The sequence below is a fragment of the Sorex fumeus genome, unplaced genomic scaffold (assembly GCF_029834395.1).
Source record: "Sorex fumeus unplaced genomic scaffold, SorFum_2.1 ptg000131l, whole genome shotgun sequence".
NCBI classification, from domain to species: domain Eukaryota; kingdom Metazoa; phylum Chordata; class Mammalia; order Eulipotyphla; family Soricidae; genus Sorex; species Sorex fumeus.
In genome coordinates this window covers 39,728,902-39,860,463 of record NW_026606188.1, presented here as the reverse complement: position 1 = coordinate 39,860,463, position 131,562 = coordinate 39,728,902, and the positions used below count along the sequence as shown (strand labels likewise).

The window sequence follows — 131,562 nt, the reverse complement described above, 5'->3', positions numbered from 1 at the left end:
TAGAAGTGATGTAAGCATATGGCTTTCCTTTTTAAAGTGAGAACGGGAGCCTTCCAATGCTTGTGCCAAGAATATTTCAGAAAGCAGAATATCTAGGAGGAATGGCATGTCTCTGAAATTGAATTAACAAGATTTAGAGGCTACTCTGACTGAAGGTCAGAAAGGGGAAGCTGAGATTTCATTACTGTTTCCTATATCCCCATATTCCGGTACACGGGGCTATTTTTAAGCACTGAGATTTAGGTCCTTTTTGCTGGTGGAATACCATTACTTTCGACATTGATTATCTGCTTTTTTATGCTCTTCTCTCTCTTCAAACCCTCCAGCCTCTGCCCAGCCCCTCTGCTTATCACGCTCGTTGCAAAACCTCCCACCATCTCTTTACTATCCAATTCCAGCAATTCCTGGCTTCTTCCAAGACCTCTCAGCCAAAAGGTTGAGCAAAAAAGGAGCTTGTGAAGTCAGACAATTTCCCCAAGAGAGCTAGGGAGAGGGTAGAGTGGTTGGGGCGGGGGGGGGGGGGTCTCTCTCATGGACTGCAGTAACACAGTCATTCTGAAACAAGAAGTGCTGAAAACACCACCTGAAGCAAAACCTGGCAGAATAGCCTGGAAGCTCTTTCAAACCAACTCCATCAGAGCTGATCTCTGCATGAGGGTGTATGCATGGGGGGCTGAAGTGGCAGAGTGGTGAAGCTGTAGACAGCAACAGAGATAAGGGTGGCCGGAAGGATGTTTGGTAGTGTATTTCTTATTTTTATTTAAAAACATGTTCAGGGGGCCAGAGAGATAGTACAGCAGGTTGAGCATTTGTCCTGCATGCAGTAGACAGCAATTCAAACTCTGGTCCCTCATATGAGCCCCCGAGCCCTGCCAGGAGTGAGCTCTGAGTACAAAGCCAAGAATAAGTCTTCAGCTCCACCGGGTGTGGCCTCCAAACCAGTCAACCAAAATGTGTTCAGTAGTACTTCATTTTATTTACTATCAAAAACACTTTATAAATTCTGAATATGGAAAAGATAAAGAGCATTATGACTTTGCAGATGTGAAGATAGAAAAGTAAGGAATGCAGTTTTGCCTGTAGTACTGTATTTTATTTTTTCATCACATCCAGCAATGCACAGGGGTTACTCCTGGCTCGACACTCAGGAATTACTCCTGACAGTGCTCAGGGGACTATATGGGATGCTGGGAATCGAACTCGGATCTGCCGAGTGCAAGGCAAACATCCTACCCGCTGTGCTATCACTCCAGCCCTGCCTGTAGTATTGTAACGACACACAAAGAGAATCAAAGATGGTTTGAAGTGACAGACCATTAAGACACTTATTAAAAAACGAAAATAGGAATGTCGGGGGCCCGAGCCATAGTGCAGGAGGTACTTGTCTTGCAAGTCGCTGACCTGGGTTCAATTCACAGCATCACATATGATTCCTGTGGACCACCAGAAGTGATCCCTGAGTGCAGATCCAGGAGCAACCCCTGAACATCACTGGTTGTGCCCCACTACCACCAGTAAAAACCTAGGAATGTCAGGTGCCAGTGAGGAAGGAGATGACACAGAGTGTCAGAGCCAGCACAGGTGGAGGGAGCCCTGCTTTGAGCCCTGGCGCCCCCTCCCATCACTGCCCACCCCACTGGCTCCAGCCCCACCAAAAGAGCAGCAGGGTATGGCTAGCCATCACACTCGAAGCCTGAACACTGCAAGGGGTGGATCATTGCAGCCCTGCTGGGAAGGAGAGATAGCCCAAAGGGTTTGATCTGACACCACATGGTCCTGGGAACCACTGGGAGTGAGCCCCAACCACTGAGCCAGGAGGAGCCCCCAATACTGCCAGCTGTGGCCCCAACACTCCACCCCCATTCCCTGGCAATATTCGGCAATATTCTCAGGACGAGTAGACATTGCCCTGTACTGGGAGACACTGTACTGCAGAATGTGATGTCACTTGTCCCAACCTCTTCAGTTTCTTTTAATTTTTTGCAGGATGAGGTTTGGGGGAAAGGGTGTTAGGTCGCACACAGCTGTACTTAGGGGCTAGTCCTGGCTCCGTGCTCAGGAGTGATTCCTGGGGGTACTCCAGGGACTATGTGTGGTGTTAGGGAATAGAACGAGCTTTGGCTATATGAAAGGCAAGTACCTTACCTGCTGTACTATCTCCTTGGCCCCTCTTAGTTTTCATTTCTTATCAAGAGAGTGACGGTAAGGGGTCAGAGAGATTGCCCACGGGGTTGAGTCCACCACTGCCAGGAGTGACTCCCAGAACCGAAGTTGGAGTAATTCCTGAGCACTTCTACGTGTCTCCCCACCAGAAAAGTGAAGAGTGGGAAGAACGGGAGTGAGTATATGGAGGAAAACATAGGCAGAAATCTTTATGATATCAATATCAGGGATGTCTTCAGTGGTTTTATGCTATGGGCAAAGAAAACAAAAACAGAAACAAACAGGTTACAAAAAACTAAAAAGGCTCTGCTCTGTGAAAGAAATGAGAGCTAGGGGCCAGAGCAATAGTACAGCGGGTAGGGCGTTTGTCTTGCACGTGGCCGACCCGAGTTCGATCCCCAGAATTCCATATGGTCCCCCAAGCACCGCCAGGAGTAATTCCTGAGTACAGAACCAGGAGTAATCCCTGAGCATCGCTGGGTATGACCCAAAAAGAAAAAAAAAAGAAATGAGAGCTAAAACAAAAAGACAACCTACAAGATTGGAGGAATATTTACACGCCACAAGTCTGATAAAGGGTAGATCACACATGAGATCAAGACAGATAAACCCTGGGTTCAATTTCTGACAGACACTGCAAACGGGGAAAAATGCTAGTAATTCACATGTTTCCAAGCAAAATCTGTCTTCCATTGTTGTGTCTGATTTGCTTGAACTAAAAAACTAAATGAATTCTTTTAGACTTCTTTTGGGGGAGCCAGCGTGATAGTGCAGGAGATAAGTGCTTGTCTTACATGCCACAGTGAATTTCTACTCTACATATATTATCCCAAGCATGGCTAGAGGTCATTCCTGAACATAGCTAGGAATAACCCCTGAACACCAGTGGTTCTGGCTCCAAACCCCAAACCCCTCACCACCACAAAGACTTACCTTTGATTCAGATACTCAGCTCAATAGACTTAAAGAAAAACAAGCAAAAACATCATTGCCTCCTGCAACTGCAAAGTACAAGAGTTTTAGTCATGGTTTGATGAGTCCAAATGATAAGTTTGGTTCTAGGGGTACCAATGATAAATTTATATCTGGATTTTTGTTTCCATCTCTGTCTTTCCTTATCTTGGCTCTGCTGTATTATGCATAGCATCATTTTCATCTGATTTTCCCTGAGGCTAAAGAGCATCTCTCTGGGTTTACATCTTAATGCATCAACCGCACAAGATTGCAGGCCAAGAATTGGGTTTGGCTTACAATAGCCCCAGAGAGCCACATTCCCACTTTGGATCAATCTCTGGGGCCTAGGATTGGCCTAATCTTGGGCATATGTCCATTTGCCGCCTTATGGGTATGATCAGTCCTACCAAAACCACAGACCTAAAAGTAAGAATTTATCCAAAGGAAAATCAGGTTACTTTTGTCCAAAGAAGAATAGAGTGTGATTAAGCAAAAACAACAGATGTTCACTGTGTCAGGTAACCAGTTAGAACTCTATCTAGAATCTTGAAAAAAAAAATGAATAAAAATAGGAGAACGACAGTAGTGATTCTATGCCACTATACATCAGTAGTGAGGATTTAGTATGTTTTCATAAACTTTGGTGCATAAACTTTTCATCAGCTCTTTTGAGAACAGAGAGATGTTCTTTTGTGGAAATATCCCTCCTCTGTCAGCTCTTTAAGAATGGGCACGTTTTAGGCCTATTATCTGAATAAATTGTCAAATTATGTCTAGAGAAGATGGGTTGTCCCTATCATTGGACAAGCCACATTTCTCTCTTTGAAATTGCACTAGCAAACCATTAAACACAAAGAGAACCTCACAGAATACCTAAGCCAGAGGACAGGTAGAACACCTCTGAATTTAAGAACTGAATGTACTTGTGGTTATTTACCAGAATATAGCTAAGTTTCAAAATGAGTCAATTTAAAGAATATCAACTGAACACTACAGTGGGCATTGCCTATAGCCTCTACAGTATTCATTTCCCCATATTTCCCACATCGGAACCCAGATTTTATAATCACATTATTAAAGGAAGTGACATCTTACCTCTGGTTGCTGAGGAAGATTTTAATTGACTTATGACAATACTTGTGATCATGTTAATTCATTTGAGGATGGTCCTATGACCCAATTTAAGCCAAATATGCTCTATACTTGGACCTTTATGTGTAAGGATCAGAGTGTTTGTCTCTTTTAATTGGATGCAAATTTATAAGCTCATAGCCTCAGGAACTATTGGCACCAGGAAGGGAGAGTTTGCTGAGCATGAAGCCAGTTTCAAGGACAAACAAAAACAAAACCAGGTCCTGGTCACAGTATTTGAGTTACTGGAGTTGGTGGACCAAACTGTTCCCAAAGCCATACACTTGTACACTTTTTAGTAATGTACATTCAGTGAATTTTCTTTCCATAATTACTATTGCTACTAGTAGTAGTGGTAGTCATACTAGCCTTTGCAGTATTGGGGATTTGGCCCAGCACCTTACCCCTATGAGGCATGTAGTCCACTGCTGAGCTGTGCTCCTGATCCCTTGACTTTTTAGAGTCAGTTTTGGTCTTATTATAACACCGCCTCCATCTGTCATGCAATTCAGATGCTAAAGACCTGGAGTTAGTGGCAAACTCCACAAGATTATTTTTTGTTTAAAGTAAAATAGTTTTAATGAGGAAAGATTAGGTGGGATTTGAAAGAGAGAGACAGAGAGAGAAGAAAGGCCAAAAGCAAAGAAAATTCAGGGGCTAAAGATATAGTACTTAGGGGCTGGAGTGATAGCACAGTTGGTAGGGCATTTGCCTTGCATGCAGCCAACCTGGGTTCAATTCCCAGCATCCCATATAGTTCCCTGAGTACCTCCAGGAGTGATTCCTGAGTGCATGAGCCAGATGTAACCCCTGTGTATCACCGGGTGTGACCCAAAAAGTCAAAAAAAAAAACACAACCAAAGATATAGTCACGGTCACGGTCCTCCCGTTGTTCATCGATTTGCTCGAGCAAGCCCAGTAACGTCTCCATCATGAGACTTGTTACTGTGTTTGGCATATCAAATATGTCACGGGTAGCTTGCCAGGCTCTGCCGTTCGGGTGAGATCCTCTTGGTAGCTTGCCGGGCTCTCCGAGAGGGGCGGAGGAATCGAACTCGGGTCGGCCAAGTTGGCTGCTTGTAAGGCAAACGCCCTACCGCTGTGCTATTGCACTTCACTTTCATGCTGCCTACACAGGTTAGAGCCCCAGCACTACATAGAGTCCCCTGAGCACCAAGAAGGGTCACTCCTAAGCAAGAGCCAGGACGAGAACCTAAGTACCTCTGAGTATGCCTTATACCCACTGGAGCTGGAGACATAGTTCAAGGGTCAAAGCACTTGCCTTGCATTCACTGTGTTTCAATCCCTGGCACCACATATGTTCTTCTGAGCACTGTCAGGAATGGTCCTTGAGCACAGATTCAGGAGCAAGCTTTGAACATTGTCAGGTGAGACCCCAAGTCCCTATATCCCCAAAAGCAAAGGAAATATGCTCCCTAATGGACACAGACAATCCAGGGCAGGGTGCAGTAAAGGAGAGATTTACAACCAGTGCAGAAATATGGACGACAGAGTAGAATGTTGAATTCCTCAAGGCTAGGACACAGTCCTCAGCAATATGCCTCTTACAGAGAAAGAGAGAAAAAGGGAATGTCCTGCCACAGAGACAGGGTGTGGTGGAGGGTAGGGTGTTTGCCTTGCACACGGCCAACCCAGGTTCAATTCCCAGCATCTCATATGGTCCCCTGAGCACCACCAGGAGTAATTCCTGAGTGCATGAGCATCACCAGGTGTGGCCCAAAAAGCAAAAAAAAAAAAAAAAAAAAAAAAAAAAAGCCCTGAGAGATTGACTTAATCTAGAACAATAGGAGTGGGCTTTCTTTAAACCTATTTCAACAAACAATGCTGAAGACATTCTTGGAGAGCGTCTTTATCTGAAATAAATGTTAAAGTTATGGCATTCTCGTTACCCGCTCTGCTTATATCATTTCTGCCATGTTTGAGGTTCATGTCATCTACCCATTCACTTTTTCTATTTTCTTAATGCTTTTCAAAACTCTTGGTAATTTTCCTCATACTCTGATGATCTTCAAGCAATTTAGGATTATACTCAAGATTCCTCCCATAGACCACAAAGCCTTACACAATACTTTGCTGCAGTCTTTTTACTTTTTCCCTTGCTACTCTCCTCATTTATTGGGCTCCGGGCAGACTGGCCTTTCTTTTCGGAGATGCCAAGTTCCCACGTGCCTCAGAGTTCATGCAACACAAGTCCTTCTACTTTGAACATCCCCATTACCCATCTCCACCTACCCCTAATGCGTAATTGGTACTGTGGCCTGAAGGAGGCAGGTCTTTCTTCCCTTAAGACACTCTTGGTGGGGCTGGAGCGATAGTACAGTGGGTAGGGCATTTGCCTTGCACGCGGCCGACCTGGGTTCGATTCTCCGCATCCCATATGGTCCCCTGAGCACCGCCAGAAGTAATTCCTGAGTGCAGAGCCAGGAGTAACCCCATGCTACGCCGGGTGTGACCCAAAAAGAAAAAAAAGACACTCTTGATTTAATAAGGGATATCTATGTAAGAAAAAAATATTCTAGCACACAAAGATAAATGTAAGAAATGCATAGCTAAAGAAATAAATATAAGTATCTTAAGAGTCAGGCATTTTAGTAGAAATACCAGCATGCCCAGGGACTAGGCAGGACATGTAGAGATATAAGCAGTTTGATTCTGTTAGAAAGTAAAGGCCAGGAGGTGTCAAGAGATCTATCTGGAAATGACTTTGGTGTGACATTAAGATGTCTGAACTTTTCCTAATAGGCAAAGAGCAAAAAAAGTATCCTCTGCAAAAGTGGGGAGAAAAGGATAGTGTCAACTTTAGTATTATCAAATTGGTAGTAACGTGGGGAAAAGGTTTGGATAGAAGGTCAAGTCCAAAATACAAGTAGAGAGTATAGTCCCAGTGAGTGAACTCAGGGATGGTCCCAGCAATGGAAGAGATGGACACGTCTCTCTACACATGATGTGCTCAAAGGAGGTAGCCAGGGCCATGCACGGAGTCATCATCCTGGCCAAATCCCTCTTAGTGTCCAGGTAGCAAGGCTGATGGAGGAAAAAGAGAAGTTCGGTCCACACTGTGCCCTGCAGGGAGCTTGACCCGCATTGTTCTGTGCTGGGTATCTCACCCCTGACCCAGGAGTATAGTCTTCACTCCTGTGTCCAAGAAGCTGCTACTACTGGCAGTATGGGTGATTGCCACCTTTGGTGTGGTCAGCCTAGATTGCCACAAAACCACCAAGACCTATAGAGGTCTTACCCCCTTCTCTGGAAAGAGATTGTGCTCTCCAAGATTTTGTGGTTGTTGTTGTTCTTTTGTTTAGGTTTATTGGGTCACACCCATTGATGTTCAGGGTTTACTCCTGGCTCTGCACACAGGAACCACTCCTATTGGGCTCGGGAGACCATATGGGATGCTGTGGATCAAACCCGGGTTGGCCATGTGCAAGGCAAGTGCCCTACCCTCTGTACTATCACTCTGGCACCCACGTATTCTCCAAGTTTTTCAAGCAGGATCTCACTGACCATCTTGTAAAGAACCAGCCCAGAATCTCTGTGCAGAGGATCCAAGCTATAGATGTGGTCACCACACAGTTTTGGGTGGTAGTGTTTTAAGTCATGGTGATGGTTTTGGCTTACTCCTGGCATGGTGATCAGAAGACTGTGATATTGAGGATCAAAACTGGGCCTCCATAGGGCTGGAGCAATAGCACAGTGGGTAGGGCATTTGCCTTGCATGCGGCCGACCTAGGTTTGATTCCCAGCATCCCATATGGTCGCCCAAGCACTGCCAGAAGTAATTCCTGAGTGCAGAGTCAGGAGTAACCCCTAAGCATTGCTGGGTGTGACCCCAAAATAAAACAAAAAAACTGGGCCTCCAACCACATAATTTTTATAGAAGAATAATAAAGGTTTTGGATATTAAAGCCCCTGGCACGTTTTGTTTGGGTGCTGGAAGGCAGACAGATGGAATAGCTGGAGGAGAAAGGGGTCTGGAGTTCAAAATGGAGGCTATGGATACATACTTTATGAATCATAGAATATTTTGTTTGTTTCTGGCTTTAGAGATAGAACGTAGCATTTAGAGTGTATGTAAGACACTAAACACTTAACATTTCCAGCTTACATGATTTTTTTTTTTTGCTTTTTTGGGTCACACCTGGCAATGCACAGGGGTTACTTCTGACTCTGCACTCAGGAATTACTCCTGGTGGCGCTCAGAGGACCATATGGGATGCTGGGAATTGAACCCAGGTCGGCCGGGTGCAAGGCAAATGCCCTAACCACTGTGCTATCGCTCCAGCCCCTTACATGATATTTTAAATGATGGGTCTGGTTAAGATTTTTTAAGTTGTGGGCCAAAGAGACAGTACAGTGGGTAAGGCATGCTTTGCATGCAGCTGAGTTTGATCATAAGCACCGCATAGCCCAGAAAACAAAACAAAAACAAAGACCAGAATCAAAGATATTCTAAGTAAGCAAAAGCTGGTAGAAATCCTGTGATAGTGGCTGGAGAGATAGTACAGCAATTAGGGCGCTTGCCTTGTAAAGTGATTGTCCTGTGTCCAACACCTAACACCCCATATGGTATTTCTTCCCCAGCACCAAACCCTCAGGAACACACATTGAAGTAAGTACTGCTAGGCTGGCCCTTTTTACCTTTGTGGGAAAGAGAAGTTAAGATGCAGAAAGAATAAAACAGAAAGAAAGAAAGAAAGAATGAAAGAAAGAAAGGAAGGAAGGAAGGAAGGAAGGAAGGAAGAAATAAAGAAAAAAGAAAGGAAGAAAGAAAGAAAGAAAGAAAGAAAGAAAGAAGAAAGAAGGAAGAAAGAAGGAAGAATGAAAGAAGAATAATGGCAAGGAAGAAAAAAGGAAGGAAGGAAGGAAGGAAGGAAGGAAGGAAGGAAGAAGGGAAAAAGGAAAGAGAAAGAAAGAGGGGGCTGGAGTGATAGTACAGAGGGTAGGGCGTTTGCCTTTCATGCGGCTGACCCAGGTTCGATCCCCAGCACTCCATATGGTCCTGTAAGCACCGCCATGAGTAATTCCTGAGCGCAGAGCCAGGAGTAACCCCTGTGCATTGCCAGGTGTAACCCAAAGAGCCAAAAAAGAGAGAGAGAGAGAAAGAAAGAAAGAAAGAAAGAAAGAAAGAAAGAAAGAAAGAAAGAAAGAAAAGAAAAGAAAGAGGTTTTATTCTATAAAGGAAAACAGAAGTAGCATAGTTACTGGTGAGACGTGCATCAAGGGAGGGACGTTTCAAGAAGGGAGAAAAGAGAGTCTGGGTATGTAGCTTAGCGGAAGAAGACGTAGCTGGCTTGTGTGAGACCCGGGACTTAATCCATAGCATTGCAACAAAAGTGAAAAGAAAGAAAGGATGCAATATTGTTGACACAGGAGTGTAGGCGAGAAGCCATATATGTGAGTTCAATAGATGATTGCCTACTTAGAATTGGATTTCATGAGGGGCGTGGAAGCTGGAGAGAGAGATTATGAAATGATTAGCTCACAGAGGATAAGTAAGTTGTGGGTGTGGGTAACATTGCATAGGGAAGAGTAAAAATAGAAGCCAAGGGCAAAATCCTGAGAAATCAAAAAAAAAAATGTAAGGAACTAAGGGGGAAAGATCCCATGAGGAACACTGAGAAGGAATGTTATTTCCCAGTTATTTTAACGCCCGGACCACCTGGCACATTATTCATCTCTCATGCACTGAAAGCCTTCCCTCCCTGGCTTCATTCTTATCTTTCATAGTACTTCGTGTTATACATATATATATCTTTATTAGCACTTATTTCATTGCATTTACATGGTATGTCTGTTTCTCCCACCAACCTTAAATCTCCCTTTGCCAAATACTTTCTTTATGTCTATAACTCTTAACATAGCGCATAGTAGGTGCTAAATGAATGATGCATAGAAGCAGAGGAAATTAAGCCACAAATAGAATATGTAATATATAAGCATTAGGAAGTGTGAATATGCCTTTTATGCCCTTCTAAAAGCAATATACATGTTGGAAAGAATTCACCAGTGAAACCATCTGGAGTTTTTCTTTGTAGGATGGTTTTCTATTATGAGTTCAAGATGTAAAATATAGATATTTCTATTTATTCTTGTTTCAATCTTGTAAGTTTTGTTTTTCAATAATTTTTTAATTTCATCTGGTTTGTCAAATTATTGGTATAAAGTTGTTTGTAAGATTCTCTTATGTTGGGGCCGGAGCAATAGTACAGCTGGTAAGGCGTTTGCCTTGCACATGGTTGACCTGGGTTCAATCCCCGGTGTCCCATATGGTCCCCCAAGCACTGCCAGGAGCAATTCCTGACTGCAGAGCCAGGAGTAACCCCTGATCATCGCTGGCTGTGACCCAAAAAGAAAAAAAAAAGTAACTGGGAAAAAGAAAAAAGGAAGGTTAGGCAGAGAGAGGATTAAGGCGTTTGCCTTGCCTGCAGTTGACTCTGGTTTGGTCCCCTAAGCCCTTATGTGAGTAGCTCCTGAGAGTGGCTAGGTGCAACCCAAACCTTCCTCTCTGCTAAAAAGAAAAAATTTAAATTATTTTAAGGCTGGAGTGATAGCACAGCGGTAGGGCGTTCGCCTTACAAGCGGCCAACATGGCCGACCGGAGTTCGATTCCTCTGCCCCTCTTGGAGAGCCCGGCATGCTACCAAGAGGATCTCACCCGCACGGCAGAGCCTGGCAAGCTACCCGTGATGTATTCGATATGCCAGACACAGTAACAACAAAGTCTCCAATGGAGACGTTACTGGGCCCGCTCGAGCAAATCGACGATCAACGGGACGGCCTTTACCTTTACCTTTTACCTTTACCTTAAAATTTTAAAATTATTTTTTAACCCTCATATTCAGTTACACAACCCTATATGGGTCATGAAAACTCAAGAAATTGAGTTTTCTAGTGGTTCCTTGGTGTGCAGGTAAGCAGGACTGTTTACGCATCCACTCCTGTCATAATGGATGCACGTGGCCTCCCTACAGGGATCTAAGAGTCTCTGATCTAATGTATATGACACATCTTTAACAGCACCGAGTTTTTTTTTTTGTTTTGTTTTTGTTTTTTTTGCTTTTTGGGTCACACCCAGTGATGCACAGGGGTTACTTCTGGCTCTGCACTCAGGAATTACTCCTGGCTCAGGGGACCATATGGGATGCTGGGAATCGAACCCGGGTCGGCCACGTGCAAGGTAAACGCCCTACCCGCTGTGCTATTGCTCCAGCCCCAGCACCCATTTCCTTTTGAGGATTGCCCTTAAGTGATATTTCAGCTGCACCTTTGATTTTGGTGGGGGGCCTGCTTTAGCAATGCTCAGGGCCTTGGGACCACTTCTGTGATGTTCAGTCTGGTGATATGAACCTGATGGTTCAGAGTCTGGTCTGGTGATGCAATATTGCTCAGACAGTGCTGGATGTCTTCAGGGCCACCCAATGATGCAGGGGGACCACAGGGCCACACCTGGGGGGTGGAAGGGATACACCTATTGGCTCTGTATGGGTCATACATTGCTGGTATCAGACTAAAGGCTTTGCATATGCAATACATATACTCCAGTCCTTTGAGGTAGTGCCTGGGGAAACACATGGGGTTGAACCTGGATCTCCTGGAGGCAAGTGCCCACTTCAACACTATAACCAATAGCCCTGTATGAGTCTGTATGGCTGGAGTGATAGCACAGCGGTAGGGCATTTGCCTTGCACGCAGCCAACATGGCCAACCCGAGTTGGATTCCTCCGCCCCTCTCGGAGAGCCCGGCAAGCTACGGAGAGGATCTTGCCCGCATGGCAGAGCCTGGCAAGCTACCCGTGATGTATTCGATATGCCAAACACAGTAACAACAGTCTCCAATGGAGATGTTACTGGGCCCGCTCGAGCAAATTGATGAACAACAGGAGGACCGTGACCGTGACCGTGAGTACTTGTATAGTCATTTTTACTTGGTGAGGTTTGGTCATACAATCCCATAGTCATAGGCCCACCCCCACACCTCTTTGACTATAAAGCAAGATACTGTTACATAGAATCTATGTCTGTGGATCTGGCCTTCCCAAGACTCCATAGAGAGGGGATGGCTGAGGACCTGAAGGGGAAAAGCAACCCAAATCCCACATGAGTGTCGTTCACTGTGAAACTGACCACCGATCCCTCCAGGAGGGTCAACTTGTCACCAAGTGATAAGTTGGTGTCCTTGAGTGACAGCTTCTGCCTTTATAGGTATCCACAGCAAGATCAGTCCTAGAAAGTGGTGGTTCACCCTCCTGAGGTCCAGCTGTGACCTCTATTTCTGCCCATATTATCACTCCATTTATGTGCTCTGTTGGTTTTCTAGAAGTTCCTTAACCAAGTCCCACTTATCTGGGGATTCAAACAACAGAAAATGATTTTCTCACTGTTCTGGAGGCTGGAAGTTTGGAATTGAAATGCCAATAGCCTTAGTTTCTTTTTTGGGACTGTGAAGGCTAATCTGTTACTTTCATTTTATTCTTCTTTTGTGGGGACCTAGGGTCACACTCAGCTATGATCATGGCGTATGCCTGGCTGTGTGTTCCTGGCAAACCGCAAGGCTTCATATGCAGGGCTGGGGACTGAACTCAGTTTGGCTATGTGTAAGGCAAGTATCTTACCTTCTGAACTATCTCTCCAACCCTTATCCTTTGAAAAACTGCACTTTTATTTTATCCTCTTTGTTGTGGTGGCGTGAGTGTTGTACACGTGGGTGTGGTGTGCGAGGAGTCGTTGTTGTGGTGCTGAGAAGACAATAGACAAAAGTGAGTGACACACTTAGAAAATGCAGAGCGGTGCTGGCTAGGCTTCACCTTAGAGCCCCACCCCAGGTCCCTCAGCATAGGAATTTTGGGGAGACACAATATAACCCAGATAGCCTCTCCGTCTGCTTCCAAAGGGCCTATTATTAAGGCCAGTCAGGATAACTAGACAAGTTCTTTTTTCAGTTTGTTTTTTGGAGGGCACAGTGTTCAGGGTTTACCCCTGGTTCTGTCCTCATGGATCACTTCTTGTGGGACTCGGGGGACCATATGGAATATTGGAATAGAACCCAGGTTGGCTGTGTGCAAGGCAAGTGCCCTCCTTTCTCTCCAACAAGTCATTTTATCTAGTTGATTGATGCTTCATCTCGGATGGATGGAAGTGTGATACCAAAACCTTCACAATTTATTGCCTCTATATTTCTGCATAGCATAGTGAGTCAAAGCTTCGTGTTAGGCCTGCTTCCAGGGGCCAGGCCATTGGCATTGCTTGAGAATTGATATATAATCTCACTGGTCTTTTCCAGATACTCAAAGCGATACTAGGATCAACACCAGCACCTCGCCCCATTGGGAAGATTTCTCCTTTCTGCTGTTGTCCAAAACTTCTTGAGAATGTGGGGATCATGCCCCAGCCATCTACCTTTGACTCACACCCACAATCTGAGCTGTAAACTCTGTCTTTAACTCCTCTCCTTCAGCAGGTCATGGTACCTATGGTAGGTGACCTAGGTGTTTAGACTTCTGGGTCATGTAGTTAACAAGCACCCTAGTCATACCTAAGCTCCACCCTAAATGTACCATTTCCATCTTACAGTACATGTGGCTGGGTCCTCCTGAACCAGCAGGCCCTAGTTCATCACAGAAGCTCTGGACATGTGGTCACTTAATGTTCTATGCTTTCCCCCAAGTTCCTGTCTCCCCCAAGTACCAGTAACATACTAATAACTGATTTATAAGATGCATATAATTCTCTGCTCCACATGCTATTGTCTTAGTCCAGAGTCTCAGAAATTCCACTATAAATTTTCCAGTCAGGTTTGCCTTGAGCTTCATCTGCCACAACAAAACACCGCAGACTGGGTATATTAAAAAAGCAGAAAAATGAGGATCTCAGACACAGCTCAACAGGCTGCAGTGTGTGCTATGCATGTAGGACACTCAGATTTACGTCCTGACACTGCCAGGAGTGGCCCCTGAGCACTGAGCTCAGAGTAGCCCCCAGGGCATTGACAGGAGTGTGACTCAAATATATTCCCCTACTCCCCCAACGCCCATAAGAAATTGGTTTTCTCTAAGTTCTTTTTATTTTTTTTTTGGTGGATTGGGGGGACACACATGGTGATGGTCAGGGGTTACTCCTGGTTCTGCACTCAGGAATCTGGTGGTTCTCTGGGGGACTATATGGGATGCCGGAGATCGAACCCAGGTCAGCCATGTGTATGGAAAATGCTCTACCCATCATACTATTGCTTGGGACCTTACTGCCAGTTCTATCAGCTGGAAGTTGGGAGCAGGAGGCCAGCATGGCCAGGTTCTGGTGACACTCTCTTCCTGACTCACTGACAGCAACCTTTTACGTCTTCACATGGCAGTTCTAACTAGGAAGTGTTGGAGCCAGAGACACACAGTACAGAGTTTAAGGCCAGTACCACATGGTTCCCTGAGTATCACTGGTATATCTCTGGAAGGTACCACAAGCACCTCTGGATGAGGCCCTGGTAATCCCTGACATGGCTCAAGTAGCGCACTACCCTTGGGCCGTTGTACTAAACTGCCAGTCTGCTTGACTGGAAATCCTAAAGAGAGGCCTTTAGACAACTTGTGAAACACACACACACACACACACACACACACACACACACTCAAAAACCAACCCAGAAACATACATAAAGGACAGTGCTTTTATTTTTTGACTTTTCGGGTCACACCTGGTGATGCTCAGGGTTACTCCTGACTTCACTCAGGAACTACTTTTTTTTTCTTAATTTTTATTAGTGAAACACCATGAGGTACAGTTGTAAACTTACAAATTTTTGTGCTTGGGTTTCAGTTATACAATGATCGAGTACCCATCCCTCCACCAGTGCCCATTGTCCACCACCACTGATCCCAGTATCCCTCCCACCCCCCATCCCGGCTTATGTCAATTATAGTCTAATCATTCCTTTGGTGCTCTATTTAGAACATACTTTCTCAGGGGACCATATAGGAAGCTTGGAATCGAACCCGAGTCTGCTGCCTGCAAGGCAAACGCCCTACCCGCTGTGCTATTGCTCCAGCCCCATAACTATTTGTTCTTTAATTCTTCTTTCTCTTTTCACATTTTACTCTAGTCAGGAGAAAAAAACAGTCTCCTACTTCACTTTTTTGTTTAGAAATCTAATTTTGATGATACCTAATATTATTGCTCACAATTATACCTTCCACAAAACAGTAGAACGCAGATCAGTAAATTACTTGCTACTTTATAACAATATTTACCTTCCTCCAACTCTCTAATAACATACTTGTCATTTCTAAGCTCTCAGAGAAATTGCTCTTAAAGTCTTTATTTCTGACATTGATTTTAAAATTCTTCTAGCCTTAACCCATTACCAAAACTCAAGGCTAAGATCAAAATTCAATTTTATTATTATTGTTATTGGTGTTATTTTGCTTAATTGGGTCACACTGAGTGCACAGATCTATTCCTGACTTGGTGCTCAGGAGTCACTCCTCGTGGTGTTTCAGGCACCATATGCAGTGCTGAGGATCTAGTCTATGCCTCTTGCATGCAAAACATGCACTCAGTCTCTTAAGTCATCCGTCCAACTCCAATTCCATATTTTAAATTATTTTTATGTGGTATTACTCCACTGTGGGGCTGGAGCAATAGCACAGTGGGTAGGGTGTTTACCTTGCACGCGGCCGACTGGGCCGACCCGGGTTTGATTCCTCTGCCCCACTCAGAGAGCTCAGCAAGCTACCAAGAGTATCTCACCCACATGGCAAAGCCTGGAAAGCTCCCCGTGACGTATTTGATATGCCAAACACAGTAACAACAAGTCTCACAATGGAGACGTTACTGGGCCCGCTCGAGCAAATTGATGAACAATGGGAGGACATTGCTATAGTGCTACCCTCAACCCTAGTCTTAGGAAGCCTCAGGGGGTGGAGAGGGAGAGAGAGAGAGAGAGAGAGAGAGAGAGAGAGAGAGAGAGAGAGAGAGAGAGAGAAGAGAGAGAGAGAGAAAGAGAGAGAGAGATTATAAAGAAATTTTTTTTTTCCTTTTTTTGAGGGGGGGGGTCACACCTGGCGATGCAAGGGGTTACTACTCCTGGCTCTACACTCAGGAGTTACTCCTGGCGGTGCTTAGGGGACCATATGGGTTGCTGGGAATTGAACCCGAGTCGGCCGCGTGCAAGGCAAACGCCCTACCCGCTGTGCTATCTCTCCAGCCCCTAAAGAAATTCTTTACATAATTAGGCGGGTTGAGAAGTGTCCATCAGTGGTCAACAAGTTGGAGCCCAGGATAGCCATTTTATATTTCCACTCTGAGTTTGAAGATCTGAGTTTGAAGCACCGAGAGTGTCCCTGGTGTAAGTTCCAATGTGAAAACTGGTGGGTTCAAGATTTCAGAAGAGTTACCATTTCAGTCCAAAGGCCAGAAAAGACCAACATCCTAGCTCGCCAGTCATGGGGAGTTCACTATTGACCCATGTCGGGGACGTGCAGCCTGCTCTCCTCAGCCTACCAATTTAAATGTATACCGAATCCAGAAACACTCTCCTCGACACACCTAGAGTAGTAATGCCATATCTAGGGAGGTCAGGATCCCAACAGCATAAAATTAACCATCACGCACTTTAAAACTGCAGCCTTTCCCACTCTGACGTCTCTAATCCAGAAAGTCCACGGGATTTATGGCCAAGGTGACACAATTGTTTGCACTGTAGCTGGACCTTGTGAAGAGCTCTTCTCCCTCTGTGGATTCCAAAGTTGGAAATATGCATGTCACCTGGTATAGGGACTGTAGCGATATTTCTAGATGTAGACCATGTTCCTTGGAGACATAAAAGGACTCTTCCTTTTACTCTGAAAGAATGCATTGGCACAGCTCTGACTATTGGACCCTTAAAAACCACTGAAGTGGCATTTCCTTGAATCATTATGGCATTTATTGTCTACTGGAACCTCTAGCATATTAACCACCTCTTGCTTGCACTGTCTGACCAGCATTTAATATTACTGATGCAATGAATCACTGTGGCATTCTCTGGTATGTCCAAGAAGGCAGAGTTTCTTAGGACTACATTTATGGCAGAGGGAAAGTTAACCTCTCCCAAACATACGTGAATGTTACCTGCCCCACATGGATATGAACCATTTCTGAGGGTTTTTACTGATCAGAATGGAAAATTCATTCAACAAATCACTGGACACACACCATGTCCCAAGGTCTTTGAAATCTGTTCTAACACCACCACCACACCCCACTGAGCAGGGCTCATACTTGCTGAAGCCTGCAGTAGCCCATATTCATTCTCCGAGATCTGTGTCATTTTTGTGGGTTCATACCAGCTAATTAAATGGAATGTAACAGGAACTTGCTGCCCCCTTCCCATCCCGTCCTTTAGGTCTTCAATGGGGGACTAATTTCCACCACGGCCCTCATGTGTAATCTTCTTTATTTTGTTGCCTAGGGAGGGTTGTTTTCAGTTTTCCCACCAATTATTTCACACAGCCAGGATTTCATGCGGGTATTTTGCCAACTGCTGAATATGTCAATCCCAACAACATGTGCTAGAATTGGAGAAACCAGCAGTGGTAGATTTATGGGACCCAACAGACCCACTGTAAGCTGGTTTATCCAGAATTTCATGTACTCCCTGACTACTTAAGTCCCATTCTAACCCAAGACCATGACAATACTCTGGGTCTCAGGACATCACCATCACTGAGACTCGAACCCAATAGCACTCCTGTTCCCTGGTGGCCCCTCTTCTCTGAGTGCAGTCACCAAGTAAACGGCCATGGGTCTCATTGGGAAAGGACGAGGAAGTAATTTTCTGTATACTTGCCTTAGGACTGCAGCATAAACCACGTCTTTTTTTGGGAAGGGTAGGGACACACCCAGTGATGCTCAGGGCTTACTCTTGGCTCTAAACTTAGGAATCACTCCTGACAGGTTTGGGGGACTATATGGGATGCCCAGGACCTAACCTGGGCCTCGTGTCAAGGCAAGCACCTTACCTGCGAATCTGTGTTTTACGTTGAAAAGATCTTTGACAAACCAGGTCATAATCCTCAGTGACTTGCTCCTTCAGCTGCTCTTGGAATTGTTTGTTTGTTTAGTTGTTAGTTGTCAGCCTATTTTGACTTTATGGATACTAAGGTCTATATCCATCTTGACATCTTCCTGTGGACAAAGATCCCCTACCTGCCACTCCTGTCACTTTAAAAAAAATTGTGACTTTTGATGACTTAAATGTAAATCATATGGCCTCGTTACTTGGGAGATGTGGACTATCACCTCGGAGTTGCTTAAGCATGCTAGCTCTGTGTCTGTTATCAGCCCAGGGCTGTGAACATCTTCAGGATCCTGTTACTTTTTCTTCTATTTTTTTTCTTTGGTTTTGGGACACACCAGGCAACGCTCAGGGGGTTCCTACTGGCTCTGCACTCAGGAATTACTGTTGGTGGGTTCTGGGGACCATATGGGATGGCAGAAACGAACCTGGGTCAGCTGCATGCAAGGCTAACGCCCTACCTACAGTACTATTGCTTTGGCCCCCTTGTTGCTTTTCTTACCAGAGGATTTCTGAAGGCCTGAGTGAACGAAGCAGTTTCTGGGCTTTCTTGTGGAACATAATTATTTGACAGATTTTCTGGCCTCACGCATATATCCATTCCTGCGTGTCCACTTGCTTGTCCTTTCACATGTGCTACTACCATAGTCCAGAGTGGCAGAACATTTCTTCTTTGCTCAAGATTGGCAGTTGCGGGGCTGGAGCAATAGCACAGCGGGTAGGGCATTTGCCTTGCTCGCGGCTGACCCAGGTTCAATTCCCAGCATCCCATATGGTTCCCTGAGCACTGCCAAGAGTAATTCCTGAGTGCAGAGCCAGGAGTAATCCCTGTGCATCGCCAGGTGTGACCCAAAAAGGAAAAAAAAAAGGCAGCTGCTTTCTCTCCATTTTTGAGTCCTTCAGCAGCTCTACATCTCCAGGAATCCTTGCCTGAGTCCCAATCCTGTGTCTCAAGAAAGTACCCCTTCCGAATGCCCTGCCACAGAGGCAGGGTGGGATGGGGGGTGGGAAATGGGCACTGGTGGAGGGATGGGTATTTCATCATTGTATAATTGAAACCCAAGCACAAAAATTTGTAAGTCTACAACTTCATGGTGTCTCACTAATAAAAAATTTTTAAAAAAAGTACCCCTTCAACTATACCTCAATCAAAGAAATGAAAGAAAAAAGGAGGGGGAAGTGCCCAAAACCTGGGATTGGAGAGACAGTAGAGTAGCTAAGGCACTTGTGCTATAAGAAACAGACCCAATCGATTCCCAATACCACATAAAGGCCCCTGAACACCATGAATGATCCCTGAGCACAGAGCCAGGAGTACTCCCAGAGCAAGTTGGGTGTGGCCCCAAAATAAAAATAATCAAATAATGTAAGTGCCCTCACATCAATGTATTCTTGACTCTGTTTAATTCAGTTCTCTTGATCAATATTGACTAAAACTCAATCCCACGTTATTCCTCTGGCTTCCGTTTGTCTTATTTCGACAGCTCCTTTGGAGAGAATCTCCTTTTTCCCATTGTCAGCCCCAGTATATTTTCAGTTGGGTTATGCTGTGATTAATCCCAGTCATTAACATGGCAGTGAGAAGAGATCGAAGCACCTTCTGGGATGCTGGCAGGGGTCGGGGTGCAAGTGGCTCTGCAGAGTCCTTCAGCATGGGTGGGGGTTACTAGCTCTTGTGTGAAGAGGTGGATTACCTCTACAAGCTTCTAAGCTTTAGAGATGGCCATGGATTCCAGGATATCTGGTACAGATGTACTGTGCCGACTCGACCTCTGGTTTTCTTTTTCTTTGGCGGGCTGGGGGGGGGGGGGGAGGGAGTCACACCCGGCAATGTTCAGGGGTTACTCCTGGTTCTGCACCCAGGAATTACTCCTGGTGCTGCTCAGGGGACCATATGGGATACCAGGGATGGAATTCAGGTTGGCCGCCTGCAAGGCAAATGCCGTACCTGCTCTCTGTGCTATCACATCGGCCCAGGACCTCTGATTTTCTTAGCCAAGATCCTTACCTGTTTGCACTGTACATTTATATGTCTCTGGAGCATTGTGTCTCTATTATTTTTTTTAAATTTTTATTACTGAAACAACATGAGGTACCGTTGTAAACTTACAAATTTTTGTGCTTGGGTTTCGATTATACAATGATCAAATACCCATCCCTCTACCAGTGCCCATTTTCCACAACCACGGATCCCAGTATCCCTCCCACCCCCCCATCCCACCCTGCCTCTGTGGCAGGGCATTCCCTTTTGTTCTCTCTCTTCTTTGGGTGTTGTGGTTTGCAAAAGAGGCAATGAGTGTTGTGCCTCTATTATGCCTTGAATTTGTAATTAGTAATTGAGTCAGTTATTCTAGGAGTAGGAGAGAAAAGGCCTCTTCGTAAGCTAACGAGGTTCACTGCCTCTTCTTTCACACTTGGCTACTAACTGCAGGAGAGCCTGGCATTTTCGTCAGTCCTCTTCAGTGTCATGTCGACGAGCATTATGCAGCTGACTCTACTGTCCTCATGGATGTGGTACCTTTGATATATTTCAAATGCCTGAAATTGTACCCATGAGAGCTTTCTCCTCCACTTGGATAGTTTTCCCAGTTCACCAAATCTTTAAAAACCAGGTCAGCACTGTATGCTAGAAACTACTTAATCGCTTTTATTATTGTTATTATCACTATTATTATTAACTTCTCTCAGTACTACTTGTGCTAGTTTAGGTTTTCTAAAAACAGGTGCTAAGGAGGGGAGGGGGAATTCATATATATATATATGTTTTTAAGTCTTTAATATAGCAATTTGGGGAATACACAATTCAGTCCATGAAAACCTGCAAGAGATTTATTAGGGGAAATATCTGTGAAAGACAGAATGGAAGAGAGTAGGAGGTAGGAGAATCTGCAAACTGAGGTCCAGGTCTGACAGCTGTGAAGGCGAGAAAAGACAGGGGAGCCTTGTCATCCAGCAGCAGCATCCACCAACTGAGCAGGAAGGTGCTTACCAGTACATCAGGAGCTATGGAGGAACATGCCAGATGTAAATCTGGCTAAGACGAAGTACTGATCCTCAAAATTCTCATAGTACATCAGGCAGGGTGCCTGCCTTACACATGGGTGACCCGGGTTTGACCCTGAGCAACCTATATGTTCCCCAAGGCCTGCCAGGAATGATCCCTGAGCTCAGAATCAGGTCTAAGGTCTGAATAAACCTGGGTATGTACCCCCACCCCCAGATTTTTAAAAGACCCTCCTATTAATTTTTAAAAAATATTTCAGTTTCTTATTTGTGCATTATCTCGTTCATTCTGACCATCACAGTCGATCCCTCTCCAGGATCCAGGTGCTTAGTTCCCCCAGATGTTGACACACCTTCAATTTCTCAGTTTAGTTCTCTCCCTCTTTCTTTGCTATATTCTTTTTCCTTTCTCCTTTGCACGGTTCATTCTTATTTTTATTGTTTTATATGACTCATATTTTTCTCAGAGGGATATCTGGTTCAACTTTTAATTAAAACCATTTACTAAATTGAATTATGGGCAAGACACTCTATTGGGTACTGAATTTTTATGACATATTGATTCCTCTTCTTGGGAGAACACGACTGGCTTCCCATGATACCCTTTCACTTGCCAGAGACAGTGCAAAATCACATTTACTTAGAGGAGAGTCAACATTCAAGTTATTCTGTGAAAGTCGCGTTACATGTAAAATTAGTGGGGGGTCACAGAATACCTTGCATCGCCAGATACTCAGGGATGACTATGTACTTACACTGGTCATCTATGTGGGGAGAGGTCTAGGCAGTACTAGATATTAATTACAAATCGCACTACTGGTGATGGGTGTGAAGCTAAATGATTGTATGCCTGAAGTTTTGATGGCTTTGTAAGAATTTGGTGCCTACATAAAAAAAATGAAACTCAGAAGAGCAAGTCTAGTGAATTTCACAAGTATTATTCAATAGTTTTATTTTCCACTAGAAACGTGCTCTTGATTCCTAGACGAGAAACCTAAAGAATCCCTTTCTTTTCTTTCGCAGGTGATCTCTCCTATTCAATCTGGTTGTCACAGAGACAGGCAAAAAGTGCTGGGATTATTTTCCTTTCATATCCTAGCGCAAACACAAAGAGCAACAGCAATATATTCAAGGGGCTATCAGTGAATGCAGAATGCCATCCTATTCTCGCAAATCCCACGGATCTTCCCCGTTTTATTAGTGTCAAATACCTGGATTGGCATGAGATGAAATTCTGGTTTAGGGGCTGCAGCGATACTTCAGTGGGGGAGGGTGTTTGCCTTGCACGCTTGCACGCGGCCGATCTGGTTTCACCCCATATGGTCCCCTGAGCACTGCCAGGAGTAATTTATTAGTGCAGAGCTAGGAGTAACCCCTGAGCATCGCCGGGTGTGACTCTCCCCCCCACCACAAAATTCTGGTTCAATTAACGAAGGTCGAACAATCAATGATGGGGGAAACAGATGAACAAGACCCAAACGACACGTTTCTGTATTTGCCCCGATCTAAGTGCAAGTAGGAATGTCACTTGAAAGCTGCCAGCCTTAGAGCAAGTACGTCCCCAGAAATGTCACATAAATGCTGGCATTCCCTTTTCGGACATGCACGATCCCTAAAGTGACCACACAACGTGCTTTCTCTCCAGAACAAGACTTTGCACGTGCGTCCACGGAGCGGTGCGCTCACTTGGCTGCCCTTGGGGTAGGGAAGCAGGAGGCACCGAACGGGGTAGCATCGTCGGGAAATTCTTCACGAATCAACAGGAAAAGCAGTGAATTATCTGAGTCCTGGTTTCGCGACAGCGGGTCCGAAACCGGTAACTGGGGACAGGGAAGAGCCAAGTTCACTGGTTAACCCCCTGGTCGGTCGGAAACGGGAAGATATTTTTGAGTACGACCCACCACCTCTACCCTGCAAAGGGGCCACGGGAGAGGATTCTCCCGCGCGACTGCTCCAGACGCACTGTCACTGCGCAACCTGAACCTCCCGGAGGTCGCACCTCCGCCGGAAGAGCGGGGAACCCCGGCAAAGGGCTGGGACCGTGGAGAACGCGGCGGAAGTGGGGCCGACGCGGAGCTCCAATCAGCTCAGAGTTCGGACAGCTTCCCTCTCCGGATACGTCCGCTCAGTTGCCAATCTTGGGGCGGGGCCACGCCCTCTCTAAAAGGAGCCGCGCCGGTCCCGCTCACAGCGCCCCTAGCAACCACCGCGGTTTCCCGCGGAAGGACGGTCCCGGTCCCGCCCCCCGCCGCGAGCGTCCGCCCAATCAGCTCGGCAGCACCAGGGCTCAACCAATCGGAGGCAGGTGCACGGGGGCGGGAGGAAGGGGTCGCCGGCGCACGCGCCGTGGGGAGCAGGCCCGAGTTGTGTGGCGGTGCGAGTGGAGTGCCGGCGAACTCGTGTGGGCCCTCGGGAACGCCGCGGAAAGCGCTGCCGCCGTCGCCATCCCTCATCATGTTCCTCACCCGGTCCGAGTACGACAGGTCCGTGCGGCCGGGGAGGGGGCCCGGGGTTGGCGTACCGGGGGCGGCGCCGGGGCCGGGCTGCGGCCCGGGTTCTGCCGTGTCATGCGGGAGCCCGAGTCAGGCCCACTGTGGCTCTCTCCCCGTGCCCCGAAGCCCGCCGCGACTGCCCCCGGGAGACCCGCGCCCCGGGAGACCCGGCCGGACCCGAGCCCACGGCTGAGTCACTGCTGGGTCCCGCCTCGGTGCGGAAGCGAGAGGCTCCGCTTGGTTCTCGGGGGGGGGGGGGGGGGGGGCGCCGAGACTCCGACCTTTAACCCGGAAGGTCAGGGGTCAGACCCTCCCTGCCGAGTGTGAGAGCTTTTAAAAGTTTTATTTATTTTTAAAGTGCCGCCTGGAAGAACAGTTGGAGTGCGTATCTCACCTGGGGTGGGTCATTTCCGTCTCTCTCTCGGGTTGGGGGCCATCCCGGGCGATGCCCTGGGATACCCCTGTCCGCTCTCAGGGTCACCCCTGGCAGTGCTGGGGCACCGTCCGGGGCTCGGAGAGAGCTGGGCACACGCCTCCCCTCTGTGCCGTCCCTTCCAGGAGCACCACCCCGGGCACCCCGTGCCTTAGCGGGACCCAAGAGCCACCTTCCCTCCGCTAGGGGTGAAAAGTGGCCGCAAAGACGCAGAAACACCCCCAGTAACGTCCAGCTGGAGGTTTGAGGAGTTCTTGGGAGTTTTGTCCTGCCTAAGAATTCTTTAAGAATGCAAGTTACAGTGCATACTAAAAAGTATGTATTGAAGGCACAGTACATACTAAGAAGTATGTATCGAAGTCCTCAACTAAGGAATTGAGGTTGAAAATTTGTAGTTACTTTTTTAAAAAAAAAAAAAAACATGAACTTTTGGGGTCTGGAAACGGTAAACTGCACATTCATTGCAGGTTTCCTCCGTAGTCGTTCTTTTATTTTCAGTTTCTGTTTTGGTCACTTGAGTTCTGACAAAGCCGTAGGTGTGCGGCTGTCATTGTTTGTGATTTCTAGAAACCCTCCTTGGCAGATGGTTTCTTTGTGGAGAGGAGCTTGAGAAGCTGAGCTCCTTGTTAAGTGTAAAGTGACCCTGTCAGAAGTTTTAATCACTTAAAATACTTTTTTTTTTTAACAGTCATTGGCTCATAGGGGGTATTTTGAAACTTTCCCTGCTTCTGTAGTGTTTAACTTTCAGAGTCTACAGAGAATCATTTTTGAGAGATAAACTTTAAGCTGGCCGGGCTCTCGGAGAGGGGTGGAGGAATCGAACCCGGCTTGGTCCGGCTGGCTGCGCAAGCATAGCGGTAGAGCGTTTGCCTTACAAGCGGCCAACATGGTCGACCCGAGTTCGATTCCTCCGCCCCTCTCGGAGAGCCCGGCAAGCTACCGAGAGTATCTCGCCTGTATGGCAAAGCCTGGCAAGCTCCCCGTGATGTATTCGATATGCCAGACACAGTAGCAACCAAGTCTCCAATGGAGACGTTACTGGGCCCGCTCGAGCAAATCCATGAACAGCAGGAGGACCGTGACCGTGAAACTTTAAGCTAGGCTGTATATGGCAGAAATCGTTATCCTTAACAGAAAGCCCTGGGACCAGAGGTATATCTTTCGGATTTGAGCTCACGCTTTGCTTGTGGGAGGCCCAGGTTCAATCCCCACCTCTAACGTCCAGTGCCACCAACCAACTACTGCTCCATTTGACCCCCAGAAAAATGTCTGTATTAGAATTTTTGTTTGCTTTGTTTTGGGGCCTCAGTTGGTCATCAGTGGTTGATTACTCTTTCCTGATTCTGCACTCAGGAATTACTCTTGGAAGTGCTCAGGGGAATGATATGGGATCCCAGGGATCAAACCCAGGTTGCCTATTTGCAAAGCAAACACTGTACTATGCACTCCCTGTACTATAGCTCTGGCCCCTGTGTTAAGGATTTTTGAGGGGGCTGGAGTGATAGTACACTGGGTAGGGCGGATGCCTTTCTCGTGGCTGGCCTGGGTTCGATTCCCAGCATCCCATATGGTCTCCTGAGCACCGACAGAAGTAATACCTGAGTGCGGAGCCAGGAGTAACCCCTGAGCATTGCCAGGTGTGACCCCCCCCAAATAAAAGGGATTTTTGATTGTTTCCTTAGCATCTATACTTCGTTACTCTTTTTTTTTTTGTATCTTAATAACTAAAACAGCACCTTATAATCACTTAGCTCATGAGTATGTGCTGCATGTAGACATTTTCAGATGCTAGTCTTACAGCTCTGAAGAAAAATCAAGATCCTGCTTCTCAGGCAACTTTTTTTGTTTGCTTGCTTTTGGCCACACCCAGAGGTGTTCTGAACTTACTTCTGGTAGAACAGCAGTAACTAGGTGGTGCCAAAGGTTCATCTTGTGTTGACTGCCTGCAAGGCAAGTGCCCTACACAGTGTTATCTTGCCCATGACTTTTTTCCTTTTGGGTCACACCCACCGATTCTCAGGGGTTACTCCTGGCTCTGCACTCAGGAATTACTCCTGGCGGTGCTTGCGGGACCTTACGGGATGCCAGGGATTGAACCCTGGTCGGCCGTATACAAGGCAGAGTCCCTGCCTGAAATGATATTGCTTCAGCCCTGGCCCATGTCTTAAAGAACTTCTTACAGAAATTAACTTGACTCAGATGTATTGTCATTGGTGAAATTCAAATTGGCGTGAGTTTAGATGAGAGTTCATTCAATATCACGGAATTGTGGAAAGTTTCACAAAGGAATGATACTTAAATTGAATCTTGGAAAAGAGTTTCAGTAAGTACGGATTATAAGAGTTGATTGTTGAGGGATAGTAAGGTGATGTCAGATCCGGAATGATTTTTATTAATTTGGGGGGGGTTATGACAAAGGGCTTCTCAAGCAGTGTTAAGGGGTCTGGGGTCCATTCCTGGCACTATTTGGCCCTGTTGACCTATGGTTCAGTGCTGGAGTGGGCCCTGTGGTGCCCAGACTCACTAGATTACCACTGACCATGCTGGGGGCCTCCACAGACCACCCATACTTGGTGCTGGGGCTACTCAGCATCAAGGCCATCGGCCTACACCCAGAAATGTTCACGAGGCTATGGAATCAAACCCTAGTTGGATGCATTCTAACCTCTGTGCTATTTCTCCAACCCTCATACTGATTAGGGGTTTTTTTTTTTTTTTGGAAGCACTATTACTATATTGTTACTGATAGGTTTTCATGCATACAGCTGAATGGGTTTTTAATACAGAGTTAAGGAGTTTGAAACTGATTGTGTAAGCACTTGTGTGTTGATTTTTGTTTTACAAAGTTACATAATCATAATTGTATTCTATAGGATTGATTGGATTAACTCAGAGAGATAGTCATTGCCAGGTAGGTGATTACAATAGGTGAAAAGTAAGGAGGTCATTAAGAATGGAAAGAAGAGAGTCTTAAGTAACTGCAGAGGAATTGATATGCTTTGGCATATGGATAATTATGGGAGAAGCGGAAGAGTAATGCGCCTGATTATTAAGAACTTTCTAGGTTGGAGAATTAGGAGTTTGGAGAGGTTTTGCCACTGAAGTAGGAGTGGAGAGAGATGAAGCCGATTTTACAGTGCTGGCTGGGTTTAAGGATAGATTTCAGGGTCAGAGAGATTGTACAGTGAGTAGGTTGCTTGCCTTGCATGCAGCTAACCTGAGTTTGATTCCCTATACCCCATAGTCCTCCGAGCACTGCCAGGAATAAGCCCTAGGGTGCCCCCCCCCAAATTTAAACTGGAAAGTGTTGTGTTTGGTACTCACAGGTTACCAAGTGTAAAGCTCAGACAGCATGTCAGGAAAGAGGTAAACTGGTAGTAAAGATTTTAGCTAAAATAACAGCTGAGATAGGAAGTAACGCAGGGAAAGTTTCAGTAGAGGGTCTAAAGCAGAGCCGTATTAGGGAGAAACTGTACCTCAGTAGGGTGAACTTCCTGGACTAGGGTGAAAATACTATAGTAATAAAATACTTTACAGAATTCTTTTCATATCCTATGCAGAGCAATTCTTACTGTTTAATCACAGAGACAGGGTAAGTTTTGTTTTTTTCTGTTTGAGGAAATTAAAATTTACAAATAGCAAAACGAGAATTTAATCCCAGATTTTTTGTATACTTTCCTTTGGTGATTTTTGATAATTGTACCTTAAACTTTCTTAAGTGACCTGAGGGATATTACTCAAGGACTAACAGGAGTCTGTGATTGTGAGATTCTCCTCTGACAGCAAGGCAGGTTTGAGTGATTGGTCTCTTTCTTCAGATTATGTGTTGAATGACTTTGGACAAATTACTTAAGTGTCTCTGCTTTAACTTAATAAGGTATCAATTGGTATTACCCAGTAGAATAAATGGTATTTCTTGGGATTTGTTTTGAGGGTTAAGTTATTAGAACAGTGTCGTGCATAAAAAAAAGATATGCTATAATATCAATTTTTCATTCGGGGAGCCAGCGATCAGTGCTAGGGTCTGAACATTTGTAGGGCTGCCTTGGGCCCTACAGTGGTGCTCAGGGAATACTGGTGGCTCTGTGTTTGCCCACTGCAGTGCTCAGAAGACTATATGGTGCCAGGGATCTAACCTACGTCTGCTACATGCAGGGCAAGTACCTGCCCTTAGGTTGTTGTTTTTTTTCATCTGGCAGTGCTCAGGGGTTACTCCTGGATCTGGCCCTGGCTCTGCACTCGGGAATTACTCCTGGCGGTGCTTGGGGGACTATATGGGATGCCTGAGGTCTAACCCAGGTCAGCCGTGTGTATAAGTCAAATGCCCTACCTGCTGTACTTTCTTAAGTGACCTGAGGGATGTTACTCAAGGACTAATTACTCAAGGACTATCCAGCTCCTGCCCTCATATTTTTAAAGTGTCCACTCTTGAAAACTTAATATTTCAGATCAAATTTGGTGCCTCTTGTTTAGGAATTTCGAATAGGATGAAACAAAGAAAGGTGGAGGAAGTGTTTTAGGGAAATAATCTGACTTGGTTTTTGGACCAGCAGGGGTTATTACTGGCTTTGTGCTCAGGAATAACTTCTGGCAGTGCTTGGGGTACCATAAGGGATGCTGGGGATCAAATCTGGTTCTGCCATGTGCAAGGCAAACTCTTTTCTCACTGTACTATCTGGCTCCAGAAGTAGTCTGACTTGTAGTTGGTATAAATATATATTGTTTGAATGGACTAGGTTAAGCTTAAGGAACTACAATGATATAACAATACAAGGTAAAGGTAAAGGCCCTCCCGTTGATCGTCGATTTGCTCAAGCAGGCCCAGTAACGTCTCCATTGGAGACTTTGTTGTTACTGTGTCTGGCATATCGAATACTCTCGGTAGCTTGCCGGGCTCTCCGAGAGGGGCGGAGGAATCGAACTTGGGTTGGCCATGTTGGCCGCTTGTAAGGCGAACGCCCTACCGCTGTGCTATCGCTCCAGCCCATAACAATACAAATTCATACAAATTCATTGGGGCTAGAGAGAGAGTACAGTGGGTAAGGTGGCTCACCCCAATTTGATTCCCAATACTGAGTATATATCCCTTTAACAACATCGTGAGTGATTCTTGAACACAGCCAGGAGTAAGCCCGGAGTGCCTCTGAGTGTGCCCCAATTCCCCCATTTCTCCAAACCGCACAAATTCATATATATAAAGAGAAGCACTTGTGACTGACTTCCACTAAAATAATAGATATTTTTATCAGATGGACATAATGTGAAGAGGATAGTGTACGTTTTGGAGGGGATTGCCTGAGAGTTCATGGGCATGAATTTACTCAAGGAATTCTAGGAGATTGACTAAGAATCAAAGCGGAAAATCATAAGCTATTGTTTGACCAGTTTGAAGACTTATGGGATTGAGGTAGAAATGTTTCTAAATAGGGTCCATTTCCCTACAAAATTGAAAACAAAAAGAGGTGGGGGCATTGTGTGCCTGAAACCCTATTATAAACAACTTTGTAAATCACGGTGTCTTTTTAAAAAATAATTTATAAAATAAAAGTAAAAAATACAAAAATAAAATGACAGATTGTGGTGGGCATAGAAGAATATTAACATCTATATTTTGTGACCATCTGAACTAGATATCAGAGGATTTGAATTTAACATCTCATTATTTTTGCCTGAGAGTTTTTAATTGTTTTGTTTGTTTAATTATAGGGGTGTGAATACTTTTTCTCCTGAAGGAAGACTGTTTCAAGTTGAATATGCCATTGAAGCTATCAAGGTTTGGTATCAAGTGACATAATGCTTTGCTGACAGAACATTTGGAGTATGAATGAGTAACCATTGCTTAGAAAATATTTTTTATTGTCCTTTAATCAACCAGCATCAGTCGTTTTTATAATAATTTCAGTTCTGTTCCTGACATCTGTTTTAAGGCTTTGGAACAGATAATTGCTTTATAATTATGTGTGGGACTTTTTTCTTAGTGGTATGGAAGGAGAAGTTTCTGTTTATAATCTTGGCTATAAAAACAAGAGTATAGCATTTACACTTGGAAGGTATTTGCTGCCTTGATCAAGTTTAGGTGAGAATTTTGTTCTTGTAAGTAAAATAGTGAATTAGGCACTTTTAGGACTGAACAAAAGATGTGTTCACGGTGTAGTAAGGGATTGAGACACCTTCCTTGCAGCAGACCCCACCCCAGTTCACTACCTTCCTTGACCCCTCTCTTCCTCCCCATCACTGGGTACAACCAGGAGGCCCCTGAAAATCACTAGCGTAGCTTGGGGTTAATCTGTGACACTGCAGGATTTAAGCAGCACTACAACCCCGAACTTGCTGGTCCAGTTGGCTAAGAATCTCAGGGAAGGGTCGTCAGGTCTCCTGAGCATTACTTGGGAGACCACACCTCAAACAAAAAAGTGTGCCCTGTAATTTAGTAACTAGATCAAATAGTTGTTACCAGCTTTTTTTTTTTAAAGTGCGCTATCTATAGGGCTGGAGCAATAGCACAGTGGGTAGGGCGTTTGCCTTGCACTCGGCCAACCTGGGTTCGATTCCCAGCATCCCATATGGTCCCCTGAGCACCGCCAGGGGTGATTCCTGAGTGCAGAGCCAGGAGTAAGCCCTGTGCATTGCCAGGTGTGACCTAAAAAGCAAAAAATAAATAAAGTGTGCTATTATTTCAGATTTACCATATGAAATCTGTATTTGTTGGATTTTGGGTAATCTAAATTCTGATTTCAGTTATCTAGGATAAGTTTCAAGCATAGTTATAACGACTTTAATGTCTAGTAAAGGTTGTTAAGTGTTGATATAGCCCAAGTTTTAATTCAGTGCATTTACTTCCCCCGCCCCATATTCATCTAGTTCTAATGACAGTATTTTCTCATTAGCTAGCTCATTCTCTTAGAAACTACTACATACTTTGAAATTTGAAATGTATCCTTTTATTGAGCCAAAAATCAGGGTTCCTGATGATTCTTTTTACTCTTGAATCACAGTAAAATGTTTGTAAATGTAATTTTTTCTCTCTCTCTCTCTTCTTTCCCCTTCATTACCATTATTGAATGAACAGGAGTTTGCACATACTGGTCACACCTTTGTGGTGCTGGTGTAGTGACCATCAGGGATCACACAATTTTCAGTTGTTCACTTGATTGCTATTTGTGGAGATGACACACTTTTTGTGTGGAACCAATAATCCCCAATGGCAGTGCTGCTGGAATGGCACTTATGTGAGGTGGTGCTGTACTTGCCATTTTATGATGGCAAATGGTTACTATACCATTGAGCAGTCCCCATAAAGATGTTTAAGCCTCTACAAAGACTGCTCCTTGAGTAACTGGAGAGAGTTACAATGTGTTCCTCCAAGTTACTTCTTCTAGAAAGACTGCTGGGGCAAAAGGTTGCATGAAAATTTGAAGAGGGCCAAAGAATTTCTGATTGAAGATTTAGAAATGAAGGTAGAAGCAATATAACAGTGGAAATGAAGGCCCAGCTACAAGTGTCTTATTTCTGTTTCTGATCATCTTTGACCTACTGTAAAGTTTGAAACCATCAATTCTAAGATATCACACTCATTTTGAACCTGAGTTAAGAAACCAGATTGCAGGGGGTGCTGGAGTGGATAAGGTGTTTGTCGCTAAGTCAGGATTGGTCCTCAACATCCTATATGATCCCTTGAGTTCTGCCAGGAGTAAGCTCTAAGCACAGCCAGGTGTGGCCCCCCCAAAAAAAGAAACCAGGTTGCGGGCCAGAGGGCCAGAGTGATAGTTCAGTGGGTAAAGTGCTTGCTTGCCTTACACACAGCAATCCATGGCAATGCATATAGTCCCAGAACATTGCTAGAAATGATCCCTGAGAGCAGAGGCAGGAGTAAGCGCAGAGCATAGTTGGGTGTAGCCTCAAAACAAAAATGGCCCAGGTGTACAGGCAAGAGTAACCTCAGTTTTGGGTTCACCCTTAAACTTCTTAGTTCTAATAGTTTTCAGGTTGCTGAGAGATAATGAGTGGTACCTGATCTCTGTAGCATTACAACTAGAGATAGAGCTGGGGAGATAGTGCAGAGGACTGCTACATTTGTTTTGCATACTAGAGACCCGGATGTCATCTCCAGCATTGTATGGTTTCCTAAGCAACTTGAGGTGTGACCTCCCTCTGCCCCCCAAGTGCTATGCTAGAAGTAGCCCTTGAGCCCTGCGGGGTGTGAATGTAAGCAGAGAGAGAGAGAGAGAGAGAGAGAGAATGATGTGTTGATACAGGCTGGAGCTTAACCTCTGTGAAAATACAGGCTCTCTTGAGTTTAGAGACTAGTTTTTAGTTGCCTTGGCAACTTAGGAGTAGTTAATAAGAACAATTTGGTTACCATCAGGAGTTATATTAGAGGAGCTGAGGAAATGCCAAAAATGACTGAAATTATCACTTGGAAGTGCTGTATGGTTGACATTGGTGAGATAGAGCCAGGAGAGGTGGGGAAAATGTCCTTAGGATATATGTCTAGGGGGAAAAAGTGTAACAGTCAATTATTATTGTAATATTCTGACAGCTTGGTTATATGAGTTACTTTAAGGAGATAGTGGATAGAATCCTTTCAGATACTGCTTCTTCACCTTCTCTGTCACCCCAACCCTCATTCAGATGAGAATCACCGTCACGGTCCTCCCGTTGTTCATCGATTTGCTCGAGCGGGCCCAGTAACGTCTCCATTGGAGACTTTGTTGTTACTGTGTTTGGCATATCGAATACGTCACGGGAGCTTGCCAGGCTCTGCCGTGCGGGTGAGATACTCTTGGTAGCTTGCCGGGCCCTCCGAGAGGGGCAGAGGAATCGAACTCGGGTCGGCATATTGTCTATGTGTGCAAGGCAAACGTCCTACCGCTATGCTATCGCTCCAGCCCCCTCATTCAGATGGAAGGAAGGAATAGTTTTGGCAGAATAGGTTAAGCAGGATAGTTGAAGTATCTGATGTAAATGTATCAAAGAAAATTAAGTTGGTCAGGTGTGTTATATAAAAATCTTCTGTCTCCAGGGAGATAGCTCAGAGGGCTAGAATGCATGCTTTGCATGTATGAGGCCTAGGTTCAGCACCACATAGCTCCCCTGAACTTTGCCAGGCTGTTCCTTCCCCCTGCCATACCTCTCGCCCGCCCTTCCCTTCAAAAAAATCCCTCAGAACTAAATAAATCATCTGTCTCAAAGTTCGTGATCCCTTTTTAGGAGTGGGAACTTTAGAAGTTTTTAGGTGAAGGCCGAATTAAACAAGTTGAGAGTTTGCTCTCAGGCTCTGAGAACATTTCCTTCAAAAAATGTAGTGCCTAGGGATTGATGATTTGTTTGAACCAGGAAATTCCTTGTGGAGATTCATCCTGTGCATTATCAGATGTTTATCAGTATCCCTGGCCTTTGCCTATTTGATACCAGTAGCATTCTTCAAGTTGTGAAAATGAAAAATCTCTCCAGACGTTCTCAACTGTTTCTTAGGGAGTGAAGTGGCTCCTGGGCTAGTGGTTCAATGCAGAGGCCGAGGATGTGATGCTGCGTGTCCCTCTGATGGGCGGGAATGGCCCTGGTGCACCTGGGGGCCAGCAGTGTGAGACGGTTCCAAGATGGCCTGCCCAGCCTCAAACTAGGCAGCTCTTATGCCGCTGAGTAACATCTCTGGACCTAAGCTGGTCATTATTGACTTAATTGGGGCTTTCACTGTAGTCTCCTCTTGCCTGAGTTTGATGTCCCCTGGCCAGAGACCTTCAGTTCCACACTCCTGAGTTTGATACAGGAATGAGGGTTAGGAATTCCATCCAGCAAAGGGGAGAGGACCTGGAAATCTTGTTTCCAGCAGTCATTGAACTAATCTCACAATTTTTAATTCTTCATAACCTGAAAGCTGAAGTGATAGCACAGCGGGTAGGGCATTTGCCTTGCACATGGCCAGCCTGGGTTCTATTCCTCTGCCCCTCTTGGAGAGCCTGGTAAGCTACCAAGAGTATCCTGCCCACACAGCAGAGCCTGGCAAGCTCCCCGTGGCATATTTGATATGCCAAAAACAGTAACAACAAGTCTCACAATAGAGACATTACTGGTGCCCGCTTGAGCAAATCGATGAACAATGGGAGGACAGTGCTAACCTGAAAGATAAATTGGGAGAGAAAGCTTAAAGATGAGAATATTAAGTTGATGATATACTAGGCATCATTTAAAATAGTCTGCATTTTTTGTGCTACCTTTCTTTTTCTTTTTTTTTTTTCTTTTTGGGGTCACACCTGGCAATGCACAGGGGTTACTCCTGACTCCTGGCTCATGCACTGAGGAATTTCTCCTGGTGGTGCTCAAGTGACCATACGGGATGCTGGGAATCGAACCCGGTTCAGCCGTGTGTAAGGCAAACGCCCTACCCGCTGTGCTATGGCTCCAGCCCCAGTGTGCTACCTTTCTCGGCGTAGGTATTTTGTTTTTTGTTTTGGGGCCACACCCAGTGGTGATCAGAGCTTACTCCTGGCTCCATGTTCAAGGATCATTCATGGGGGGCTCCAGGAACCATATGTGTGGTGGAGGTTAAACCTGGGTAGGCTGCATGCAAGGCAGCATCCTACTTGCTGTACTACCACTCCAGCCCACATTTTTAAATTTCTTTAGAGGGGCCACACCTAATAGTGCTGGGTCAGGTTAGGGGGTACCCTGGCGCCACTCACAGCAACGCTTTTGAGCCACCAGGAACAAATCCAGCAGTGCTGAGGGATCAGGGGTTGTACTGGGGTCTCTGATCTGGGGCCTCATATATGGGACATGCATTCTATCCCAATTATGTTCTTGGGAGTTACATACATTGATGGAATAATCACTCCTTGAGTCAAATAATAGTGCAGGGGGAAAAAGTTTTAGTACTTTCCTGCCCTGTGTGTTTAAAAGTTTTTCGAAGTTTAGAATCTCTCCCTTTCAAAATAATTGATTTTGGAGTTGATCATTTTACAGATCTTTCCCAGACCATTATTGAATTTCCTATTTAGAAAGTACAAAATTCTGTAAATCAGTACTCTCGCCTTTGACAGGAATAGTACATTACTTACCAGACTGCTCCTTTTTCTCTCTGCCTACTAGAATATTCTCTGTGAAGATATACAAAAATTCCTGTAAGTGATCCGTTCCTTGCTTGACCTGTGTATGATAACCATCATTTGTTTCTCTTTAGCTTGGTTCTACAGCCATAGGGATCCAGACATCAGAAGGTGTGTGCCTAGCTGTGGAGAAGAGAATTACCTCTCCACTCATGGAGCCCAGCAGCATTGAGAAAATTGTCGAGATTGATGCTCACATAGGTAAGCAAGAAGTAGGGGAAAGCTGACCTGGCTGAGTGTTGTTCCGTGGGAGGTTTGTCTTACCTCCTTGTTAACTGTTGTTCCCCAGACAATAGGCAGTGCACGTTTTTGAGTAGTTAGGTAGAAGCAGTTGCAGAACTCATTTGTGTCTAACCTGTACCTGAAAGTTTCTTTCTCCCTCAAATTAGACTTGGCGAGTGTGATAAGTGTGATGGCCATTAACCATGTCACGGGTTGAGACTTAGACAGCGCCCCGGGTGCTGTGCCTGCATTGTTGTAGTGTTGACCCTATTGGGTATTCTTAGGAGCTAGAGATCCTGGTGGAACAGAGGACACCTGCGGAAAGCTCAGAATGTTCCCATATAAGGCAGATGCTTGACTGCTGAGCTTTAAGTCCTGACAAGAAAAGAGGAATGATTTTTCTCCCCTTTTTGCCATTTCTGGCAATGCTTAGGAGTTTCTCCTGGCTCTGCACTCAGAAATTACTCCTGGTTGTGCTTGGGGGACCGTATGGGATGCTGGGGATGGAACCCAGTCAGCCACGTGCAAGTCAAATGCCCTACCCGCTATACTATCGCCATGCCCCTCCCCACCCCGAGATTTTTAAAAGATCTTCAGGAAAAAAACTTTAACTACATCAGTTCTCATATATATAAATATTAAGTTTATTTATTTTTACATTTATCTTTTTATTCCTCTTTTCTTTCTCCTGACCTTTGGTCTCCATTATAATTCCCGTCTTAGCTTTTGGCATCATTATAGCATTGCTCGGTGATAGGTCTGCTTATTTATAGCATGCTATTTTAGTTGACTGTTCATGTTTGTTGGATTTTGGGGCTGCATCTGGCAGTTCTCAGGGCATACTCCTGACTCTACATTCAGGAATCACTCCTCGTGGAGTTTAGGGGACCATATGCAGTGCTGGTGATTGAACCCAGGTTGACTGCATACAAAGCAAGTGTCCCATACTCGTTGCACTATTGCTCTGACGCTGTTCTCTTGGCCTCTCTAGGCAACTCATTAATGAAACATTGGTAAATAATAGCTTTTTTTTGGTTTAGAGACACCCCTGAAGGTTCTTGAGGACTGCTCTCAGCTCTGTGCTCAAGTATCATTTGGGGCAGTGCTCATTAGACCATGTGGTTCCAGGAGTGGAACCCAGCCTTTTGCATGCATAAACATAGACTCAGCCTGTTAAGCTCTGTCTTTGGCTAGTGGTAGTGGAGCTTTTTGGAAAGGATTCCATAAAGGTGAATGCTTGAGCTGAATTGGATTCTAAAAGAAGGGAAAGTGTTTGTCAAGAATAGGCCTGGAGAGAGTTCAGGTATACTCTGTACATTGGCATGCAGGAGACCCCCACATTCGATTCTGGGCACTGTATGGTCCCTGGAGTACTACCAGTAGAGACCCCTGATTACTGAGCAAGGAGTTGGCCTTGACCACTGTTGGATGTGATCCAAAAACCAAAAGAACAGGTGGTTAAAGCTGGAGAAAGCATTCTGAAAGAAAAATGAATAAAAGCCTTAGTGGGATCAAATATAAAATAGCATTAACACAAGCGGTGTGACTGGGGGTGGACAGTGGCAAGAAATTTGCCTGACGTCAAACACTGAAGTCCTTTTTACCACGCTTAATTGTGGCCTCGGGGCTAGAGAGTTCAAAGGAGCGCATGCCTGGCAGGCAGGACCCCCGAGTTCAGTCCCCAGCACCAGAGTCCCATGAGTGTAGCGAGGTATAGCGTTGGTGTCCTTTGCATGACTGAGGATTACTTGAGTGCTGCTTGGGAGGGAAGCTCCCACACCAACCAAAAATTTTTTTTTAAAGTTTATACTTAGTGTTTTTGGGTGATGGTGGTGGTGGTGGGGAGCCCTGCGATGTTCAGGGCTTGCTCTTGACTCTGCAATCTGTATTACTCCTGGCGGTCTTAGGGGACCACATGGGATGCCAGGGATGGAACCTGGGTCAGCCATGTGCAAGGCCCTTCCCACTGAACTATTGCTCCAGCCCTATACTTCGTATTTTATTGATGGGAAAGGTTTTAATCATTGGGGAAATATAGTCAGATTAGGATTTTAGGAACACCGTAACAACATTGAACTCGGGAGGAGTGAGTTCTGAGACTTGAGGCAGGTAAAAAGGTTTATTTTTCTTAATGTGATGAGGGCGGGAGCGATAGCACAGCGGGTAGGGCGTTCGCCTTACAAGCGGCCAACATGGCCGACCCGAGTTCGATTCCTCCGCCCCTCTCGGAGAGCCCGGCAAGCTACCGAGAGTATTTGATATGCCAGACACAGTAACAACAAAAGTCTCCAATGGAGACGTTACTGGGCCCGCTCGAGCAAATCGACGATCAACGGGAGGGCCTTTACCTTTACCTTTTAATGTGATGAGGACTTTAAATAGAGCAGCGGTCAGAAAATAGAGAAATAAGAGCCAGACAAGATAATTTGATAGAGACTGATAGAATCTGGGATCTGATTTCTTATGAGAATAAGGGAGAAAGTGGAAAACTGAAGGATCTCTATCATTTACTTGACTCTGGTGTATCCAGGTAGATGTAATATGGAGTCAGTAGTTTCGTGGGTTTGAAATATTGGGTACAAAATATATGATGGAGACTTAAATTTGAGTCTAAGATTATGGTTAAAAACCATAATCTTGGCATCTGGGATCATCAGGCAAACTTTCTAATGTGACCAGTAGATTTGTGCTTGGTTTGGGAAGTAGAAAAGTCTTCGTATTTTATTAAACTAGGGTCTTCCTAGAATTTCAGAGATTGTAGGATCACTGTAGCTCATAGAGAAATGGTATTTTTTCCATGTTTCTCCTTTAGGGGTGTTTGTGTTTGCGTAGTGTGTCAATGCATGGTGGTTTAAAAGAAGTGCTCAAGTTAGGCTTAATGATATACTACGTGAAAATTTGTATTTGATTGGTCGCTTTTTAAATGCCTGAACTTCTGTGTCATTGTTGGTTTTTTATTTGTAATGTAACTATGCTTGTGTTCAGTGTAGATCATTTCCCATTCAGCCTCGGTTATATTGCTGGGGAATGGCTGAGTGGCTACTATGGTTCTGCTTTCGAATTTCAGTATTTCCTGAGTGAATGAGAGAATCTTACCAGGTTTAACCAGTGGGTCACTGTTGCTTTTACATTGCAGGTTGTGCCATGAGTGGGCTAATTGCTGATGCTAAGACTTTAATTGATAAAGCCAGAGTGGAGACACAGGTAAAATCAGCATAATCTATGATTTCAATTCTGATAGTGCCTAAATTCTCCTTTAGTGATGATATAGCTGCATGGGTTGTATTGTGTTAATATCTGTGTTAATATCCGCTGTAGCTCTTGGGAGTGTTTTTTTGGTCAGAATTTCTAGTTAGAACTTTGAGTCTTGAAGTCTTGCCATTCCTCGGAAGCTTTAAGGAAGCCATGGTAAATGAAAAAATAACAACCTATGTAAAGCACACATTGCACTGCATTCTGTTTCCTAATTGATTTTCTGTGGGAGCACCACATAGCAAGAAGTGAACATAACTAAAGGATATTTTCTCCCCAACTGCCTTTACTCTTAGGCTTGTAAAGAGCCGCTCTCCTTTGGTAGTGATGCTTCCTACTAGGAGAGAGATACTCGTCAGGAGTACTGAGATTCTTTTCTCTGCGCACCTGCTGCCTGCCTGGAGAGTAGATTAATAAGAAAAAATAATTGGTAAAAATCTATGCACTTAATTCTAAGTTTTCTATTAGGACTTAGGAAGAGTGAATCTTTAAACACCACTAGGATAGTGAGTGTGTTTGCAAGGGAAGCTTGCTCTTTGTTATTAACTCGTATTTTCTTTATAAAGACTAAATTTGGTATTTTGTGGGTTTATACTCTGTCACGGGAGCACCCTCTAGTCTGTCATTGTTTAGAGTCCTTTAGATAAGTTTATTGCCAGAGCTGTTTCTTTTCCTCTTTTTATTTAATCAAAAATTTTTTTGAAATAATAATGTAGAAGTACTGCTGTTTACTCAGCCATTGATTAAGCTGACTGAGTTAGGCATGAACTCCACGTTTCCGTTTCTCTTGTTCCAAGTTTCATGCTTAGGAAAACACATGAACTTGATCCTGCAGCTTCCAACTGCAGTTCCAGAGATTTGTATAGTGATAAGGTGGCTGCTTTAGTGCCCTCATTTGAAAGGTGGACCATGTTTTGCTTTTCTTCTAGAACCATTGGTTTACCTACAACGAAACAATGACAGTGGAGAGTGTAACCCAGGCTGTGTCCAATCTGGCTCTTCAGTTTGGAGAAGAGGATGCAGACCCAGGCGCCATGGTGAGTGACACTTGTATCAGCTCTCTTATTCCTCTACGGGGCCGCAAGGATATTTGTCCTCTGAACATTTTCCCCAGTGGGTTTTGGTGCTTGCGCACTTGGCCCAAGTGCTTGCTTTAGGGGGAGCACTCCAGTCGTCGTGCTTGCGTTCAGCTAAAGTTGCATACCACCGCCAGGAATCACATTCTTTTTCAGTTGGGTTTGTGCGTGTTCTGATTGTGCTCCCCATGGTGGTTGTGTGCTCACACGTAAGCCTGCCAAGAGATCACATTTTCTGGGAAGGGTGCATACAAATCTTATTTTAGTTGTGCTGGCTGGAGATGTGCTTTTTGATTTATGCTTGCATGCACCTGGCTGCAGGATGACTGGAAATTGCTTTCTGTGCCAGAGTTCACGGGCAGCAGAACTGTCGTGACCCTGCGGGCACATGTAGCAGCACCAGGGATTAAACTCTCAATCGCACACTCATTTGCAAGTGCCCTAAGACACTGAGATAGTTCCTGGGCCTCCAGTAGTTTCTTAATATTTACTCACTAGTTGCTTGATATTTCTCACTTCTCTGGTTCTAGTCTCGTCCTTTTGGAGTAGCACTCTTATTTGGAGGAGTTGATGAGAAAGGACCTCAGCTGTAAGTACTGTTTTTGCTCTAATATTCCTTCTTCATTTTTTTTTTTTGGGAGAATTTCTTCTGGGGGCCAAGAATTATTTTAATTTGGGAGGTGAACTGGTAGTTTAAATCAGTTGACATAAATTTGTAAAAGATGAAGGGCTTCTATTCTGTGCTGCTTAAACAAAGGTAAGTGAGAATTTTGTGAAGGTCCTCCTGTTGGACCCAAAACTAATTATGGAAAGAATGAGTAGTAACTTTGTTGTTGTAGCCCGGTTATGTTTTCGGACTCTGCTTTGTAATATTGGTTTCATTTCTGTTCTCAGATATTTAGATAGACTTATACAGATACCTTATTTATGTATGCTATACTATTCAAAATTTCTGAGGAAAGTAGTTTTACTTTTTTTAAAAATTTATTTAATTGAGGTATCATGATTTACAGTAAGTTTAGACATATACTTTTGTGACACCACATTAAACTATTTCTTTTAAAAGTCGATTTTGGCACCAGAGGGGTTGTCCTGAAGGTAAGGTGCTTGCCTTTCACGTAGCTAACCCTGGTTTTGTTCCTAGCTCTGCATATGGTTCCCAGAATACCCGTGGTTGCTCCTGATCACAGAGCCAGAAAAACTCCTCAGCACTGCCAGGTGTGCTCTATTTTCTCCACCCGTAGATCAGTTTTGGAGTCTGTGCCTCAGCTTCTTGATTACAGGACCAAGTTTTTTTTTTTTTCCTTTTGGCTCTTTTTTGGGGCCACACCCAGTGATGCACAGGGGTTACTCCTGGCTCTGCACTCAGGAATTACTTCTGGCTGTGCTCGGGGGACCATATGGAATGCTGGGGATTGAACCCGGAGAGGCTGCATGCAAAACGCAAATACCCTATCCACTGTACTATTGCCCAGGACCCAGCACTTGTATTTTTCAGTGAGAGCTTTATTTCATAAAGTGCTATTATTGTTTCTTTTTTTCCTTGTTGGATTATTTATTTTTGTGGTGCCAAGGAAGGAACCTAGGCCTCAAAATACTCCACAGTTGAACTATATTTCTGACCCAAAATGCTGCCATTCTTTTTTTTTTTTGTAGGAGTACTGCTATTTATTCAGTCACTGATTAGCTGATTGAATTGTGCATGAACTGCACCTTACTTTTTTTTTTTCATTTTTTATAATTTTATTTATTGAATCACCGTGAGAGCAGTTACAAAGCTTTTGGGTCTAAGTCTCAGTCATATAATGAAACACCCGTACCTTCACCAGTGCCCATTCTCCACCACCAAAAATCCCAGTGTACCCCCATCCCACACCCTCCCCCTGCCTGTGGGGCAGATGATTTCCACATTACTCTCTCTCTACTTTGATCACATTCAATATTTTGACACTAGACCCACCATTATTTGAGATTTCACCCCAACACTCAGATCTGCTGAAAAGGCAACAATAGACAATTTGTGTTCTATTGCTGGTTATGAATAACATATGATGTCGTGTGGCTGCAGTAGGGCCATGTGGTTTTGAAATTCTGAAATTTTAACACTTAAATCTGGAGGGATTTCTGCCAAAAGCCACTGAGTTTCGAGATTTGTTTCTGAGTCTCTGGGATCAAGGCCATTGAGCAGCTCGATGAGGAGCCAGAGAGGCCGTTCGTGGGCGATGACTTGGGGTCTCGTTGGGGTGGGGAGGACAGGCCCGGCTCCCCTCCCCAACCCCATCCCGTGAGGCCTAACAAGTTTCGTCACTGCGGGCCCAAGCCTGACTGTCCAGTGGCCTCTGGAGGATGACAGCCACCAAGTTGCCAAGAGGGAGCAGGCGGCGGGACAGCACCCATTCCCCCCTGGGGTGGCCCGGCGACAGTATCCTACTGCGGGGTTGGGGTCTGGACACATTTCTGCCAAAAGCCGCTGGATTTCGAGATTTGTTTCTGAGTCTCTGGGATCAAGGCCGTTGAGCAGCTTGATGAGGAGCCAGAGAGGCCGTTCGTGGGCGATGACTTGGGGTCTCATTGGGGTGGGGAGGACAGGCCCGGCTCCACCCCCACCCCCACCCCCCCATCCCGTGAGGCCCAACAAGTTTCGTCACTGTGGGCCCAAGCCTGACTGTCCAATGGCCTCTGGAGGATGACAGCCACCAAGTCGCCAAGAGGGAGCAGGCGGAGGGACAACATCCTTTCTTCCCTGGGGTGGCCCGGCGACAGTAACGTACTGTGGAGTCTGGATGCATTTCTGCCAAAAGCCACTGGGTTTTGAGATTTGTTTCTGAGTCTCTGGGATCATGGCCGTTAAGCAGCTTGATCAGGAGCCAGAGAGGCCGTTCGTGGGCGATGACTTGGGGTCTCGTTGGGGTGGGGAGGACAAGCCTGGCACCACCCCCATCCAGTGAGGCCCTGTGTGTCTCGTCACTGGGGGCCCAAATGTGACTATCCAGTGTCCTCAGACGGATGGCGGCCACTGGGCCGCCAGGGGGAACAGGCCAAGGCACGAAACCTATTCCCACCTGGGTTGGCCCAGCACCGGTAGCCTACTGCAGAGACCGGACGCATTTCTACCTAAAGCCACTGGGTTCTGAGATTCGTTTCTGAGTCTCTGGGATCATGTCCATTAAGCAGTCCTATCAGGAACCAAAGAGGCCTTGCCTCCAATTATATAGCTGAGCCGGAGGTGGTTTGTGGGTGTGTTTCCCACATACCTAACTTTTGGCCGTTTACTTTCTTGGTAAACTTTGCCCCAAGTTTTTGGGGTCTGGCCAAAGGCACAGCAGCAATTTTGGGGTATCTGGAAGTCAATGCTGCCATTCTTAACTATTTAAATGTTTTCTTCTTTTGGGGTGGTGCTTTGTAGGTTTCATATGGATCCATCTGGAACCTTCGTACAGTGTGATGCCCGAGCCATTGGTTCTGCTTCAGAGGGTGCCCAGAGCTCCTTGCAAGAAGTTTACCATAAGGTAATTTAATTAAGCACTTGCATTACTTTTTTTTTTTAAGTGAAGATGGAACTTTCTAAAAACAAATGGGGGTCTGGAGAAATAGCACAGCATATAAGGTGCTTTCCTTGCACACAGCTGACCCAGGTTCTATTCTTGACAACATATAGGTCCTTTGAGACTGTCAGGAGTGATCCTTGAGCATTGCTGGGAGTGACTCCCACCCCAAAATAAATTCAAATGATTTTTTATACAATAAAATTCATAGACCTTAATAGTTAAAGTCTATGAGTTTGACAGTGTATGCGGACATGTGACCACCAACTAGAGAGAGAATTCCATCACCTCCCCCAGTGCTGTCCTCTCTAATCGCAGTCTTTCTGATCACAGAGCCAGAAAAAACTCCAGTCTCTCTCCCTTGGAACCACAGTTCACCATTATAAATTTGCTTTGTCTAGTTTTAAACTTTCTGCAACCACCAATCATACTGTTAGTATCTTTGTGTCTTCCCCCTTTTTTGGTTCAATATACTGTTTTTGAGATCGGTTATATCTGTAGTTTTTATTGCTGAGTGGTACATCATGGCATATATGTGCTACAATTTGTCCTTTTTCTATAGCTTTACTTCCTAGTCTAGTTTTTTTAAACAAATGAGTAGTTCAGTTTTTTTCATTGTCCAGTGGCAAGACTTGACGTCAGGTAATTCATTAGGTTTCTAAGCTTACCATTTAGACAAGCCACCTAGATGAAAAGTCTGGACCCCTAGTGAGATGCCTGCTCACGTTAACCATTAATAATGTTGGTTTTTACATGGGGAGGAAATTGAGTATAAAAACAAGGTAAAAGGATTTTTTTTCTCGCTCTTTTTTTTAACCTTGGGTATCCCCTTCCCCTGTTTATTTTTTTTTTCAAACGTAACAGATTTTTAAAACATTGTACTTTCTTGATCAGTTTGGAATACAAAGGATGTCACAATATTACATAGATTAAAATAAGCATAGAGAAGTGTAGCTCTTCCCCAATATCTTCAAAGATTATTTATGTGAAAGCTGGTGAGTTCATTGTGGTTCAAAGACTTTTCTCTGGAGAAATCTGGCTTACCATTCTCTGGAATTCTGGAGGTCTGTGTAATGCACTCCCACTAACTAAGATTTAGGGCTGAAGAAATAGCTCAAGAGACTGGAATTTCATACTTTTTATTTAGAAGGCCTGTGTTTGGTCTCCTGAGCACTTCAGAAAGCAGACCCTGAGCACCAAGCCAGAAGTTGTTCCTGGTTCAGATGTAGACCACCCCCCCTCACCTCCACCCCCCCCCCCCCCCAAAAAAAAAGGATCTTTGATTTACTAGTGTTTGTTAAATCATTTCTTTAGGGGAGTTACAGGGAACTCTTTGATGACTTAGATTCCTTATCGTTAATGGTTATTCTGACCCTTTTGTTTCAAGTCTATGACACTGAAAGAAGCCATCAAGTCTTCACTCATTATACTCAAGCAAGTTATGGAGGAGAAACTGAATGCAACTAACATAGAGGTATTTCTCTGCTTTACTGCCTCTTTACTCCAGAGTCCTCGTTTCCATTACTGAGACCAGGATACCTGTATTTTTTTTTTTAACGCTCTCTCTCCTTAAGAAGTTATTGACAGGGGACCAAAGAGATAGCTTGCTTTGGGGCTGGAGCAATAGCACAGCGGGTAGGGTGTTTGCCTTGCACGTGGCCAACCTGGGTTTGATTCCCAGCATCCCAGATGGTCCCCTGAGCACCGCCAGGAATGGTTCCTGAGTGCAAAGCCAGGAGTAACCTCTGAGCATCACCGGGTGTGACCCAACAAGCAAACAAAAAAAAAAGAAGAAGAAGAAGCTAGCTTGCTTTGCATCTGACCAGGATTCTATCCCCAGAGCCCTATATGAGCCCTGCCAGATGTAAGCCTTGTGGCCCAACCCCAGTCACCCCCTCAAAAAAAGTTACTGGTAACAGGTTTTTTTGTGTGTTTGGTTTTTGGTTTTTTTGGTCACACCCAGTGATGCTCAGGGCTTCTAACTCTGCAGTCAGGAAGGGGAACCATATGGGTGTGCAAAGCAAATGCCATATCCTCTGTACTATTGATCTGCCCCCATTGCTAACACTGAATTAATTTTAGTAAACTAATGGCAAAAGAGAATATATTGTGTTAACACTAACACAATTCAGTAGTGAGAGGGAATTAGGTGAACAAAACAAGACCCTGTGGTTTTCTCAAGAATTTAGTGTCAGCAGAAGGCAAGATTAAAGAAAAGATCTTTGTCTTTTGAATAATTTACTATTTTGTGTTTGATTTTACTGTTTTAGGATTTCTGTCTTTTAAGGATGAGAAAGACTTCAGAATGCTTTTATAGACTGAGAAGGAACTAATGAATAGAAAAATGTTAAAAGAAAGCAGAAGTTAGTGATTAAAGAATTATGTAAGGAGAAGGCATATAAATGAAGATGTTTTTGAAATATACGTTAATATAGCATTAGCTTAATTATTATATTTTGCTTTTGGGGTCACATCTGGCAATGCTCAGGAATTACTCCTGGCAGTGATAAGGGGACCTTATGGAATGCTGGGGATTGAACCTAAGTCAGCCAAGTGCAAGGCAAATGCCCTCCCCACTGTATTGTTGTCGCTTCAGCTCCTGTAGCATTAACTTTAAAACCCATTGTATGTCAGATACTAAACTGAATGCCAGCAATACAGAATAGAGTTCCATTTAAGCAGTACCCTGTGTAGTTTAGGGGGCATGCAGATAGTAGTAAGCAAATAAAAGCAGATTGCCTCAGGGTCAGAGAGATGGTATGTTGGATAAGATGCTTATCTTGCACATTGCTGACTTGGGTTTGGTCCTTATGACCAGGAGCACAGAGCTAGCACTGCTGGGAATGGCCCCCCAAATAAAACCAGAAAGTTGAGATAATAAAAGTTGAGATAATAAAATCTTTCATATTCATTATGTAACTAAATGTATCATTATGTAAATGGTGAGATTATTTTTAGTTATCTAGTGATAAGTTCTTTCCTGAAGGCAGCAATTGGTGTAAGACCTGTTAATACAGGTTTGTAGCCTGATCTGTAGGATTGTGCCTGTCAGAGTTTGTCCAGTTGCTGGTTTTTGCGCCTGCAGTGGTTGAAGGTACTGACAGTGACTAGCCTGAGTCATGAGTGACTGGGCAAAAAAAAGTTCTGTAGGCATTATCTCTCTCCTCAGGTCCCCAAAGGGAATGACTAGTATTTTCTTTGGACTAAATTTATGAACATGAGTTAAAAAATAATCTTCGCAAATATATTTGATTTGTTTATTTTGTCTTTGGGCCTCAGCAGTGCTGGGGAGAGAGATCCCTCCTGACTCGTGTAGGGGTCACTCCTGGCAGTGCTCAGGGGACCTGGTAGTGTCAGGGACTGAACTCTTGTGCGAAGCATTGGCTCTAGTCCTTTGAGCTATCTCCTTAGTCCTGCAGGTATACTTGTGGCTCTTAGGACATTTCTTATTATTAGATAAATCTCAAGTGGAGGCTGATGACTTTAAAAGAACAGGGGCCAAAGAAACAGTATAGCGCTGGGTTGCTTGCCTTGCGTGGTGCCTGGCCCAGGTTCATCTCTAGCACCACTTATGATTCCTAAGCCCCTCTGTGAATCATCTCTGAGTACAGAGTCAGCAATAAGTTTTGAGCACCTCTGGGTGTGTTCCTCAAAGAAACCAAAAAACATTCAAAGTGAGTAAATTTTAGTCTTTTCTAGGGCCGGAGCGTTAGCACAGGGGGTAGGGTGTTTGCTATGCACACGACCAACCCGGGTTCCATTCCCAGTATCCCATATGGTCCCCTGAGCACTGCCATGAGTAATTCATGAGTGCAGAGCCAGGAGTAACCCCTGTGCATCACCGGGTGTGATCCAAAAAGCAAAAACAATAATAATTTTTAGTCTTTTCCAAGACCAGATCTTTTAAGTGTTTGATAATGTAATAATATAATGCAATTATATATTAGTGTGTAATGTGATAATACAATCATTTTCTAAGATTATTTAAGACTTTAGGTGATCAATAATAATTGGATTGTGCTGATTCTGGCCTTGGAGGGTTGGGGGGAATAGTCTCTTGAGCAGTGCTTAGAGGGCTGGCGGTGAGAGGGAGCATCCCCAGAGAAACTGCTTTGGCCCATCAGGGCCACCTGCGTGGTATTCTGGGGACCCCGGCAGGAACTCAAAGTAGATCTTTTACATGCCAGGTCCTTTGAGCTGTAATCCCAGTTTTCTGACAATTTTAAACTAAGTGAAAACTGGGACTGGAGTGATAGGACAGTACCTATGTCACTTCCTTGTATGTTGTTGTCCTGTGGCCCAACCCCCCCCACTATGTCCCCCACAAAAACAACAAAACACCTACTAGTAGATACCACTAGTGAATATTCCTAATATAATATTGCTGAAAAGTTGTCCAAGTATGTTTAATTTTAATGTTTCAAAGCAGTAGACTAGAGAGAGGGTACAGTGGGTAGAGTACTTACCTTACAAGAGGCTGATTCAGATTTGATCTCCAGCATCCCATATGGTCTTCTGAGCACCACCAGGAGTGATTCCCGAGTGCAAAGCCAGGAGTAACTCCTAAGCATTGCTGGGTATGACCCAAAAACAAAACAAAAATTTAAAAGAAAAAAAACCACCAAAAACAACAGCATAAGGATGACATTTAAAATTATAGCTGAACACCAGAATAGCCGAGATCAGTACCAGGAGGTTCACTCCATGGCTTGGAGGACAGCCGCACATGCTAGGGGAAAAGACAGCTCAGCTAGAGAAGGGAGCACCAAGTAAAGGGTGTTGGGAGCATCCTCCCAGGATGGGAGATGCATGCTAAAAGTAGACTATAGACCAAACATGATTGCCACTCAATGCCCCTTTTGCAAACCACAGCACCCAAAAGGAGAGAGAGAGAACAAAAGGGAATGCTCTGCCACAGAGGTGGATGGGTAGGGAGGGGATGGGGGTGGAAGGGATACTGGGATCGGTGGTGGTGGAGAATGGGCACCAGTGGAGGGATGGGTACTCGATCATTGTATAACTGAAACCCAAGCACAAGAATTTGTAAGTCTACAACTGTACCTCCTGGTGTTTCACTAATAAAAATGTTTTTTAAGAAATTAAAAAAATAAAATGATAGCTGTTTTTCTTCTATGTCTAAATCTTTAAAATGAGTTAGGCACAGAAAGTATTTTGGCGGGGGATGGGGTGAGCAAAGGGCCAGCGCACATGCCCTGAGTTAGAGTCCCAGCACCACGTGGCCCCCTGTGCACAGCCCTAATAGCTACCCTCCCCCCACCGGGGCTCCTGGAGATCCCTGCTGTCCCCCACCAAAAGAATCTTTTCTTGGCGAATTTGAAGTGGCAGCTGTTCTTCAGTATTGCAGCGAATGTGGAACTATGTTGTCAGTAGAGATGATAAAAAACCTGGTGGCTTAATTGAGATTGTTTTCAGATCCTGATGCTTCGATTATTACTAATGACTGTAGTCACAGCTGGTTTCTCTTAATGTTAACGGAATCTTTTCATGATCAGTTCTTTAAAGTTTTATTTATATTTGTTTTGCTAAGTTGCTGCAAAGACAGTTTTAGGGAAAATAATACTCTGTTTTGATAGTACTATAATGATAGGTAACAATTATTAACAGTTAAAATATTCACAGTTACGGTGTTCTAGGTTCAATTCTAGATTCTTTGAAAATATTGACATTCTTGATCTTTACAACTACTCTGAGTTAAGTCTATTACTATTCCCATTTTACTCATGGAAAATGAGGCGCAGAGTGATCACATATCCCAGGGTCACACATGAGTTTGACTTTCAGGTGTGTAAATATGCTTTCAAGTATGTGTGATGCCAGGGACAGAATCTAGGACCTCAGATAGGCCAAGCATAGAGCTCCATCTCTGGTCTCAATAGATGTCTCTGAGTCATACCCAGCATTTCTCATGAGTTACTTCATGCACAACTCGGGACCATGAGGTGTTGGGGATCAGACCAGGGCTCCTTGCCCAAAGCATGTGCTTCTGCCTTCTGAGCCTTCTCAGAACAATACAGTTCTGAACATATTTCTAGAGGAATCTTTAACAGCAAAAAGTAGTGATCCTATCTAATTTGTTGTTGCCTTTGTGATTCCTGTAAGAAGTGACAGATGGACAAGATAGTGCATGAGGCCAACACTGTGAATCAATCTCTGGCATAATTAATATATGGTCCTCTGAACATGGCCACAAGTGGGCCCTGAATAGAAAGCTGGAGTCAGCCCTTAACAAGGTGTGGCCAAACCAACCCTTTTCCCTCACCGAAAAAAAAGAGGTGATCGTAATTATCTGACATTTGGCAAAAATGTGGTGAATGAGAAATTCACAGAATAGAAATTTGGTCAATGAGAAATTTTATTTTGGAGTCAGCTATTTTTAGAGCTTGCTGCTGGAAAGGATATCCTTGGGACAGCAGATCCCTTAGTTCCTAGTGAACAGCTGCATCACGAACCAACTTTGACCATACTTGGGCTGTCAGCAGGATTGAGCCCAGCTTATTAATCCTTCTCTGTTTCTTTTTCAGTTGGCCACAGTGCAGCCTGGCCAGAATTTCCACATGTTCACAAAGGAAGAACTTGAGGAGGTTATCAAGGACATTTAAGAAGTGTAATCCTCAGAACTTTCCTGGGAGAAATTTGGGTTCTCCATATTTCCCTTAACTTTTACTTCCAGTTGTAATTGTCTGGAAAATCTCCATTGTTTGTGCTTTTTTTTATGATATGATACGTCTGTACATAAAGGCAGTTCTGAAATAAAGAAAACTTTAAAATATTTGTTAATAGACTATTTAAATGCAGTATTTTGTTTGAAATGCTTTTCTTAGGATCTTTCTATCCCTATCGTATCAAAATTAGTAGATCCATGAATCCTTTGGTTTTAGCAAGTAGAATGTACCCAGCTCCTACCATTGGTTTATAGATGTTAACACCCCTATAAATTCAATTCTGTACTATAGTTTCTTATGGGCACATAGGTATTTTTGTTGCTTTTCTATCTTTTGACCAGTGATTATTTTTAGTTAGTAGACTAGTGTTGGAACCACTATACTAAAATTTGACAAACTTGCTGAGTTACCCACTGTAGCACTGTCCTCCCGTTGTTCATCGATTTGCTCAAGCGGGCACCAGTAACATCTCACAACAAATTGTGAGACTCTTTGTTGCTGTTCTTGGCATATTGAATCCATCACGGGTAGCTTGCCAGGCTTTGCCACTATATGCCAAGTAATATATTAGGTATTGGGTATGGAGCTGTGAAAATACTAGATAAAATCTATTCTCAGGGACTGAGAAACAGGTGGGGAAAATGACAAATATTTCCTTGAGAAAAGTTTCTTTCGAGGGGTGACAAATGTGTCTCTGAATCACAGGTGTAAGGGAAAAATTCTAAGAATAGTAGCTTGTGAGTGTTTCAGCTTCCCTTACAGTATTTTCTCTTACTGCCTGGGCAGTGTATTTGGACCTTACACTACTGCAACTGGTAAAATTGCACATTTGTTTCCCTTTATAATTCCAGTGGCATTATTAAAAGAGAACATTTGGGAGAGAGAGTACCTTGCATGAAGCCATCCTGGGTTTGATTCCCTGCACCCCAAATGATCCCCTGAGTGTCTCTAGGTAAGGCCCAAAACCTCAAAAAAATGAGCTTTGGTTTTCTGTGAAATTTTAAAACCACCTGGCCAGAGGATTGGAGTGAGTTAAAACCCTACAAGTTGTCTTTTGTATCCAGTTAGTAGAATCAGAAATCTTTTTTCCCCTAATTTTTTTTAATTGAATCAGCGTGAATTACAAAGTTACTCATGATTAAGTTTCAGGTATACAGTATTCCAACACCAAGCTCTTCACCACTTCCACAATGTCCCCAGTTTCCCTCCTGTCTCTATGGCGGCACTTTATTTTTTTCTTTCCCCTTTTAGGCACTGGTTTACAGTACTATTACTTTACATCCTTTTAGCACCCAGTTTTCCTTCAGAGTGACTTTTTCCATCATAATTCTTTTTGGGGACTGGGAGTTCACCCATATCCCACAGTACTCAGTACTTATTCTTGGCTCTGTGCTCAGATTACTCTGGAAGAATTTGGGATATCATATGGGGTGCTGGGGATGGAACCTGAGTCTGCCACATATAAGGCAAGTACCCTACCCACTGTACAGTTTCCAGGTCCGAATCAGAGAAATCTTACTAAAATGCAAGTGTTTTGTGACGTGCAATCACTTTTTACTCGTCTTTTCATTATGGTATATGGGGGAAAAAATAGTTTGGGGCTAGAGAGAAAGTATGAATTAAGGTGCTTGCCTTGGATTAACCCTGATTTGATTCTCAGCACCACATGGTCCTCTGAGAACCTCATGAGAACACAATTGGGCATGCCCCCCTGCCCCACACACACTGCCTGAACACCCAGTGGATATAACCTAGTCTCCCCAACAAGTGAAGTTTTTAGGAATTGACTTATTTTTGGCCACGCACTTAAAGACCTTGTGTGGAGTATTTCACAAGACGAACTGACCAGTACAGCTTTCATCTTAAAGATGCGTCTGTCATTAATGAAATGAAAAACTAAATTTACTTAAGTACTTTTTCAGTTCCAGATCCAAAGTACTATATCCTCTGTTTTTGTTGGGTTTTGGGCCCACACCTAAGAGTGCTGGAGTGCACAGTAGCTCCCAGTGATGCTAAAGGAAGTGTCTTGGCACAGTATGAGATTGAACCCACAGTTCCTACATGCCAAGTGTGTGCTCCAGCTGGAAGAAAACTGTCTAGAGTTTGAAAAAGAAAATACATGTCCTGAAATCATGTAATAATAAATGCAACAAATTAAAATATAAGGTACAGGGCCTGGGGAGAGTACAGTGGGGAAGCCCTTTGCATGAAGTGGACCTGGGTTTATTTAAACCTGGGTTTATTTAATAAATTTATTTAAATCATTGATTTAAAGAAGGCCTTTGATTCTGTTGAGATGGAAGCAGTCATTGAAGCCCTAGCCAATCAGGTCGTTTAAACTCAATACATCGGGATCCTCCATGAGCTGTATTACGGATTCACTACCAGGATCTCACCATTATACAAAGAAGTGATCATCGATGTCAAGAGAGAGAGGGGTTCGGCAGGGTGATACCATTTCACCAAAACTCTTCAGTGCCACCCTCGAGAATGTCATGTGACAACTGGAATGGGAAGGAATGGGAGTGAAGATAGACGGTTGGCAACTACAACCCCTCTGTTTCGCTGATGACATTGTTCTAATAACACCAAACATTAGCTAAGCGGCACAAATGCTGGCCAACTTTGACCATGAGTGTGGGAAGGTCGGACTGCAGCTGAATCTCACAAAGACAATGTTTATGAGAAACAGACTTGTTCCTGATGTTCCATTTGCTCTCAATGGAATGATCAACTCCGAATGCAACAGTTATGTGTACCTAGGTCGAAAAGTCAACATGATGAATGACCTGGCACCTGAGTTGCGCAGGAGGAAGAAAGCGGCTTGGAACGCCTTCAAGAGCGTCGAAGAAATAACTAAGAGGATGAAGAACCTCCAGCTCCGAGCACATCTCTTCGATTCCACTGTTCTTCCTGCATTAACATACGCCTCAGAGACCTGGGTCCTACGAAAACAGGATGAGAACTCTATTCGGGTCTCTCAAAGAGGAATTGAAAGAGCTATGCTTGGAGTATCACACTTCACTCAAATAAGAGAAAGAATCCGGAGTTCCGACCTCCGTCAATGCTCAAGAATCAGGGACACTGTCTTGTTTGCCAAGGCATCGAAAATCAGATGGGCTGGACACGTAATGAGATTTAGAGACGACCGCTGGACTAGAGCCATTACCGACTGGATTCCACGGGATGTCAAAAGATCGCGTGGCTGCCCACCTACGAGATGGTCAGACTTCTTCGTCAAGACCCGTAACGATCCGTTTGAGGCTCTTCACGTTCCTGGAACGGGCAGATGCCATTGCGCTACGCTAGCACGCAACAGGGATGAGTGAAGACGTTACTGGCACCCGCTTGAGCAAATCCATGAGTAACAGGATATCAAGTGATCAAGTGGACCTGGGTTTGATCTGTGGCAGTACATAGTTCTCTGAGAACCACCAGGAGTGATCCCTGAGCACAGTCAGGTGTGTCCCCAAAACAAAACAAAAAGTAGGGTATCACATCCTTGTGACATTAATTTTGGGTTTTAAGGTGTATTTGATAGTTTCTCCAGAAGATGGCACTGTTGAGTTAACGTTTCTTTTTTTGGAGTAAGACAATAGACCATTCATCTTTGTGTCACCCAAACAAAGAAATATTCCTGTATGGCCCTTCTTCTCCCAGCCAGCTAATCACATGCTATTGGAACTGACTGTCTTGTGATCTACTCCGTAGTTGGTATAGATAAAAACTAGCCGGTATATTAAGAAAATAAACTGACACCTGGCAAATAATAGAAAGCGAAACATTGTTGCGTTTCCAAGGAGCTTTACAGTGTCAGTTCAATACCTGAGAACTTAGAAGACTCGTCTTTTTACCTTCTTGCTCAGGTGCCATTCAAAAATATTTTTTCACTTCTCATGTTTTGTTCTGGAAACAGTTGTAAATCTTTGTTGCAAGTTAATAAGACTGGAAGTATCCTAATGTCAGCCTTGGTCTGCTACTGCAGCTCTTTGCCTTTTATATGTTCTCTTTCGTTCTCTAACCTGGTTTATGGTTAAAATTTTTACTTGCATACTTTCTGTGTGCTGCCACTTCTACTCAACGACTTCTAGCATTGTAAAGGGATAGAGTCAGTAAGATTAAGATGCAGAACTGGTTTTACTTGCGCTGCGTGTTCTAGAAGTTAGGTGTACAGTTTCTACGATAAAGGAAACAGCGCGTAGGGGGTTTGTTTTATTTATTGGAGGCGGGGTGCTAATTTAGGAGACATCATATACTGAAAATCAAACTTGTGCAACGCACTCATTGCAGGGTTAAGGCGGTGTGGTAAAGAAATTAGCATCTGTAGAATGTCTGACCTAGGCAAAGGGGGCCAAGTCTCTGGCCTCCTACCAGTGTGCCTAAAATCTAAGCTACTTTCCGAGTCCAGTATGCAATTTCATTTTTGTGCTCCCTCCCTGCGAAGAGACCGATAAAGGTTCTAAGTGTTGGGCAGACTTCTCTACTCTTGCCTGCCTGAGTCACGGACATCCTGATGCTATCGGACCCTGGATGGGGTTAGCCCACACAGTTCGCATTGCCTCCCTACACCCTTTATTTCTTCTCTTATTTTTAGGTCTTAGTTCTTTCCTGTTCATTTCTGTATTTTCAATGGAATCACCGTGAGATACACAGCTACAAGGTTGTTCGTGATGGGCTTTCACAGGCAGCAAGGCGACTGCCCCAGGAGATGGGCGCTCCTTTGCTCGGGGGTCCAGAGCTGAAGGCAGCTCGGGTTCAGGACGAAGCTCCGAGCACCAGGATTCCCCCAGAAGGCCGTGCTGGCCTCCGGCAGCCCTAGGGATTTCAGGGGCGTCTCCGGGGCAGAGGAGGGGCCTCCCTCCACTGCCAGCGAGGGCTGCCGGAGGGCGCAGCCCGGGGCCGGGGCGGGGGTGCCGGGGAAGGAGGAGCGCTCCTGCCGAACTCTGGAAGCCCAGCCCCGAGACGCCGGCGCGGGGCGGGGGATGACCTCAGCCTCCTCGGCCTCGCTCCAGCCAATCAGCCCCGCGACTCGGCATCCGAATCCAGGACCCCCGAAGCAGGAGGCGCCGCAGCCAATGAGCGGCGGGCGCCGGGAGACGGACGGGCCGGCGGCCTATGGGCGGAGAGGCCCGGCTGCGTGTCTCCGGGCCGCGCCGGCTCGGCTCGGGGGTGTGGCGCGGCGCCGGCGGGGGTGGGCGGGCACGCCGGGCGGCAGGTGTCGGCGGCGCAGGCATTCGGCGGCGATGGAGCGGCCCCGGGGAGCTGCGGACGGCCTCTCGCGCCGGCCCCACGGCCTCGGCCTCTTCCTCCTCCTCCTCCAGCTGCTGCCGCCGACCTGCCTGGGCCAGGACCGGCTGGACGCGCCGCCGCCGCCCGCGGCGCCGCTGTCGCGCTGGACCGGCCCCGTCGGGGTGAGCTGGGGGCTGCGCGCGGCCGCGCCCGGGGGCCCGTTTCCCCGCGGCGGCCGTTGGCGCCGCAGCGCCCCCGACGGGGACGAGGACTGCGGCGGGATCCGGGACTCGGTGGCCAGGCTGACCAACAACACGCACCAGGTGAGCGGGCGCCGGCCCGGCCGCCGCGGGGGTCGTGGGGAGCCGCCGCGGGGGAGGGGGAGGGGCTGCCGCGGCTCCGGCCCGCGCGCTCCAGGACCCCGCGGCCCCGCGCCCCCTCCCCGCGGCCCCGAAACTGCGGCGGGCGGAGCCGGGCCCGGGAGCGGCCCCCGGCGCGCCGCCGCTGTGTTTCGTCACAGGGGCGCAATCGGAGACTTCCAGGGCGTTCTTTCCACCCCCCCGAGTTGTCAAAACCTCTTGAGCGTCGCGGTTTCCCGTCTTGCATAAATAATCCGGATCCGATCGCGCTGTTTTAATCCCCCGGGAAGCCGGGGGGCGCAGTCACCCCTTCAAGTGCTTGCAGAAGTTGGGTTGCGTGCAAGCCGGGGTGTGTGCCCGGGTGGGTCTGTACTCCGAAGGGTGGGCAGGGACCCGCGGGCCGTTGTCAGGTGACTGCGTGCAATTTTAATAGATTCGGGAACGAGGGCTTGGATAATGGCATGACATGCATGAGCTCCCATCTGTGTAGGTTGTCGCTTAACGCCTGCAGTTTGACCTTCTGTTGTGGCTTAGGACTGGCCAGGATGTCCTGTTGGGGCAAGCTTTCCAGCGGTTCAGAAGCGCGATGAAGATACTCGGCTTCGATCTCGGTCCTCCTCGACAACTTAAAACTCTGTCCCTAGGGACAAGCGCTCAACCATTGCACACTTACGGGGCTGACAGTCACTTGTGAAGAATCTCCTGGCCCCTGTGCAATTTGGACGTCTTTCTCGTGTTTTGCTCAAACGAATGACTGAGCTGTTGCTCTTCATAGTTGCATGAAATTTTTTCGACTGGGTCTGTTTTTCTCCACTCTGTCCTTTTCCTCTTCTGGAGAGAGTTGCTTGGGATGAATGGTTAACTGCCCTTGTTCTTGTACATAAGAACCTAAGCTGTCAGTCTGTCAGCCTGAGTAAGCTCAGTCTCTCCCGGAGTCTCTCTTTCTCACCCCTGTACTAGACGGGGCATAATTCTCAGACCTGGGGACAGGCGGGCAGCAGTTCAGGCACAAGCTGTTAGGAATAACTCTGCTTGATGGAGTCCAAGTAGCAGCTGCTTCAAGATGACCAAGCAAGTGCAGACGGGTGTGACAGGTTGGGAAAGACAGGGAGGGTGGGGCTGTATACTGAGAAAACTTCCTATTTGACAGGGGGAGGGGGAAGATAGCGCCCAAACCCTTGTACCCTTCCACCCTCCCATTTCACAGAAACATTCTTGCAAAAGGGATGCTTCATATGTAGTAGGACCACTTCCTTCCAGGAGCTGGCTGGCTGCCCTGATGTCCCTCCCAATATGGATTTTATTTTCATCTGGCTGGTTGACCTACCTTCATGTCTGCCCCTGCTCCTGCATTTCTTCCTTTAGTCCAAGTCTTTCCTGGTTAGTTTGAGATGATGGGTCATTTGTAACGTGCTAAAGGAAGAGCTTGGAAATACTGGCTCAAGGGACTCTAATGCCAACGCTACTCAAGAGCAAATCTGAAGCTACTCATTTTTCAAAATCTGATGCAAAGGTTCTGCTATTTCTTTGGGTTATTTATTTATTTTTTTAGCTGTTGTTTTTCACCTTCCCCCTTTCAAAGTTTTTAAAATGTTTTTATATTTAAGAGTTAATTTTATGTCTTTATATTTATTTAATAACACCTGGCAGTGCTCAGGGATCACTCCTGGCTGTGCTCAGGGGACCATGTGTGGTGCCGGGGATTGAACCTAGGTCTGCCAAGTACTAGGCAAGTGTCAGTCTACTATTGCTCTGGCTCTCAGACTTACCTTTAAATAACTCTTCACATTTGCTTAGGATCTGGCTTTCACAGATTGCAACATTTTTGCAACATGCATTTGAGGTAAAAGTGGAACCGATACTAAGTCTTCACCTTAGAAATAGTTGGTTCAAGGAACACTAGGAGTAGCTCCCCCTCCTGAACCTATTCTGTTTTTCATTCCTGTTTTCAGAAGTCATAATAAATCACCCTGAGCTTTATTAAGGAAATTAGTGTATTTGGACCCTTTATAAACAGTGAAATGAAAGTATCACTGTGACAACTTGTCACTAGAGAGATTGTATACAAAAGTGCTGCCCGAAAAATCAGTCATCAAGAGTAGTTTTCATATACATATATATGTATACATATATATGTATCTATATGATGACAGGATTCAGTTCCCAAGAAAAAAAACAAAAAGTTCTTGGTTCTCTCCATTCTTCTTTTAACTTGTTCGTTTCACGCCGTGCTAATTCACATTATCAGTGTATATGAATGCTCTCTGAAGCACTCGATGTGGGTGGTGTTAAGATACAGAGAAATGACAATTTAAGATGGGAGAATGAGAGTCCAGAAGTTTTGAAATCTCTTAGATCTGTTGCTATAGCCTGACGTATGAAAATATCTCTGCATTTAGGCTTTTAAAAGAAGCACGATAGCGCTTTTATATTCTTTTATATTCCCAATCTGGGCTTTAAATGGCCATAACTCAGGTTTCTTCACTCATCAAATACAAACTTACATGCTCTTTTCTTTTTCTTTTCCTTTTTTTTTTCTTTTTGGACCACACTTGGCAATGCTCAGGGGTTACTCCTGACTCTGTGCTCAGGAATTACTCCTGATGGTGCTGGGGGGACCATATGGGATGCCAGGGATCGAACCTGGATCGGCTGTGTGCCAGGCAAATGCCTTACCTGCTGTGCTATGGCTCCAGCCACAGTGCTCTTTTCTTAGACTCGATAAATAACCTTCCCTTTCCCTAAATCCCCAGGCTGATTCGTGCCACTGATTCCTTCAAGTGTCTGGAGTTTTCTTGACATGTATAACCTTTGTACATGAGAAAATTGAGCAAGTCTTAAAAAAAAAAATTTTTTTAATGTTGGTTGCTAAGTTGGATTGCTTCAAAACATTCCTCCCATAAGCACCCCTTTGAGGTTAGGCATGAAACTCTGTCTTAAAGAAACAGATGATATGTCTTGGCCAGAGTTATAGTGGTGGCTGAGATAATTTCCTTCCCATTCCTGTGTTTAGACCATTTGACAGTTTCCTTAAAACTTTTTAAACTTATAATTAATAAAGCCAGGAACTGTTGCCCATTCTGTCTTCTTTCTGCTCCCTTCATTCCTTCTTGACACATAACTTCCCAACTTCTACTTCAGCATCAAAGCCTCTGGTTTCTTAAATAAACCAGGGCTGTGGAGAGGCTCTGCTGTATGGGGTGTCAGCTCTGAGAAGAATGTGGGTGTTTGTTTGCTGGTGCTGGCAGGGCTGAGCCCCGGCTGACGAGACTGAATGTGCCTGCTGGAGGCTTCGAGGAGCTGCTGCTCTGAGCCTGCTGTGGATCTTTTGAACACCCAAGCTTTGAAGGTCAGTGCCTTTAAGTGCCTTGAAACTCGCGAACTGCCTCATTTATTCCAGCAGGCAGCCCTTCTTCATCCTGCCTGTCCCAGTACTTCCCTCTGCCCCTCCGTTTGATCTTCTCTCGCATCCTATTTCATCCATTCTCTTTCGCTCAAAAAAATGAATTCTGTTTGATCTGGTTTAAACAGAACGAGCAAAGTCTTCACGAGGATTCTATTATTAAGCACACTGGGGTTGCTAAAATGACTTATGAGTCAACAGTCTCAGAAATATCAGCGGATTGGGGGGCTGACACAATAGTACAGTGAGTAGGGCATTTGCCTTGCATGAGGCTAACCCTGGTTCATTCCCTGGCAACCCATATGGTCCCCCAAGTCTGCCAGAAGTGAGCACAGACAGATCCAGGAGTAATTCCTGAGCACCTTCAGGTGTGGCCCCCAAAATGGGAAAAAAAAAAGGAAAGAAATATCAGCAGATTTAATAAGATGTATTGGTATGTTGCAGAAAGACTGTTTCTTACCTGAGGTTTAGTTGAGGTAAGGATGGAGAACTAATCAAATAAGGCCACAAATGTCTCCCAGGGAAGGCTGTGTAACATGGAATAAGTTCTCTGCTGATTCAAATATTTGGCTCTGTGCATAGTGATTTTTAATTAGAAATCAGAGAGTCTTCTGTTTGTGGAAATAATTGAAAGAAGTCTTACATTCTGCTCAGTTACTAATGACTATTTTCTTTTTGTAATGATAATAATACTAGTAGGCTCTCCAATCCTGCTTTTTTGATCTGATCTTTCATGTCAAGTTCAAAAGGTTATTAACCATTTCTTCTTCTCTCTCTGATTTGCACTCAGCTCTTGCCAACAAGTGTTGGCTTCTCAGTGGGTGTCTGCAGAGGCTGGCTGGCCAACTCTTTCCTAGTTGGCGTATTCCCCTCGCCTGATCCTCATGGGAAGGGCAGACTTGCACACTGAGTTGGGGTGCTCAGAGTTAGCAGAGTGATGTTTCTTTTCCGCTCTCCCTTCCTCTTACCCCAGCCCTAGTTCTGTATAAAGCAAAACTGTCTTTTGCATTAAGCAGGCTGTATTTTGAGATGAGAAAAATGATGGTGCTCAGATGTTTTATATGTTAATCCTGAAGTAGACAAAGTCATCAACCTTGACATTCAGTTTACAATTCAGCATTTCAGGACTGGAAAGAGAGGACAGCAGGTAGGGCTCTTGCCTTGCACATGGCTGCCCTGGGTTTGATACCTGGCATCGCATATGGTACCCCCAGCACTGCCAAGAGTGATCCCAGAGCACAGAGCTAGGAGTAAGCTCTGAGCACCTCACTAGGGATGCCTCCCACTAAAATACAGTTTTTTTAGCAAAGGGTTCTAGCCAAGTGCTAGATGGCAATCTCTTCAAAAATATTATGGATATTATAACATAGATACTGCATTCGTAAAACTTTGGGGTGGGTGGGAACACCACACTCAGTGGCACTCAGGTTACTCCTGGCTCTGCACTCCTGGAGGGGTTGGGGGACCCTATGGGACACACTGGACCAAACCCTGGTCAGCTGCATGCAAGGCAAGTGTCCTACCCACTACACTATTGCAGGGGCTGCCTACATTTGTAAATTTCTTTTTTTTTATGTTAGTTTGTTTTGGGGCCATACCGGTGGTGCCCAGGGGGTTACTCCTGACTCTTTACTCAGAAATTATTCCTCATGGGGCTTGGGGGACCATATGGGATACAGGGATCGAACCCGGATGCATGCAAGGCAAGCGTCGTACCTGCTGTGCCGTCTCTCTGGCCCCTGCACTTATAAATTTCTAGACACATTCAATTCTATTCACTTCCCCTTTGGTAACCACAGTTTCTGTTGCATCCTTCAATCCCATTTTTGAAACTTGGTCAAACTTCCCACCCTCTGTGTGGCCTCACTCATCTCTAAGTTTAGGGGCACAATGGGGCATGAGGAATAGGCTGGTTAATTTTAATCTGGAAGCAGATTTAGAAACAGTTTTATTGATTCTTATAATGGTGACTTCGGTCACTGTGGTATTAGTAATATGTGGTTCTGAGCTTGCTGAAATTGAATGAATTTTTATGGCAGACACTCCCTAGAGATGTTGTTAGTAGTGAATGCTAGGTTTAGATTGTCTTGTTTTGTTTTACCAAGACTGAGACTGTTTTTCCCTCTGTACCCTCAACCCTGGACGATAGTACAGTGGGTAGGGCATTTGCCTTTCACGAGGCCGACCCAGCCAACCCGAGTTCGATTCCTCCGTGCCAATCAGAGAGCCCTAACGGCAAAGCCTGGCAAGCTCCCCGTGACGTATTCGATATGCTAAACACAGTAACAACAAGTCTCACGATGGAGACGTTACTGGGCCCGCTCGAGCAAATTGATGAACAACGGGAGGACAGTGCTACAGTGCTACCCACAACCCTAGTCTTAGGAAACCACAAGGGGGGGGGGGGAGAGAGAAGGAGGGAGGGAGGGAGGGAGAGAGAGGGACAGAGAGGGAGGGAGGGAAAGAAAAAGAAAATCTCTCATCGGAGTCTGTGGTGTTTTGCTGAGAAAGTTTTCTGTACGTTTATTTTCTGTGTTGCATTTCAGCCGGTATCTGGCTCTCAATTCCTCATCCACAATATTAGAAGTTTTAGACTGATTTAAAGTGTTCTTAAAAGTTCTGTGACTCATATGGAAGAAGCAGAGGCTCGAGGTTGGGATCGCAGATGTTTATCGGTTTATTCCTAACTTAGAAGCAAATTGTGGTTGTTCTGCTTCCCAGTTGAACTTGAACGTGGCATCAATTTCACATCTGGGGGTGATTTGTTACCACCTCCAGAGCTTGCTTGGTGAAATCTGAGTTTTCTTAAATATAGGAGTCTTTTTTTAAAAATATCGTTGTGAAAGATATTTGATTCTTATTTATCATAGTACTTTTTCTTTGTAAGTTCAAAAGCCTTATGCGAATTAAAGCTACTATTTTAGATAGTCCAAAAGCAAACTCAATAGGTATATGACAATAAATTTGCTTTTCCCTTTCCCTAGAGTACTTGGCTAAAATTGGAGCTTTTTTCCCCTTTCTTGTTGCTGTCTTGAAAATAGATGGTCAGCTTACATTAGCATATTTGCCCAGGGATAGTTAAAAACTAGCTGGTTAGTAAACCTAGGAATTTTGGGGGCGGGGTGGAACCACACCCAGCTGTGTTCAAGCCTTACATCTGGTTCTGTGCTCCAGATTCACTCCTGGCTGTGCTTTGGGGATCATACAGGGTGCCAGGGATAGAACTTTGGTGGGCTACATGCAAGGTCCTATCTCTCTGGTCCCTGGAAACTTAGGTATGTTTAGATGTCATGATTCATTTGTATCAGTAGAAAAATATATGTTTATCATTTTGTTATGCTAAAATAAAAGTATATTTTAGCTTATATTTTTAAGAAGAAAGGAAGTGTGTGGCCGTCGTGACAGTACAGTGGATTATACATGTTAGGCTTCATACTTCTGACCCACTGAGTAAAGGCCAGGAATTAATTCTGAGCAATGTTGGGTGTGGCCCAAAATCAAAATACAAGAAGAAAGAAAATGTATGTTTTGCCCTTCTAGGACTTAGGAGTCTCTCATGTTTGCTTTTGTTAACAGGCTTATTAATTTCTTCTCATATGCTCTTAAAGTTTAACTTCTAGCGGTATAGTTGAATCAGCTTGCAAGTCTGTTTGTTTTTATTTTGCCACACCTGGTTATATTTAGGGATCATTTCTGGCAGTGCCCAGGGGAGCATACGCAGTGCTGGGGGTCAAACCAGGGTCAGGTGTGTTAGAGGCAAGCACCGGGCCTGCTGCACTAGTCTCCAGCCCCAAGAGCTATCTTAATGCCCAGATTGGAGTCCTGACACTGCTGTTTCATTGCTGTGTGATGATAAAGAATTGCTTCATTTCTCTGATATTGTTAGTTAAAAGAGAAAAATTCAACTAGGAAAGGGGGACAGAGAGATGGTACAGTGCGGAAGGCGCTGGCCTTGCCTGTGGCCGAGCCTACTTCCAGTGCTTCCATCCCCAGTACCGTATGGCCCCTGAGCACTGCCAAGAATGACCCCCAAATGAGAACCAGGAGTCACCCCTGAGCTCTACCAGGCGTGGTCCTAAACCTCTCCTCCAGACGAACAAACTGGAAAAGAGCCTCTCCGATTATTTGAAGGGTCTAGAGAAAAGTTTTCTGTTTGTTGCTTTTCTGGGCATACGTATGGGGAGTCTGGGATGGGGGGAGGGATAAGGGTTATCTCCAGTAGTTCCTGGGCAAGACTGTGCTCAAGGTCCTCTAGGACTACCCTTGTTTGTGCTTGAGGAGCTGTGTGGTGCCAGGGATGGCATTCAGTGCCTCACACAGGCTCATCATGTGCTCTACCACTTGAATCAAACCCCTTGTTCCAGTTGAGAAATTTTACCAACATATTTCATTAAATGTAAAGTTATGTATAGACGTTACTCACTTAAACCCTTACTGAATTACCCACAGTGGAGTCCCAACAGTAGAAGTGTTTGCCTTGATGCCACCAGAAGGGTTTAGGTGTTGAGGGATGGCTTGCTCAGATTTGGGGAGAATATTTGCAGAGGGCATGTCCAGTGCTACACAGCATCAGGGAAGACCTCCTGGGTGAAGAGAATCAAGGTGTGACCATCATTCTTAGGACAATTTGTAAACACTTGGAGGTGAAATCCAGATGGTCACTGGTCAGTGGGAAGAAGTAGTTGATAAGAAGTAGGAAGTTCTAGGAAGACATTTTGGTGAGGTATGAAATGGGAAGGGCTGAGTGTGTGGGCATGTGGCATTGGGACTCAGTGGCACTGTAGCACTGTCCTCCTGTGGTTCATCGATTTGCTCAAGCGGGCCCAGTAACGTCTCCACTTTGAGACTTGTTGTTACTGTGTTTGGCATATCAAATACGTCACGGGTAGCTTGCCAGGCTTTGCCGTGGAATTCAATGGATACACTTATTCAATAGGTAGTATTAGAGTTGAGTTCACAGAAAAAGGGAGTCCGAAAGACTTGCCTCTGCTTGAGTGAGGCTGTCGCGTGCCCAGCAGGGCAAGAGAACTGAAGGCAGGGATGACTGTCTTTGCCCTTGAAGTCCTGAAAGTCTCAAGGAGCTCTCCTAAACTCTGGGAATCTGTTAAAGGAGGAAGTAGACCAAACATCAGGTGCCCTCGAGCTATAAAATCATAAAACCCTTGAACAGATTTTATTTTTTGGGGCGTGGTGGGGGGAGAAGTTTTGGTCATCATCTGTGGTGCTCAGGATTTGCTCCTGGCTCTCTGCTCAGGGGTTCAAACTAGGGTCAGCTGTGTGTGAGGCAAGTGCCCTACCTGTTGAACTCCTCTCTGGTCCCCACAGACAGATTTCTTTCTGAACACTTATGGACAAGATTAAACCTTGAAACTGCTCTTGCTGAAACTGTGATTAACAGTTTGAATCATAGACAGTTAGGCTGATTAGTTGATCAGATGCTTTTTCTGATGAAGCCGAGTGACTTACTTGCTTACAGGTCAAGAGATGAGAGTAGAACACAGCTGTCCTAACATGGAACTGCATTTGAAAGTGTTTCTTAGACATGTTGTAAATCAGTGTATTTACTTTAGGGATGAGGCAGGGCTGTAGATTATTATTTGTAAGTCATTTTGTAAGTTATAAGTTCTTTTCTGCTCCTTAAGGTCATAGTACCCTCAACAGAGTGCTTTCTAAGCCTCAGTTCTCTGTCATATAAAGTAGAAAAGTTATCAGGAAGCTTTGAAGAGGACACATGAATGAAATGTTTTGAAAACCTTCAAGTGCCATATATAGAAAAACATATATATCACTTGGAGTGGGAGAGGTGTTGGACCACGCCTGCCAGTGCTCAGGGCTTTCTCTAGACTCTGGGCTCAGAGATCACTCCTGGCGGCATTTGGAGGACCATATGTGGTTCCAGAGATCACACTGGGATTAAGCACATGCAAAACAAGTGCCTGAACTTCTGTATCTCTAGCCCTTGTATGTGTGATTTGTGTCATTCCTTAATAGCTTTATTGACTTGTTAGTGAATCCACATGACCCAATTATCAGTTAAATGATCTGATAAATACAGTCCTGGAAGCAGCTTCAGAAGAACATATGTATAAAACAGATGAGGCACAAATGTATTTAGTTTTATCACTTGGCAGGGTTGAGTAGCAGGCTTGAGCGGGGGTGGCAGGAATGAGAGTGAGTCAAGATTGGCAGAAATGGCAGAAATGCAAGAAGCAGATGTGTTCTTTCAACCTACATGAGTGCATCAACAATTTTTTGTGATGCTAGGAATTGAACCTAGAACCTCATATATACAAGGCAAGTGCTCTTCCTCTGAGCCTTATCCCTGGCCCTGCATCAAAATTTTAATTTGCTAATTTGCCTGAAAGTTGTATGAAAGAGTGATTAGGTGGGACCATTATTTCAGGCCTGGATTTAACTCTCAGTGGGGACCATGGGCACATAGTCTCAACTGAATCACCTTCATCTGTAACATTCAGTGATGCCTATGTATCACAATTGTTCAGGAAAGCCTTAGGTGCGGTTTTATTTTGTTTCGGTCTATGAGATGGATGTAACTTATTCCAAGTGAAGATTTAAAAAGGCCTTAGTTTTTTTGTCTATAAAATGGGTGTACAAATAATCTACTCCAGGTGAAGAACTAATAAGGGATTTGACGTTTATTCATCTGTTCTTCTAATCTCCACAAAGTTTCAGATGCGTTGATACTTAGATACTCATATATCTATGTGTGCACTTAAATTTTTCCCCATGATTGTAATTATCTTTAGATTATTATGGGTGTTCACAGAAATCACAGCAAAGCCTGGCAAACTACCTGTGACGTATTCGATATGCAAAAACACAGTGTCACAATGGAGGTGTTACTGGGCTTGCTCGAGCAAATCGATGAACAACGGGGGTGACAGTGACACAGAAATCAAATCTGCATTATTAAATCTGTCAAGTTTGGGTTCGGGAAAGTAGCTCAGACTTTGGAGCCCAGCACAGCTCCCTAAACACTTCTGGGTATGGTCCTGGGTGGTGCCCTAGCACCATCACGATTGCCTTGGGGATTCATGGCACTGAGGCACCAAGCGTTCATCTGCCTGGCATGATTGGCTGAGTATTGCACAGAGTGACCCTCATTCTGCTGAGCACTGCATAGGATCACCCCCAAATAAAATTAAAATTAAGGCATACATCTTATGAGCTTAGACTGGGAATTAAAGAAAAGGGAACATAAGATAAAGGACACTTCTTCAAAGGCTTTTGTTTACCTCGAATTGGCAGCTATAGTTTTGGTGGACAGTTCGACTCTCTTCATTAACTCATAGGTTCCCCAACTTACTTGGCTGCTTCCTTTTTCAGGAAATCATTCGGCACCCCTCTGGAAGTCTTCCTTCTAAAGGGAAAGAACTGGGACCAGAGCGATAGTTCAGTGGGGAGGGTGTTTTCCGTGCACACAGCTGACTCGGATTCGATCCTCAGCATCCCATATGGTCCCCCAGCACTGAGTGCAGAGCCAGGAGTATCCCCTGGGTATTGCCACGTGTGACCCCAAAAGCCAAAAAAAATAAAATAAAGGGAAAGCACTCCTCAGTTGCCTCTGCATCCACTGTGCACCTGCTCCCCCAGCCTGCAGTATGGCCCATGCATCCTCCCACAGGCGCTGCCCACTGCGCTTGCTGACCCCTGGAGTCTAAGAAATATTAATGAGATGTGATGAAGGCTTCTCAAGAACTTTGCTTGAAACCATACCAGACTAGAATGCCAATGGACCATGCTTAATGCATGATCTGTAAGCTGTTCTTTTACCATCTCCTGGCCCATAGTAACCCTCTGTCCCAGTTCCAGGGACCTTCTCCCCAGTCCCCGCAGTTGGCCATGTACTCTGTTGCTTCTCCACCTTGTCCTCCTGGCCTTCTGCCTGACTCTTGTTGTTTTCTGGTCTCCTGCAACATTCAACAATGCCAGCTAAACCCAACACTTAGCTGTAGTATTCTGTTTTGTATTACAGCCTTGTTTTTCAAATATTTACCCTGGAGGTTATAAACTCCTTAAAGGAGTGCTCCTTAAAGGAATACCATGCTTGCACTAGGATTCCTTTACCACTTTCACCTCATAGTGTGTTGGAGAAAGAATATGCATTAGATATGTGGTCTAGAGCATGGGCCATGACCCCATGGGGGTTGCATCTCCATGGGGGGTGGGAGAGGGATCATGAAAGTGTTTAAAAACAAGATATTTAGGGACTGGAGAGATAGTACAGTAGGTAGGGCATTTGCCTTGCATGCATGCAGCTGACCCAAGTTTGATCCCCGGCATCCCATAGGATCCCTCAGGTACTTCCAGGAGTGATTACTGAGTGCAAAGCCAGGAGTTAACTCATCACTGGCTCTGCACTCAGTAATCACTGGGAGCATCACTGGGTGTGGCCCACCCCCAATAAAATAAAATGAAATCTTTTATCAGTAAATGTTTGATTTGTACACCTATTTTATATACCTAGGGTCACACGAAAATTTCTTAGGCAGAAAGGGAGTACAACAATAGCCAGAATCTGGAAACAACCTAGGTACCCAAAACAGACAACTGGATAAAGAAACTGTGGTAAGGCTACACAGCGGACTGTATGCAGCCACCAGGAAAAATGAAGTCATTAAATTTGCTTATAAATGAATGGACCTGGAGAGCACCATGCTGAGTGAAATGAGTCAGAAGGAGAGGGAACAGACATAGAATTATAGCACTCATTTGTGGGATATAAAAAAATCATAGTATGAGACTAATGCCCAAGGACAGTAGAAATGCCCAATGACTGCCAGGAGAACTGGTCCAGGGTTGAAAGCTTGCCACAAGTGGTGGGGAGAGGGCAGTTAGTTTAGAGAAGGGGCCACTGTGACAGTAACTGTTGAAAATGATCACTCTGGACAAGAATTGAACGCTGAAAGTAGGCAAAGAAATATGCATAGTAAGCTCCCAGTATCTGTACTGCAAATGATAATGCCCAAAAGTGAAGAGAGGAGGAGAGAAGAGGGCTTCCCTAGAGGAGACTGGTGAAGGGTCTGGTGTTGAAACATTGTATGTTCAAAACCACTCATGAACAACTTTGTAACTGTGTATCTCATGGTGGATTAATTTTTTAGAAGGGGGGGGTGGAGGGAAGGGGTACACCTGGGTCTCAGCGGGGGGGGGGGGGGGGGGGGGGGGGGGGGGGGGGGGGGGACAGCTCCGCCATTTCCCTGTTGTCTGTGCCTGGAGTGTGTGTGTGTGCTGGGTTGGGCCCTGGGAGCTGAGGCACAGCCCAGCAGGTCGGGTCTCTGACCTTTGGGACCATAGAGGAAATAGACATTAAACAAGCATCTCATTGTAAATGTGGTAAGTACCAGGAAGGAAACAAATCATACAAGAGAGTAATTGGCAGAGGTGCTTTTAGTGGAAATTTGAGGAAAGTCTGGCTGAAGGCATCATTTAAGCAGATCCTTGATGATGCCTTAAAAAACGTTGCCAAGCATTATTCACAACAGCCCGAATCTGGAAGCCACCAATCTCCAATGTCCAAGATCAGATGACTGGAAAAAGAAACTATGGTCCACAGACACAATGGGATACTGTCAGCTATAAGAAAAATGAATTCACGAAATTTGCCACCACATGAAGTAAGCAGCGGAGGATCATGCTGAGTGAAGTCAGGCAGAAGGAGAGACTCCGGTGATCTCTCTCACACAGGATGTGAAGAAACAACAGGGGAGTAACAAAGGCCCAAAGGCAACAGGAAGAGAACGCTCTGCAGTAGAAAGTGCACCACGGGGGTGGGTGCGGGTGCTGGACAGTGGTGGAGGGAAGGGGTTACCGGGCAGAGGGTGCGGTGCCAGAATAGGTCATGTATGAAGTCCTACCAATAACAGTCTGCAAACCATGGCGCCCCCGCACTCCCCCCCAAAAAAGAAGAATAACATTGCCAGTGGACTGTCCCCCCGCTGAGACCCAGGTGTACCCCTTCCCTCCACCACTGTCCAGGATCCCGCATCCGCCCTCCCCACCCACCCCCATGGTGAACTTTCTACTGAGAGTGGCACATTCACAGGCGTGGGGCTGGTAAGAGCTTGTTGAGCCTGGGCGCCTGGCGGAGGCGGTGCCAGGAGAGCGGGGAGCCATTCCCGCAGGCAGCGGGTGAGCAGTCAGCGGGTGAGCAGTCAGCCCCTCTGCTCCGGTCAACTTCAGCCGAGTCGCTGCTCGCCAGCCTTTCTTTGGAAGGAGACTACATTACAGCAATTAATTGCTAGCATTTTGAAATTTGCTAATTCATTGGGCTTGAATGAATTTCCCACAAACACACGGTCTTCATAATTGGAGCCTGTCATTTGAAATGCCCAGGGTTGCTTGTGTTTTCTTGTTTCATTTTTTATGGAAAACTTTCCAGATTATTGCTCTGCCTTTTTAGTTAGCCTCCCTTAATAGTGTGACTCAAAAACAATTGTGTTTTTCTGCAGCATGACTGATTTTAATGTGGTGTGGCATTCACCTCAAATGTTACGAGGGAGGAGAGTCCCAGGGTTAGAGCAGTTGCCTCCCATGCAGCTGATTGTGGCTTTGTACCTGGCACCATACATGGTTCCCTGGGTGCCCTCAGGGGTCACTCCTGAGCACAGAGCCACGAACAGCCCCCGAGCAGGTATGCCAGGTATGACCCAAACCCCACCACAGCTCTCACCAAAAAATACCCTCGAGCAGGCATTGAAGTAGGTGTGTCTGTTTTCTCATTTCTTTCTTTCTTTTTTTTCTTTCTGGGTCACACTCAGCGATGCACAGGGGTTACTCCTGGCTCTGCACTCAGGAATTACTCCTGATGGTGCTCAGGGGACCCTATGGGATGCTGGAAATCGAACCCGGGTTGGCCGCGTGCAAGGCAAATGCCCTACCCACTGTGCTATTGCTCCAGCCCCTGTTTTCTCATTTCTAAGGGCCCAGTTTAGAAACCTAGTGTCATGGTCTGGGCCGGAGCGAAAGCATAGCAGGTAGGGCGTTTGCCTTGCACACGGCCGACCCGGGTTTGATTCCTCCGCCCTTCTCGGAGAACCCAGAAAGCTACCGAGAGTATCCCACCCTCCCAGCAAAGCCTGGCAAGCTACCCATGACGAGTTCAATATGCCAAAAACAGTAACAGCAAGTCTCACAATGGAGGTGTTACTGGTGCCCGCTTGAGCAAATTGATGAACAAGGGGAGGACAGTGACAGTGACAGTGTCATGGTCTACTTGTTTACTTTTATTTCTGCTGAAGGAACAGTCCTCTTTCAATATTCCATTTCTCTTTACTAGTCTCCTTATCTCTGCATACACTGTCTCCTGAATCCACTCTTTCTCTTTAAATTAAGGGCTGGGGGGGCCAGGGGGGAGTGACGGATTTTAAGCAGGCCTATCACACTTAACAATTGAATTAATTGAATTATAGAGTGGTGGTCTCTTGAAGGTCAGTGCATGGGTTTTTCGTGCATGGACAGTGGCACAGAGACCTTTGGCTTCCTCTGATGTGCCCTACCTGTTGAAGCCGCAGATGTTGGAGATCACTGTTACCCTCTCCTTTTAGTACTCAGGTGTCCAGGGACGGGGGACTGGTTTCAAAACAAAACAAAGACATCAGTGGGGAAAAAAGCACACTTGTTCAACTTTGAAAGAGTCATACTTTTTTCCTTAGAAATTAAAGCATGTTTTATTTTTTTGATTTTTGTATTTTGAAAACTAGGACGTATACTTGTTTAAATGTTGCCTAAGGAAAAGATAGTTGAATTGAACTGATTCAGCTTTCCACCCTTGTCTACAATAGACCTATATTCAAAGGGAAAAAGAGTTAAAATGTTATGTAACTTCTCATATTTTGGTAAAGTAGTTGACTTTTCCCTCCCTTCCTTCCTTCCTTCCTCCCTTCCTTTTTTCCTTTTTTGTTTTTCATTTTGGGTTTTTTGGGGTTTTTTTGTACTTTTGGGCCACACATGGAAGTGCTCAAGCCTTACTCCTGTCTCTGCCCTTAGGAATTACTTTCGGTAGGCCTGGGGTCCATGTGGGATGCTGAGGTATTGAACCCAGGTCATCACGGGCAAGGCAAGTACCCTAACTGCTGTACTATTGCTCTAGCCCAACATTACTGAATTTTCTGTAGTATAGGGAAATAATTTTAAAAATGCTTTGGAGCCACCATGATTTATATAGTGTTGATGGTGTTTCCTGCAAACGTTTCAGCACCAGAGCCTCTCCCAGAGTGTCACTTCCTTCCACCATCGTCTCGGTGTCCCCCGTCTCCACCCCTCCAGCGTCCCCCCCAACCTCCAAGGTAGGCTCAGTTCTGCAGACCAGTTCTCAGGTTCTGCTGCCTTTGGCCATTTGTTATTCCCTTACTGTGCTCCTTTATATCCCACTTACGAGCAGGAGCACTCTTCAGTGAGTCATATAATTAAAAAAACGTACAGGGATTAAGAAGGTTGGGGCAGGGAGATAGCTCCAAGTGCGGGTGCGTGTGCTTTACACGAAACAGCCTGGATTCCATCCCCAGCACCGCATGGACCTCTGAGCATTGCCAGGTGTGGCGCCAGCTGCCCCATCCCACCCCCAAAGTAAAAGGAAGATGGACTTTCCAGCCTCCCTCGCCTTGGTGATCAAGTGGGGCGGTGCTGCTTAAAATCACACCAGTTATGGCAGGACAGGAAACAAAATTCAGATTGGCCGATTATTAGTCCTGCGCTTTCCTCAGTCGCATCTTGCCTCGTGGACAATGAATGAATAGGTTTGAAAGCATCTATAATGTTGTATGTTTAGGTTTTCACGTCTAAGAATAGTCCCCTTGAGAACTGGAACATTTGTGATCTTATTTTTGGCCTGTTTTCTGATCCTCGCCTGCTGTATTTAACAGAACTGTCGTCTGTTCCGACGAACTTCCTGCCCTGAAGGTCGCATTCCGGCTCTCTCGCACATCGCTGCCTCCTTCCTGTGACCCCCAGGTTCCCTAGGTGGGACGCAGCACCTTACCAGTGAATTCTCGGCTTTAGGGATCACCGTATCTTGGCTTTTTGCATGTCGTCTCATTTGCTCCTTAGTGTTCTTATGAGTGAGATAGCATGATTTTTTTCTCCCTGAGGAAATGGATTCCTGAGAGAGAAAATGATGGTGCCTCCTTCCCCAAAGAGGCAGTTAAAGGAGTTGATTTTTGTTTGTTTGCTTTGGGGCCACTCCTGGCTGTGTTCAGGGCTTATGCCTCGCTCTGTGCTTAGTAGGGATCACTCCTGGCAGGATGGGAGAACCGTCTATCCTCTCTGACCACAGTCAGAGGCTCCTGCTGCCCTCTGGAAGTGATAGTTTCACTATGGCAGGCCGTCTTCTAGAGAATGTCTACTGCTCTGAGCCTGCCTTTTTTAGACTCTGTAAGAAGTCTGGAATTCCAGAGCATGAGTTCCGGGAACCAGGCCTGCATTGCAACTGCTGTTTCCCAAGTGCCCCGTGAGGCCCAGCGCGTGGGAGAGGCACAGATGCACTTGTTGAAAGAACTAAAGTGTATGCAGGGTGATACTTCGGTTCGGTGAGTCTCCAGCCACGGGTCCACGAGTGGTGCTGATCTGCCGGTGTAGAGAGCTTGAAGGATGCTGCTGTAGTTCATGCTTACTTGCCAGAGAGCTTGTGACTAATGGTAGGAGGGCTGGTCCTCTGCAGGTGGCAGTGGAGCTGGGCCCACCACGTGACCTAATTCACCTCTTCCGGCCCCCCACCCCACCCTTCACAGTGTGAGGTCGGTTCGTTTGTTTTGGGGTCGTACCTGGAGGTGCTCTGGGCCTATTCCTATCTCTGTGCTCAGGAATCACTCCTGGTTGGGCTTGGGGAACTGTATGGGGTGCAGGGGATGCAACCCCAGTAGGCCATGTGCAAGGCAAACTTCCTACCTGTTGTACTATCACTCTGGACCCTGTCCATGGTTTATTTTTCATCAGGTGTGATAGCCATGAGAGGCAGAAACTTCTCCTTACTGAGTTTTTCCAAGCTACCGTGAGCTTTGGGACCATTTGTACCTTTTTTCAAGTTATGGTAGGATTGAATTCAGCTTCTGACTTAATTGGATGTGAAAAGAGTGGTTTTCATAAAGAACTTTTTTGTGTTTTGTGACTTCTCTTTTTCTAGGTAAAATTAGGGATTCACCTCATGACCACATTTGTGTTCATTCATGATCTTCAAATATTCATTCATTCATCATCCTGTTATTCGTCGATTGCCTCGAGCAGGCCCCAGTAACGTCTCCTTCATCCTAGCCCTGAGATTTTTTAAAAAGGGCCATATTCAAGACTCTTTCAGGGTTAGGAGAATGAGACCCATCATTGTTACTGGTATTTGGCATATTGGGTACGCCACGGGGAGTTTGCCAGACTCTGCCCTGCGGGCAGGCTACATTCAATAGCCTGCAAGTTTGTCCAAAGTAGGAATGAGATAATAAGATGTCATAAAAAGATGTCCTGATAAGACATCGCGCGGCCGCGTGGTTCCGGAAGCTGGATTTTATAGTCTCTGAGTCTTGGCCGCTGATGGGATTACACGGCGCCAGGGGGCCAGGTGGTGGGTGTGACCCCCGCCTACTGGAATTTGGAGGATCTGGGTGGAGGATGCTCAACTCCAATCCGAGTAGGCTTGGAGATCTCGGCCCCGGAACCCGCGTGGATTTGTCCCTCTGCCAGTACCTTCATGTGTGCGGAGAATGGTCTCAGCATGGTGGTGGCTGGTCCTGGAGGTCTTCCGCTGCCGGAGCCCTGGTCTTCAAATATGTGAATGCTTAATGCTTTAACTGTAGGCAGTAAGGCCCCTCCAGCACTGAGGGGCTCAAAGGGCTGGAGCATTTGCTTTGCAGATTGAGCCCCAGCTTCTATCTCTGGTATATTGCATGGTTCCCCAGCCTCCTTCAGAAGCAGCTGCTGAGTACCAAGCTAGGAGTAGCCCCCCAGAAGTAGACAGTATGTATGTGGATGTACCTTATATCACTACCTGTGCCCAGTGGGGTGGGGGGAGGGGCAGGGAGGACATTGAGGGGGACAGATTGTGATTTCAGATAAGATAGTACAGGCGTCTTTTAATTTTTTTTATAGCCAAAAAGCTAATTTGGTTATAAATGTCAGCCAGTAAGAGTCTTCTGATCAGTTCTTCTGGGGCCATGTAAGAAAATGGTTGTTTCTATCATCTGGGAAACGAGAACTCACTATTCAACAGGTAATGAGCGAGAAGCTCTGAGCGTGACTCAGAAAAGATTCATTTTCAGTGACCATCCGCTGAGTTGAGTGTGTCTTCGTGAACTCAATGCGGCTTGTGTCAGGATGACTCTGAGGATCAGGGGCTTGTGACCTACTCTGTAGCCAACACACTTACATACACTTTTCACAGCTCCCTTTTAAAAACAAAGACTGATACTGGGTGGGGAGTAATTTGCTCGCTTTAGAAAAGCATAAAGAAAACCCCATCACTGTGAAGTCTGCCTCTTGGACAGTCGCCGTTAACCTCCTGGTGTATTTTTGAGCCACACTCCCCAGTGCTGGGAGGGCCAGGTAGACCTGGATATGGAACCCGGGGCTCTGGCATGCAGAGCACGGCCCTGGCCCTGTCAGCATCTTCTGATGTCTGTGAATAACCTGGCCTGTGAGCACTTTGAAATCTATGCTTGTAAACCCTTAAACATTGTTTTGTGATTTGGGAGGTGCCTCACAGGGGTGCCCCAGGGCCCCGGGACCATCGCAGGTCACACTTGGCCTGGCAGTCACTGCTGTAGTCCTATTCGCCCCGAAGTGCTAGGAACATGCGGGGCACCCTAGCAGTGCTCTTCCTGTGCCGAGGATCACACCCAGCGCCTCCTGCATGCAAGGCATGTGCTCCACCTCATTGAGCTATTGCCCCCAGATATTTTTTAACCATAAATATGCATATGAAATTTTGCATGTTCTTCTGTCTGCTCTGAATCTTTTTTTTCTCTTTTTTTATTTTTTGGGCCACACCCGGCAGTGCTCAGGGGTTTGTCCTGACACAATCCTAATATCTTTTTTTAATATATGTACATATTTTTTACTTTCATAAAAGTAATTCACAATAGTTCATTGCAGATAATATTCAAACACCAAATCCTGATATCTTTTGATATCTGTAAATACCAGAAACATTTTCAGTAGCCCCTAGTTTACTGTTTTACTGCACGACATAACTTATTTAACAAAACTTTGGTTATTTGGAATAACAAGATACAGTAATCTCTTGTAGGGTGGTTATGTGGATGAAATGATTATACACGCATGGTGCTTAGCACAGCAGCTAGCCTGTTAGAAGCAGTGGCACAGCGGGTAGGGCATTTGCCTTGTACGTCACTGACCCGGGTTCGATTCCCAGCACCCCATATGGTCCCCTGAGCACCATCAGGAGTAATTCCTGAGTGCAGAGCCAGGAGTAACCCCTGTGCATCGCTGGGTATGATCCAAAAAAAAAAAAAAGTGTTTGAACACTGTGACAGGAGAAGTTACCATGTCTGGGTGCATAGCATCTTCCGTAAATTATTTCTAAGTTATACTTCTCCCATGGGCTAGAGCGATAGCACAGCGGTAGGGTGTTTGCCTTGCACGCAGCCAGCATGGCCGACCCGAGTTCGATTCCTCCGCCCCTCTCGGAGAGCTACCGAGAGTATCTCGCCCGCACGGTATGCCAACCACAGTAACAAGTCTGATGATGGAGACGTTACTGAGCCCACTCGAGCAAATCGCTGAACAACGGGAGGACAGTGACAGTGACAGTGACTTCTCCCATAACCAGTTTCTAAGAGTGAAAATGCTGGGTCCCATGAGATGGACACTTTCAGTTCTGATTTTCAGCACCAACTAGTTTTCCCGACAAGTTGTGGCTGCTGCTTTCCTGTCCCCCCGCCTCCCCACCCCCACACACCTAGTTCCCCGCCACACACACACACATACACACACACACACACACACACACACATGCACCGTGCTTCTGCTCCCTACGCCTGCCCTGCTGCTTTCTCAGATTTCTCTGAAAGGTGGGAAAGTGTCATCACATTGTTTTCCTTTGATTTGCTTTTGAATCTTCTGAGATTCAGTAGCTTCTCATTCGTGTGCAGCCCTTTCAATCTCACGCTCTCCCAGCTGAGCTGTTTCAGCGACCGGACAGCCACTTCAGTGTCCTTGCGCGAATTGCTTGTTCTTTTCCTTTGCCCCTTTCTGTTGAGGCCTTTGTCATTTTCTATTGTTTGAAAGCTCCATATTACTCTTTGTTCTGTTGCAGCACAATAGTTCCCATTTTCAAAAACTTTCTCTTTGATATATTACTTAGAAAATTTTTTGGTTTGAGTTGCATCTGGTGGTGCTCACGGCTTACTCGTGGCGGAGCTCAGAGAGACCATATGGAGTTCTGGGGATCGAACCTGGGTCAACTGCGTGCAGAGCAAGTGTGCTTTACAGTGTGTTACATAGTCAAGTAATCCTTATGTTATTCTGATTTTTGTATCCTAATTCTTGTAAGATTATCAATATCCACTCATACTTCTAGAATCTGTATTTGTTTTTGAGCCATACTCAGGGCTTGCTCCTGGCCCTGTGTGCTTAGGGTCACTGCTAAGGATGCTTGGAGACCATATGTGGTGCAGTTGTCCAGCCTGGGTCAACAGATTGCAAGGCAACACTTATACTGTATCTCTGGTCCACTAGGATTTTTTAAAAAATATTTAACTCTTTGCTCTCAGTGGAATTTATTTGGGAATAGGGGTAAGAAAGAAATTAGGATTCTAGCTTTTAGTTTTCCCTAAAAAGGTATTTTCCCCCCTAGTACTCTTTTATTATCAACTTGAAAACCTAACTTTTATCCTATGCTAAAAGTAACGTTGTCCTTTTTCAGAATTTGTTTTGTTTCATTGATCAATCTTGTGTATTCCTGTGCCAGTAACTGTGCTCAGAGTTAATCAACCTCTGTAGAAGTGACACATTTCAGCTCATCTGCTCCTGATAGAATCAGGCTTACTTTTTGCATAGCTAGTCTTAAATTCTTGAGTCCTGAGCTTCCATAAATTACCGTATTTACTCTGTGGCCCTTCTGGATACCAGCTTTCGGATTGTTTAAAACAAACATTGTAGCACTGTAGCACTGCCCTCCTGTTGTTCACCAATTTGCTCGAGCAGGCACCAGTAACATGTCCATTGTGAGTCTTGTTGTTACTGTGTTTGGCATATCCAATATGTCACAGGTAACTTGTCAGGCTTTGCCATGCAGGCGGGATACTCTCCGTAGCTTGCCGGGCTCTCTGAGAGGGGCAGAGGAATCAAACCCAGGTAGACTGCATGCAAGGCAAATGCCCTACCCGCTGTGCTATTGCTCCAGCCTAATTAAAACAAACAAAAAACCATGGTTTGCATTTTGACCTTCTACATCATGTATTTAGCAACTCTTAATGTATTTAATGACCAACTCATACTTTGTGCTCAATAATCTACTTTTTAACCATGTAGTACATTGGAGCAGCACAGCTATTGTTACCAGAAAGTACATGCTTCAACTCTCCCCACCTCCTTCATTTCTATTACATGTATGCAACCAACACCTAATGTCTTTTCTTTTGTAACAGTGCTTGAAGTGGACATTCACTCTACTTTTCAGGGTGGGGAACACACACAGCAGTGCTTGGGGCTTTCTCTTGACTCTGTCTGAAGGAATACTCTGGTGGAGCTCAGGGGTCATATGGTAATACTATATGGGAGGTTTAAGGGTTATTCTCTTCAAAAGGAATTATTTTGCCTTTCGGGTCCTATAGTCACAAAGCTTTGTCCTTGATCATATTTCTTTTTTTTAAATTTTTATTAAAAATACCATGATTTGGGACTGGAGTAATAGCACAGCGGGTAGGGCGTTTGCCTTGCACGTGGCCGACCTGAGTTCAATTCCCAGCATCCCATATGGTCCCCTGAGCACCACCAGGGGTAATTCCTGAGCGCAGAGCCAGGAGTAACCCCTGTGCATCTCCGGGTGTGACCCAAAAAGCAATACATAAATAAATAAAAATACCATGATTTACAAAGTTGTTCATTATACCATTGTTTCAAGCATTTAGTGTTCCAACACCACCCGTGTGACTTTTCCTCCACCAATATCCCCAATTGCAACCTGCCCCCTTGGACACATAACAGATTTACTTTTTGTTGCTTATTCCAACAAAACTTTTAAAAATGGTAAACAGAATGATCAGAAAATAAATCAGTAATAGCCAGTTTGTGTTTATTTCATAATTTTGACCTATGTAAATGAGAAAATTAAAACTGTTTCTTTTATGCACTTTAGTTGCAATGATTGGAATTGTGATTTTGCTCAGTTACTACATCATTAGAAACCACATTTGATAAGTGATTCAATGGCCTCGTCTCAGCTTGCTTTCTTTGGGTATTTCAAGCAGAACTACTTCTTCCTTTTTTTTCCCCCCACTTTTCCCCCCATGTATTTCTTTTTTTTCCTCTGTGTGTTCCTTCTGTTTTCACCTTAACTGTTTATCTTGATCTTCTGATTAATACTTACTTTAATAATAATGGCATCTACTACTTACTAGTTGGTAATATTAAAATAAGCTATTTGTTTAAAAGTGTTTTTACTACTTGCCTCTATCCTAATGTTCTTGTGTCACTCCTTCTGCCATCATCTCATCATTGCATCTGTCTGCTCTGACTTCTCTAACCTCTGTTTAAGTTGGAGTAGGCAGAATTTTATGTGGTCACATTGAATTATTTCAGTTTCTCTTCTCTGCAGTCTAGTCCTGGCCAGAGTCTCTAAACACTTGGATTTCTTAAGGAAATCTTTTTCAGCTTTTGACTATGTGGAGTCAACGGTAACTCCTGAGAAAAAGAGAGAATGGCTTAAGTTTATTATTATATTAAACACCCAAGAACACATACTCATCTAATAGTGTCTATAGGAGGAAACCCCAAGTGGCCATTGTTTACCAGGATGGTGGTAACCATGGTGGTACGAAGATTAAGATAAAAATGATGGCACAGGGGATTTTATGGAGATGCTTATCAAGTACTTAATGTTTAATAAGGCCTATATGAGAAGTGATGGAACACACCAGATTTTAGTGTCTGTCATCTAAGGATCCTTGTCATAATTTGAGAAGTGGCCATATATGAAACTAATTATGGTACAAGAAATTTCCACAAGTGTTGTGATGAAATACCTGAAAATACCTAGGGAAAGGTCTCTCAATATGTGATAGTTATAAATCAGAATGATCGAATTTACATAGAAAGATGGAATTTTAGCTGTCTCTCAGATTATTTGGGTTTTTATTTAAAGAAGCACTCAACATAAACTGCTGAAAAACAACAGACAATTTCAGAAGAAAATATCTTTTGTTAGGCTTGTGTTTATTCCTCCCCCACCCCCACCTTTTAAAAATCGGTTTACAACACTACGGTTTAGGATTTATAGTTTTGTACTTCTTAAAATGGGCTGGAGCGATAGCTCAGTGGTAGGGCGTTTGCCTTATGTGCAGCCAGCCCGGCCGAGCTGGGTTCGATTCTTCTGCCCCTCTTGGAGAGCCTGGCAAGCTACCGAGAGTATCTCGCCCACGTGGCAAAGCCTGGTAAGCTACCCGTGACATATTCAATATGCCAAACACAGTAACAACAAGTCTCAAAGTGGAGATGTTACTGGACCCACTCGAGCAAATCGATGAACAACGGGCGGACAGTGACAGTGACTTCGTAAAATGTATGAACCCTTATCACCAAATTTCTTTTTACTATACTCTATAATCCAAATTGACCCTGAAAGCATGAATTTAAATTGTTCATTTTCTTTCTTACTGGTTCTCAGGCCACCACCCACCAATGTTCAGGGCCCATTCTTGAATTGATGCTCAGGAGAGGATGAGATGCCAAATAAAACCTGGACCTCCTGCATGCAAAGCATGTGCTCCAGACCAACTGAGATACCTTCCTGACCACCACAATCTACATTGGAAAAGATACTTTATCTGGGTGTAGAATTCTAGCTTGTTACAGTCTCCATCCCTGGGTCCCCACTCCACAGTTCTTTAAAGATGTTGCTCAGTCAGTTTGTACTGATTCTTAGAAGTCATCTGTGACTCTACATTCCTCTTTATTTATTTGTCTCCTGGGTGATTTTTATTTCAGGAGGAGGCACACCTGGCAGTGCTCAGAGCTCACTCCTGACCCAGGGATCACACCTGGTGGACTTGGGGACCATATGGAATACTGGGAATTGAACCTGGGTCAGTTGCATACAAGACAAGTGCCCTACCTGCTCCAGCCCCTCTTCTGGGAGATTTTAAGATTAATGTCACAGTCTTAAGCAGCCTGAATATAATGTGCCTTCGTATTGTTTTCCTTGTGTTTCTTGAGTTTGAGGATTGTGAATTTCATCTGTCCCTGGGTTAATGCATTTCATTAAGTCTGGGAAATATTGACTATTTTCTCAGGGTAATTTTCTACTCCCACCATCTTTCGGACATTTCAGTTGCATATATAATAGATTCTCTGAAGCTCTACAGTTCATTTTTTAATGTCTCCTCTGTTTTTAACTTTGGACCGTTTCCGTTTACTTGTCTTTAAGTTTATTTATGAGTTCTTTTGCAGTGCCTTGTTAATCCTACCAAGTGTAATTTCTGTACCAGATACTTTAATTTTGTGTGATTGTGTGCATGTTTTGCCAGGGATTGAACCAAGTATCTCAACACCTGGAAGGCAAGTGCTCGACTACTGAGCTAGACCCCTGCATTGTAATGCTTTTCTGGTGGAGAGGTAGTTTGAAATGTTTCTTTGTCTTGGTCTATTCAATTATCTGTGTTATTTCTGCATCAGTTTGATTGATTTTCTCCACATTGGGGTCCTGTCTTGCTTCTTTTTCTGCCTACTTATTTAAAATTGAATTGGGCATTGTCAATATTACAGTGTTAAGTCCTGGATATTTTTTTAGTCCTTTAAAAATGTTCTTGAATTCTTGAACTTTGTTCTGAGACACGGCTTATTTGGCAGTCGTTGGAATTTCTTTCTCTTTTCCTTTTTGGACTTGCACTTAAGTGTTTAAAGACAAGATTAGAACAGTATTTAGGTTAATTAATTTTTCTTTACTACCATGGAGTAGTTTTTCTGTGTACTCTTTCTCAATACTTGTGTTACAGGTTTCTGTTATGGCTCTCTTGGGCAGGAGTTATTTCTGCTCTTGTGTGAGGTGCACATTTTGTTCCCTTTAGTTCTTCCAACAGAATTTCCCTGTTCTTAGGTCATTTTCCCAGGAGCCTCTGCTGCTCAACCTCGCTGGTATCCCCAGACAACCAGCTCATCACTTGAGTAAGGGAGATCCCTGGACTCCCCTTTCCTGCACTGTGACCTGGAAACTCTCCACACCAAGAGCAAGACCATCCTTTGTTTCCTGCCTCTTTTCTTTTTCTTTTTGGGTCACACCTGGCAATGCACAGGGCTTACTCCTGACTCTGCACTCAGGAATTATTCCTGGTGGTGCTCAGGGGACCATATGGGATGCTGGGAATCGAATCCAGGTCAGCTGCATGCAAGGCAAATGCCCTACCCACTGTGCTATCACGCCAGCCCCTGTTTCCTGCCTCTTACGGGTCTTTTTCTTTGCTCTCTGATGTTCAGTATCTTGAGAACTGTGGTTTCATATCTTTTGTGGTTTTCCACTTGTTTCACATGTCAGGGCTACCTGGATCCCTATTCCTCCATCTTGGTTAAAAGAAGAAATACCATCGGAATAGATTCTTGTGTGTTCTATTCATTTCTGCCTTGGGAAAGTTGATACAGCATTAGAATTGGAATCTTTTTGTGTGCTGAAAGTAGATAAAGGACCAAATGTGATAGTCTATCGGTATCTGTATTGAAAACCATAATGCCCAAAAGTAGAGAGAGATTATGGGGGAAATTGTCTGCCATGGAGGCAGGGGGAGGGATGGGATATAGGGGTGGATATTGGGGACACTGGTGGTGGAAAATGTGCACTGGTGGAGGGATGTTCGATCATTGTATGACTGCAACTCAAACATCAAAGCTTTGTAACTGTATTTTACGGTGATTCAAAAATTAAAGGAATAAAAAGAGATCTTTCGCTAATACAGGTGAACTCTGTCTCCTAACCATAACTAGGTCATTTGCCCTTTCTAGACATCTGAGTTCCTTTTTTTTTTTTTTTTTTTTTGGTTTTTGGGTCACACCCGGCAGTGCACAGGCGTTACTCCTGGCTCTGTACTCAGAAATTCCCCTTGGCGGTGCTCAAGGGACCATATGGGATGCTGGGAATCAAACCCGGGTCGGCCATGTGCAAGGCAAAACACCCCACCCGCTGTGCAATAGCTGTGCAATTGCTCCAGCTCCTGAGTTCCTTTTTTCATTGGTGCCTACGAGTGTGTCTGGTCTCTAAGTTCCTCAACTCTCCTGGATGCTTTTGCCTTCTTTGTGAACTTTTTGTTTCATCAGAGCTTTGGTTTGTAGCTACGTATTATTTCTTCCCCCACCCTCACCCCTCCCACCTCCCCGCTTTTTACTTTCACCAGTAAAAGATGTTACTAGTATGTTAAAGACAGAATTGAAAAAACCTTAGTTGCATTTTTTGGGTAGAGAGTTTTTTTTAATGAGTGTGCATATTTTCCAAAGTAAAATTGAGTTTGTTATTGGGGATAGGGTAGGAAGGAGGGTTAAGGGCAGTGGCAGATTACAATTATACTTAAATAACTCTGGCCCATGTTTCCAAAGGAACTCTGGGTGAGGACTGAGGTCAGCTGTCCTCTGAGCTGTAAAGCCAAGGTTGCTAGTAGCCTCTAGTATCCCTCCTCCTCCTCCTGCTCCTCCTCCTACTCCTCCTCCTGCTCCTGCTCCTCCTCCTCCTCCTCCTCCTCCTCCTCCTCCTCCTGCTCCTCCTCCTCTCTCTTCTTCCTCCTGTGGCTAGGCGTTGGGAAGAGGCAAGGAGCATTGCCTGAAAAGTGAAGGACACTGTGGGGACTGGTGGGATCAGGACCAGTTCTTTCATGATCAGTTCACGGCACTAGTGTTGTAATTTTCCTTTCACCCTCATGAGTTGTGCCGGAACCCCCCCTCCCCCACCCCGGAAAGATAGCCTATGATTTGGTGGCCAAGCCCCTGTGGTCTCTTTGGTGCCTGTGGTAGCTCTGGATCATCATCATCCCTGGGATTCGCTTATGTCACCTCAGACCCCAGAGCCTCACACACGAGAATACACATCTTGTCCTGTGTCGATGCTCTCAGGAGATACACTTGTGTGTGAGTCTTTAAGCTTCTGGCTCCAGCTGTTTCTCCCAGCCATTTCGCCCTTTTTTCTCGCAGATGTGTGAATAGCCTTTCTGTCCTCAGAGGCTGGGAGAAGCGGTGCCCGAGCGCTGGCGTGTTAACCGGCAACACTGAGCAAGCCTCGCTGGGGTCTCTTGCTCTTCACAGAAGCTGAGCAGGGGGCTCAGCAGTCCTCAGAGTGCCAGTCCAGAGAGGAACAGCCCATTCTCGGTGTGGGACACAGAGACAAGGAGAAAAGAAGCGCTTCAGTGGTGTTTGTAGCATTTCCTCTGACTTCTCTGTTGGGGTTGGCTTGGATGACCAAGTGGTTGGCATTCCACCATTTATAGACATGTTCTATTTTGAGATTGGGCTTGTGGTTTGTGAAGGATGTATAATCATTTTTAAGCAAATGCTTACTGAATACGTAGGATCTTGATATAGACACAAGGAATACCAACAGATACCTGGTTGTGTTCTCTGCTTCTGAGGAACAGTTTTCTGTGTTTGGAAAGGCAGGGCGTGCTTAAGATGGGCATCTTAATAAGAGATAAATCTTCATCAGAGAAGAGCATAAGCAACATTGAGTAGAAATACTGAACTATTAACCCTCTGAGAGGGGGACTTTGGTCCTGGGCCACTGGCGGGGGGAATGAAAGCTCTTTACTTTCCCCTATACACATTTCTGTGTGGTTGAATATTTTACCAAGTACAAAATGATTGAGACTATGTGTGCGTGCATATGTGTGTGCAATGTGCGTGCGTGTATGTGTGTGTGAGTTAATCCTGTGTTGCAGGAGTTAGAATGATATGTGTTTTCTTTAGTATGCCTCTATTATATTTTCTTTAGTGATATATATTACATTACAGCCATATAAATAACTTGAAAATGCAAACCCAAAGCATCTGCAGTGACTGTTAGAGCTCCACCGTGGCACATTTACCGTAGTTTGGATATAGCACCAGCTTTTTTTTCTTATCACCGCTCGCACCACAGCCATAGTCGAATTGTTCTTTAGTTCTCATCATCATCATCATCACTATTATTTAATAAAAAGGTGAAATGAGTAATTACTCATGCTTTTATCCCTTGTCTCTTTGAATGAGTTAGCCTGGAAGCAAAATGAGTTAGCCTGGAATCCAGTTATTAGCTATTCATCTATACTCTGAAGGCAGCCTAGAAAAATTAAAAATATGCTGATTGGGTTACAATTATATCTGTCAATGTGGGCTGTGAGCTCTTGTTTTAAAGCATCCTAAGAATACTTTCTGTAACTTTATATTTAGTTCTGTTGGAGAAAGCAGTTAGATTATCTATCCCCATCTGGTGCAGTGAAGAAAATTCATCTGTTTGGCTGACTGTATGAGAGAGAATTAAAATTTCCAAGTTATTTGTAATTCAGGTTAAGTAAATTCTTTTTCTCTCCCCAGCGTGTATTCTGGGAACTCAAATCTTCATAATTATTACCTTAAATTATTTTGAAAACAGTAGTGTTATTTCAGAGATTAAAAGAAAGATGTCGTTTTCAATGGCTCTCTTCTCTTCCAGCATGTGTTCGATGACCTCAGTGGATCAGTGTCCTTGTCTTGGGTTGGAGACAGCACTGGAGTAAGTACCACTTTGAGTCTTTTTTGTTTGTTTGTTTTTGGATCACACCCGGTAATGCTCAAGGGTTACTTTTGGCTCTGTGCCCAGAAATTACTCCCAGGGGTGTTCAGGGGAGCACATGGAATATGGGGATTGATCCTGGGTACACCGTGGGTAAGGCACTCACACTACCTGATGTGTTATCTTGCCAGTCCCTATTTTCTGTCTTCTAATTCACTCAGCAGGAAGATGGAGATTTGGAAGTTTGAGTATAGAATGGTGTTATTTTCTGAGAGTATCTCCAGCCTATAAACATGTAGAAAAATGCATGTTTGTATTTGTGATTGGTTTGGTTTTCTTTGCTTTAGAACTAGAAACATTCTGTGACCACCTTCTCCTGTTGGAAGATAGGCACCTTTTCAGTCCTTGGTGGCTGCTTGGCATAAAGTCGAGTATGAAGAAAGGGGAAAGAGCTGAGTCCTGGGAGGGGAGCCCCCACACTCAGGGAACCCTGCAGAAACAGCACAGCACACATCTTGACACTTTTCCCTTAAGCTGTGCTGTGCCTGTGTCTGCTCCCACAGTTGATGTCAAAGGACTGTGGTATCCATGGGCTCAAGGCAATTCTACTCTGTGGTCCTTTCCCCTACCGCAGAGGAACGGGGTCAAGGTAGGGATTGAGAGTCAGTGTGTCAGCTCTTTCTCTCACCGAGGGGGTGGCCATTGACCAGAAGGAGTTCAGGCTGAGGCTGCGTTGGTCTCAGGTCATTAGCTGGGTTAGTCTTTGTTTGCTTGTTTTTGCTTTTGTTTGGGGGCCACTCCTGCAGTGCTCAAGGCTTACTCCTGGCTCTGCACAAAGGAATTACTCCTGGTGGTGCTTGGAGGACCCTCTGGGATTCCGGGAATCGAACCTGGGTTGGCCATGAGCAAGTCAAATACCCCCCCTGCTATACTACTGCTTAGCTGCACTCGTGTCACCGGGCCCTGTGACCGTCAGACCTGGCAGGCCCTGCAGTGTGTACCCTCTGGCACTTAAGTGAGGTGTGTATCACAGCATTGAGACACAGGGTAGCTCTGTCCAGAGCTAAAACAAAAAGAATTTTCCTACAAGGCACCAAGTCATTCACGCATCCTAACGAATCTAGATATCAGACAGACATGACTCAGTCATGGCCCAGTTTCTTCTAAAAATTGGGTGTGACCAGGGAGACGGGGTGCTCCCTGCCTGGTAGGATCCCACAAGGCACCATGTGGCTTCAGAGCCCTCTGAGCACCCCTAGCTGGTGGTCTGTACATCAGTCCAAGCAGTAAACCAGTGCCCAGTGGCAGAACGTCACCAGAAGTGGCTCCTGAGCCCACTGGGCACTGCTTGGGAGGCCCCCCCCAAAATAAACAATGAAGTTGTTATTTACTAAATTTCCCCAATTTTTCAATTTATCTAAGAGAGTTACTATCACCAAGATTCCTTATATAACAGTTTGAGATCCGGGTCTCTTTTAGTGTTCACCTCATGCATTATTTCTCTAGAAAATTGACTATTTAAAAAAATAATTTCAGTTGGAACGATAGGAAAGAGTTAAGGCATTGGCCTTACTCCCAGTTTAAACTCCGGAGTTGCATATGATTCCCCCACACAGCTAAGAGTGATCCCTGAGCACAGAGCCAGGAGTAAAGACCCTAAGCAAAACCAAAAAATGAAGAATTTCAGCAGGGGAAAGAAAGGTCCAGGTATGTGACGTTGTGACCACTATTAAATACCCACAGTACTCTATGATCCTGTGACCCCTATTAATTACCTACAGTGCTTATGACAGTGCTGTGATCCCTGTTAAGTACCTACAGTACTCTGACTTTTGCAAGCAGAAAGAAATGATTCTTTCTGAGAATGATCTACTGTAATATTGACACAGTCCTTTGTTGGAAATCCTTTGTTGTACTGTGTAGTTGACGGGCTCTGCTTTGTTGCTTCACAATAGGTGATGGGTGATAAAACCATTGCCACAAAATTGGTTGAGACTTTGAATCAAGTGTTAATATAGGGGCTAATACAGAGCAAGACTGTTGGCTGTCTTTCAGATGCCAATTTAATTTTATCACTGGAAACATGTATTGCACTGTTTGTTTTTTTCTTAACAGACTCCATGCTTTTGTCTCTTTGCAGGTCATTTTGGTTTTGACTACCTTCCATGTGCCACTGGTAATTATGACTTTTGGACAATCCAAGTTATATCGAAGGTGAGATGCATAACATATATAGCTGTGGTATTGACTGAGCAGTGTATTGTAAATATAACTTCCCTCCCTTCTCAACTTGATGGAGTTTGTATGGAAAATTTTCTAGCCATCTGAAAATTTCACCACACTGTCATACTCAGAACAGTTTTTACTGTCTACTTAGCAATGTAAAGTTGTATGAAAAGGGATTACTAAAAGGAGATTAGGTTGACCTGACTGAGTGGCAGAATTAATACAAGAAGATGAAGGAAGAATCTAAAGGGACATGTGTATCAACATAAAAATTTTTAAAGATTTTTGTTTCATTTTGTTTGGGGGCCATGCCCGAGGCACTCGGGGCTTATTTCTGATTCTTCACTCACGGATCAGGCTTAGGAGACCAGATGGGGTGCCAGAGATCAAACCCAGGTCAGCCCCATTCAAGGCAAGCGCCCTCCCTATTACACTATTGTTTCTCAACCTTCTAAAAAGTATTTACAGGAGGGTAGCATGGAACTTAATCATCCTTCTCCTTTATTAAGAACACAGAGATGGTTTTGAGATCCCTGAAATAAATTACTCGGTTGCCTTTTAAGGAATTATTACTCATTTTATGTGTCGAACCCCAAATGAATTGTTTCCAGATCAGATGATGGTTCTTTGATCAAACCTACCAAAGGTACCTTGTCATTATATTGGCAGTAATAACCCATACTGTTATACCGTTATTTAGAGTTATCTTCTCAAAGGGATGTCTTAGCTTTAGTGGTAGGTTCTTTTCCTTAACCCTGAGATTTAAGACTAGCTAATCCCAGATTTGGCTGACTTACCTTCTCAACCATTTGGGGTTATCCCATTTTTCCATTAGGGACCTAATGAAGTAGGAGCTGCTTGGAAATAGATTCTGGTCCATGGGCTTTTCTCAAGACAGTGCACTTCCCCAGCGTTCTTTGGTGGCCTTGGTCTTCGTCTCTTGGTCTCAGTGGCAGGTCTGAGATGAATCTGTCCATGAGCTGAATCACGCCTGTCTGGCCCAGTAGACCTGACTCATGATTGCTGCTTTTGATGGGCCGTGGCCAGTGCTCTCCACCCTTCAGCACAGAGATGTTAACTGAAAGATAGGTCAGGGCGCTGAAGAGATAGTTCAGCAGGTAGCATGCTTGCATTGCATGTCTTGAGTTCGATCCTCAGCACCCCATATTGTCCCCCACCAGGAGTAATCTCTGAACACAGAGCCAGGAGTAAGCCCTAAGCACGACTGGGGGTTTCCCCGCCCCACTCCCCCAAAAAAGATAGGTCTTGAAGTGATTGCTGGGGCCAGAGAGATGGACCCTAGTGGGTAGGGCACTTAGTCTAGCCTGCAGGGAATTTGGGTTCAGTCCTTGGCACTACATACGGTCCCCTGAGCACAGAGTCAAAAGTAAGGCCATGGGCATCGCGAGGTATGGCCCCAAAGCAAAACAACAAAACTGGAGTAATTAGCTTCTTGGAATTGTGTGCTCCATGAGAGCAAGGCTCACTGGCTACCAACCGAGTGGCTGGCACACAGCAAGTTGACTGGGCAAATTAATTGAGTGAATGAATGAATGCCTTGGCTCCTCCATAATTTTTAAACTAATAATATATTTTATGTGTTAGGAGTGGACATTGTAATGCAGAGTCCTGTTGCTAAATAGAGCTATCATTTATACATGCATTTGTTTATTTAATTAGGAGAGTAATTGACCCATTTCAGACAAAAGAAAAGTATCCTGTTTGGGGAGGGGGAGGAAATTCCATAAGAAAATTTTGTGGGGCTAGAGGGAGAGTGCAGCGAATAGGGGCTTGCCTTGCATGCAGATAACCCAGGTGGGATCTCCAGCATCCCATATGGTCCCCTGAACACCACCCAGAGTAATTCCTGAGTACAGAACCAGGAGTAACTCCTGAGCATTGCTGAGTGGGTACCCTTCCCACTAAAAGAAAAATTTATCCCTTCAGTATCTCCAGTTTTTAAGAAATTTTTTTTTTTAAAGGCCCTCCCGTTGATCGTCGATTTGCTCGAGCGGGCCCAGTAACGTCTCCATTGTGACACTTGTTGCTGTGTTTGGCATATCGAATACGTCACGGGGAGCTTGCCAGGCTCTGCCGTGCGGGCGAGATACGCTCGGTAGCTTGCTGGGCTCTCCGAGAGGGGCGGAGGAATCGAACTCGGGTCGGCCATCTTGGCCGCTTTGTAAGGCGAACGCCCTACCGCTGTGTTAGCTATCATAAAATATTTCTTGATAGCAATTGATCTTTCACTCTAAAGACAATATAGCCTTATTATAAAATATTTAGAAATTTATTTTTATTTATTTGGAGCCACCCCCACTTCTCAGGGCTCTCTCCTGGCTCTGTGCTCAGGGATCACTGCTGGCAGGGCTTCAGGGACCAAGTGGGACACAGGACTGGAGCTTGGGTCAGTCTTGTACAAGGTGAGTGCACACCTGTGTCCTGTCCCCCTGCTCTATTTGGAAACTCAAAGAAAGAAAAAAGTTATAATTCAGATGAAATCTTAATTTCTCTGCAGCTTAATTACATTTAATATCCTAGTTAATGTTCTAGCATATGGCTGCGTACTCTGGGGAAGCAATATGATATAACGCAAATTGGCCGGGGATCGAGTCTCATCACTTGTCATTTGCAAGTAGAGGAAACTTACAAGTCGTTTAATTTCTCTCAGCCTTTATTTATTTATTTTTCGTCTGTTGAAGGTGATGAGAATAATGCCTTCTTTTGAGTTGTCTTTCCTTACACTTGGCAGTGCATCGCACAGCACTAGGAGCTGCTCTCTTGCCAGCAGCCAGTGTTGGGACGGAGCCAGCATGTGCTGGCTCTGCTGGACCAGTTGTTAAAATGAATTGAAGGCCTTCCTGCCAGTTAGTAAAAAGTGATTGCCCACCTCCAGATGCTTCCATGCATTCTATAAATAATCCACTCTCCCTGCCAACATCTCCGTGCTACTAGTGCCTGGCATCCTGGCCTATATGCATTCTGATAGGTCAGTAAGAGCATGGTGGTCCTCATCTCCTTTGCTCATAAGCAATCACTTTTATTACATTGACAGAGTTTGCATGATCATTGGTCTCCGACATCCAGGTTGTAGGTAGACTTTTCATGACAGGCATATGGGCACATGATGGGTTTTACTGCAATAAAGCAAGACTTGCAGGAAAGTCAGCCACACAAATCTTTTTTATTTGCCAGTGCAAATAAAAGTTACATTTATGCTCTGATGTAGTCTAGTCAATCTAGAAACAGCGTACATCACTTAAGTAAATGTGACGCAAACATTCTGAGATGCAAAATGAGCACATACTGTTGGGGGAAATGGCACTGATAGACTTAACGTGTGACAGTTTTGCCACACCTTCAACTGATTGTGTTCAGGGGAATCTCTCCTGGAGTGCTTGGGGGACCATATGTCGGGCTGGCGATAAAACCAGGGTTAGTCGCATTCAAAGTAAGCACCTCATCCCTGAACTGTCTCTCTTGCCCTAGTACCTTATTGTTTAAAGATACTGTGAAGCAGAGTAAAGCAGAGAGCAACAAAACAACGTTGCCTGTATTACTAATGCTGTTGTGATGAGTAGCGCATGGCTCTTCATAGTGAATGTGCTAACTTCCAGTTCTTAAAAAAAAAAACAAAACAAACTTTGGTTTCTGTAGGGTTATTTGAGGGAGGGGGTGTCCCACACCTTATGGGACTCAGAGCTTACTGCTGACTGCACTCAGGGATAGCGCCTGCTGGGCTTGGGGGACTATATGGGGTGCCGGGGATGGAACCGGGGTCAGCTGAGTACAAGCCCTACCCATCCTACTGTCTCTGTAGTCCTAGTGAAACATTTTTTTTTAATTATTATTATTTTTCTTTTTGGAGCACACCTGAAGTGCTTACGGGCCATTTCTGGCACAGGGATCATACCTGGCAGTGTAACCATATGTGATGCCAGGTATTTGAACCAGTACCATGGTCACAGCTACATGCTAGACAGGTGCTCTTTCTCTGACCCCTCTCCCCCAGTCCTTTGTTTTATAGACAAACCCAGCTGCGCTCAGGGCTTACTCATGGCTCTGAACTCAGGAATCACACTCCTGGCAGGGCTTGGGGGACCATACAGGGTACTTGAGATTTAACTGGGTCAGCTATGTGTAAAGCATGAATCCTGCCTGCCGTGCTAGCCCTTTGGCCTCTTCCCAACCAAAGTTTATTTTTTAGTAGCAAATGGAACCCTCCTTTATGATTTATGCCCACATGTTTTTGTGTTTTGGAGTTTGGGGGCCACACCCAGCTGTGCACAGAGCTTACTTGTGGCTCTGTGGTCAGGGATCACTCCTGGCAGGGTTCTGGGTGACACGTGGCTATTGGGGACCAAAGGAGAGGTATCTCTCAGACTCATTATCCCTACATACTCTGAGACATGTAGGGATAAATGAACCTGAGAGATAATATGACATTCCTTTTCCGGATTCAATTGTTTTTCTCTACCTGCTGCATCAACCACTATCTTGCTTGCCTTCTGAATTTATTCTTGATTCTCTACCTTTCTCTTTTTGTTGTTGTCTTTGGCTTTGCAGTGCTGGGGATCAAGTCAGGGCCTCACACATTCAAAGCAAGTGCTCTGGTGCTGATTACATCCCTGGCCCTGTATTGCTCTTGAATCATGCCACTCTCATGGGGCCTGATAGGACCCTGAGCCCTACTCCTACTCATGGCAAGTGAAATGTGTGTTTTGTTTTTTTTTTTTTTGCTTTTTTTGGTCATACCCGGTGATGTACAGGGGTTACTCCTGGCTCTGCACTCAGGAATCACCCTTGGCAGTGCTGGTGGACCATATGGGATGCTGGGGATCGAACCTGGGTCGGCTGTGTGCAAGGCAAATGCCCTGCCCACTGTACTATCTCTCCAGCCCATAAAATGTGTTTTCATAACCCCCCTCCCCCATTCTTTTGCTGTTCGATAGGATGCGTCCACTTTTATGGGGAAGGGGCAGGGTTTGGAGCCACACACAGTGGGACTCCAGGGCTATTCCTGGCTCTGTGTTCAGGGGACCACATATAATGCTAGGGATTTAACTAGGGTTGGCACATGCAAGGCAAGCACCCTAACCCCTGTTCTATCTCTCTGGCCATGTTTATGCTTTCTCTAAATTTCTATCATTTTATTACTGTCTAAATACCTATCACCATCTGACTCAGCTTTTTGGGCCACACCTGACTGTGTTCAGGGGTTACTCCTGGCTCTGCACTCAGGAATCCCTCCTGTTGGTGCTCAGGGGACCATGTGGGATGCTGGAGGTAATCCAGGATGGCTGCATGCAACATAAGCACCCTATCCACTATCGCTCCAGTCCCTCGATTCAGCCTTTTCTCATCCTTTATTTATCTAGACTTGTAAGGAACCCTCCAATGTACACTTTACTAAAGAATCCTGTTTGTTTTGGCCTAATAAAATGGTACTAGGGCCTCTTATTCCCCAAAGATGTACAGCAGTATTTATTTATTTCTGTTTTTATCCAGAGTCATTTGAACGTGATTATGACATCTTATTGTCTTATTCCTACTTTGGACAAACCTGCAGGCTATCGAATGTAGCCTGCCCACAGGGCAGAGTCTGGCAAACTCCCCGTGGCGTACCAAATATGCCAAATACCAGTAACAATGATGGGTCTCATTCTCCTAAATAGTCTTGAATATAATCTCAGGGCAAGGATGAAAGAGACGTTACTGGGGCCTGCTCGAGGCAATTGACGAATAACAGGATGATGAAATGAAATGAAAAATGAAATGCTCCTGTGTAAAGTGAAAACTCTTCCAGAATTTAGGTGGAAACTGTAAACATGTCTCCAGCTGTGCTCATCCATCCTGGTCTGAGACGCTCTCTTTGCACACACTGGCAGAGAGCACGTGTTCCTTCAGAATGGGAGGGGGGCGTTGATCTGCGAGTGCTGAGCATGCCCATGACCAGCCAAGGAACCTGTGGAATCTGCTCTGAAGACCCTCCTGCTGTTCTTGACAATACTGATTGTGTTGCGTATTGGGTCATCCTGGTCTGCTAGATCTTATTTGGCCAAGGGCTTATTTGGGATTCAAATCAGAGGCAGCTGGACACAGGTTACCTGCTCTTGAGGAGTTTTTCCCAGAACTCACAGGAATAGGATGACACAATCCTCTGTCCCAGGGTCAAGTTGGAGGAAGAAGATTTTGGGAAATCTGCACGGAAAAAATTTATTTTGAAAGATATGGATATAATAAAATAGATGGGCATTAATGGCTAGGGAAAATAGAATAGTATTTTAATGTCCTCTGTCTGGGGGCTCCCAAGCAGTGCCAAGGGGACCTGGGGGGTCACTCAAAAGTTCGGTACTTGGACTCACTGTGGCGCTGTCCTAGCCCACTAGCAGAAGTCCTTAGGGGTTCTTCCAGGATTAGTCCAGATAGTTCTGGGGTTTTTGACCATGTAGTGTCAGGAAGAGAATTTGAGGTCTTATGCTTGCTACATTGCATCCCTGGCCCCTGAACTATCTTCCTGGCCCCAATTTCTTCAACTTAAAGGAGTCATGTTTGGATACTATGTATTTTGGTTATAGTAGACCATAAAATACCTTCTTCTCACTTAAAAATACAAGATAAAAAGAAAATAAACCTAGCCATTAATCCTACCCATTTTCCATAATTACCACACCATATTTGATGGGGTTCAGACAGTAGGCAACAAATCATAGAGAGAAATATATAAATATATGCCTCTCAGAGAGCCTGGCAAGCTATGAGATTATCCCGCCTGCATGGGCAGAGCCTGGCAAGCTTCCCGTGGCGTATTCGATATGCCAAAACCAGTAAGAATAACAGGTCTCATTCCCCTGACCCTGAAAGAGCCTCCAATCATTAGGAAAAGACGAGTAAGAAGAGGCTGCTAAAATCTCAAGGCTGGGAGGAATAGAGGCATTACTGGCGCCCGCTCGCTCAAGTAGATTGAAGAACAACGGATGACAATGATACAGTGAATCTCAAGTCTGAATTTTCATTTATTAGTTCATGGGCTGGAGAGATAGTCCAATGGGTAAGGCTTACCTTGCACATAGCCTTCCATGTTCAATCACCACCACCCCAGATGGTCTCCCAAGCAGCAGCAGGAGTAATTCCTGAGTGCAGAGCCTGGAGGAACCCCTAAACATCACTGGGTATAGCTCCAAAACCAACAAAAATTGTTTAAATTATAAGATCAGTTTGGTGATGTGGAATTCTGTACCTGATTCCATAGGGCTATGGGGTAGTTTTGTGTGTGATTATTTCTTTTGGGGGTGGGAAGGAATGGTCTGCACAGGGATCATTCCTGGTGGTCTCAGGGATCATATGGAGTATCAAGGATCAAACCAGGGCTGGCTGCATGCACGGCAAAACTCTGCCTGCACCCTGCATGCAAACACTGCATGCAAGTACTATCATTCTGGCCCCTTATTTCCAATTCTTAGAATTGTCTTACCGGTCATCAAAATAGGGGATCCAGATACATGCTCGTGTTCCTTCTGATAAAATGTTTCATGATTTTATTTACAGTATCTAACCTTACTCTTCATTTTCCAAGTTGTATTTTCGAATTTTTGATAGGACACGTGCATCCTTTTTCAGTAAGGATAGAATACAATGAAACGGTAGCATAAAAACCCACCAGTGGAAAGAGAGCTCAGTGACTGAGCAGCTTGCTTCGCACATGGGAGGCCCAGGTTTGACCTGACTGCCACACAGTTCTCTGAACACTGACAGGAGCATCTTCTGAGCAGAGCCAGGAATATTCCCCAGCGCCACCTGTGTGGCCTACAACCAGGAAATATTTTGAAATGTAAAAAATAAAGCTAAGTAAGCACATGAAGTTATACTTGAGAGATAGTTCAGTGGGCCTTACTGCGTGTTTTGCGTGCCCAGGTTCAAACCCTAGCACCAAACGATCCCCGGAGCACTCCTAGGATTGACCTCCAAGCTTCTCTCCAGGAGTAGCCCTGAGCACTGCAGGGCATGGCTCACACACACACACACACACACACACACACACACACACACACACACACACGTGCATTATATAGTTGGGTTTAAAAAAGAGAGAGACTTAAGTTTAAATGTAAATTTATCTGGTAGCAGTTTTTGCTCTGTGGTTCCTTTGGCACATTTTATTTTATTTTATTTTATTTTTAAGTTTGGGGCCACACCTGGCAGTGCTCAAGGATCATTCCTGGCTCTATACCCTTTGGTTTGATAAGCCACATCCCACCTTTTGATCCTTTAACTGAAAAGCTAAAGTCGATTTTCATTCTCAAGTCCTTTATGTTCTGCAAAATGCCCATGGACACAAAATGAGTGAAACTGATTCATTGTTCCCAGAAAAGGTCATAGTATTTTCCTGCAAACCTCTGGTCACAGTACTCATTTCTGCCATTTAATGTGTGTTTCTGTTTAAAAACATCATTTAATACATTATTCAATCATTCATTGAGCTCATAACCAGCTCATCTTCCAAAGATTACCAGAGCTCATGTATTTTTTCCATAGGCACATGAAAGCCTCTGCTTAGGGACATCAAACAGCTTTTTAGTACTGTGACAGGGACTATTTCACACAGCAAAGTCACCAGCAAAAGAAAAAAGTGTGAAACGATCAGATAGAATGGAAGAACCATGGGCACAGGCCACGTGCGAGCTGGGCCCTGTGGGTGGGGGAACTCGGTTTTCTGCCATCGTGTCAGTGACTGTGAAAATGCTGATTCGACTCAGGTTAGAGATACCTGGAGTGAGGGACCCGAGCAATAGTACAGCGGAGAAGACATTTGCCTTGTATGTGGCTGCCCCGGGTTCAGTCCCCAGCATCCCACATGGGTCCCTTGAGCACCACCAGGAGTGACCCCTGAGTATCGCTGGATGTGGCTAAAAGCCAAACATCAGCACCACCACCAACCACAAAAGCAAATACATTTGCGCGAGTAAGCAAATTTGCAAGTATGAAATCTGTAAATAATGAGGATCAACTCTATCAGTATTTCTCAAGGTGCGTAATACTGCCCCACCCCTGTAACCTTAGGTGCAATTGGGGAGCAGTTTGTTTCTGTTTGCCTGAAGAAGGTGGGCCCTGAGTGATTTTTTTCTAGAAACGGTTTCTCTTTGAGAACCTCTGAACTATTATTTACAAAACAATTATTTTTTGAGCTTATTGTCATTGTTGTGGCTTTCGTGTTGAACTTTGTAGTGACTAATCCTGTAACATGAGTTAAAGACATAGGAGAAATGACAGACCAGAGACAGTATAAGTGGGTAAAACACCTGCTTTGCATGTGGCTGACGGGGTTTGCTCCCTGGCATCCCATATGGTCCCCTGAGCCCTGCCAGAGGCGATGCCTGGGTGCGAACCAGAAGTAAGCCCTGAGCACGGCCATGTATGGCTCCCGCTGCCAACCCTCTTCCCCACCCCCCCAAAAAAGAGAGAAATAACCAAACCAGGCAAGGATACTCTGGGCTTGTTTGATGGTTGAGAAAAGTAAAATGTAAGATTTTTTTTGAGATATCGTAGAACTCTTGTTGTTACTTCTCATTGCCTGTCCAGGTTAGAAGCGCAGTGTCATGATGGAGACATAGTTCAGTGGGTATGGTGCTTGCCTGAGTGTAGCAACCTGTGTATGGTTCCCCATATAATGCCCCCCCACCCCTGTGCCAGGACTAAGCCCTGAGCACAACCTAGTGTGCCCCAAACCAAAAACCAAACCAAAAAGAAGCCCAGTGTCACAAAGTTCCCATATATTATAAGTGAAAAATGTGGAACTTTAAAAGCAAGTGGGTATTTCCGTGTGTGTGGAGTGGTCCACACCCTGCGGAGCATGCTCAGAGACTCCTGGCTCTGTGCTCAGGGACCACTCCTGACAGTGTTGGGGCATCATATATGTGCTGGGATAAAACCCCAGAGGGCCTTGTTAAGGCAAGCATCTTAACCTCTATCTTACCTCTCTGGTCTCACAAACGTCTGTTTTTTGTGTGGACATTTGCATGATATCAGTATGTGAGTTTTCTGGAAGCCCATATTTGAATGGCTTTTCTTACCAGGAGTTTGAGGTTATTTATTAGCAAAAGACCATGCAATGATTCCTTCCTTTCCCCACTTATTTAATAATGGAAAATTACCAGTAATCTAAGTTTCACTTGTTCTTTTGAGGTATTAGATTCTTTCAAAAATATTTGTGTCTCAGCACTATTTTCTCTAGACCAATATGCACATGCAATCACGAATACCAGCAGAGGTGGTCATTTATTTTCAGGGACCTCTGAATGAGAGTAATGCATTATGACTGTTGTTTAGAATTATTATTAAGGCTTTCTAAAGCAGGTGGCTTGTGTTTTATTAACTTACTATTTGTGCTGTTCATAAGCCTAAGTACATGGACTTTGAAAGACATGCGTATTTTTCATGGTGTCTCACTGATGCCCTCTTTACCTGTTTGTTTCGTGCTGGGGGGCCTTGTGATGAATAGAAAATGGAGGGTCAGATTACGGTGCGTTCCCAGACCCCAGAGTTCCCCACTGAACCTGCCTTAAATTTCCACAGACTGCTGCAGGTTCATTGCACTCAGTTCATTCAACAAGCGGAAAGTGCTGGAACAAGGGTACTCTAGCTGATTTTGGGGGGGGGGGGGGGTTTGCTTCTTTTGAAGGGCAGGGAGATGTTTGTTGTGGCAACTTCTTAAAAAGCAAACATTTTTGTCAGTAGGTTATGAGAGTCCCTGGGGATGGCATGAGGAAGGGGTGACTGTTAGTGACAAGTTAGTGATAATCAGGCCCCTGGAAACCCCCTCTGATGGGTGTCTGAGCTGTTTGTTATTTGTTCTCTGTAGAACTAGGAATTGTTTATACATATCCTTTGACCCACTGACAGGAAAATAGGAACTGATCCAAAGCCAAAGAATCAGTAATATAGGAGTGCATTGGCTCATACTAAATTTCTGCTTATCTAAGTTTTTTTCCCTGAGTATATGGTAAAAGTTGGGATCGCTCAGACTTATTACAGCCACATGCTAAAGCACATGCTGTCAGGACCTTGTGTGACACTGAGAACACTCTCCTCTTGCGTCCAATGTCCACTTAGCCAGCCTAGGCTGGAGGCTGTACGCACATCAAGAAAGAACTGGGGGTGGGGGCTGGAGTGATAGTACAGTGGGTAGGGCATTTGCCTTGCACGCGGCCGACCCGGGTTCGATTCCCAGCATCCCATATGGCCCCCTGAGCACTGCCAGGAGTAATTCCTGAGTGTAGAGCCAGGAATAACCCCTGAGCATCGCCAGGTGTGACCCAAAAAGCAAAAAGAAAAAGAAAAGAAAGAACTGGAGGTGGTAGAGGAAAACATCTCACAAACAGATAAAAGTTGGCTCTCATTTGGGGCTGAGTGGTAGAGAAGCAGATCGTCGTTCCAATTTTGCTCTTAACTAACTGGTTGGCTTTTGATAAATTGCCTTCTTCTACCTTCTCATCTGTAAAATTAGAACGTTGAACACGGTGTTCTCCCCAGTCTCCTGCATCTCTCATGTTCAGTGATTCTGTGATTCTTTCACAGATCATGGTTTAAGAGGATATATTCAGTCTGTCAGATAACTGGTGATTTATTTTGTTTCATTTTTAAGAATCAAAAAATCTTTCAGGGGCTGGAGAAATAGTCCAGCAGGGTAGGGCATTTACCTTGCATGAGGTCGACCCAGGTTCAATCCCTGGCATCCCATATGGTCCCCGAGCATTGCCATGTGTGGCCCCAATCCCCAACTCCACCCTGCCCACCCACCACCACCACCACCACCTCACCCTCCGCCGCCAACTACCACCCAAAAAAAAAAAAAAAGAAATCCTTTAAATGATACTGTTTGAACTTTTAGGAAGAGCTTTGACAGTCTGAGAGTTGAGAGTGCATCTGTTTTTTTCTAGTTTGTTTTGTGGGTTGAATGCTCTGAAGGGGCGGCAGTCTCTTGGAAAGAGAAAACTTGCAGATTTCTGCTCCTTCGCATCCAGCTGTATCAGAAGTGCTGCACATTGACAGAATTGTTCGGTTTGGGGCCACATTCAGCAGAGATCCCAAATCAAAATAGCTGGAGCAGACTGGAGAGAGGCCCCCGAGGCACACGCCCTGCAGCCACTCACGGGCCTGAGTGGCCCCCATGTCCTGCCAGTTGCAGCCTGCCTGGCCGAGCCGTGACCTCTGCACCAGCTGACTGCGTGTTGCCAGGAATGGCCTCCGGTCTCCTGAGCACTGCTTGGGAGCACCCCCTCCTCCACTCCACACATGCCACAAAAGGATAACTAGCTAGTTAAAGTGAGAGATTTAATCACTCAAATCACTCAAGTACAGAGGGATAGGTGTCAGGGTCAGTTCAGTCCAGTGTCCGAGGCTCTGTTCTTTAGAATTCCAGAGTCACCTCAGCCTTGCTCCCCACTTCCTTCATCCCCAAGCTCTGCTCCTGCCAGAATTGCTTTACATTCACCTCTGACACTGCTGGGGGTTCATCACATTGGTATGGCTGGCATTTGGGGTCAGATTATTTAGAAAGTTGATAACTGCCCTGTGCTTTGTAGGACGTTTAGCCTCTACCAGGTGAAACTACAGAATTTCCTTCAGGCTGGTCAGGCCGCCACCAGGGCTAAGGATGGACATGGCTCCTTCGAGGCTGGTGACCTTGGAAGGGGAGAAGCATGGTCTCAGGAATGTGGGTGCATGGGGTGGGGGGGGGGGGAATGGGATCTGGGCAGGAGCCCAGAAGCACCCATGAGCATTGTATTCACTGTATTCTCTGTCTGTGTTCCTCTTTCAGTGAGGACTATGGAAAGAACTTCAAGGATATTACAAACCTGATCAACAACACCTTCATTCGGACAGAATTTGGCATGGCGATTGGTCCTGAGAACTCTGGGAAGGTGAGAGGCATTTAAGCATAGGCAAAGCTGAACTGGACAACCAAGGGCGGGGCTGTTAGACACTAATGTTGGGGTGACCCACCATTATGGTGATGCACAGCAATATATTTGCCTTATTGATGTTGCATTTTAAAATTAAATATAATAATTCAGTGCATAATGAATTCAGCACACCTTTGTTTTTTGTTTTTTTTCTGGCTCCTGTCCAAGATGCACCAACTCATAATTTTCTAGTGTCTTTGTTCCAGTGTATGCTCAGTAAGACAATATTTCAGTCTTGGGAAACCGGGTAATCTTAAATTGGCCGTGCTCAGATTTATTGGTGTATGGCACTAACTCAACTCAGAATGTTTTAAATACTGTGCTTAAGAAGACTGGAGAGATAGTGCAGAGATAGTACAGCAGGTAAAGTGCTCATCTTCTACATAGCCTGGGTTTGATCCCCAGCACTCCAAATGAACAATGCCTGGTGTGACCCCGAAACAAAACAGGGAGACTATACTTGAGCGTGGCAAACCAACTAATCTGTGTTTATAACTGTAACACTGTATAAATTTATAACCCTTTAGTCCTCTTTATAAGAAGGTTAAAGCTAAAATGTTCTTAACTGGTGTCTGGTGAAAATGGAGTGAGAACTTTCTGTGCTTTCCACATTTTTTCTGATTCTGAGTCCCTTCTTCCTGATCAGGTGATTTTGACAGCAGAAGTGTCAGGAGGAAGTCGAGGAGGCCGCATCTTCCGATCATCAGATTTTGCCAAGAACTTTGTTCAGATCAATCTTCCTTTCCATCCTCTCACTCAGATGATGTACAGTCCCGAGAATTCTGACTATCTTTTAGCTCTCAGCACTGAAGTAAGTCCAGTTTTATCGTCTCAGGAGACACTGTTTCAGAGGACTCTGTCGTGATGCTCTCTAGTGACTTCTGTCAAAGGAAGTCACACTTTTTGCAGTGTGTCCCCCTGTTTGGTAAAGGGCACACGTTTCCTTGCTGTCTGTTTTAGAAAAGTATGGTGTCTTGTTATCGGTTCACTTGTTAATAGTGGATAAATGTTTGCTGTTGGCATGATGAACTAAAACAAACAAACAAACAAACGAAAACAGTTCAATGTGATCGTTCTGCTCCTGCAAGGGACAAGCATGAATTTCAAACTCCCAGGGGTGGGGGTGGGGCACAAAATCCAAAATTGCCAAGCTCCCAGTGTTGTTATGATTCCTTCCTGTGGCCAGGATTTTTGTTGTTGTTAGTTTTTAAAGTATATTAGGATATTAACTTCTGTCTCTGCCACTCTGTGTTACTATCCAGAGACCCTACCACATGCAAGGACATATCCCGGAAGCCGGTGCCCCTCCCTCACTCTCCCTCTTGTCTTCTGGAAGGCCCCTGGGGAGCTCATTCAGCCCTTCCTTTCCTGCAGGATAAGGCTGTCATCATGAGTATTCAGGCATCTGGGTTGCCAGGCTGTGATGACTATAATTATACTACCTTTCTATGGCTCCTGTTCATTCCATTTCTTCGAGGGTGGTCTACTGATCAGCGGCCTCAGATAATTCCCAGGTGATGGGTGTAAGATGTGTGTTCTTGCACCCTGATCCAGACTGCAGTGAGTCAGTGACCTTTGGTTGAAAGGTGGTCGGTGTCTTTAAACCATGCCCTCCACTTCATACTGAAAGGTGAGTGCAGTTGCTCTATGACTGTCCTGGACCAAGCACAGGGTTCTGACCTATCGACACGATGGGATGCACAGAGGGGCAGCCTAGGTAGGACGATGGACACCAGAAGTCAAGGCTCTGAGCCTGCATGGACGGAGTCAGGCTGAAGGACTGATTCAGAGAGACCACAGGAGCCAGAAAAAGGAAATTTGCCCACTCGGAAAGCTTCTGGCCTCAGTAGTGGTTCCAAAGAAATCAGCCTCAAGCAGCTTGAACTGAAGACCCTTCCAGGGAGATGAGAGTCCCCCACGCTAACCCCCCGTCCCCCATCAGCCCAGCTAGCCTCAGGGAGATATAGGCAGGAGCTACTTTTATTCCTGAAATTTCTTCCAAATAAGGGGAACTTGAAGTACAGATAATGTGATGGAGAAGATGGATTCCTTTTGGTGATGCCAGTCCCATTTCTGTCTTTTAGGTAGAATTTATTTGATGAGAAATGCTGGGAGATGAGCAATAGCAGAGGAGAGAAAGAGGAAAGGGGACAAGGGGAGGGGTCGCTGGGGGTTCTCTCTAGCTCAGCTCCAGTTCATAGCAGCGGTACCTGGGCTCTCCTCACCCCGAGTCTGGCAGGCCCCAGGAGCATGTGTGCCCAGTGTGTTGCCAGTGTAACTGATGTCATCTGTCTCTGTTTTGTCAGTCTTTTCTGCATTTGCGAATGTTGGCCAGTCTCTCCTTCCTGGCAGCCTCACTTGCTTGCCTGCTGTGACATCATGCTTCTGGGGTCCCTCTCACCTTCCTGGCCCTCCCCTTGGCTTCTCTCTTGCCTGTCCAGATCCCCATTGCTTATTTCACTCTCTGCCATCCCTTCCACTCCTCCCATTCCAGGTACCAGCCATGAAGTCCACTCCCGGCTTCCTGAGTCCCTCTCACTGGCCCGGCTTCCCCACGGCTCCACATTCCTCTCACAGCTCCCACCCCCCACCCCCCAGTGGCTCTGTTTTACTCTCGGGTGCCTCAGACTCAGTCTCAAACTCACTGTTGCACTCTTCTCCCTGCCATTTCCCCCTTAATATTCACTAAAGTTTCCACATTGCGTCTTATCTGTTGGTGGTGGGTGTCTGTCTGTCTCTCTCTCTCCATCCCCCTCCTCCCCTTTTCCTCCTGCCCGACTCTGTACAGGAAATCTTCCACTTCTGCTGAATCATGATTATGCTTCTAAATTCTTCTTGAACATATTCCTTCTGACCATGCTTTAGAGCAGGGCCTCTCAGGCTTTCCCCACTGCTGGCCCCTTCTGTCCTGAGAAATTCTTACGTGATCCACCATTGAAGAAGTTAGGGTTTAGAGCCTCAGTAACTCTCTCTCTCCTCTCTCCTCTCTCTCTCTCTCTCTCTCTCTCTCTCCACCCCCTCTTTCTCTCTCTCTCTGTCCCTGTCTCTGTCTCTCTCTCCCACTCTGTCTCTCTCCCTCTCTCTCTTGCCATACCCAGCAATGCTCAGGAATTACTCCTGGCTCAACAATCAGGAATTACTTCTGGCAGGCCTCTGGGGGCACTACATGGGATGCTGGGGTTGAAGCCGTGTCAACCATGTGCAAGGCACATAAATGCCCTTACCCGCTGTCCTATTGCTATGGCTCAAGCTTCGGTGATTCTTAACCAAGGGAGCAGTTATTCACTGCTTTTCCTGCTTCTAATTTGGACCCCCTGAAATCCACCTTTTCCAGTGTAACACAAATACTCCACCAAGAAAAGTAAAACTATGTCACTCCCCTGCTTGACATTCTTTCCTCAAGTGCCTCTTTTAAAGTAGAGACCAGATTCCACACTGCCTCTCCATGAGCTGGGCCTCCCACCTCTTCCCCTCCCCCACCCCACCCCCACCTTCCAGCATGAACTCTTCTCGCCTTGGACTCCGTGCTTCCTCAGAACCTGGAGACTTTCAGCTCCCTCACACACTGCAGTATTCTATCACCCTCTGCCTTCGCTGTACTGGTCTCTGTGCAACAGTGTCTTATCTGTTCATTTGCCATCTTTCGGTTACATTGCTCTCCTCCTGACAACCCGTCTCGGATTCAGTGTTCCCTCCACTCCCTTCTCTTACACCAGAGCCTGTTTCCATCCCACTTAACCACGTGGTCTCAAAGTTTCTTTTTTGTGCACCAGTTGCCTCTTGAGATCAGGGAGTGTTTGTCTTCTTCATCTTCATATCCCCAGTGGAATATCTGGTCCGGTGCCAGGCACATAGTAGACACTTCAGAAGCATTTGCTATTTGGGCTTCCCAGACCCTCGAGGGGCCCCATAAACCATATGTGCGTGTGTGGAGCTCCGGCAGCTTGGTTGGAGCGTCAGTATGTGTTTTTACTGTCCTGAATGACTGGAGATGAGTTATTAAAGGTCATGCAAGCAGCTGCACAGGATAAAGCTGGAATTTTGATAAGTCATTTATAATCTTTCAGAATGGCCTGTGGGTGTCCAAGAATTTTGGGGGAAAATGGGAAGAAATCCACAAAGCAGTGTGTTTGGCCAAATGGTGAGTAACAGAAGACCCCATCCGTGCAGAGCCCCAGACCTTTCCTGACAGTGCTGCCAGAAGTCACAGGAATCAATACCAAGCACTTCCTGTGTGCCAAGTACTCTTCAGGGCGCCCTAAGGGGTGTGTGAGCAAGCACGTACACAGCCCCTGACCTGGAGATGCAGGGAGAGAGGACTTACCCACTCAGTGCTAGGATCAAAAGCTCAGACCAGACCGGAGATTGAGGAGCTGTGCCCGGCAGAGGGAAGGTTCTCTCTAAGTACTGACACAGTTGGAACAGATCAAATACAGTGTTGGTTTGGGGACTTGTGTGCAGTGTCAGTTTCTACTCCCTCACCTGTAGATCCATTTCTGTTACGGGAGTGGAGTGCCGTATCCAGCACTCCACTGTGGGGTCAGTATCCAGAGCGTCCACACCGGCACCAAAATTAATTCACGTCTCCTGGTGGGGGGCCCATAACCCATACCTATTTAAAGTTGATTTGGTGGAGGGGGCTCTGGAGTCAAGGCTCCTTTGTTCTCACCTGGCTCTGCTGCTGGCCAGTGGCTTAATCCCTCTGGGATTTAGTTCTTTTCCTTCTGTGAAAGGTGATTTGTTTTAGAAATTTGTGGGGATGTTGAGTAAGACTTGAGTGAAGAGCTTTCATTCTTCTCAGCTTCTGATGAGGCTCTGAGCCTCTAGCGATTTCTCTTTGACTAATTTGAACAAGTTCGGTTCCTCTGGTTTCCTGGTAGAGGGCAGCTTGCTGCCAGAGAGGGGCTGTGAGTGCTGAGAAGCACATGCTGGACTCTGATTCCTTGCCCAAGCTGGATGCAGGCTGACTGTCCAGGCCAGCAGGCAGAAATGGAGAGCACTATCCTAGGGCGGGCTGGCTGATAGGAGCACACCTCAGTAACCTCTAATGGGAACGGTGTGTTTCAGCTCCATGAGCTAGCATTCAGGGACTGCAACCCAGCATGTCAAGGAAGAGTTTGGAATCTAATGTCCTCTCTTGAGCGAGTCAGAGAAATGTGAGTTATAAGACAATGCCTAAAATATATCTTACCAAATTAACTAAAATATACAAAATCGCTTAAATCAAGTGACCTTTTCTAGAAGACGCTGATTTAAATGAGGTTTGTGCAGCCCCACACTCGCACCCACACCACACCTGCTTTTGTTCTGTGAACTTAAATTGTTTTTGTACCTTATGTGGCATTATCAGGAAGAGGTTCTTTTTAAAGTGGCTTAGTTAACAAATTGTTTCGCTTTTGGTGGTCCTAAACATAACTTTACGTCTGTATACCAAACCATCACAACTTAAACACTTTATGTATCTTAAGAGTTTTACCAGTTAAACTAAAACCACATTTTTTTAAAAGCCAACAAAATCATCTTTAAAGCTATATTTCTGAGTAATTTTTTATATTCTTTACAATGTTCTTTTGCTTTTGTAGCTCATTTGTGTGTGTACAGTGTTTAAATATAAGATCACTGGGCTGCTGATAATTGTTTACTCACCTTTAGAGCTATAATTCTGAAAGGCCCCATCTGAAGCTCTAAAGAGCTGTGCACAGACCCAGTACCTTTTGCTGTTGGTGATTTCTCAGCACTCTTAAGCTCCAAGTCTGGCTTCCTGCAAACTCCCTCTCCAAGTCAGAATTTAAATAATTCAACCTCTGACCCAGTTGCCTGTTTGAGATAAAGAAGCTAAATTATTTAGCTCACGCAAAGCATTAAACTAGGCTCTGAGGGAGAAAAACAAAGCATAAAACATAATACCTGTCCTAAAGCAAACCTATAGTTTAGTGGGCAAGATATGGCAAATACTGTACAATTAAAGTCACTAGACCGTAGGCCTGGCCGTGCCCGGTGGCTGGCATGAGTTGGCACAGCTCTGCAGAGTCACGGCTACTCTCCTCAGCTGTGGCACCTTTGTCTTCACAGCTGCGCCGGGCATTCTAGGGTGTTTAGCAATGTCTCTGGCCTCCGCCCTTGAGATTTTAGCAACAGCTCCCCCAGTTGTGCCAGCCAGAAATGTCTCCAGATGTTGTCAGATGCTCCTCGGGGGATGAAAAGCCCCTGGCGGAGACCCACGGCCACTACGCCAGATGGCTGTAGCAAAAAGTGCTCTTGTGGTTGGAATAACAGAGAAAGCTTCACGGAAGACCTGGGTTTTACACTGAGATTTGGTTCCACGAGAGAAAAGCATTTTAAGAAGGAAATAGTCTGAGCAAAACCCAGAGGCAGAGCCAGGGACTGGAGCAACTCCGTTTGGCCAGTTGAAAGGTTCCCATAAAGTGGAGGTGGACTCATGGGTGGGGAGGGCCTGGGGCTGGGCTGTGGGAAACTGTGGCCGCTGAGGCCATCAGTGCAGGAGTAGGTGACTCGCGTCCCGGAGGTTGATCCAGCGACTGCCTCTGGACACTAAGCTTGTTAGACTTGCTTGGAGTTTTGTGACTAAGATTGACACAGTCCAATAACCATCTCGAACCATGTCTTTTCCCTGTCTTTGCCTCAATGCAGGGGACCAAGAAATATCATCTTCTTTACCACCTTTTCGAATGGCTCCTGCAGTAAGTATACTTAGTGACAGACAAAAGCAGCCTGTTAATCTGTTCGTGGTAGAATATACTGGGCTGATTGAGGTAGAAATGTCAAAGGTCCTTTTGTGTTCCTAGAATTTTGTTTTTGTTTGTTTTTGACCACCCAGCTGGACTCTCCCAGCACTGTCAGAACTCAGTCCCAACAGTCTCGGGGGGCCATGTGGAGCCAAGAATCTAGCCGGGGTCTCCCGTGTACAAACTCTGCGTGCACACTTGGCTCTTGGCAGTTTCTCCCTGGCCTCCACTCCTGTAATGTGGGGTTTGTGGGGTTAGAACACACCTGGTGCTGCTCGGGGCTATTCCTCACTCTGTGCTCAGGAGTGACCCCTGATGATGCTCCAGGGACCTTATGTGGTAGCAGGGATCAAACCAGGGTCGACTTGCACAACAGACATCTTAACCTTTGTTCTGGCTCTCCAGCCCATGCTCCTATAATGTTAATAGCTAAAGATAGCTGTTAATGATGTTTTTAATCTTGAAAGTAGAACCAAATTACTATACGTACTGTGCCTAGATAAAATTAAAGTGCAGGCTATATACAGAAACAGACTACTTAATTTTAACAATGTATTTGCTCGAGCGGGCCCAGTAACGTCTCCATTTTGAGACTTGTTGTTACTGTTTTTGGCATATTGAATACGTCATGGGTAGCTTGCCAGGCTTTCCCGTGTGGGCAAGATACTCTCGGTAGCTTGCCGGGCTCTCCGAGAGGGTCGGAGGAATCGAACCTGGCTCGGCTAGGCTGGCTGTGCACAAGGCAAACGCCCTATCGCTGTGCTATTGCTCCAGCCCAACAATGTATTTACGTGAAGTAAACACTAGACTACAAACAACTAAAAAATTGAGATATGTAGGGGCCAGAGAGTCAGTTCAGTCCAGCGGGTAGGTGCTTGCCTTGTATGTACCTGACCCAGGTTCGATCTCAGGAAGCCCATATGGTCCCCTGAGCACCACTAAGAGTGATTCCTGAGTACAGAACCAGATGTAAACCCTGAGAACCTCCCAGTATGGCTCCCACCCCCCCCAAAAAATAAAAATATATAGTTATTTTAAGGGGAAAAATATGGATTGTGTCATGTTAGAATTTGTACAAGGGAATATTTTTAAAATACAAAGCAAAATCTTATTTTATTTAAAGAATTAGTTTTATTTATCCATTCATTCAACTGTATACTTAGTAATCACTCCTGATAGTGCTCGGGGGGACCATGTTGGATGCTGGGGATTGAATCCAGGTCGGCTGCATGCAAGGCAGACACCCTACCCATTGTACTATTGCTCCAGCCCCATGAGGATGGAAATTCTAAGGACAGACACCTAAAGCCTGCTCTCAGGAAACCTAAAATCTAAATAGTTAAGTGTGCACAGAATGGGATATTGGATGATCAAATGAAACAAACAAATGAAACAAAACAGGGTAAAGTACAGTAAAGTAATTTTAAACATGAAGAAGGTAAAGAAGGATGGTACACCTGAGTCATTTTTAGGCAACACTTCATTGGAATTAGTGCTATCTGTTCAGTGCAAAACCTTACATTTATAAAATGAAGTCCAGGGATAGTACAGCGGGCAGCAGACCCAGATTCCCTCCCCAGCACCCTGTATGGTACCCCGAGCCCTGTCAGGAGTGACCCCTGAGCACAGAATCAGTCCTGAGCATCACCAGTCCTGGCCTAAAATCCAAAAATAAATTTTAAAAATATGTAAAAAATAAAGGTAAAATGAAGCCCAATGTGAATGAACCCTCATAGCTAAAAGGGCCTTAGCTATGAAACTAGGGGCAGCTCCAAAAGGTTTGTTTTTAACAGAGGCTTGCCAATAAGTGAGTTTTTAATTCATATTTTGCTTTGTTTAAGAAGCTGATCTTGGTGCACTGGAATTATGGAGAACTTTAGACTTGGGGAAAAGCTTCAAAACCATTGGTGTGAAAATCTACTCATTTGGTCTTGGGGGACGTTTCCTTTTTGCCTCAGTGATGGCCAAGGTGGGTCTTTGCCTTTTCTCTCGAGATTCCGATGTTTCCATAATGTGCCTGACTGTGCTCCCTGTCAGTACCAGTACTGCCTTGTTGAAGTATTCAAAATGTCTGTGGGGTCAGGGAGTGATTATTTTTCTGAGACTGATTCCTCCAGGCTGTACTCTGTGTTGAGACTTGTTGCTACAGCGTGAATTTTGGCATCTACTTCAGAGTCTGGAGACCCCATATTGGGGGCTTTGCTCACCTGTGGATACCTGCTCGTTGGCCACTTTAATAGTTGGAATAGATTATAGTGAGAGCATGTCTGCTATGTACCAGGCCCCAGTCTTAAGTCCCGGGAATGCCACCATGTGCAAAACCAAAAAACATCCCACTCTTGAAGTTTATATTCCAGTAGGAAACAAATCTGAAACTAATACTCCATAGTAATGTCACGGAAAGGCTGACACTCAGAAGAGACCTGAGTCAGAGTAGGAAGTAGAAGTGACAGGAATTGAATGTGCATATTCAGGTAGGGTGGTTTGAAGGGACTGGGAAGTCTGACAGGGTGAGAGTTTACTATCCTGGCCGTGTCAGATCATAGAGGCCTGAACTGACCCTGGCTTGAAGAAGGGCTTGGTGCTTGGCCAGTGTAGTAGGATTTGCTTCATTTTTTTCCATGGCTAAGGTGTTCACACAATAGCCTTCCGTGCAGGGATGGAGGAAGCTGCTGGAACAGCTGGGAGGCTGCTCAACAGTAGGAAAGGCGGTTGGTCAGCTGAGGGGACTGGGAAGTGGATATGGCTCTAATACATTGCCAGCAGGATTTGTTGATGGAATAGATGTGGATTTCGAGAGTGGGGGAGAGACCGGGTAATTAAAGAGTCTTCTGGCTGAACCCTTGGACGACTGAATCTACAGTGATGGCAAAGACAGCAGGGGAAGCCAGTCTGTGGGAGGAAAATCAGGAATTCAGACTTTGGCTATGAGGTGCCTCACAGACATCTGAGTGGAAATGTCAAGCATTTGGGTATATGAGTCTTCCTAAAATTGTCATTTAGAGCAGGTGACTGGATGATACCTTCTGGAGGAATGAGTAGATAGCGAGGAGGTGGGAGGCCTGCGTGGGCCTGAAAGGGCCCCGCACCTAGAGGTTGGAGAGATGAGACACCAGCAGCAGGGGCTACATGGAGGAAGTGTGGGGTGGTGAGAGCCTATGGACCAAGGAGGAAGGAAGATGGGATCACGGAAGTCACGGTCTACTGAAAGGTTGCGTTTAAGACATTCTGAGATTACCCACTGGGTTTGGCAAAGGGGAAGTTGTTGATGACTTTGCTGGGCGCAGTTTTGATAAGTTACTGAGCTTAAGGCACTGACTAGAGAGGATTGGAGAGAATCGGAGATGGGGAAGTAGATACAATCACTCCAGGTAAACTGTCCCAAGGATTTTGTGCTAATCCTCCCCCAAGCCCTAAAGAAGTTAATACCGTTATCTCAAATTGTATAAGTAATTGCCTAGGGTCGCCTGGTGAGTGGAAATCAGTGGATTCCAGAAATAGTCTCCTATCTCCAGTGCTGCTATCTACAATGTGAAAACTCCAGTTTCTCCCTGTAACAGTAACATTCAAAGTAAACATGCAGGTTTACTTGGAGTTACTTTAAAATAGATAAAACATTAAACGTACTTTAAACTTGAAAGAGTCTTTAACACAAGGAAGCTAGAACCATTTCTCATGCTCTTGCTGTGTCCCACTGACTCTTTTATTTATTTGTATTTTTTGTTTGGGGCCGCCAGTCACCATGCTCAGGGGCTTCTCTGGGCACTGCATGGTCCTGGAGTTTCTGCATGCAGAGCACGTTCTCCAGCCCCTTGAGTCACCACCCCAGACCCTTTCCAGGATCTCTTTTAAATTATTTGTCAAAAGGTAGCTGTTAATTGCCTCCGTAACAATGAAATACTGCACAAGCTCCTTTAATTAAAATTAAAATATTAATTTCTGCCTCTCCCTGGCTTCTGCCCAGCCTGCTCCTGATCCAGTCACTATCATTGTTTGCAGAGACATCTTTAGAGATGAGCAACATCTTGACTTCCCTTGTGACTACCCAAGCATGGGTTATATTTCTATTTTTTTAGACCTTTCCCTTTAATTATATGATTTGGAGAAATTTGCCAGAATTGTCTTTATGGGACGAAACTTTCTTGCAGCAGTCATTGTTTCAAGAAGTACCTGAACCAACCAGCATAGGTATGAATATGCCTATATAAAGGCAAGCTAATGATCAGACCCTTAGTTCTACTGTAGGAAATTGGGGTGTCAGAAACTGGGAGGATAGTGGGCATGAGCAGCAGTGCAGTGGGTAGGAGGTTATCTTGCACGTGGCCAGCCAAGGTTTGATCTCCGGCATCCCATACGGTCCCCACTGCGCACTGCCAGAGTAATTTCTGAGTGCAAAGTTAGGAATAAACCCTGAGCATTGCCAAGTATGGCTCACAAACAAACAAAAAAACACATGCACAAAGACCAAAAGCTGGGAGGGTGATATCTTCTGGGGCCTGTGGGAGTGAAAGCCGGGAGAGCATTTCTTAAAATAGAATGGATGGTGGCATTTTCTCAGACTTTGCTGGAGGTTAGAAATTGCTTTGGTCGTTGATACTGAACCTTTCATTTGTGACTGGTGTGCCCAGTGGGGAAATGCTCAGTGCTATTTGTAATTCTCAATGAAAGTTGTTTCTACTCGTGTCCTCACACTTGGCATCGTGCTGCTGTTTGTTTCAGGATACCACAAGAAGGATTCATGTGTCAACAGACCATGGGACCACATGGAGCATGGCCCAGCTTCCTTCTGTGGGGCAAGAGCAATTCTATTCTATTCTGGCAGCCAACGATGACATGGTGTTCATGCACGTAGATGAACCTGGAGGTCAGTGGCCTTAGTGGCATATTCTGAAATGCAGTGATCTAAGCTTTGAGCCCTACTTGGAGTAGTTTGCTTTCCTACATTTTTCCCCTCCTACTTTTAAGAATTTACTGCTATTCTACTGAATATTGTTCTAGATATAATTAATACATAGCCTCTAATAAAAAGGCTGCTTCTAAAAAATTTTGACACACTAATATAGTTGGTGTGTTCATAGGGCTGATGATATGTTACCTTGCAAACACAGAAATTGAGAGTATAGAAGCTCTTATAGTCATTTAATAAAGTAATTTTATGTCTGTTCAATTGAATGATAGAAAATTTTCTATCCAGTGGATTGTGTTTTGTCTGTTTTTATAGTGATTAATCTGTTTCTATAGTAATTAATTTTTATTATATTTTGCAAAAATATTGCTTTGGATATATTGGACACTTAAAATATTTCTTTACTACATTTAGTCTGGGCTGGAGCAATAGCACAGCAGGTAGGGCGTTTGCCTTGCACGCAGCTGACCTGGGTTTGATTCCTCTGCCCCTCTCAGAGAGCCCGGAAAGCTACTGAGAGTATCTCACCCGCACAGCAAAGCCTGACAAGCTACCTGTGATGCATTTGATATGCCAAAAACAATAACAACAAGTCTCACAATTTGTTCTGAGATGTTACTGGTGCCCGCTTGAGCAAATTGGTGAAAGTGGGAGGACAGTGCTATAGTGCTGCAGTGCTACATTTAGTCTGAGAAGTATTGTCCTAGAGTATGAAGACTTATATAGATAAGTATATATCTAATTTAAAAATTTTTTTGCTTTTGGGGTCACTCCCAGCTGTTCTTGGGGTACCATGTGGCATTGGTTGTCAAACTCATGCCTCAGCATGTGCTCCAGTCCACTGAACTGTCTCCCTGGCCCTGAGTTATAAATATAAATACAGTTCGTCTGCCACCAGAAAACAGCTTTTCTGTAGCATCTCATTTATTCACTTAACAAATTTGGCATCCCAGGCTTTAAACTAGATACTCGAGTTAAAAAGTTGCACTTCAAGCTTCAGTTAAATCTCAGGTTTGAGGCTCCATCGTGAAGAGAATAGTTGGCTGCTGTGAGCTGTCAGTCAGCCATGCCTGTGGTTGGTTAGGCGACTGCTTGGCTCCCTGTTCCCTCCGGAAACTTAGTGCCTTTGTTTGCCTGTTTCAGACACCGGATACGGCACAATCTTCACTTCTGATGACCGAGGGATTGTCTATTCCAAGTCACTGGACCGGCATCTCTACACCACCACAGGTGGAGAGACGGACTTTACCAACGTGACTTCCCTTCGTGGGGTCTACATAACAAGCGTGCTCTCCGAAGGTGCGTTCCCCACACCAAGCCTTCCCGAGCATGCCGGGAGTCGAAGCAGTCGGGGACAGTGTGGACTCCATCCTCCAGCATTCCCTGTTTGCTTACTCAAGAGCTTTTCACTGCTTTAAATAAGTTATGGTAAATGGAACAGGGTAAAGTAACTGTAGATAGAAATCTTTCTGTTGCAGGAGTTTTGCATGCCATTCATTTATCAAATGAGTCTTCTGGACAAGGAAATGTATTCTGATTAGAGTGAGCCTGGCTGACTGGCCTGTAGCTTCCTCCTAGTAGAGGGCATAGCGAGAGTCCGCTAAGATTCTCCTTGTATCAGTGGTTCTACAAAGCTCATCTTCACTCAGGCCCTGTGGCACAAGCATGTTCCTCTCAAGTCCAAAGACTCTTTTCGGTTTTTGTTTCACTTGTGTATTTATGCTTTGGTAGAAGGTAGGAGACATACATTGTTCTTTCGTGAAGATCTTGCAGTGAATTAGAAGGTCCTGTCGTCCCTCTGCTTCTCTCCAGCCCTTCTCTTCCTTCGTCATTCCACTCCATTTGTCTAACACTCTGAAGTTTTTACACCAGGTTCGCAGAGTGTTGGTTTTGAGGGTGACACCGACCTGATTCTTGTCTCTTTCCAAGGCTAATCCCTTCCTCCTTTCAGCGCCTGTTTAGTTATTGCTTTGTGGATGATATCTGTGATGACATCATATTGTAAATTTCTCCCACTCATAGATACACACTTCAGTCCCCATTGCTGTGCATCTTTTTTTCCCATAGAGTTTCTATACTAATGTATGTATTTACTAAATTACTCTTTGCAGCGTTTGGTGTTTGTCGCACTCTACTAGAATGTTCTTTTCATAGGTTTTTGTGTTTTGTTTACTGATGTCTTCCTAAAAACTTGCCATACTTTTCACTTAATGGGTGTTTGACCAGTTCTGAATAAGTTTTCCTTCATTTGCTTTGTTATTGCCCTCAGAAAACTGAAAACATTTTCCTCTGAATTGAAACCTCTAACAATAGGGCTTAAAGCACTTGCATTTCATCCAGCCAACCTTGGATTCCTAGTACCAAGTATGTTCTCCCAAAGACCACGAAGAGTGATCCCTGAGCACCAAGCCAGGAGTAGCCCCTTAGCATCACTGGATGTGACCTAAAAAGCAAAAAATGAATAATTCTGTAACTGAAAACAGGGAATGGGGAAGAGAGGAGGAAGAAGAGCCAGCTATACGAATTGGATATTGGGCAGGGGAGAGAGAAAACTTGGGAATTATTAATTCATACTCACTCACTACTACTCAGATTTCCTAAGACAATCTCATGGCCAGTGTTTGAGGTAAGATTGGAGCACCTTCCCATGGTAGATTTTACTTCAAAGGCCAGCAAGCAAGGAAGGGGAGAGAACATCAGCCTATTGGAGATAATAAAAAGGCCATTTCTTTTAAGAGTATCAGTCTGATGGTTTCTGGATTTGGTTGGCCTGTTCTGGTGGAAAACCCTTTTTATTATTTTTAATGTAGCATTACTGCTATTTATTCAGCCACTGATTAGCTGATTGAATTGTGCATGAACTCCATCTTACTTTTTTTTAAATTTTTTATAATTTTATTTACTGAATCACCATGAGAACAGTTACAAAACTTTCAGGTCTAAGTCTCGGTCATACAATGAAACACCCGTACCTTCACCAGTGCCCATTCTCCACCACCAAAACCCCCACTATACCCCCATCCCACACCCTCCCCCTACCTGTAGGGCAGATCATTTCCACATTACTCTCTCTCTACTTTGATCACATTCAATATTTTGACACCAGACCCACCATTATTATTTGAGATTTTACCCCAACACTCAGATCTGCTGAAAAGGCAACAGTAGACAATTTGTTTTCTATTGCTGGTTATGAATAACATATGATGTCACGTGGCTGCAGTAGTGGCCACACGATTTTGAAATTCCAAAATTTTAACACTTAAATCTGGAGGGATTTCTGCCAAAACCTACTGGGTTCCGAGGTTTGCTCCTGAGTCTCTGGGATCATGGCCGTTAAGCAGCTTGATCAGGAGCCAGAAAAGCCATTCGTGGGCAGTGACTTGGGGTCTCATTGGGGTGGGGAGGACAGGACCAGCTCCACCCGCATCCCGTGAGGCCCAAAATGTCTCGTCACTGCGGACCTAAACCTGACTGTCCAATGGCCTCTGGAGGATGACGGCCACTGAGCCGCCAGGGGGAAGCAGGCAGAGGGACAACACCCTTTCCTCCCTGGGGTGGCCTGGCGACAGTAACCGACTGCGTGGTCCGGACGCATTTCTGCCAAAAGCCACTGGGTTTCGAGATTTGTTTCTGAGTCTCTGGGATCATGGCCGTTAAACAGCTTGATCAGGAGCCAGCGAGACCATTCGTGGGCAATGCCTTGGGGTCTCGGAGGACAGGAACCAGCTCCACCTTCACCCCATGAGGCCCTGCCTGATTCGTCACTGCAGGCCCAAACCGGACTGTCCAGTGGCCTCTGGAGGATTGTGGCCACTAGGCTGCCTGGGGGAACAGGCCAAGGCACGAAACCTATTCCCACCTGGGTTGGCCCAGCACCGGTAACCTACTGCAGGGACCAGACGCATTTCTGTCAAAAGCTGCTGGGTTCCGAGATTTGTTTCTGAGTCTCTGGGATCACGGCCATTAAGCAGTCCAATCAGGAACCAAAGAGGCCTTGCCTCCAATTATATAGCTGAGCCGGAGGTGGTTTGTGGGTGTGTTTCCCACATACCTAACTTTTGGCCGTTTACTTTCTTGGTAAACTTTGCCCCAAATTTTTGGGGTCTGGCCAAAGGCACGGCAGCAATTTTGGGGTATCTGGAAGTCTGAAGGCGCCATCAGGCTGCTGATGCACTCGCCTCACAGGTACAGATTGACCTGCAGGCAGCACCATACCCCCAGGAAAACCCTTTTCAAATCTCGTATTTAGAGTGTTGCTCAGTTTCTCATCAGCCCTGGGCCATTTTGTCAGCTGTTTCCAGCCTATGGGACCACAGAGCTATGATGATGTTTTATATAGTCTCAGAAGAGATGCAGTGGTAACGTGAATTTAATAGTGTGCCTCAGTGTGTCAAGCTTAATGCCATTTTCTTCCCATTCAGATAATTCCATCCAGACTATGATCACTTTTGACCAAGGAGGACGATGGAAGCACCTGCGGAAGCCTGAGAACAGCGAATGTGATGCCACAGCAAAAAATAAGAACGAGGTTTGTTTTAATGTAGTTGTTAGGTTATGGGAGCAGAGGATGTTCTTCTCTGCCCTCCATGCTAGTGTTAAGAATAATTTGCCCTTGGGGCTGGAGCAATAGCATAGTGGGTAGGGCGTTCGACTCAAGTTCGATTCCCAGCATCCCATATGGTCCCCTGAGCACTTCCAGGAGTGATTCCTGAGTGCAGAGCCAGGAGTAACCCCTGAGCATCACCAGGTATGACCTAAAAAAGCCAAAAAAAAAAAAAATTTGCCTGCGGAAGCCTGATTATGTTCTACAGCTAAAGTAGGAAAATTTGGACATGAGAACAGTGAAATGATGGGGTTAGAAATAGGAACTGTGAAGAAAGGTCAAGTTCTGGAGATTGTTTTGTCTCTGAAAAGAGTGGTTTTCAACAGTGGATTTGTTGACCCTTTCATTCTGCAGAAGGTTGAAAACCATGGGTTGACTTCTCTCAGCTTGGAGGAACAGTTTCCAAGTGCTGGTGAGCAGGTTAAAATGCACTGTGTGGAGAAAAACAAAACTGAAAGCTAATACATTTTGTTTCACTGCATTGCTGAATGAAATCAATAGACAGATGGGCTGCAAAGCAGCTGTGAGACTTAGGGATCATCCCCAGAGCCAGGGGCCAGCCATTCAGGAACAGGGCTGGGCTGATCAGAAAAGCAGGACAGAGCTCAGCCTTTGCCCACTCGGCTGAGCTCTACAGACTGGGTGTGGAAAGAACTGGCAGTGCATGTGGCAAAGGAACTTACCCAGGAACTTGCAGGTGCAGAGGGTGTCCAGGAGGGCCCATAGTCCATGAGTGGCAGTTCTTGACATTCTAGAGAAAGGGAAGAGAAAAATGGGCTGGAGCTGTGGCGCAATGGATAGGGTGCTTGCCTTGCATGTGGCCAACCCAGGTTTGATCCCCACATCCCATATGGTCCCCTGAGCCCACCTGGCATGATCTCTGACCACAGAGCCAGAATATACCCTGAGCATCAGTTTTTTTTTTTTGCGGGGGGGGATATGGTCCCAAAACAAATTTGTATCTGGCTCTTAGGATCAAATTTAAGAAATGCTTTGGGGAATGCTGGGAGCTGTTTTTGAAGTCCTGGGACTGATAGGTGCTTTAGTATTCTCGATTCAAGAGCCTGGGACAGTGTAAGATAGCAAGATAGTGTGCACCTCTTGGCCAGGGCCCTGCCCTGGGCCTGCTCTCCTCACAGTGTTGAGGCAGCTGCGGTGCCCCCTCACTCTGCCTTCCCACCCTGTAGCGCCAAACCTCTCAGCTTGCAAACAGTGTGGTGCCAGTCACCTGTGCCTGTCAATGATGCCCGTGCCTCTGACCCACACAAGAAGGTCCTCTCCCCCACTCTTGGCCCCCGAGTCCCCAGTTCTGTCCCTGTAAATCATGCATGAGCCCCAGACTCTGGCTATGCTCATGTTGTTCCTGAAAGCGGGTTCATCCCCACCCCTAGTCAACTAGAAATAATCACCCTCAGTAAGAGCTCATCATTCTTCAGTTCACTAAGAGTTTGCTTGAACCTCATTTTTTGTTGCAGTGTCACATACATATTTTCACCGATTAATTTTGCTGGGTGAGCCTCTGAAAAGGCGCTCAGGAGGCCCGGGGGCTCCTTCTAGCAACTCTTGGCTAACCCAGTGGGCAGTTCAATGCAAGGGCTGAGGATATGGTGCTGCTCAGGCCACGTGGGGCTGTGGACCACATGGACCAATCCAGCAGTGCTTTGAATTCTCCATGGCCACACCCTGTGGTGTTCAGGGGCTTCCAGGGTGCTTCTGGCAGTGCTCAGGGACATGCAGTACCAGGATCAAACCAATGTCTGCTACATCAAGGCATGTTCCTTAACCCCTGTGCTAGCTCCCTGAATTTCTTTTTAAGCACTGACTTTGGGGCCAGAGAGATAGTATGGCAGGCAGGGTATTTGCCTTGCTCATGGACCACCCACGTTTGATCCTGGCACTAAGTATGGTCCCCTGAGCACCACACAGAGTGACCCCTGAACACAGAGCCAGAAGTAAACCCTGAGCAGTGATAGTTGTAGCCCAGAAAATTAATTAAAAAAAAAAAAAAGAAACAAAGCACTCAGACTTCAGTCTCTTTAACACTTCAAAGAATTTCTGAGAAACGCTATTTAAAAGCAGTATGGGGTCTTGTTTCATTTGTTGTGTTTTTGTTGTTGTTGTTTAGTTTGGGGGCTCTTGCAGCTGTGCTAAGAGGTTGTGCAGGGGACCAGGCAGTGCTAGGGCCAGAGCCCAGCCTCCTGCATCTGTGATGTTCACCAGCCCACTCCACTGCCTCTCCAGCCCTGGGTCTTACTTCAAACCATTACCACACTTTGTAGTGTCTGAAGTATGTGGCATGCTCATCCATATATATGTGTGCATTCATACTTTAAAGGGCTTTTTGTTGTTGTATTGGGACTACACCCAGCAGTGCTCTGGGCTTATTCCTGAAACTGTACTCAGGGATCACTCCTTTGAATGCAGTATTCAGGGGACCATATATGGTGCCAAAGATCGATCTTGGGTCAGCACATGCAAGGCAGGCACTTCAAGCCCTGTACTGTCTCTCTGTAGCCATACTCTAAATGTGAAACAAGAGACTTTGGTATAATACAGGAGCAAAATAAACTAAGACAGTTTGCACATGAAGAAATATTATATAACAGAGTTCAATCCTGACACCCTATATAATCCCACCAGCCCAGTAATCCCTGAGCACCACTGGGTGTGCCCCACTCCCACCCACACCCCCTCCAAAAAAAAGAAAGAAATGGACCAAAGACTTTAAATGAACATTTCTCTAAAATATAGGCACTTGACAAGATATTCAGCATCAATAATTATTAGGAAAGCATAAATAAAAACCACGAAATATCACCTCTCATCCTTTTAAATGATGGCTATAAATAATAATTTATAAAAAACAGAAAGTAAAAAGTGTTGGCAGGATGTGGAAAATTGGAACCCTTATCCACTGCTGGAATGAAAAATAGCGCAACAACTGTGGAAAACAGAATGGAGGTTCCTCAAAAAATTAAATGTAGGGTTACCATAGGAACCAGTAGTTTCGTTTCTATATTTAGAGACAAAAGAATTGATAGCAGTATTTCAAAGACATGTTTGCTCTAGCAGCATTCTGTATTGGAAGCAACCTATGGGCCTTTGATAAATGAATGCATAAGCGGAAGATACCTTCATTGTTTAATGCAATCATACACAGCCTTCAAAAGGAGAGGAATTCTGTCACGTGCTGTAACATGGATCACCCGTGAAGGCATTATGCTGAATGAGATAAGTTGGTCAAAGAAAAGACCAATACTACATGGTTCCACAGACAGAAGACAGCTCAAGTCGTTGCATTTCTAGTAACCCAGAGTAGAAGGGGTTGTAGGGGACAGGAAGCAGAGTAGAGCGATGAGTGATGGGTGCAGCTTGAAGATTTGCAGGATGCTGACATTCGGGGACGGGGCGCGTGGCTGCAGAGCAGAGTGGGGAGGGACTTGGTGCTGCATTGTGGTGCATCTGAAAATCATTAAAGGGTTGATCTCTTGTGTGTATTTCACCACGTGTGGAAAATACACATATGTGAGGTCAGATTTACAAAAACATCCATATACTGCCGAGGTCTGCCTTTAAAGTGCACATGCCCCACTAGGTCTGGCCTCCAGGCTCCATGCAGCCCTCTGAAGGGGTGCCTTACGCACTAAGCTGCATTGAGATTTGTGAGGTGGATGAACAGTGTTTGACTCTAGTCCTGCTTTTTCCTCAACAGTGCAGCCTTCATATCCATGCCTCCTACAGCATCTCCCAGAAACTCAACGTGCCGATGACCCCCCTCTCAGAGCCCAATGCCGTGGGCATAGTCATCGCCCACGGTAAGTCGTCCTCCCTGCACACAGCCCCGAGACCCAGGCCAGCTTCACGGAGAAGTACTAAAGAAACCCTCTGTGTCTCTCACAGTCCTCTCTGGGAGTCCCTGTACCACAGGACACTTAGATCCTCCTCCGAGACAACAATGTGATTTTCTCCTTTCCCAGATTTTAGCACTTTCTTCCCCCTACGAGACTTAACCAAAAATAATAGAGTAGCGTGTTGGACATTATCCTGCCAGCAGAGCCCTCTGTTTCACTGTCACTTTGCACTGATCGTGTTGCAGGTAGCGTTGGCGATGCCATCTCAGTGATGGTCCCAGATGTGTACCTCTCTGATGATGGGGGTTACTCCTGGATGAAGATGCTGGAGGGACCCCACTATTACACGATCCTGGACTCTGGAGGCATCATCGTGGCCATTGAGCACAGCAGCCATCCTATCAATGTGATTAAGTATGCATGAGCTCAGTCCACCAAACTCTGCAGGGCGGGCCCCGGGGGTGTTGATCAGTGTGGCGGGCAGGGGTCCAGACACCCGGTCCCAAGTGCATGTTCTACAGAAATGCAGAGAAGGGGCTAGAAGGGGTGGCATTTAGAACAATGCAAACGAAATGGCTTTGTTTTCTCCGCTAGTTCCCTATAACACTCTTTTGTCACACATTTAAAAATATTATTCATTCTCTTCCCAGGAAGAATATAACAGAAGTATTTAAGCACTCTGAATGGGAAATGACTCCTGAAGTATAGAGTCATAACTTATCCAGCCATCCATTCTTCCTGGGTCTCTACTCTCTGTTTTCAGAAGAATTTTTCTGATGCTGCTATTCTTCCATATTCTCTCAGATTGATAACTTTGTCCTACCCTGTTAGTTGTAGGCATTAAAATACAATTGCCAATCAGTAATCCATCGCCTTAATATGAGGTGTTGGAATTGAGCCACCAGGCTGGTTTCCTGGTGCCCCATAGATGCTGGTCCTCTCTCATTAACTTTCTGACTTGGCTTTAGGTATTCCACAGATGAAGGTCAGTGCTGGCAGACCTACTCCTTCACCAGCGAGCCCATCTACTTCACTGGCCTGGCCTCAGAACCTGGAGCTCGGTCCATGAACATCAGCATCTGGGGTTTCACGGAATCATTCCTGACACGCCAGTGGATCTCCTACACCATTGACTTTAAAGATATTCTTCAGAGGAACTGTGAGTGTCTCCTACAACGCCTTCTACTAGAAACTTGTAAACCCACTCTCTTAAATAACCAATTTGGCTTTGTTTCTTTTTGCCTGGAATAAGAAAATCCAGGTTAGAAAGGATGGAGAAAGTTCCATAGGGGTCATCAGGCAGTGGAACGGTCATAAGAGCAGTCCACCCCGCAACTCCCCGTGGTCCAAGAAGTGAAATGAGAGCCATACCTGCAGTTTAAATTCTTCTGTCAGCTCCATTACGAGAAATGAAGAGAGGATCCACTTCGCCTTTGGCCTGGTGTATCCTCAGTATAGCCTACTCCTTACCACACGCAGTGCTGCTCTTCATGCCCTACCCTGCAGTCGGTAGGCCCTTGCCTTGGAGTCAGTAAAAATATTCATAAATGAGCCAGGTTGACAGTCCTCAACTGTCTTCATTTCAGAGCCAGCCATGTAGACCTAAAGTCTAAGGAGGGAGTGGTTTTCCTTTCTGCTTAAAGCAGACTAGCCCTCGGTGAAGTCAAACCCAATCTGGAAGCCTCTTCTGACAGTACCGGCTGGTTGAAGGCTGAGGCCATGGGGGCCCCAGCTCCTCCAGACAGCAGCCACTCAGAAAGGAGCACACTGCAGCATCCCGTCTCGGGGCAGAGTTTCTCCCAATCTTCAGATGGGAACTGTTCTCTTTGGCCTCAGTTGCTAGGAGTTCCAGATCAACATGATTTGAAATTCCAAAATGGAAGCCGTAGCTTAAATCAAATTAAACTCCTCCTCCCCCCCCCTCCCACACACACACACACACTCTGCCACTCCCTGTTCTTCCTGGAGCCCGGCCACTCGCTCTCATGGGTGGGCACTGTGCCATGCACGCTCTCAGCAGCCTCTCTCTCCTGCAGGTGAGGAGAAGGACTACACCATATGGCTGGCCCACTCCACTGACCCCGGAGACTATGGCGATGGCTGCATTCTCGGCTACAAAGAACAGTACCTGCGGCTCCGCAAGTCCTCCGTCTGTCAGAATGGACGGGACTACGTGGTCACCAAGCAACCATCCATCTGTCCCTGCTCCCTGGAGGACTTTCTCTGGTACCAGCTTCTCTCAGACCAATTAGTCCCTTTCCTGGCTTGGAGCCTTGAGGGGAAAGGCAGTTGTTCTCTGATTCCTTCCCTTACCCTTCTTCCCCAAAATGACATTAGAAAGGAAACTAAGGCCTAGAGAAAGGGAAGAGAGATGTTAGTAGCTGAATCAATAGTAGCCTCTTCGACAGTTACCAAGCAGAAGTAGCGCAGCCCCAGCAATCCTGATGAGCAGTGGTATGAAGGAAAAGGGGAAGGGGGAATCCAACAAGAAGGAGCCTTAGAGAACAACTTCATAGCTTGACTTCCGCTGGTAGATAAGGCAATCAGTTTGGGCTTGCCTGAAAACTGAAGTCAGAGGAAGTGTGGTTTTGTCCTGAGACGGGGATGTGTGTGGCATGTTTATGGTCCTTCTCTCATGTCTGTTTCGGGACCTCCAATGAGCCTCGAATCTCCCAGGAATTCAGGACTGTCTTAAAGGTCAGTCCTGTGTCCGGCGTGGAGTTAGCTCCACTTCGGACAAGGAAGCTCTAGGTGCTCCAACAAGGCATGTTGGGACAAAGAAGAGGAAGCTCTTCATATCACTGAAGTCTTTTCCTGTTGATTCTTCATTGTGTTTATTTTTGGCACCATGTGATTCACCATGCTGCTAGTGATGGGGTTTCTTTCAGATAATGTTCCAACTCCCCTTCCTCCAACAGAATGTGTGTCACACCCCCCCCCCCACTCAGCCCTTGCCCTCCCATCCATGCCCCCAGGCTAAGCTCAGATCTGTAAATCTCAGGCTCCATTGTCTGTGGCCATTTGGTATTTCCCCTCCCCCACCCCATTTGTTTGTATATCTCACACAGGAGAGAGCTCGCTCTGTGTCTGCCCATCTCCCCAACTTCACTCAGCGTGATATTGTCCAGCAAATGTCATTCTGTCATCTTTACTTGTAGCCAAGTAGTGTCCCGTTGTGTGCGGCTACCATAGTCTTTGTCCAGTCTTCTGTTTCTCGCACACCTGGATTGTTTTCATATTTTGATGAGAGTCAGTAGTGCTGCTGTGAACATAGGAGCACAGAAGTCTTTCCAGAGTATGGTTTTTGGGGTAGGTGCAAGGAAGTGGACTTTCTCGATCCTCTGAGACCTCAGTTCTTAGGCTTAAGGTTTTTGTTTGTCTTGGGGGCCACATGAAGCATTCCTTAGGGTTTACTCCTGATTCTCCTGAGCCAGGGATTGAACCCAGGCCAGTTGCATGCAAGGGAAGCATCTCCCTGCTGTATGTCTCTCTGGCCCTTAGGGTTTGTTTTTTGAGGGGATGGGAGGTGGCAGGGGGATTGCAGTTTCGGTCACACCTGGTGCTGCTCAGGGTTTACTTCTGGCTGCTCTGTGCTCAGAAGTCACTCCTGATTGGGACTCAGAGAAGTGTGCATGGTGCCAGGGATCAAATCTGGGTCAGGTTTGTGCAAGGGAAGCACCTTAGCAGGCTGTCATCTCTCTCCAGTCCAGAGCCTTCGGTTTTTTGAGAACTTTCCATATTGTTTACCAAAAAGGTTGAACGGTCAACATTCTCACCAGCAATGGCTGAGGGTCCTTTTCCCCACTGCCACGCCAGCACTGGTTATTTTTCTTCTTTGTGATATGTGCTAGTCTCACTGGGTGAGGTGGCATCTCATAATTATTTTGATTTGCATTTCCCTGATGATCAGGAATGGCAGAGCATTTTTTCATATATGTACCTGTTTGGCCAGATGTATATCTTCTTTGAGGAAGTTTCTATTCATATCTTCTTCCCGTATTTTGATGGTATTTCATAGGTAGTTTAGGGGAGGCGGGTCTCATGGGACCAGAGAGAGTGCAGGGATTAAGGCACTTGCATCACCCCTGATTCCCCCCAACCCCCGTTGGATCCCCTGCACCTCATAATGGACCCCTGAACAGTGCCAGGGGTCACTGCAGGGCACCAAGCCAGGAACAGCCCCTGAAAAGTGCTGGGTGTGATCCAAATCCCCCAACACAACCTGAAAATGCTGATTAGGACAAGAAAGTGGATTTGGCAGGAATATCAGCAGATTGTTGCATTCCCCGGTCATATTCTCTCAGACTCCGTAGACTCCAAGTACAGGTCTGGGTGAGCCCCGTGACCGACGCTGGTCCACAGACATGGACATGTCTCCCGGTTCTGGTTCCTCGGGAAGCTCCCCCGCATCCCCGGGGCACTGCGGTCGGCTGGAAGCTGTTGGTGCTGTGGGACTGTGAAGTCTCCCCACGACCAGCTGCACAGAGAGAGGCTCTTAGTACCCGGCTTCTGCCTGGTGCCCTCAGCTTCGTGCCGTTGCACCTGCTGCCACCCTGCCTGCAAGCCTTCCCACTGCGCTCTGAGACACTGCACCTCTTACCCCTGCCGTCTGCCCCCTCAGCAGTATCCCTGTGACATGATTGACTGTTTCAAAGATGGTGTATAGGTTTGGCTCCACCTTCAAACTCAAGACTTATGGACCAGAGAGACAACACTGGGGTTAAGGCATTTGCCTGGTATATGGACCCCAGTTTGACTCCAGTTCAATCCCTAGTAACTGTGTGGTTCCTTGAGCACTGCTAGGGGTAAGTCCTTAGCACAGAGCCAGGAATAAGCCCTGCACACTGCCAGGTATGAAACCAGGCCCCCTCCAGAGGATGTTTTGCTTTTTTTTTGGGGGGGGGGGTCAGATTCAGCGATGCTTAAGAATTACTCCTGGCTCTGCACTCAGGAATTACTCCTGGCGGTGCTTGGGGGACCATATGAGATGCAGGAGATCGAACCCAGGTTGACCGCGTGCAAGGCAAATGCCCTACCCACTGTAACACCACTTCAGCCCCCTCCAAAGGATGTTTTAAAACAAAATTCAGCCTCTTTGAGGGGGCATATTGCATTTGATAATTGAGTAGTAGTAAGTGATAACAGCTGGCGCCTAGGAACTTCCCTGAGTAGGTCATACGCTGCATGGCAGCCCTGGGTGCTGCTGTGATTCCCAGTTCTCAGAGAGGAATGAAGCTGCAGACAGAGGGACTAACTTGCCCAAAGACGCCTGGCCAGGAAGTGGCTGAGCTGGGACACGATACTGGCAGGTAGTCCAAGCCTGCGCCCTGGTCACACGAGCTCGAGGCAAGAAAGCCTGTGCCCTGGGAGCCGGGCTCCTCCCCTGAACTGGAAGGGAGAGGCTGCTGAGCTGGAAGGAAGACAGCGAACAGTGTGGTCAGGAGGGAGTGCAGGGGGAGAGGCCACAGGGTCACCCCTATCACGATGAAGGAGCAAGCAGGTTCCAGACAGGAAAGCTTGGGCTAAGCCTCCAACGGAAATGACAGGAGGAAGGTCACGCCTCGGACAAACACGGGGGAATAATCCTGAGAGGCTGTGATGGGGAGGGCGTGTTTTTACACATAGTATTGGAGTGGCTATTTTAGGTGGTACTTGGAAGTGTCAGATTAGAGCAGAGGAGAGGAGAAACTGATGTGTGGGTCGCAGCCACAGTAGTTAAGCTCACGAGGGGAGAGCAGACACAGGAAGAGAACCTTGCACCACTGTGTTTAGGGCTTGGGAAGGCAGGTGAGCACTAGTGAAGGATAATCAAATGGCGGGGGGGATGCGGGGGGGGGGGGGGCGGGGAGCGGGGAAGCGACTTGTCTTGCACACCATCCCCCTGGTTTGAGCCATCTCCTGCACCCCCCAAGCTCCACTAGGGGTCAGTCCTGAGCACAGAGCCACGGAGTAAGGCCCTCCCATCCGTCCACCCCCCCCCCCCCAACAAACAAATAGAAACAACAAACAGAAGGTTAGTGCTGCGGTGCCAGGGTCAGTCAGTGGGAGCAGTTTCCTGGAGTCGCAGGAAGTTGGGTGAGGTGGCCGAGACCAGGCAAGGCTCCCCTGGATTTCGTGGCCAGGAGCCACGGGGTGGGGGGACTGTGGCTCCTCATTAGAGGTGACGGGAGCTGAGGAGCCCCGAGTCCAGAGGGGCCACCGGCAGCCTCGTAGCTCTGGGTCTCAGCCTGGGCCTCCTTGCCAGCCCCCCCGCTGCAGCCCACCACAGTCGTCAGGCCCCTCCCAGGGCCTCTCTGTGAACCTTCCCCGGGTCCGCCCTCCCTCGTGGGTGTGGGGACAGGCTCCCTCTACTGCTTCCCAGCAGCCCGAGTGGGCACTCGCCACCCCCTGCCCCGTGGAAGCCACCACCACCCGCTGTCTTCTGTCTCCCAGCAGCTTTATGGGTTTAGTTTCCTTTGCTGACTTTTACAGTGATTTTGGCTACTACCGTCCGGAAAATGACTCCAAGTGTGAGGAACAGCCAGAGCTGAAGGGCCACGACCTCGAGTTTTGTCTGTATGGGCGAGAAGAGCATCTGACGACCAACGGGTGAGGCGGCCTTTCCCTCTCCCTATAACCCCTCTCCACAGAGAGCTGAGTGGAACTTCAGCACTCTCCAGAGAAACGCCTACCAGCGCCTACTGTGAGGATGGAAAAGCCATCCAGTCGGCTGTGTCTGGGGCCAGGCCACTGCGGCCACAAGTTGCCACTGAGTACAGTCAAGGAACCCAAGTGGCTGTGATGAATTCTCAGTTGCACAGCCCCGTGTCAGCGTCCCTGCACGGGAGCCCCTCCCCCTCCTGAGAAACCATCTCATGCCCGGGGTTGCACCACAAGGGATGGGCTGCCCTACCCCTGTGGCACATCAGCCTCTGAGGACAGACAGGCAGGCAAGCCCTGCCAAAGGCCAGGCCCAGACCAGCGCAGAGTGGTCCCCAAACACCCTGAAAGGAGGACAGGGCACTTCTCTGCATTTTTCTCATACCTTGTTCTCAGGAAACAGGCGAGAGTCTGGGGGTGCATCCTTGTAAGCTGCTGACCAAGTGTCTCTGCCTCTCAGGTACCGGAAGATTCCTGGAGACAAGTGCCAGGGCGGAGTGAATCCAGTTCGAGAAGTCAAAGACTTGAAAAAGAAGTGCATAAGCAACTTTTTGAGTCCAGAAAAGCCAGTACGTGGAAGACTTTTGTGGGTTTTTGTGCAAGAGGGCTATTGTGTTAGTCCAGGAAGAGTCAGAAGTTACTGACATTGGGGTTTGACTCCTGGATACAAAATGGCCAGAGCACTTCTCTCAGGCTTCCCTTCACACGCAAACCTTCACGCTGATGGGGACCCAGCGATATGCTCATCCTATGAAAACTTGTGCTGGAGGGAAATTGTCACTCCATAGAGTTAATATAAGTCTTAGAGCTAAGCATAGAGCTGAGGAAATTTGAGGTTCAGTCATTTAGGGAAAAGCTCAAGTTCGTTTGTGGTCCAGAGAGATAGGTACAGAAGGGCACGGCATTGGCCTGTGTGCAGCTGCCCCGGGTCCCATCCCCAGCACCCCGTCTGTCCCCCCCCCCCCCGACAGCCTGCCAACAGGGATCCTGAGCGCAGTCAGGAGTAAGCCCCTAGTGCTGACTGGGTGTGTCCCCCCAACCCCCGACCCCCCAAAAGAAGTTTGGTTATAAAAGACCAGAATGTGGTGTAGCTGCTGCCCCCATGAGGTGCCAGAGATGCGGCTCACAGCTCCGAGGCGATGGCAGGCGAGCTCTGACCAAGAAACTGGCCACGGGGAGGCTTGGTAGGGCGCAGCACTCCCTCCCTGCCCGGAGCGAGCGGTGCCCAAGCGGAGACCTCTCGGGGCAGCAGTGCCACTGGGGCAGGACACTGGGCCCGTTTTCTAACCTGTAAGAGGGGCGAGAGGACGCGATGTGGGTCCCACCCTGCATGAGGTCTCCTGGGACCGCACCAAGAGGCAGAGGGGAAGAGTGAGCAGGTGTGTATGCTCGCCGGGCGGACTCCTCGCGGTGCCCTGGAGAGAGAGGCTGGGGAGTGGGGAGAGGGAAAGAATGAGGAGGACAGAGAGAGGGAAGAAGGGTTCCCATGGGCCCCTCATCCCCGGTGGTAACTGCCAGTCCTGGGGTCCTGTGACCTCCTCAGCACATTGAGGACACGCATGCCGTCTCCCACCGACGCTCTGATGTGAAGCAGCAGAAGTGAAGTCCAGAGGAGAGCCCTGTCTCAGGCAATGGGCAGCCTGCTTGAGCGTGGCCCAAGTTCCCTGGGCCCTCCTCTGGTGTCCACCACCAGCAGCCTCTGGTGACCATCGGCTCCCATGCCTACTTGGCTCAGAGCACTCTGGGGTCTGCCGGCTGGTGTGGCCCAGACACAAGCCCCATTCACAATGGTGCTGGCCAACGCCGCACCATCTCCCTGACTGAATACCGCGTTTTCCCTGTGCCAAGGCAGGTGGGGCTTTGGTCGCCTGTGGCCAGCCATGATTTCTGGGAGCACTGAGCCATCTCCTCGTGGGGGGTGGGGGAGTGCCATCGCCATAGGCCAGAGTCTGCAGGTCGCACTCACCAAAGGCAGGGCCCTGGGCAGCTGCTTTGGGCTCCGTCCTGGAGCTGCACAGCTAATGATGTTTTCCGCTTTCCTTTCTCTAGCACTCCAAGTCCAATTCGGTTCCAATCATCCTGGCCACTGTGGGGCTGATGCTGATCTCAGTCATAGCGGGCGTGCTCGTTGTGAAGAAATACGTGTGCGGGGGGAGGTAAGGGATAGGGATGTCGTTCAGTCACTGAACTCGAACAGAATGGCAGCTGAGGGCACTCGGCGGGGCTCTCCTTGACCGACACTTGGCTCATTAGGCCCAAGTCCACTCAGTTCTTTGGTTTTCATTGACTGGCTTGGTTTGCTGCCTGTCATTCATTCGTGACTTGTTCTCTGAGTGCATGAAACTCAGAAAATCAGGCCGGAGAGAGAGTCCAGGAGGGCCGGCGCCGGCTTTGCACGCAGCCCAGCCCAGTTTGAATCCCAGCACCACAGATATTCCCCCAGCGTCTCCGCGGGTCGCTTCTCAGCATAGAACCGAGACTAGCGCCTGAGAACTACTAGACCAGAACCCAGAATAAAACCAAACCCAGAAACTGGTCCGTGTGGAGGGGAAGGGTCCGCCCCTCATCTCACACGCTCTTCTCGCAGGTTCCTGGTGCACCGGTACTCTGTGCTGCAGCAGCATGCAGAGGCCAACGGCGTGGACGGCGTGGATGGTCTGGATGCGGCTTCTCATGCTAACAAGCGTAGTTACCATGATGACTCCGACGAGGTGAGGCTGTGCCTTCGGGGGAGGCAGGGTGAAGGGGTGCTCACTGTCCTGCTCCGGTTCCCTCTGAGAGCCCCCGGCTGGAAGCTGTAGGCAGCAACTCGGCGCCTGAAAGGCCTGGCCAGCCCAGAGATTGGACAGTGGCACAGGATGTTCTAGTCAACAAAGACACCACACGGAGCTCTGTCTTTCTTTTCAGGACCTTCTGGAATAACTCGGCAGAGGAGCTGGGCCGAGCGTGGATGGTGGAACCGCAGTACCTCTCAACACTCCCTGTGGCTACGACTTAGGGAAATAAATTCCCCATTTCCAGGGACCCAGCTCCGTTTCTGCTGCTTCCATCAGAGCCTAAAGGACCGACCGACACTAAGGAAATCAGGGGGTGGGGGGTGGGGGTGGAGGGGCTCCCTAAAAACTCCTTACAGTTGGCTGTAAAGAGAGGGAAGAGGTTTTTAATTCTTTAACTTTTTCTTTCAAGTTCTGTCTTTCTGCAAAGTACGGGCTCTTTCGGCTTAAACTTGGATCTCCAAGGGAAGGAACTGGAGTGTGAGGGGAATGCTTCCCCCGCCCGGCTGCTGCTGCATGCGTGCATGGCGCCTGCCCAGGGCACCTGCCGGCTCCGGCGTCAGACCTCATGGCCTTGGTGCTGCCCAGCTCTGCGGTGACCGCAGCTACAGAGCTGGACGCGGAGGCTGCGCCCGCTTCTCCCCACTGGGCACAGCCCACCGCCAGCAGCAGCAACCCCCACGCCGCACACACAGCCCCATCCGTCAGGGACCACCGCCCACAGGGATCTTTCTTTTCTCCTGTCTCATTAGGCAGCACCCTTGTTAACTGCCCTTTGGCCACTGGCTTAACCATGTGCTTCCAAGACTCTAAATCAGGAAAACATAGAGGGCAATATTTTTAACTTTGGGCAGGAAGAAGGGGTGTAGTCAAGAATCGACTAGATTTAGCACCTATTAAAGGGGAAATTCTCGCTTCTTCCGAGGTCTTTCAAGCCATGCTTTGTGTGTGTGCCAGTGGCCTTGCCCAAGGACAGGGTCAGACGGCCTGGGCGTCTGCCCAGGCAGAGCAGGCAGGCTTTGCAGGGAGGATGGTGGCACGCTGGCCGCAGCCCTGGAGGGCGAGCACGGTCTCTGCCCACCCTCCCCCTGACCAGCTGGCTTGTTGGCGCCTCTTGAGGACAGTCGTTTCCTTGCTTCCTCTTAGGTTGCTGTTGTAGCTGGAGCCAAGGGCGGGACATGCTTTCTGATCTGAGACCTCTCAGAAACAAACCCCTTCTATCATGAGACTCTCTACATGCCCCTTCACCCTGCCACTGACCGCTTCCTGGCTGCTGGCCGAAGCACTGGAGAACCCACGTCCACTCTAGGTGATGCCGTGGCCATACCCTCAGTATGTAACTTAAATCTTGGTAAATTGTCCCCTTGGCCTGGTAAGACCTAAATGAACTCTAGAGCATCAGTGATGTTTGGGTGGCCATAGAGTAATGGGAAGCTGCAGCAGTGAGTGTTACTGCAAGTGGAGTATTTGCTACACGGGAGTAGGAAGTCTCGGTACTTGCTGTGCTGGTCACAGTTACTCCCAGTAATTTTTACTGGGACAGTCTTTGGTAACTGCCAGTTTGCTGCTCGTTCATGGCTAGAAAGTCAGTTTTAAAAAGTAAAATGTGCCAAATTAACTTCTGTCAGAATGCAGGAGCAGATGGCTGTTCTCTCCCTACCAGGATGGGTTTAACGGCAGCGGGGAGGCGAGGAGGCAGGAGCTGGGGAGGGGGGCGTTAGAGACTTGGAAACCGCAGGAAAATGGAGAGGCAGGAGCTTTAGTGAGGAGAGTAGGGAAGGGCAGTTTTTGTGAGAGGAACTAAGATGTGTTAGAGCCAGAGTACTAGTATTTTAGG

General features: G+C 46.0%; 2 protein-coding genes and 1 non-coding gene across 5 annotated transcripts; 2 read left to right on the top strand and 1 right to left on the bottom strand.

Annotated features, from left to right (window-relative positions):
- Positions 1 to 22,337: 22,337 nt before the first annotated feature.
- On the bottom strand, positions 22,338 to 22,468 carry LOC130015812 (small nucleolar RNA SNORA31). Its single transcript, XR_008791146.1, has one exon. It is a non-coding gene; the product is annotated as a small nucleolar RNA SNORA31 (small nucleolar RNA).
- Positions 22,469 to 23,654: 1,186 nt separating this feature from the next.
- Positions 23,655 to 50,246, top strand: PSMA5 (proteasome 20S subunit alpha 5). Of its 2 annotated transcripts, XM_056139111.1 has the most exons (9): positions 23,655 to 23,799; positions 29,948 to 30,014; positions 35,421 to 35,547; positions 38,705 to 38,772; positions 39,750 to 39,857; positions 40,427 to 40,485; positions 43,303 to 43,405; positions 44,829 to 44,915; positions 49,984 to 50,246. In XM_056139111.1, the coding sequence occupies exons 1-9, from the start codon at positions 23,771 to 23,773 to the stop codon at positions 50,059 to 50,061; spliced, it is 726 nt and encodes a 241-aa protein (XP_055995086.1). In that variant the 5' UTR covers positions 23,655 to 23,770; the 3' UTR covers positions 50,062 to 50,246. The 2 variants fall into 2 exon arrangements, with proteins under 2 accessions (XP_055995086.1, XP_055995087.1); XM_056139112.1 differs by lacking the exon at positions 44,829 to 44,915.
- A 5,052-nt stretch (positions 50,247 to 55,298) lies between these two features.
- On the top strand, positions 55,299 to 130,288 carry SORT1 (sortilin 1). 2 transcript variants are annotated; one of them, XM_056139107.1, is made up of 20 exons: positions 55,299 to 55,676; positions 84,956 to 85,015; positions 87,156 to 87,229; positions 100,059 to 100,161; positions 100,850 to 101,014; positions 104,271 to 104,344; positions 106,855 to 106,904; positions 108,794 to 108,918; positions 111,669 to 111,813; positions 112,999 to 113,154; positions 116,280 to 116,386; positions 120,174 to 120,276; positions 120,558 to 120,726; positions 121,281 to 121,471; positions 122,349 to 122,538; positions 126,784 to 126,900; positions 127,412 to 127,520; positions 129,001 to 129,107; positions 129,539 to 129,662; positions 129,859 to 130,288. In XM_056139107.1, the coding sequence occupies exons 1-20, from the start codon at positions 55,368 to 55,370 to the stop codon at positions 129,871 to 129,873; spliced, it is 2,493 nt and encodes an 830-aa protein (XP_055995082.1). In that variant the 5' UTR covers positions 55,299 to 55,367; the 3' UTR covers positions 129,874 to 130,288. The 2 variants fall into 2 exon arrangements, with proteins under 2 accessions (XP_055995082.1, XP_055995081.1); XM_056139106.1 differs by having other exon boundaries at positions 108,791 to 108,918.
- Positions 130,289 to 131,562: the final 1,274 nt, after the last annotated feature.

Coding starts and splice junctions, on each gene's coding strand:
- PSMA5 (XM_056139111.1), top strand. CDS start 23,771: ATGTTCCTCACCCGGTCCGAGTACGACAG. Junction 35,548..38,704: donor CGAGATTGATGCTCACATAG/GTAAGCAAGAAG, acceptor TTTACATTGCAG/GTTGTGCCATGAGTGGGCTA. Junction 38,773..39,749: donor AAGCCAGAGTGGAGACACAG/GTAAAATCAGCA, acceptor CTTTTCTTCTAG/AACCATTGGTTTACCTACAA.
- SORT1 (XM_056139106.1), top strand. CDS start 55,368: ATGGAGCGGCCCCGGGGAGCTGCGGACGGCCTCTCGCGCCGGCCCCAC. Junction 106,905..108,790: donor CTTTTCGAATGGCTCCTGCA/GTAAGTATACTT, acceptor GCTTTGTTTAAG/AAGCTGATCTTGGTGCACTG. Junction 108,919..111,668: donor TTGCCTCAGTGATGGCCAAG/GTGGGTCTTTGC, acceptor TGTTTGTTTCAG/GATACCACAAGAAGGATTCA.